The following is a 109,830-nucleotide window of genomic DNA, read 5'->3' as shown; positions in this document are numbered from 1 at the left end:
GAAAAGATTAATATTGATCGAATTATTCAGTTTATTACTTTTCTTATCCTCATTTTACTATTTAAAAAGATCGTCAACTTAAGTGCCAGGATAACAGTCTTAGAAAAACTTGTTAAACCGGTAAAAATGAATTATAGAGAAATTCAAATTCAGACAGAAGAAATAAATAGTGAAGTTGTTTCAAAATTGGATCATAAGGTTACAGAAAGAAAGCCAGTTTTCACACAATCACCCTTAATTTATCCAGTAGCCGTACAGCAGCTACCTGATGAAGAGAATGAACAAAATACTTGGGTTCCAGTTGAAATGTTAGACTTACGAAGATTTAAGGAGGCAATAGCATCTTATGGCATGCACTCCCCATATGTAAAGCAAATGTTAAACACCTGGTCAACTTGTAATAGGATTCTACCAAAGGACTGGCGGGAATTGGCACAGGCTGTTCTTGAACCCGGACAAAATCTCCAGTGGAAAATGTGGTTCAGTAATGAGGCTAAAAATATAGAAAGACAATGGAGGGATAGCGGAATACAAGTCTGCCAGGATCAGCTTATTGGCGAAGGCCAATATGCTTCAGTACAAACACAATGTTCATATGATGTCCAAACCCTACTTCTATGTAAAACGGCAGCTTTGAATGCATGGGACAGAGTTGAAGAACCAGGAAAAAAAAACTGAGTCATTTACAAAGGTTATACAGGGCCCCAAAGAATCTTTCACAGATTTCTTACAAAGATTGACTTCAGCAGTACAAAAAATGGTCCCGAATTCAGAGGCTAGTCAGATAATAATTGAATCTTTAGCCTTTGAGAATGCAAATGCAGCGTGCAAAAGAATAATCAGGCCATTAAAGGCAAGATCTGCACCTTTGGAAGATTGGATTAGAGATACAGTTAATGTAGAGGCTTATGACCATGATGATATGTGGGTAGGAAAAGCAATTTCAAAAGGTTTGAGCAATGTTAGATGTTTTGGATGTGGAAAGCAAGGACATTTGAAAAGGGATTGTAAACAGGTCATTCCTAGAAATAATGTTTATTCAAGGAACACTGGCAACAGAATGCCCCTTCCTTCTGGAGTATGCAGAAGGTGTGGTAAGGGAAAACACTGGACCAACGAATGTAGATCAACAAGGGACAGACAGGGTAACCCTCTGCCTCGAGCTTCGGGAAACTCCCAGAGGGGCCTCAGGCAGGCCCCCACAGTAAATCCAGTTCAAACCTTTCCTGCAGTTGTAGAGGAAACCCCTACTCAAAGCAACTAAATAACCAAATGTCTATTGGAATAAATCATGTTAGTCGAGATGATGAAACAGAGAAAATAGGAAATACAAGAAAAAACATAAAGAAAATTTTTTGGCAAACTTCTATTAATGAACAAAGACCAAAACTAACAATAAAAATAAATGGTGTTTTGTTGTCTGGTCTGGTAGACACAGGTGCTGACATTACCATAATTGCACCAGAATTTTGGCATCCAACTTGGCCTCTTCAGGAGGTAAACATTCAACTCTGAGGAATTGGGATATTATCTAGAGTGAAACAAAGTGTAAGATGGCTTGAATGTATAGGTCCAGAAGGACAGAAAGGAAAATTAAAACCATATATGGCTAACATAGCTATGAACCTGTGGGGTCGAGACTTGTTACAACAATGGAATACTCAGATTAATATCCCTCCAATCTCAGAAACAAATCATAAATTAGTACATGTTTCTGAGAGAAATATTAAAAGATATTATTCTAATGAGTGCTCACCAGCCATCCATGTCATACAAGAACAGGGCACAACAACTGATAATCTTCCAAAAACATTAACAGCTCTACCTTTAAAATGATCAACAGACAAGCCTGTATGGGTTCAGCAATGGCCTTTAACAACAGAGAAACTCCAGACTTTACAAGAGCTGGTGGAAGAACAGTTAAATGCTCATCATATTGAAGAATCAACCAGCCCTTGGAATTCTCCTGTATTTGTTATAAAAAAAAATCTGGTAAATGGAGAATGGTAACAGACCTTAGAGCAATTAACAAAGTAATCCAGCCAATGGGCTCTTTACAATCTGGAATTCCTTTACCTACTCTGTTACCAAAAGGCTGGCCTCTCATAGTTATTGATTTAAAAGACTGTTTCTTTTCAATACCCTTTCAAGAAAAAGACAGAGAAAGATTTGCTTTCACAGTGCCTACTTATAATAATTCTCAACCGGTTAAAAGATTTAAATGGAGGGTTCTCCCACAGGGAATGTTGAATAGCCCAACTTTGTGCCAATATTTTGTAAAACAGCCATTAGAAGTGGTACGTAAAAAATTTCCTAAATCTATAATTTATCATTATATGGATGACATTTTATTAGCTGATTCAAATGCAGATACTTTAGAAAGAATGTTTGAAAAAGTAAAGAAAAGTTTGCCTTGCTGGGGATTACAAATTGCTTTAGAAAAGGTACAAAGAGGAGATTCTATTAATTATTTAGGATATAAAATAGAACTTCAAAAAATTAGACCTCAAAAAGTGCAAATTAGGAGAGATCGACTACAGACTCTTAATGACTTTCAAAGATTATTTGGAGACATTTCTCATCTAAGAACTATTGTTGGGGTAAAAAATGATGAACTGAATAATTTGTTTAAAACCTTAGAAGGTGATAAGGACTTAAATAGTCCAAGAGAATTATCACCTGAAGTTGAGAAAGAATTGGCCTTGGTAGAAAAGAAAGTACATGAAGGGCACAAAGATCGTATTAATCCAAAGCTGGATTGCATTTTGGTTATTTTACCTTCTAGGCATTCCCCAACAGGAATATTAATGCAAAGGGAAGATATTATATTGGAATGGATATTTTTACCAAATAAACCAAATAAAAAATTAAAAACTTATGTGGAAAAAATCTCTGACTTGATTTGGAAAGGAAAATTGAGACTTCGTCAATTAGCAGGAATAGACCCAGTAGAAATTGTCGTACCTTTAACTAAGGAGGACATTGAAAAATTATGGATAGAAAATGAAGCTTGGCAAAAAGCTTGTAGTAATTTTTTGGGAGAAATTAACAGCAAATATCCCAAAAGCAATAGAATTGATCTTATAAAGAGAGCTGATTGGATCTTGCCTCGAATTGTGAGGAAAAAACCCATATCTGGAGTTCGTACATTTTATACAGATGCCAACAAACAAGGAAAGGCAGGTTACAAATCAGAAAATTTAAGTAAAGTGGTTCAAAGTCCTTATAATTCAGTTCAAAAATCAGAATTGTATGCTATTCTGTTGGTATTAATGGATTTTTCAGAACCTCTCAATATAGTAACTGACTCTCAGTATGCTGAAAGAGTAGTATTACATATTGAGACTGCAGAATTTATCCATGATGCTTCAGAATTAACTTCATTATTTATTCAATTACAAGATACAATCAGAAAAAGGAGTCATCCTTTATATATAACTCACATCCGATCCCATACTGGTCTGCCAGGCCCTCTAGCACAAGGCAATGATGAGATTGATAAATTATTGATAGGAAATGTGCTGGAGGCCTCAGAATTTCATAAAAAACATCATGTAAATAGTAAAGGTTTAAAAAAGGATTTTTCCATAACCTGGCAACAAGCCAAAGAAATAGTAAAGAAATGTCCTACTTGTTCCTTCTACAATCAAACACCATTACCAGCAGGATGTAACCCAAAGGGTACTCAGAGGAATGAAATCTGGCAGATGGACGTGTTTCACTTTGCAGAATTTGGAAAACTGAAATATGTACACCACACTATCGATACTTATTCAGGATTTCAATGGGCAACTGCTTTGAGTTCTGAAAAAGCTGATTCTGTAATCACTCATTTGCTAGAAGTTATGGCCATTATGGGTATACCTGCACAAATCAAAACTGATAATGCTCCATCATATGTCTCTGTTAAAATGAAACAGTTTTTTGCTTATTATAATATAAACCATGTTACAGGTATACCACATAATCCTACAGGTCAAGCAGTTATAGAAAGATCAAACAGAACTCTAAAGGATATGCTAAATAAACAAAAAGGAGTAACAAAAACCCCCAGAAATAGACTTCATAATGCTCTATTAACTTTGAATTTTCTCAATGCCAATGAGAAAGGAACAACAGCTGCAGAGAGACATTGGATAATAGAAAAAACTACAGAATTAAATCAACCTATATACTTTAAGGATGTGCTGACCTCAGAATGGAAACCAGGGTATGTGTTACGTTGGGGACGAGGTTTTGCTTTTATTTCTACAGGAGAAGATAAGCTGTGGGTACCATCAAAATTGATAAAGGTTCGATTTGAACAAGAGAGACCTCTTAATTAGAGGAGGTGATAGTTCATCAACTATCGTAAACATCTAATTTAAACTAACTTACACCAGTAACACATGCCTTTTCATTTAATCAGATAACTTGTCAAAAAGGAACATCCCCAAAAAACCTTGGGGAAAGGTTTTTGTTTTTGTCTTTTAGGAGAATGAAGGTTAACGAATTTGAAGAACACTGGACAAATGAGACAACTGAAGAAAAGGAACAAATCATCTATCCTAAGAAACAGAGTGAAATGGCGTATGGGTATGTTATCTAAAAAAATTTTATGTCTTCCTAAATGTTTGTTTCTGCTTTTCTTTAAAGATTTAACACTATTTAACTTCTAATAGTCCCAGTTCAATTAAAATTTAAAGCTGACTTTGGAGTTGGAGAATGGCTCTCTCCTTCTTTAAACTCAAGCATGTTGTTAAAAGGAAAATGCAAACTCCCTGTATCATGCCAGAGGAAAAGAGCCATCTTCTGCTATGGGACAGGAGAAAAGCCAAATTAATTAAGGGACTATTCTATTACGAATCTCAACTCTTTGATTCTATTCTGATTCTTTAAACTTTTCTTAAAGTATGAATTTTATATCAAAATTTACAAGATCAATATATATAGATATATATACATTTTAAACTTTGTTAAGATATAAATGGTCATATAGAGTACTAACTAATTCTAAAAAGTCGCATATATAGTCTTTGTGTTTGAGTCTCTTATCAGTTTTTTGCAGGAAATCACGGTTAGGCCTAACATCAACTGAAGTATCCAGGAAGAAGATGGGGCCCCACAACAACAACAATTCCACGTGGACAATAATAACATCACTAAGCTGACAAACATCATCTACAGATCAGCTTTGAACTACAAAGTGCTCAGAGCAATTTTGAGAAGAGCTAGCTGAGATGATCCAGTCTCAAAGACTACTTGAATAAGGATTTGAGATAAACCCTGAAATTTGGCATTATACACAAACTGGATAATGAAGGATATATTTACCTTTCCTAGAATTTGACAATTAACCTAAAATTTTTCTTTCAGGATAAAGATACCTTCACCCATACCCAGCAGGAAGCAATTTCAAGAATACGACGCCCACATTCCCAAAGAGGTGGTGTGGAGTGGTTGGTTTTTTTGGTCTTTTAATGGGTTTTGGGTCTGGGATAATTTTCATTGATTAGGGGGTTGGTTACAAGTTGTTGTCAAGGGTTAGGAAAAAGGCTAAGCAAAGGAGATTAGATTTAAGGTTCTTATTAAAAAAAAAAAGAAAGAAAGAAAAGAAAAATGTAAATACTTTACATTGGATTGGATTGTTTTATATTGTATACAAATTATATATATTGAAATTGATATTGTTAGAAAATGTTATATATATTTTTCTAATTGTACCGTTCATCTAACAATGTAATGCAATTTTCTGATCCTTGAATGTTATTACCAACTATTAGGATATAAAGAAATGAAAGTTAGTAGTTAGATATTATAATAGAACTTGTAGTTATATTAGGTATGTTTTCAAGATTGAGTAGATATATTTTAGATAGACAGGTTATCTTCAAACCCTTCAGAGATCTACAGAATATGGCATTTAAAATGTTTTAATTACTTAGAAAATTTTTCTTTTTTGTTATGACTATGAGACATGTCGGCTCCTGGCAGTACCAATCTACTTCAGAGAAAATATGGGCATTGAAGAAACTGCATATGGAGTTAACTTTCATTGTGGCAAAAGTTAGCCACTGGACAACAAAGTATCCTCGAATCAACAGGACAAAATGGACAGACAGGACATAAAACAAAGGATTACTGATTCTTGCCAAAACAAGTGTGGTTATGGCTTTATCAAAAGGCATCTTCAGAGGCCAGGACAATATGGCACCATCCCTGAAGTGGCCTTCGCAATTCGAAAAAGGTACAGTGCCCTTTTCTTCGAAGGCAGCTGAACAGGCAGTGGGCCGATGGCCTCTGATGTGCAATGGAACAGCAGCTGAAACAGTTATTCTTGAAGAGTAACTAAGCTCACGCCTCTCAATAGTAGACTGGCATTTGATGGAGGGATATGGAGAAGAATGGGATGCTGAGATGAAGCCATATATACACAGCCAAGAAGAATGGACAGCTGAATTAAAAAACCATCAACAATTTCCAGAATTTAAAATCCTGAATCATGACATGACACTAGTGGAATTCAGGTGTTTCTGGTACATGGACTACTCTCACTCAATGTGAGGCTGAACTGTTGACCTTGTGTACATCCTACTTCACAAATGAGTCTGTCAGATATGCTAAGCCTATAGGCTGAAGATGATGCCCCAGCACTTCGGAGAAACCTCAGGTGACTGTCCAGACAGCTGTCTGTTTCTGTCAACTCACAAATTTTTTGGAAGTTGCTTATGTGCACTTCCTGTTTTTATTTTTGTTAGCTAATATTATTTCCTTCTTGGGTCTCTGAGGGAGTTGAAGATTAGTTAGTTATAGTTGAAGGTTAGTTAGTTATAGTTGAAGATTAATTAGGATACATTTTGGACTTACCAAAATAGGATAGATAATGAAATTATTTTCTCTGAATTTGTCAAATACAAATGGACTAGACATTGTTTAGGTATTTATTACTTGTATATATTGTATATAGTTATTGTACTTTTGTATATAGTTTTTCTTATATTAGTTATAAGCTTTTTCTTTTTTTTCCTTTTTATTAAAATAGAAAAGGGGAAATATGGTGATATTTTATTTGTATTAAAATGTTATTTGTATGTTAATAAATAAAGTTGCCCGGGGGTCAGAGCTATTAGCAAGCCATAGGAAAGCAGGGCAGTGGTAGCGTACGCTTGTAATTCCAGCACTTGGTAGGCAGAGCTGGGTAAGTCTCTGTGTGTTCAGGGATACAGCCATTATTGGATACACATGCCTTTAATCTTAATACCAATCATGGAAAACCTGGAGGCCTATACAGACAGGCTGTGAGGAGGCGGTCATGTGGTTGGGTTTACAACCAATGAGAAGGCAGGACAGGAACTCTATATAAAGACTTTAACACAGGGGTAGCTCTGGTTCGGAGAGGTAGGACCACCGCAGGAGGAAGGGTAAGGTTTTAGCTCTTAGCTCTGACCTCTTGGCTTTCTTCTTTGCATTGGTTCTGTGTTTATTATTTAATAAGAAGGTTGGCTACATCTACAGAAAGGGCTGTAGGATCTGTCTAGGGGATCAGAAGAGCTGGTGGTGGGAGTACTCTTTGGGAGTGTGCATGGATTTTTTTTTACGGGGTTGGTTATCAGACCTAGATGAGGAAGAGCGTGTAGGAAGTGATGAAGGAGAGGGGTGAGCAGCCCAGACACTAGCTGCATGGAATTAATGGAGGGAACATCATGGAAGAAGGGGTAGAAAGATTGCAAGAGCCAGAGGACCAAGGCATTTGCTCTGAGATTGTATCCTCTGTATATGATGAGGAAGTTGCACCCATGAAATCTCAACAATATTGGCTTAAGCAAGACCTGAACAGTGATAGGACCAGTTGCCATGTTAGTGTGGATAGGGGAAATCTTACAAGGCTCCACCCTACATGAAGAGCTGCAAGTAAGTATTAATGACTGATGAGAGAGGGAGATTGGGTCTTTCCTGGGATCTCGATCTCCCTCCCTTCCCCCCTCACACACACCACACCCCAATTTTAAAAAGAGGCCATGAATTTGAGTGGGGACATGGGAGGGGATCGAGGGAGGAGAAGGAGGTGAAAATGATGTAAATACAGTATTCATATATGAAATTCTCAAAAAATATTTATGAAAGAATGATAGGAGGGTGTAGGAAGTTAAGGGCTGGCATAGCAGGACAGGCACAGGGCAGTGGTGTGGAACCTAGAACAACTGGAACTGTGGAAGCCATGGTGCTCACTAGGCTAATATTGCTAGGATCAGCTCTCCAAAAAGTGACTTGTAGATTGAATGCAATCCTAATTAAATCCTAGCAAAGCAGTGTTCTAACTTCTGTGGCAATAAACAAACTTAGACTATGTAAAACAAACAACAGCGACTCACACAATATCTGATTTTAAGACGTACATAACTACAGTAATGAAGAGATTATAATGTAAAATAGACTAATTGTCTTAGCCAGCTCTGATACAATAGCAAAGTACCATTGACTTGACGGCATAAACCACAGACATTTATGGCTCATAGTTCTAGAGTCTGGGAAGTCTAAGATTAAGGTGTTAAAAGATTCCACTCTTGGTAAGGACTCTCTTCCTGGCTTGTGCATGATTATCTTCTTACGGTAATCTTACATGGTAGAGAGAGGAGACACTGAAGTTTCTTCTTAGAAGGGTACTGACCTTATTACCAAGGCCCCAAACCCATGACCTCTTTGAAGCATAATTATTCTCAAAGGCTCCATCTCCCAACACTGTCCCTTTGTGGGACAGGACTTCCAAATATGACCAGAGGTATGGGGACAAGTATTCAGTCCTTTTCAATGAGTGATGTGATGCTATCAAGAATGCAGAAATAGATTCATATACATATGGCCACTTGACTTTCCACAAAGGCACCAAGGTAATTCAATGGGGAAAAGACTGTCTTGGCAACTGTGGTACTGGGCAAATGGAATATCCATCCAGAACAATTTTTTAATTGACCTCACACAACACACAAAATGGGTTAGAGAGCTAAACCTAAAAGGTAAAACTACAGACTTTCTATAAGGACTGAAAGGGGGTTTTCACCTGTGTGGTATGGCCCTATTGCAGAGGATGGATGGGATGAAGGTGGCAGTTGCTTCTCTAGCAATGCCAAGGTGTCAGTGGGGCAAGTCAGTGGGTTAACATTGGTCTAAGTCTTCAGGCTGAGCAAAATGCTTTTTGAAACTCTCACATGACTCTGCACAATAGAGATAAATGTATAACCTGTAACTTCCTACCCTTTTCTTTCCTTTTCTCCACTAGATTCATTCAATTTTGTTAGGTTCCCTGGGGCACCTTGAAATTTAGAGGGAAAATCTAGAAACTAAGTATGATACAAGTTTCATTTTAATTTTACAGTGTGGGCTGTTTGGTGTTAAAGGGAAACCATCTTTTAATTCTCCCAATTTCTCCCCAAATTGATTAGTAGAACTCTTCCCTGATAGGAAACAAGAGCAGGTTGGTAACTTGCTATGGCTACACAGTTCCCAGAGTAATTAGAGTTCATATATAGGCTGTTTTCAGTCCTAGCATCCTTTGACTTAAAAAGAGTTATTTAATAGTCTGTGTGAAGGAAGAAGGGGAGAATGTTCTGCACTAAAAGGAGAGAATGTTCTGCATTCAAAGCTGAGTGTTGTGGCACATGCCTAGTCCTGCACTCCAGAGGTGGAGGCAGTATAATTACTTGACTCCAGGAGTTCAAAACAAGCCCAGGCAACATAGGGAGACCCCACCTGAAAAATAAAACAAATTGAAACCCAACCCAAACAAACAAAACAAAACCCCAAGGCTATCAACAACAAAATCCAAGTCATGAAATATTCTATAGGCAAACATAAGATAATATCTTAGTGACTTTTTTGTTGTTGTTAAGAGTTCTTAACTGTGGCCCAAAAATACAAGCTAAAAATTTAAAATACATATTCTGGAAGAAAATAATTGTTAAAATGTATTTGATGATGAACTGATGTCTATAATTTTTTGTAAGAATACAAACAACTCAATTAAAATGGGCAAGAGAAAGGAAATGTGAATGGCCAACAAGTACATGCAAAGATGTTCAATGTTTTAGTCATGAAGGAAATGCAAATCAAATCCACAATGAGTTGCAACTTCCCACACACTAGGATGGTTACACTAAGAGAGACAACAATAAGTGTCGATGAAGGTGGGGGAAATTGGAACTCTCATACAACAGCTATTGGGGATATGAAATAATGCAAACGCTTTGGAAAAGTTTGTCAGTTCTTCCCAAAAGTTAAACAATGTGTCACCATATGAACCAGCTCTTCCACTCCTAGCTATGTGCTCGAGGGAATTAAAAACACGTTCACACTGGAATGTGCATACAAATATTCATAGAAGCTTTATTTGTCTCAAATCAGAAAGAATGTAAATATTAATTAACAGGCATCAACAGATATTGGGGGCATGTGTACAATGGGCTAAATAAAAAGTGTGGATATACACACAAACACCTGGAAACATCTAAAAATGGCACTGAGAGGCCAGACAAACACTGTGAAAGTCCATTTATACAGAAGTTAATCATTAGTGATGGAAAGCAGAGGCTGTAAGGACAGGGGACAGGGAAGAGCAGAAAGGAGAAGTTATTGGCTAGGATGCTGAATGTTCCACCGACTTGACAGTAAGGATGGTTTTAAGGGTACAGACACCCATCACAATCCATCCACAATTGCACACTTTAAGCTGTATATACCCCTATCTATCTACCAAAGAACGTTAATGAGTCAGGAGCTTCCAAATGCACAGTAAGCCTTCATTACTGCTCTCAACATTCTCAGGTGATGGAGAGGGAATAGGCTTAACCCTATTGAACACAAAAAGAGGCACTGTTCTTGCAAATGTGCAAGGCCTTGAACTTGATGCTACTTTTAATATAAGAATGTAAGAATCTGCAGAAGCCAGGCATGGTGGCCCAAATTTGTAATTCCAGCACTTAGGACGTAGAGGCAGGGGGGTTAAGAGTCAAAGGCCAGTCTGGGTTACACAGGCTTAAAACAACATCCCCCCAAAGAAACCTCCTCACAAAGAAAGTGTCCAGGAATCTCAGAGGGCCATTGTTTTGTGGAATCACAGATGAATTGGCGCTCACAAAAACATGAAGTCAGGGCAAGTGGGGACTCAGAGGAAGGTGGGTGGGTAGGATCCCTTGATTCCTTCCTCTTCTTCCACACTACCTCTTCATGGCTTGTTTCTATATGGCTATTTCACAGACCTCAAAACTATCTAGATGGCCATAGTGGCTGGTGAGGTGTACGCTCACACCCCATAGCAGTTCTCATTAACACTAACTTCATTTCTTGTTTAGAAAAATTGGTCTTCATCTGGGACCAGCTATAGAGTCTGACTTTCTACATATGGCACCCTGGGTGCTCCATACTCTAGAGTAACTGAATTCCTGACTCAGAACTGTCCTAGAGAAACTTGTGTGTATTCTGGGATTCCCTAATACTATACTCCATCCTCTCCACCCCCAACCAAGGCACTTTTCAGCAACCACCCCCACCCCCCAAACACACACATGAAATCCCTATATTCTACTCCCTGTCTGGAAAGCTGCAAGGGTGGATGCTTCCATGCTGCCTGAAACTTGGTAGCAGAAAAAAACAGAAGGCAAGCATAGTGGTGCCTCTTAGGAGACTGATGGAGTTTTCTGATACGGAACCTGTTGGGCAGGCCTGGTCTCAGAGTTGCAGTATGGGGTCCTATGAGAAGCTTGCACCCTGAGCAGACTAAGCCAAGCCCTCCCACATGGGAAGCAACCCCTCCTCAATAACCCTAGCATCACTCTAGGCTCTTTCTAGGTCAGAGTTGACTCTTGCTTGTAACCTTGAATCCACTACCTGTCTGTTTACTTTAATCCTGGGGACAGCCCCTCTCCACATGGGGGAGTGTGGTGATATATTGTGTACCCTAATAAAATTTGCCTGAAGATCTGAGAGGCAAAGGAACAAGCCACTACCATGTCTTACCTCTAGGACTCCTCAGCCTGAAAAAGCCCTTAGTTCCTGTCTCCTCATACCTTATATACTTTTCTCTACCTAGCCATGTGGTTCCTAGTACTGGGATTAAAGGTGTGTGCCACCACTGCCTGGCTCTGTTTCTCTCGGAGACTGAGTCAATCTCATGTAGTCCAGGGTGGCTTTGAACTCACAGAGATCCAGATGGATTTCTGCCTCCCGAGTGCTAGGATTAAAGGTGTGTGCCACTACTGCATGGCCTCTATGTTTAATCTAGTGGCTTGTTCTGTTCTCTGATCTTCAGGCAAATTTTATCAGGATACACAATATATCACCATAGGGGAGCCCCTTTCCAAGTAGCTGTCTTTTTTCAACCAACAAAAATGTTGAAAATTCCACCTCATGATAAATTCAGAGAGGACCATCTATTAGTTTCCTGGAGAGACTGCTAGGACATTCACACAGCACCTGAAAAGCACCCAAAGTCTTAAAAGGCAAATAGTCCAAAGGTAAAGTATGGGGGGCAGGGCAAGAAGATGAGGAACTAGAAAACAGCAGGAGTTTTGATAGTTTAAGGTTTTATAATCTAGTTGCCCCTTACAAAAATGAGTGATCAGCCCCATTCCCGATCCAGCTTGATAGATGAAGCACAATTTTCAGGCACAAAACAAATGTCCCTCTGGTTACTCTGACTTTATTCCAGGAGAAACCTGTTCTGTTCATTTTACATGCCTCAGAGAACTAACTACTCCTAACTGCCTGGCTGAAAACATCTAGGAACAGGAACTAGAGAACTGACAAAGAGATGTGTTGTTATGTATGTAGGCAACCACCGTGACCCTGGAGCATCTCAGGGTACTCTACTCTGAAGTGCTCTACATCTCTCCCTGCAGACCCTACTTTCTGCTGAAAATGCCTGCACATGAACCTTCCTGTAGGGACTTATCCTTGGGTATAGGAGCTGGTGACTGGCTTGGAGGATAGGTATCATTCATTCACTTCATAGACATGGAAATGAACACCCAAGAGCATATGACAGAGCTTGCACAGAGCCTCCTACTGTGGGCACCTGCTCTGCATGAGGCCTAGTTTCCTGTATCTGTGCCAGCCCTAGCAGAGATTGTCCGAGCAATTACTTCACCAGAGACTTAAAAGACACCGTTCTTAGTATTTTTTTTTCTATTGGGAAACCAAAGTGACAGATACTCTGAACTGCCTCCATGAGCCACTGAAGCCAACCAGTACATAGCTCAAATCCAGCATACCAAGAAAGCAGTACCCAGTGTGGGGCTTGGAGTGCAGACACAAGGCTGAGCATGGCACACATCTGCAGGCTCCCAGACAGGAAAGCAATCACAGGACAAAAAGATGGGGATCGACTGGAGGACACATAGATAAGAGCAAGGTACAAACTGGAACTTTACACAAAACATTTTATATACATAAAGTCTCTCTCTCTCTCTCTCTCTCTCTCTCTCTCTCTCTCTCTCTCTCTCTCTCTCTCTCTCTCTGTGTGTGTGTGTGTGTGTGTGTGTGTGTGTGTGTGAATATTCTTGTGACCAGGGCTCCAACCAGCATCCTGGGTTTCCAGGTCTTCCCATATTCTCTTGGCAGGATGCAGCTGTCTTTTAACCTCACTCAACTGGCAGGGAAGGTGCCACTACTCTTCCTTGGAGTGCCCAAGAGCTGTCTCCACTTCACCTGTACCACCAACCTACCTACCCTCAGGCAGCCTTTGTGACAAAATCTTTCTCTCCGCTGGGATAGGAGAGAGCTGGAGAGTAGCTTGCTACCAAGGATGCTGAGCTTAGTATACCAAGGGACAGATCTCCTGGGGACAGCACAGGTGGAAGGTGGAATAGGACTGCCACTGGCTTCTTTTTTCAGTAAAGTGCCACTTAAAGAGCCACCTGGGCTTAAGGGAAGGGAGGTGGGGGTTGTCACATCATCACTCAGAGGGCCAGGTTTGCCACTACTGGCATCAATCATGGGTTGGGAAGGCCTCTTCCCCCTGTCTGAGCTTTTCTTGGGGCAGGGGCAGGAATGGCTCACAGGGCCTGTGGTCTGCTAGGCATACACTCCACCTCTGAGCTACACCCTCTGTCTGAGGAATTTTTATAAAAGATAAATCCTCCATCACTCTCCTATAACAAAAAATCTCCATTTTCAACTAATGTTACCCCCAAATGAAAGCACATTAAAGTAATGGCAACTTTAATATTTTAAGAAATATCATCTGAAAGATAATTGTCTGGCCAGACTCATTTCAGCGGCCACCTAAGTGCAAATTCCTAACCTGTCATCACCACACAGTGGGTTGCCTGAAAGGGATTAGCAGACAATTTGAAGCTTTAGGCACTGGGGCATGGGGTAGGAATGGCCAGTATGGCCTTCACTGAGTGCTAGAGGAGGAAACTGAAGTCAGCAGGGCAGTGGGGGTTCAAATGCTGCCATGTCTTACCTAGACCCTCTTCCCATGAGGGACGGGGGGGGGGGGGGGGGGGGGGGGGGCTCCTTTCCCAAAAAGGAGGCCCTCAGGGTTTCTGGGCCTTAACCTCTGCAAGATTTGGTACAGACCTCCAAGCAGCAGTAGGGGGCACATACATAGGGTCCAAGTTTTCACAGACAGTCTAGCTTATGCTCCAGGACAATAGGTGCCCCTGTGCTTTCCTGCAAAGCATCAGGCTAACTTTAGAGTCCCTTCAATTTATAAACTTTTAATAGAATAAAGTGTTTTTAGTATATTCTATCTAGAAACACAAACAGCTCTTAAGGAGAGGCAATCACCCCACTAACATGTTAACAAGAGAAAGGTCATGGGTCATCCCTCTGTAAACTTCAATGTAACTGTGCTTAGAGTTGGCTGGACACTGTTGCTTCCCTCCCAACCACATCAGGCAATTCTCACATGGATAGGAGAGACCAAGTCTGTATTATGCAAATCTGCTCACCTGGAGACCCCACTCACATAGGCACTTATACCCCAAGCACACACAGGAGTACCCTGCCTAGGCTCCTTGAGGAGCCTTCCTGTGCAATCTCTAGGCATCAACTGTATCATCAAGAACTAGGGAGGAGCCTTCCTTTTCTACCCATCAGGGAAGGAGTAGGGAAGACTACACTAGGTGGGTGGGGCCACCCTGCCATTCTGAGTTGCTGCCCTGTATTCCTGCCTCAAGGTGAGGATGGGCCCTGAGCCTTCTCAGCATACAGGAAACTTTCACTGCTTTCCCTGTTGCTTCCCTCTGCGAGCTGGGATTCCAGATCCTGGCTGAGCAGCAACCTCTCCTCCGAATCTGAGGTGCTCCCAGTAACTGCCTTCTGTTTCTTGTCATCTTCATCGTCGTGGATGCGCAAATGGCGACACAGCAGCAATTTGTTTTCGAAGACATGGCTGCAGCGCTCACACACTTGAGGCTTGTCATTGGTGTCAACGGGCTGGGGCTCCGTGGAGCTGCCTTCCCCAGCTTCCTGGGGTGGAAGTCCTCGGGGCTCGCGCCAATGCTCCTGGAGCATGCAGCCCCGGTGGAGGCCCTTTCCGCGGCCTCGACGCTGGAGCCGTACCCCGCCATGCACTACCTGGTGCTTGAAGAGGTTGGCCCGGCGACCAAAGGCACGGCCACATTCGCTGCACTCGTAGGGCTTCTCGCCGCTGTGCACTCGCTGGTGTTGGCTAAGCCCCGAGTGACCGCGGAAGGCCTTGCCGCACTCGCGGCACAAGAAAGGCCTGTCGCCACGGTGGCTGCGCTGGTGATGGATGAGCTGCGAGATGCCCTTGAAGGCCTTGCCGCACTCCTGACAGACGTAGGGCTTCCGGCCACTGTGGGTGCGCTGGTGCTCGATAAGGTTGGAGCTGCGGCTAAACGTCTTGCCGCACTCGCTGCACTCATAAGGCCGCTCACCGCTGTGGATGCGTGCATGCTCAAGCAGCGCGAAGCTCCGCCGGAACACCTTCCCGCACACTCGGCACATGAAAGGCATCTCGCTGCTGTGGATGATCTGGTGCTTGACAAGGTTGGAGCTGCGCGTGAAGGTCTTGCCACACTCCCCACACTCATAGGGCTTGTCACCGCTGTGGATGCGCTGATGCTCCAGCAGCGCCAAGCTGCGCCTGAATAACTTCCCGCACTCGCGGCATTCGTATGGTTTCTCGCCACTGTGGACGATCCGGTGCTTGATGAGATTGGAGCTGCGGCTGAAAGATTTTCCACATTGCTGACACAGATACCGCTTATCCGCGATTCTGGAGTGCTGGTACCTTACAATGGGATTTGGTCTGAAGTCGTGAGTATGTGTCTGCACCAAAGATCCTGAGGTGTCTCCGAGGAGACCTCTTCCAAAAAGTTTCGGCTTTGAAGTCAGCGTCTTGCTCTTTATCCCATTCCCTGTAATGACAGAGCCACAAACAGGATCACTTCCTTGGGTTTTTGTGGAGCATTCCCTCTCTTTTGATCTTCCCACCAAGGAACTGGGGAATAAAAATACAAAAATAAAAATACAAATAAAAACACCAAAAAAAAACCAACAACCCCCAAAAAACCCACCATAAAAGAGCTTCTGCGCCGGGCGGTGGTGGCGCATGCCTTTAATCCCAGCACTCGGGAGGCAGAGCCAGGCGGATGTCTGTGAGTTCGAGGCCAGCCTGGGCTACCAAGTGAGTTCCAGGAAAGGCGCAAAGCTACACAGAGAAACCCTGTCTCGAAAAACAAAAACAAAAACAAAAACAAACAAACAAAAAAAGAGCTTCTGCTCTTTCTAGAGGGTGTGACTGGAAAGTGGGGTGGAGCTGGTGGGAGACACCAGGGCAGACAAAGTCTCTTTTCACCCATCTCCAGCAAGGGAGGAGAGCATTGGGGAGACTGACAGCCCTCACTAAAGAGTTTCAGCATCCACACCACCTTCCTTAGGCTAATCCTTGATTTTTATCCTTGACACTAGCAAGCTGGCTGAGGGAACCTTGCTCACCAGGACAGGATCCTGCTGCAGTCCCCATTCCACCATCTGTAATCCAGGGCTTCTCCCCTCTTTCCAGCTGGGACACAAGGTTAGGCTTAGAGAAAGCAAATCCTGTTCAAAGAAATGAAGAAAATCAGCACATTTCTAGCTAAGGACAGAATAATTTTTAAACAGAGTTCAGCCTGTGCCTTCAGAGAGCAAAGAACTCCCCAGAAAGTATAGCCAAGGAAGATTCCCCCCTAGTCATGTGCTTTGGGGCAGCAAGTTTTCTCACTAAACTCAAGTGAGAATTCCAGAAGTCTTATGGGAAGATGTGTCCCCAACTTTCTCTTGATAGTCAGAGAGAACCCAGTAAAGGAACTAGTCTCCCTCCAAGGAGTCAGATGACAGAGGTAGTCTGTAGAGTCAGAAAGAAAATGGAAGAGGGCTCATTCTCACAAATCCCTACCCACCTCAAAGGCAGTCTGTGGGCCATCTCAGCTAGGAAGATGCCAGCAGAGGAAGACCCTGGCTTAGACACTGTTCATTAGATGAAAAAGTTGGGACACATTACTCTTGTTGTTCACTTCTTGGTGCTTTTGAGTTGATCCACACAATCTGTGAATCTTGGTTTTGCCCGGAACTGGCAAGATGAACATCCTCTTGCAGATGCACAAATATGGAGGATGGAGCACGTTGAAGTAAGAAGAGAGCAGCTGGAAGTTGCCCCAGCTCCTGCCTAGATTTCTCCAGGCTTGGAAACCAAGTGCACTGCCTGGCCCTAGCATGGGGACTTATGGCCAGTGTAAGTGGAAGATGTTGTTAATGTCTATAAGTTGAGTTGAATGTCAAATACAGCTGCTGTAAAAATGAAATGAGTCTACAATGCTGCAAGTAAATGTTCCACTGTAAGAAGCATCTGTTTCTCAATAGAAAGATGTTTTGGCAATTTATGATTTTATGTGCAAAATGAGTCTGACAGGTCATCACTGAATTTATCCTGAGCATTTACAAGTCCAAATTATTTAGAAGAATGTCTTTTTGATACCACAGCTGATCTACAAGGTATGGGTCAAATAAAGAAATGTACTTATTCTTGGATTCATAGCAATTAACAAGCAAGAAAATTCAGAACTGAATCCAGAGACAGTAGGTGGGACTGGGTGTGTGAACATGGTAGGGTAACTTACCCACTGACACCAAGTGGCTGTAGTTCTCCAGCATCACCTGCTTATAGAGATTCCTCTGTTTGAGATTCAGAAGCTTCCATTCTGTCTTTGTAAAGTATACAGACACATCCTCAAAAGATACTGGTACCTAAAACAAGCAAATTTTGTGGTAGGAAATTAAATTCCAGGTTAAGCCTACATGCAAACAATGAAACATGGGATAACCCTGCCTCAGCAGTCAGGAGAGATTCAGCAGCAAGTTGTACTGTCACAGGAAAGAGGATCAGACAGATATGGAAAACCTAGCAAAGAGAACTCAGTAAAGTAGCATGCCGCAGGGGTTGGGGGGTGGCAAAGTTCTCTCCTCAACTCGCCAGGATCCATGCAGAGCAGCAAAGGGAGACTGCTCAGGGAAAATTCTGGGACAGTGAGGGAGAGGTTGATTACTTACCTTGGGCTTTGCTCTCAGAAGAATAGCCGCCATAGTCAGGGCTCCAACCACAGCGCAGCTGAAAGGCTGAGAGAAGTGCAAAGATAGTGACATCAGGCTAGCCTGGTGCAGCCAACCTCAGCTTGCTTCAAAACCTGGTTTATTTTTCTTGCCAAATAGTAGCATGGCAAGGCAAGGCTGTGGTGTGTGTGAGTGAGATATGTCCCAAAGAAAGGGTGGATTTCTTCTTCAGAGGTAAGTTCCTGCACCCTCCTTGTAGGCAATGGGTTTTCTCACTCTGGAAGTTTCACCTAGGCACTGGTCACCACACTTTCCTTACAGCTTGATGGAGCCACTGCAACAAAGTACCACTGGCTGGAGAGGCGCTTAAAACCACGCATGCACATTTTCTCCCAGTTCTGGAGGCTGGAAGCCTAAGATCTGGGTGCTGGTGGGTCCTCCCTTCATCCTGAAGGCTGCTCTTCTTGCCACTATCAGCCATTGAGTGGTATCCAGTGATCTTTGACTTGTAGCTGCATCCTTCCAATCCTTTCCTGAACCTTCACATGTCTGTCTTCTCTATGTGCACTTGGATCCAAATTTTCCTAGTCTTACATGACACTATTCATTGGATTAGGGCCCACCTTACTTACATTTGCCAAGCCCTACTAAATAAAGGTATCTTCCCAGGAAGTTGGGAATGAGACATCAAACTATCATTTTTTAGAGACACAATGCAATTCAGCTCTCAACACATTCCCAAACTTAGTTTTCAGGCTTTTCATTTCTTATTGAGCAGGCCAAAATCCAGGGATCACATACCAACCTTGCACACATGTCAGGGACCCCTGACCAGCCTTCTAAAAGAGCCTGTTCTTTCTCTTTATCATTTCCTTCTTTTTAAAAATTATTTTACTTATTTTATTTTGACTGCATGTATATTTAAGTACCATGTGTGTGCAAGGTACCTGAGGAAGCCAGAAGAGGGTGTCAGATCATTTGGGACTGGAATTACAGATAGTTGTGAGTCACCATGTCGGTTCTGGGAATCAAACCCTCATTCTCTGGAAGAGCAGCTAGTGTTCTAAATGCCTGAGCTGTCTTCCCAATCCCTGTCACTTCCTTCTTTTCTTAAATCCCTTTCTTCTGCCCATCATTCCGTCCCTCCAACTTTCCAGACATTCCTGGAAGCTCCATTTATGGGTTCATCTTCCTTTAATGTCTGGATCCATGTTAAAAAAAAAACCCAAACACACATAAAACCTCCAGGTGTAGAGTAAGAGCTGCTAGTGAACAGAAAGAGAAGAGTGGGCCATTGTGAAGCACAGTGGAATGGGATCTATAGGAGATGGGTAGGGGCACACTGACGAGAGGTGATGTTAGGCTGAGAGTGGAGATGTGGTTGCAAGGGAACACAGGCAATAAAAGGCCCAGACACATGCCTCTCCATCAGTGGTGTTTGTGTTGCTAAGAACTGAGGTGATTGTGGTGATATATTGTGTATTAAATAAAGCTTGCCTGAGGATCAGAGGGCAGAGCTAGCCACTATATTAAACATAGAAGCCAGGCAGTGGTGGCAAATAGATCCATATCTGCCACTGTGCACAAAACTTAAGTCCAAGTGGATCAAAGACCTCAACATAAATCCAGTTACACTGAACCTGATAGAAGAGAAAGTAGGAAGTAGTCTTGAATGCGTTGGCACCAAAGACCACTTCCTAAATATAACACCAGTAGCACAGACACTGAGAGAAACAATCAATCAATGGGACCTCTTGAAACTGAGAAGCTTTTGTAGAGCAAAGGACATGATCAATAAGACAAAAAGACAGCCTACAGAATGGGAAAAGATCTTCACCAACCCCACATCTGACAGAGGGCTGATCTCCAAAATATATAAAGAATTAAAAAAACTAGACATCAAAATACTGAACAATCCAATTAAAAAATGGGCTACAGAGCTTAACAGAATTCTCACAGAAGAATCTCAAATGGCTGAAAGATATTTAAGGAATTGCTCAACATCCTTAGTCATCAGGGAAATGCAAATCAAAATGACTCTGAGATACCATCTTACACCTGTCAGAATGGCTAAGATCAAAAACACTGAAGACAATGTGCTGTGGGATGTTCTTTATGGCAAATGTGTTGCTCTGATTGGTTGGTAAATAAATCACTGATTGGCCCGGGGCCAGGCAGGAAGTATAGGCGGGACAAGGAGGAGAATAAAGCTGGGAAGTGGAAGGCTGAATCAGAGAGACACTGCCAGCCGCCACCATGACAAACAGCATGTGAAGATGCCGGTAAGCCACGAGCCATGTGGCAAGGTATAGATTAATGGAAATGGATTAATTTAAGCTGTAAGAACAGTTAGCAAGAAGCCTGTCACAGCCATACATTACAAGCAATATAAGTCTCTGTGTTTACTTGGTTGGGTCTGAGTGGCTGTGGGACTGGCGGGTGACAGAGATTTGTCCTGACTGTGGGCCAGGCAGGAAAACTTTAGCTACAACAATGTATATTGGAGAGGATGTGGAGCAACACTCCTCCACTGTTGGTGGGAATGCAAACTTGTACAGCCACTTTGGAAATCAGTATGGCAGTTTCTTAGAAAATTGGGATTCAATCTCCCCCAAGACCCAGCTACACCACTCTTGGGCATATACCCAAGGAATGCTCAATCACACCACAAGGACACATGCTCAACTATGTTCATAGCAGCATTATTTGTAATAGCCAGAACCTGGAAATAACCTAGATGCCCCTCAATTGAAGAATGGATAAACAAAATGTGGTACATAGACACAATGGAGTACTACTCAGCAGAGAAAAACAATGACATCATGAGGTTTGCAGGCAAATGGATGGAACTAGAAAATATCACCCTGAGTGAGGTAACCCAGACTCAGAAAGACAAACATGGTATGTACTCACTCATAAGTGGATACTAGATGTAAAGCAAAGGATAACCAGACTGCAACCCACAGCTCCAGGGAGGCTAGCTAGTAAGGAGGACCCTAGGAAGGGTGTATGGATCACCCAATGAAGGAGAAATGGATGAGATCTACATGAGCAAACTGGAGGTGGGGGGTAATGAAAGGCAAGGGATGGGGGATGAGAGCTTAGGGGAGCAGGAGGTTCTATCTGGAATGGGAACAGAGTGGGAGAGCAAGGAAAGAGATACCAGGATAAATGAAGACACCATGGGAATAGGAAGAAGCAGAGAGCTAGGGAGGTCCCCAGGAATCCACATGAAAGACTCCACCATAGACTACTGGCAATAGTAGAGAGGGTACCTGAGCTGGCCTACTCTGGTGATCAGATGGCTGAATAACCTGTCATCATAGAACAACTCAGGCCTGCCCTGCCGAACAGGGCCCCTGCCTGTAAAGCCAGCACACGTGGTTGGAGCTTAAGGAAGCCAGAGCCAAGGCTTGACTCGGCTCAAGCCGGAACACATGGCTGGATTCAAGCTCTTAGGCAGAACTTGTGGCTGTGCTTGCTCTCTCTCTCTCTCTCTCTCTCTCTCTCTCTCTCTCTCTCTCTCTCTCTCTCTCTGGATTCACACCTTGGACACTAGGTGGCTGTTTTGAAATTACCTTGGATTTCTACTGTTCTACGCAGACTTGGTAAGTCAATTAACATATCAGATATTTTAAAGGAAACTATTTAAAAGAGAAATTTTTTCCACATTAAAAAATGGGTTTTCTGTTACATTGGAAGAAACTTGGGCTTTGTTTGCAATTTTAGGCAGTCTGACAATGGACCAACTATATGAGAAGATTAATGTTGATCGAATTATGCAGTTTATTACTATGCTTATCCTCTTTTTACTATTTAAAAAGATAGTCAATTTAAGTGCTAGGATGACAGTTTAGAAAAACTTGTTAAACCTGTAAAAATTCAGACAGAAGAAATTAACAGTGAAGTTGCTTCAAGATTGGATCATAAGGTTACAGAAAGAAAGCCTGTTTTCACACAGTCACCCTTAATTTGTCCAGTAACTGTACAGCAGTTGCCTAATCAAATGACTACACAAAATATTTGGGCTCCAATTGAAATGTTAGATTTACGAAGATTTAAGGAGGCAATAGTATCTTATGGCATGCATTCCTCATATGTAAAGCAAATGTTAAATTCTTGGTCAACATATAATAGGATTGTACCACAGGACTGGCAGGAGCTGGCACAAGCTGTTCTTGAACCCAGTCAAAGGCTTCACTGGCTAACTTGGTTCAAGGATGAAGCTAAAAACATAGAAAAACAATGGAGGGATAAAGGAATACAAGTCTGCCAGGATCAGCTTATTGGAGAAGGTCAATATGCTTCAGCACAAACACAATGTTTATATGATGTTCAAACCCTAATTTTATGTCGAATGGCAGCCTTGAATGCATGGGACAGAGTTGAGGAACCAGGAAAAAAAACTGAGTCATTTACAAAGGTTATACAAGGCCCAAAAGAATCTTTCACAGATTTTTTACAAAGACTGGCTTTAGCAGTAAAGAGAATGGTCCCGGTTTCAGAAGCTAGTCAGATAATAATTGAATCTTTGGCCTTTGAGAATGCGAATGCAGCATGCAAAAGAATAATCAGGCCGTTAAAGGCAAGATCTGCACCTTTGGAAAATTGGATTAGAGACACGGTTAATGTTGAGGCTCATGACCATGATGATATGTGGGTAGGAGAAGCAATTTCAAAAGGTTTGAGGAATGCTAGATGTTTTGGATGTGGAAAGCAAGGACATTTGAAAAGGGACTGTAAACAGGTCATTCCTAGAAACAATGTTTCTTCAAGGAACAATGGCAACAGAATGCCCCTTCCTTCTGGAGTATGCAGAAGGTGAGGTAAGGGAAAACACTGGACCAACAAATGTAGATCAACAAGGGACAGACAAGGTAATCCTTTGCCTCAGTCTTCGGTAAACTCCCAGAGGGGCCTCCTGCAGGCCCCCATAGCAAATCCAGTTCAAACCTTTCCTGCAGTCATAGAGGAAACCCCTACTCAGAGCAATTAAATAACCAAATGCTTATTGGAATAAATCATGCTGGTCGGGATGATGAAACAGAGAGAATAGAAAATTCAGGAGAAAACATAAAGAAAAATTTTGGCAAACTTCTACTAATGAACAAAGCCCAAAATTAACGATAAAAATAAATGGTGTTTTTTTGTCTGGTCTGGTAGACACAGGTGTGGACATTACCATAATTGCACCAGAATTTTGGCATCCAATTTGGCCTCTTCAGGAGGTAAACGTTCAACTGTTAGGAATTGGGACGTTATCTCAGGTGAAACAGAGTGCAAGATGGCTCGAATGTATAGGTCCAGAAGGACAGAGAGGAAAATTAAAACCATATGTGGCTAACATAGCTATGAACCTGTGGGGTCGAGACTTGTTGCAACAATGGAATACTCAGATTAACATCCCTCCAATCTCAGAAACAAATCATAAACTAGCACATGTTTCTGAGAGAAGTATTAGAAGGCATTATTCTGAGTGGTCACCAGCCATCCACATTATACAAGAACAGGGCACAACAGTTGATGATCTTCCAAAGACACCAACAGCTCTACCTTTAAAATGGTTAACAGACAAGCCTGTATGGGTCCAGCAATGGCCTTTAACAACAGAGAAACTACAGGCTTTAGAAGAGCTGGCAGAAGAACAGTTAAATGCTCAGCATATTGAAGAATCAACCAGCCCTTGGAATTATCCTGTATTTGTTATTAAAAAGAAATCTGGTAAATGGAGAATGGTAACAGACCATAGAGCAATTAACAAAGTAATTCAGCCAATGGGCTCTCTACAATCTGGAATTCCTTTGCCTACTCTGTTACCAAAAGGATGGCCTCTCATAGCTATTGATTTAAAAGACTGTTTCTTTTCAATACCCTTACAAGAAAAAGACAGAGAAAGATTTGCTTTCACAGTGCCTACTTATAATAATTCTCAACCGGTTGAAAGATTTCAATGGAGGGTCCTCCCACAGGGAATGTTGAATAGCCCAACTCTGTGCCAATATTTTGTACAACAGCCATTGGAAGTGATACGTAAAAAATTTCCTAAATCTATAATTTATCATTATACGGATGATATTTTACTAGCTGTCTCAAATGCAGATACTTTAGAAAGAATGTTTGAAGAAGTAAAGAAAATTTTGCCTTGTAGGGGATTACAAATTGCTCCTGAAAAGATACAAAGAGGAGATTCTATTAATTATTTAGGATATAAAATAGAGCTACAAAAAATTAGACCCCAAAAGGTGCAAATTAGGAGAGATAGACTACAGACTCTTAATGACTTTCAAAGATTATTTGGAGATATCACCAAGAATTGGCCTTGGTAGAAAAGAAAGTACATGAAGGGCACATAGATCATATTGATCCAAAGCTGGATTGCATTTTGGTTATTTTACCTTCTAGGCATTCTCCTACAGGAATATTAATGCAGAGGGAAGATGTTATATTGGAATGGATATTTTTTACCAAATAAACCAAATAAAAATTAAAAGCTTATGTGGAAAAAATCTCTGACTTGATTTGGAAAGGAAAATTGAGACTTCATCAATTAGCAGGAATAGACTCAGCAGAAATTGTCGTACCTTTAACTAAGGAAGACATTGAAAAATTTTGGAAAGAAAGTGAACCTTGGCAAAGAGCTTGCAGTAATTTTTTGGGAGAAATTAACAGCAAATATCCCAAAAGCAACAGAATTGATCTTATAAAAACCGCTGATTGGATCTTGCCTCGAATTGTACGGGAAAATCCCATATCTGGAGTTCGTACATTTTATACAGATGCCAACAAACAAGGAAAGGCAGGCTACAAATCAGAAAATTTAAGTAAAGTGGTTCAAAGTCCTTATAATTCAGTTCAAAAATCAGAATTATATGCTATTCTGTTGGTATTAATGGATTTTTCAGAACCTCTCTACATAGTAACTGATTCTCAGTATGCTGAAAGAGTAGTATTACATATTGAGACTGCAGAATTTATCCATGATGCTTCAGAATTAACTTCACTATTTATTCAATTACAAGATACAATCAGGAAAAGGACTCATCCTTTATATATAACTCACATTCGATCCCATACTGGTCTGCCAGGCCCTCTAGCACAAGGCAATGATGAGATTGATAAATTAATAATAGGAAATGTGCTGGAGGCCTCAGAATTTCATAAAAAACATCATGTCAATAGTAAAGGTTTAAAAAAGGATTTTTCCATAACTTGGCAACAAGCCAAAGAAATAGTAAAGAAATGTCCTACTTGTTCCTTCTACAATCAAACACCATTACCAGCAGAATGTAACCGAAAGGGTACTCAGAGGAATGAAATCTGGCAGATGGACGTGTTTCACTTTGCAGAATTTGGAAAACTGAAATATGTACACCATACCATCGATACTTATTCAGGATTTCAATGGGCAACTGCTTTGAGTTCTGAAAAAGCTGATTCTGTAATCACTCATTTGCTAGAAGTTATGGCCATCATGGGTATACCTGCACAAATCAAAACTGACAATGCTCCAGCATATGTCTCTTTTAAAATGAAACAGTTTTTTTATTATACAATATAAAGCATATTACAGGCATACCACATAATCCTACAGGTCAAGCAGTTATAGAAAGATCAAACAAAACTCTAAAGGATATGCTAAATAAACAGAAAGGGGTAACAAAAACCCCCAGAAATAGACTGCATAATGCTCTATTAACTTTGAATTTTCTCAATGCCAATGAGAAAGGAACAACAGCTGCAGAGAGACATTGGATAATAGAAAAAACTACAGAATTAAATCAGCCTATATACTTTAAGGATGTGTTGACCTCAGAATGGAAACCAGGGTATGTGTTATGTTGGGGACGAGGTTTTGCTTTTGTTACTACAGGAGAAAATAAGCTGTGGGTACCATCAAAATTGATAAAGGTTTGATTTGAACAGGAGAGACCTCTTAATTAGAGGAGGTGATAGTTCATCAACCAGCATGAACATCCAATTTAAACTAACTTATACCAGTAACACATGCCTTTTCATTTAATCAGATAATAACTTGCCAAAAAGGAACATCCCCAAAATTAGTCTTGGGGAAAGGTTTTTGTTTTTGTCTTTTAGGAGAATGAAGGTTAAGGAATCTGAAGAACACTGGACAAATGAGACAACTGAGAAAAGGGACAAATCATCTATCCCAGGAAACAGAGTGAAACGGCGTATGGGTATATATTATCTAAAAAATTTTATGTCTTCCTAAATGTTTGTCTCTGCTTTTCTCTACAGATTTAACACTATTGGTCTTCTAATAGTCCCAGTTCAATTAAAATTTAAAGCTGACTTTAGAGTTGGAGAATGACTCTCTTCTTCTTTAAACTCAAGCATGTTGTTAAAAGGAAAATGCAAACTCCCTGTATCATGCCAGAATAAAAGAGCATCTTCTGCTATGGGACAGGAGAAAAGCCAAATTAATTAAGGGACAATTCTATTACTAATCTCAACTCTTTGATTCTATTCTGATTCTTTAAACTTTTCTTAAAGTATAAATTTTATATCACAATTTATAAGATTTTTATATATATATATATATATATATATATATATATATATTTTAAACTTCGTTAAGATATGAATGGTCATATAGAGGACTAATTAATTCTAGAAAAAAGGCTTCAATTAGCTGCATATATTTGTCTTTGTGTTTGAGTCTCTTATCAGTTTTCTGCAGGAAATCACAGCCAGGCCTAACATCAACTGATGTCTCCAGGAAGAAGATGGGGCCCCACAACAACAACAATTCCACGTGGACAATAATAATATCACTAAGCTGACAAACATCATCTAAGGTTCAGCTTTGAACTACAAGGTGCTCAGAGCAATTTTGAGATGACTAGCTGAGATGATCCAGTCTCAAAGACTACTTGAATAAGGACTTGAGATAAACCCTGAACTTTGGCATTATACACAGACTGGATAATGAAGGATATGGTTACCTTTCCTAGAATTTGACAATTAACCTAAAATTTTTCTTTCAGGATAAAGATAACTTCGCCCATACCCAGCAGGAAGCAATTTTAAGAATACGATGCCCACATTCCCAAAGAGGTGGTGTGGGGCGGGTAGTTTTTTGGTCTTTTTAATGAGTTTTGGGTCTGGGATAATTTTCATTGTTTAGGGGGGTTGGTTACAAGTTGTTGTCAAGGGTTAGGAAAAAGGCTAAGCAAAGGAGATTAGATTTAAGGTTCTTGTTTAAAAAAAAGAGAAAGAAAGAAAAGAAAGAAAAGAAGAAAAAGACAATTATTAGTTTTAAATACTTTACAGTGGATTGGATTGTTTTATGTTGTATACAAATTATATATATTGAAATTGATATTGTTTAGAAAATGCTATATGTATATTTCTTTTTTTTTTTTTTTTTGGTTTTTCGAGACAGGGTTTCTCTGTGTAGCTTTGCGCCTTTCCTGGATCTCGCGCTGTAGACCAGGCTGGCCTCGAACTCACAGAGATCCGCCTGCCTCTGCCTCCCGAGTGCTGGGATTAAAGGCGTGCGCCACCACCGCCCGGCCTATATGTATATTTCTAATTGTACTTATACCGTTCATTTAACAATGCAAATTTCTGATCCTTGAATGTTATTATTACCAACTATTAGGATATAAAGAAATGAAAGTTATAGTTAGACATTACAATAGAACTTGTAGTCATATTAGATATGTTTTAAAAATTGAGCAGATATATTTTAGACAGGTCATCTTCAAACCCTTCAGAGACCTACAGAATATGGCATTTAAAATGTTTTAATAACTTAGAAAATTTTTCTTTTTTGTTATGACTATGAGATATGCCGGCTCCTGGCAGTACCAATCTACTTCAGAGAAAATATGGGCATTGAAGAAACTGCATATGGAGTTAACTTTCATTGTGGCAAAAGTTAGCCACTGGACAACAAAGTATCCTCAAATCAACTGCTGACAAACAGGACAGACAGGACACGAAACAAAGGACTACTGATTCTTGCCAAAACAAGTGTGGCTATGGCTTTATCAACCCTAACCCTAACCCTGAGGCCAGGACAATATGACACCATCCCTGAAGTGGCTTTTGCAATTCGGAAAAGGTATAGTGCCCTTTTCTTTGAAAGCAGCTGAACAGGCAGTGGGCCGATGGCTTCTGATGTGCAATGGAACAGCAGCTGAAACAGTTATTCTTGAAGAGTAACTAAGCCCACGCCTCTCAATAGTAGACTGGCATTTGACAGAGGGATGTGGAGAAGAACGGGATGCTGAGATGAAGCCACATAACACACATAGCCAAGAAGAATGGACAGCTGAATTAAAAAACCATCAACAATTTCCAGAATTTAAAATCCTGAATCATGACATGACACTAGTGGAATTCAGGTGTTTCTGGTACATGGACTGCTCTCACCCAATGTGAGGTTGAACTGTTGACCTTGTGTACATCCTACTTCACAAATGAGTCTGTCAGATATGCTAAGCCTATAGGCTGAAGATGATGCCCCAACACTGTGGAGAAACCTCAGATGATTGTCCAGGCAGCTGGCTGTTTCTGTCAACTCACAATTTTTTGGAAGTTGCTTGCATGCACTTCCTGTTTTTATTTTTGTTAGCTAATATTATTTCCTTCTTGGGTCTCTGAGGGAGTTGAAGATTAGTTATAGTTGAAGATTAGTTAGTTATAGTTGAAGACTAATTAGGATAGAAAGTGAATTAGATACATTTTGGACTTACCAAAATAGGATAGATAATGAAATTATTTTTTCTGAATTTGTCAAATACAAATGGACTAGACATTGTTTAGGTATTTATTACTTGTATATGTTGTATATAGTTATTGTACTTTTGTATATACTTTTTCTTATGTGAGTTATAAACTTTTTCCTTTTTTTTCTTTTTATTAAAATAGAAAAGGAGAAATATGGTGGTATTTTATTTGTACTGAAATGTGATTTTAATTGTATGTTAATAAATAAAGTTGCCCAGGGGTCAGAGCTATTAGAGCCATAGCAAGAGCATGGCGGTGGTGGCGCACACTTTAAACCCAGCACTTGGTAGACAGAGCTAGGTAGATCTCTGTGTGTTCAAGGATACAGCCAGCATTGGAGACACATGCCTTGAATCTCAATCCCAACCATAGAAGACCTGGAAGTCTCTACAGACAGGCAATGACGAGGCAGTCATGTGTTTGGGTTTACAACCAATGAGAAGGCAGAACAGAAAGACTATATAAGACAAACACACAGGAAGTAGGTCCCTTTCGGAGAGCTCTCTTGGCTGAAGAGGATCACTGAAGCAGGAAGGGTGAAGCTCTCAGCTCTGACCTCTTGGCTTTCTTCTCTAAATTGGCTCTGTGTTTCTTATTTAATAAGACGGTTGGTTTCATAGAACCCTCATCCAGTGACTGAAGTGCTGTGGGATGGTCTGTATGTTAAATTGCTCTGATTAGTCAATAAATAAACACTGATTGGGCAGTGGCTAGGCAGGAAGTATAGGCGGGACTAACAGAGAGGAGAATTGAGAGAAGAGGAAGGCAGAGTGAGTCACTGCCAGCCACCGCCATGACAAGCAGCATATGAAGATGCTGGTAAGCCATGAGCCACATGGCAAGGTATAGATTTATGGAAATGGATTAATTTACGCTATAAGAACAGTTAGCAAGAAGCCTGTCATGGCCATACAGTTTGTAAGCAATATAAGTCTCTGTGTTTACTTGGTTGGGTCTGAGTGACTGTGGGACTGGCGGGTGACAGATTTGTCCTGACTGTGGGCAAGGCAGGAAAACTCTAGCTACACTGAAGGAAGCAGATGCAGAAATCCATGGCCAGGTCGGTCCCAGGCAGAGCTCCAGGAGTCCAATCGTTGAGAGAGAGGAGGGATTCTATGAGCAAGAGATATTGAGACCATGATTGGAAAAAGTACAGAGACAACTATCCAAACTAGAGGAAACACATGAACTGTGGACCAGTAGCTGAGGAGCCCCCATGGTACTGGACTAGACCCTCTGGATAAGTGAGACAGTTGTTTAGCTTGAACTGTTTAGGGGGCCCCCAGGCAGCGGGATAGGGACCTGTTCCTAGTGCATGAGCCTGCTTTTTGGAACCTAGTGCCTATGGTGAGACACTTTGCGCAGCCTTGGTGCAGGGAGGAGGGGCTTGGACCTGCCTCAACTGAATGTACCAGGCTCTGCTGACTCCCCATGGGAGAACTTGCCTTGGAGGAGGCGGGAAAGGGGGGTGAGTTGGGGGGAATGCTGGGGGACAGGAGGAGGGACGACAGGGGAATCTGTGGTTGGTATGTAAAATGAATAGAAAAATATCTTAATAAAAAAATGGAAAACATTTTTACAATGGAGAGTGTTTGGTCTCTGACAATACGATTGATGTTCTAAAAATGGAACAATTAAATGAGAAGATAATTAATGTTGATGAGATTTATTAATGTCAATTATAAGTATTATTTGTTTGATCAATTCTGTTCTATCATTAAAAAAGTTGGTTAATATGAGTGCCAAAATAAAAGTTTTAGAAAAACTTGTTAAAACAGATCATAGAGATATTCAGACCCAGACAGAGGAATTTAAAGGAGAACCAATCTCAGCATTGCATTATAAGGTTACAGAGAAACAGCCTAAGGCTTTCAAACAGACAACCTTAATCTATCCAGTAACTTTACAGGAACTAGCCAGTGATATTATCCTCAAAGCTGTGTAAGAGCTGACTGGACTCCTGTGCAAATGTTAGATTTAAGGAGATTCAAAGAAGCAATAGTCTCACATGGCATCCACTCATCTTTTGTAAAGCAGATGTTAAACTCGTGGTCAATTTTAATAGAATTATCCCTCAAGACTGGAGAGATTTGGTTACAGCTGTCTTAGAGGCTGGTCCCCAATTACAATGGAGGACCTGGTGGAAAGATGAGGCTAAGACCACTGAACAACAAAGTAGGGCTACAGTTATGGAAATCTCCCAAGATCAACTTCTTGGAGAGGGAGATTATGCTAATGTAGAAAGGCAATCTCTTTATGATGACCACACTTTAGCTTTCTGGTGCATGGCAGATTTGAATGCTTGGAACAGAATTGAAGAAGTAGGCAAGAAAATTGAGTCATGTACAAAAGTTATACAGGGCCTAAAAGAAACCTTTACTGAGGATGTCTTCAGCAGTAAATAGAATGATACCAAATTCAGAAGCTAGACAAATAATAATTGAATCTCTGGCTTTTGAGAACATGAATGCAGCCTGAAAAAGAATAATCAGGCTGTTAAAGGCAAGATTTGTACCCTTGGAGGAATGGATCCTAGATACAATCAATATTGAATCTCATGATCATGATGATAGGAGAGGTAATTTCCAGAGGTCTAAATAAAAACAGTAATGTCAGATGTTTCAATTGTAGTAAACAAGTTCATCTAAAAACGGACTGTAAACAGGGTGATCCTAGAAGCAAAGTTTTTTCAAGGAACCGTGGCAACAGAACATCCCTCCCTTCTGGTTTATGCAGAAGGTATGGTAAAGGCAAACATTGGACTAACGAATATAGATCAACAAGGGACAGACATCACAAAAAACCAAAGTGAATAGCTCCTGAGAAATGACATCTAATGTGGTCCTTTGGCTTTCACATGCACATGCACACATGTGCCTTCACACACACACACACACACACACACACACACACACACACACACACACACACCACACACACACAACACACACACACACACCTCATTTGTGGCTGGGGAGGATGATTGCTCAGTGCAGAGTTAGTTCAAGTATCAAGAATGGAGATTGGATATTCAGTACCTATATAAATGCTAGGTGGGTGTGGTGGCCCATCTATAATCCCAGGTACACAGGAAACAGAGACAGGAATCCTTGGAGCAAGCTAAGTAGCTACACTAACTAGCTCAGTTGGCCAGCTCTAGGTTCAAGGGAGACTGTCTCTCCATATGTAAGGTGGAGAGTTGTTGAGGAGGACACTTAATGTCTACCTCCAGCCTTCATATATACATATATGCATGTACATGTGCACTGCCATGCATGTATATCCTCACATGTGGAAACATACATACACTCAATGTTTATTCTCCCCCAACAAAAGGAAAACAAATCCATTTGGATGGTTACTCAATGAGTTAAATACAGTTACCACATGACCAGGCAATTCCACTCTTGAGTGCATACTCAAAATAATTAAAAACAGGTGTATGCACTAAAAACCTATACACCCACTTTCACAGCAGTCACACTAGCCAAAAGGCAGAAACAGTCAAATCAACAGACAAATGGATAAACAAAATGTGGTATATATAAACAATGGAGTGTTATTTATGCATAAAAGGAAGGAAATTATGATGTATGCTACAATATGGATGAACCCTGGGGATTTTTTGTGAAGTTAAAAATGTCAGACCCAGACACAAATGGCCACATATTTTATGATTCCATTTATATGATGTAATGACATTTCACAAGAGCTGTCTTGACCTAGTTTTTAGTTGTTGCTAAAATCTTTGTCTTTTATAGGCAGTTGCTAAGCCCCCATTCCTACCACATCCTACCTTAAGGTCCCAGTCTGCTTTCTTATCAGGTTCTTAATCAGGGACTAGATCCCAGAAAACTAAGAGGCTCTTAAAGTTCCACAGGGAACTGGCCCAATTCCTGTTATGCACAAGATATCCTAACAGCTTCCCTGTCCCTAAATGCACCTCCATGTGGCCCCCAAGTGGCTGTTTTATCTCATTCATGGGTGTAAATAAGAGAATTCTTGCTGCCTTTATTTGGCTACAGTGTCACTGTGTAGTGAACCATCTCCCTAAATCTTTATAAAACATAATGAGTCTGAAAGAGGCAAATTCATAGCCAGAAAACTGGGCCGGGAGTCCAGATATGAAGAATGACTTAGTAGATTCAGGGGTTTCTTTATGGAGCAATGAAAATACTCTAGAACTAGATATGGGTAGGGCTGAATAGCACAGTGAAAGCACTGAATGTCACTGAATAATTTCTTTTAAAATAGTGCCTTTAATTTTTAATTTTTAAAATTTTATTATTTTATGTGTATGGGTGTTTTTCTTGCATGCATGTCTGTTTATCAGTGCATTCCTGGTGCTCATATAGACCAGAAGTGGACATTGGATCCCCTGAAATTGCAGATCACACACAAAAACATACATACATGTAAATAAGGAGGGAAAGGGGTTCTTTTGATCATTTGGATGCCCACAGGCTACATGTGCATTTTGTTATTGACACTCTGCAACACTAAATGAGTGTGAAGAAGATGACCCAAGTGTTTCGGGTTAAAATTATTGTTTTAAAAAACAACATGATCATGAGATAGTGGTGGCACACACCTTTAATCTCAGCACTCAGGAGGCAGAAGCAGGCAGATCTGTAAGTTCAAGGCCAGCCTGGTCCAGAGGGAGAGTTCTAGGACAGCCAGAGTTGTTACACAGAGAAACCCTGTATCGAAAAACTAAAAAAAAAAAACCAAAAACCAAAAAACAAACAAAAACAACCCACCAAACAAAACCAAACAAGATCCAGGGAGATGGCTCAGCAGGTACAATCATTAGTCACATAAGCCTGACAATCTGGATTTGATTTCTGGAACCCACATTTTAATCAAACAAAACACATGATGGTGCAAATCTGTAATTTCAGCACTCCTAAGGTAAGATGGGAGGTAGAGACAGGAGAACTGTCTGACAGTATGTGGGCGAGTCTAGCCTGGAGTATGCAGCTTGGCAGAAACAATAGATATCCCACCTTCAACAAGATGGTAGGTGAAACTGACTTCCCAAAATTGTACTCTGATCTTGTGAGTGCCATGGTCCATTCTCTCTCTCTCTCTCTCTCTCTCTCTCTCTCTCTCTCTCTCTCTCTCTCTCTCTCTCTCTCTCTCTCTTCCTCTCTCTCTCTCTCTCTCTCTCTCTCTCTCTCTCTCTCTCTCTCTCTCTCTCTCTCTCTCTCACACACACACACACACACACACACACACCAAACAAAAACAATGTAAGTTTGTTTGTTCACTACCATAATGGTACCCCAATGACACTATCCATTTCAGAAAAGTCAGAAGCACACTTGCTTCAGCTCATGCCTCCCCAGATTTGAGGTGGTACACTGCTGTCATGTTGTCCTAGAGCCAGGCCCATGGACATGATTTTACCCATGGAAGGATAGATCTTGGAAGTGATAGTCACATAAGGGGGCTCCACAATAGTGTCTGTCCTTGAGACCTACTTCCTGAAAGTCAGGAATAATTTCAGTTCTTGCAAAGACACAGCAAACCTCATGGGGATCCCAGGTAACTACTAGGTAACGCCGGTGTCCTGGGTGGTATTCTCGTGTGTGTGTGTGTGTGTGTGTGTGTGTGTGTGTGTGTGTGTGTGTGTAAAAGCATCTAGAAGAAGCTTGGTGGAACTGGAGAACATCTTCCTCTTATTGGCTACCCTTGTGGGCCTCCAGAACACAGGACAAGCTGAAGGGTGATTCTAAGCCTGGAAGCTCAGGTTTGTCCCCATATAAGGTTGGGCCTGCTGGAGGCATGTCCAGTAGGTTTGAGTCTCACGGCAAGCATCTGGGAATCAGATCAGCCTGTAAATCGAACAGCCCCTTCCCCTAGGCGTTGGTCCTGCCACGGGTCTTGCTCACAGATCAGCAGCAGCTTCCCCCACTCCTGCTATGCATGGAGCAGGATGGGAGGAGGGTGAGAAGGAAAGGGCTATCTACTGCAGGGAAACTTGGCAGAGAAAGGGACCTATGGCAGTCAGAGCGCCATCCTTCAGACTACCACGAGGTGGGGCGCTTTCCCCAGACAAAGAAACCAGAACCCTACCAAATAAACAGCAAGAAAAGCATTCAGAATCCTCTTTAGTCACATCACAAGGGGGGAATTTGGACCTTTTCATCCTTAAGAAGGGATATATAGGTTACTTAGGGTGAAACTTTCCTTGGTGTCTAGCAGCTCAAGACCCCCAACTACCTTTTCTCAGTCTCACCTGCTGCTCCTGATGTTGAGGTTCTAGCTATCTGCCCTCACTCCCCACCTGGTAGAAGGGCCAGAGAGGGACAGCTGAGGAGCCTGCTTCGCCAAAGCATTCAGGGATCTCTCCTGTGACTAATGGCCCCAGGCTTAGTTCCAGGAGGAGGGGGCCAAGGCTGACCTAGACAGAGGGTCACCAATCATGGATGAGGGATTCTCTGGACAGGTGGGTCAGATCCTGACCTTTTCTGTCCGCAGCCTTGACAAAACTGTCACTCAGAGTCAACTCACACGGCCCCTTTTGACCTCTCCTTTCCGAATTCCTCCCTCAGCTGCAGTCAAACTGGCCTCAAAGCTCTACGTTTCATGAGTCAGAGCGCTCTGGCCTCAGGGCCTTTGTACCAGCCATTCCTTCTGCCTAGAATGTTCTTCCAAAACAGAAGCACGTGGCTTATTATTTCATCACCTTCAAGTTTGGGCAGAAATCTTGCCTTTGAAAACAGACCTTTTCTAGTCAATGCACCTAAACTTGCAACTGGTTCTCCTTTTTAAGCTCCTACTATCTTTCATTCAACCTACATAGTTACTATTTTAAAATGTTTATGATTTATGGTCTGTGATCGATCACTAGAACTCCAACCATAGAGCAGAGATATTTGTCATCTCCTCTGATAGATCTTAGAGAAGTCTATAAGAACCTGGCTCATAATGGGTCTTGGCAGATCCTTGATAGACGAAAGTAGTTATAACTAGCACTGCAGGGAAACACAGGGCACAGTTCCCCATTCAGCTCTGCTCATTCTCTCACTCCCTTTCCCATCTCTCACTCTGCTCTTACCTTCTTAGGCATTGGCTTGGATAAGCTTATTGCTCTTCCCTTGAATGGGGGAAGCATGCTGGGCACTGGTCAATACACACAACTGAAAGTCACAACCTCCTACTCCTGAGAGCCACAGATTCATGATTTTGATGTCCTGTTCCACTCTGGGGCCCTCAGGGCTTGTGCCTGTGGACTGTTGGCCAGGCACCGCTGGGTAACAGTGCCACCATGATCTCACAATTCGAGCTGCTCAGAGGTGCAAAACACCCACACCCAGAGGTGCAAAACCCAAATGACCTGGGCAGATCAGCAGTGCAATGCTCCTGTGCCAGACCCAGTATCAGCGTCTGAAAATCAGGAGAGAAACGCGGAAAAAAAAAAAAAGGCTTTAGTTCCATAGTGCCCAGCACAGGCCGGCTCCTCTTCCCCCAGGCGCTAGAAATGGGAATTTCGGAGCTACCCTGCTCAGCTCTTCCAGTGGTGGCCCACTGCCCAGGGCTTCCCCAAACATTGCCACCACCGCTCCTCCTTCCACTCCCCAGCCACCTGTGCCCACTCTTCCCCACAGCTGCTGAGACGGGCCCGCGACCTGCAGCGCCTCCCTTCTTCTGCCTGCCTGCTTACCTGCGTGCCATGTAGCTTTGGCCTCCCCTCTGCACCTCTACATTGGGTAGAACCGAGGCTAAGGATGCTGCCTCCGAGCAGAAACTCTCCCGGTAGGTGCCCCCCCGCCCCCCCCGCCCCCCCCAGAAGCTCAGAGCTCTCATACGGTTGTCGACCTCACCTCTGTTCAGGAGGCTCCTACTGCATGGCTGTCCGTCGGCCGGGTCCTCTGCTGCTGCAGAGGAGCTGGGTGCACAAGCAGTCAGGGTCGGGCCGAGGGTGGCGGCGGCGTGGGAACCCGGAGCAAGGGGGAACACGGAGCATGCGCGGCTCTGCGGGAGGGCGGCTCAGCCGGCTCCCAACCCTCCCAGTCCAGCTCCCGTCTGGCTCCTGCCCCACTCAGGCGTCTGATCTCACTCTCCACGCATCCGGGACACTTCCGTTTTCTGCCTTGGCTGCTCTGAAGCAGTGGGGTTGCAATGGTCACCATAGCATAGTCCTGAAGCAGACTAGGGAGGCCCCGTCAACCCTCACATCACTGGTGAAGCACCTCCCATGGATCAGATCATTGAGCTTTCCATCCATCCATCCATCCATCCATCCATCCATCCATCCATCCATCCATCCATCCATCCATTTCTCTAGTATCAAGTGGCCAGGCCATGATCTCCTAATAAAGGACCGTTCCTGTGAGGAGAAGGACAAGGATCAGAAAGGGAGTATAGGGCATAAAGGAGTACTTAGGAGATAGCAAGGTAGAGATGGAGAAAAGAGAGGAAGTGCAAGAAGTGTAGGAGACCTATTGAGCACAAGGTCTTTCACTCAGGTTACCCCATGTGGTCAGCAAGCCAGATCCCAGGGTAGGCCTTTAGGGCTGCCATTTCCCCACAGATACCATCTACATAGTGGAACCAGTATGGAAACCCAAGGGTTGGACATGAACATTTCTCTCTGGACAGTTTTGAGATCTTCAAGGAAAGTTAGTATGACAAAGAACAAAGGATAAAGAATAAGGAAAATCAACTATATTGCTGGTTCTACTGATGCCTCCCAACCCTGGCTGCTGGAAACTGAGCTATATCTTCCCTTATAAAGCTGACCAGGGTCTCTTTTCTTTATGTGGCCCTGGACAAGGACAAGCCCAGGGCAAGGAACCCTCTACAAGCCTGTGATCCTACTGTCATATGTCCCAGGCTGAGGGGGAAGGCTAGTATCCCCCAGCGAAGATGCTTCTGGCAGTGAAGAGTGGAGAGTATGGGATGAGGGGCAAAAGCAAGCACAGCTTTGGAGCTCCTTTCGTGGGACAGGCTGGGAGGCCCCCAGGGACCCTCAGCTGTGGGTTTCATTGAAGAGATGGCAGCTCACCAGGGTTGCTGGACAGGCAGACCTCCCAGAGTAATGTGTACACCTCCTGACTCCTGTGCCCGTGGCTGCACACAAGAGACATTTTGTGGATGTTGCCCCATTGAAGTTGGAGAGATGAGATCACCCTGGTCATCCAGGTGGCCCCAAGTCCAGTGACAGAAGTCCTGGTAAGAGGCAGAGCAGAGACTCACAGAAGGAAAATGCAAGGTGAAGGGCACAGAGGTACGGGTGTGTGGCCACAGCTGAGGAACACCTGGAGCTGCTAGGAGATCTGGGAAGGGTCCTCCCCCACTCCCTCTGAAGGGGTGCACACTGACTTCACACTCGGGTCTCTAGAGTGTGGAAGTCAGGACTTTCCCAGGCTCCGCACATTTGCTGTGGCCACCCCAGAACACTCATCCCTGAGGCAATCAGAGGAACTTAAAGTGTTTTAGAAGCCTGGTATGGTGGCACATACCTTTAATCTCAGCACACAGGAGACAGAGGCAGGCAGTTCTCTGTGAGTCCAAGGCCAGCCTGGTCTACAGAGCAAGTTCCAGGACAGCCAAGGCTACAAAAAGAAACCCTGTCTCGATATCCCTCCCCCAAAAGTGTTTTAGGGACAGTTAGAATGAGGTGGGGGGCTCTTTGTGCCCACACTATCAGGGTCACTAAACTGGTGTGGAAACCACCTTGGCAATGCCCCTCTCTTTGGCCTTGACCATTCCAAGGAGCCTGGGCAGCCATTCTGGTCTATTCTGTTGTAAGTGAGTCATGAAGTCCAGCCCCCATTCCAGAAAGCAGAAATAAGCTACAGCTCTTGAAGCTTGTGTGAGTTGGTTCTCTTTTACCAGGTACATTCCAGGGATCAAACTCAGGTCAACGGGCTTGTCAGAAAGCACCTTAACTTGCTGAGCCATCTTGTTGGTCCCTAAAACCATACTTTTAGACACACGTGAAACTTCTGTATCAGGTTCCATGAATGAGTTAGTTAGAAGAAGTAATACTTGAAACCAGTGTGTTACTTTTCTGTTGCTGTATGTGGTGGTTTGAATGCAAATGGTCCCATGGGGTCATATATTTGAATGCTTAGTCACCTGGGAAAGATTAAGTGTGGCCTTGTTGGAAGAAGTGTGTCACTGGAGGTGGGCTTTGAGGTTTCAAAAGCCCAGGACAGGCTCAGTGGCTCTCTCTTCTTGCTGCCTTTAGATCTGGATGCAGTACTCTCAGAAAATTATCTGGCACCATGTCTGTCTGTGTGCTGCCATGCTCTCTACATGATGATAATGGTGTAAACCTCTGAAACTGTAAGTAAGACACAATTAAATGCTTTTTTTTTTATAAGAGTTGCCATCGTCATGGTGTCTTTTCACAGCAATAGAACACTCATTAAGACTAAAGTTGATACTAGGCATTGGGGTATTGCTGTGACAGGCCTGACCATGCTGTTTGTTGGAGGAATATGGAAGACTTTAGGACTTTGGAACAGAAAAGCAGTTGGTCACTTTAAGTGTGACTTAATAGGCCATCCTGGTAGGAGCATGGAAGACAGTGCTGAGGGCAAGTTCAATTACAGGGGCCCAGCTCAAGAAGTTTCAGAGGGGAAGAATTTCTACAAGTGGCCTAGAGATCTTTATTGTGAAATTTTGGTGAAGAAGGTGGGTGCTTTTTTCTCTTGTTCAAAAAAATCTGCCTGAGGCTAAAATGAAGATTTTTTTTGGACTAATGATGTTGGCAGAAGAGATTTCAAAACATCTTAGTATTGACTCTGTCTTGTGGTTATTAGTGGTCACTCTTATGCAGATCTGTAATGAAAAGAAACAAGATGATCAGGGAAAAATACAAAATGTAAGTTTGAGGAGAAAAGGAGCACCAGAAAGTATAAGGGAACTAAGTCCAGTACTCAAGGAGATAAAATGTTTAAAGAAAAGCCTGATGCTAAATGGGATAAAGGGAGTGGTGACCTCAGGGCAAGATCCCAACCAGCAAAGCTTCTAACTTATTAAAAGGAATTAAAGAAAAGCTTAGGTAGTAAAGGAAACCATCAAAAACAGAAAGCAGGTAAAAATGTGTTTGAACAAGGGGGCCAAGTTCCAGCCCCAGCAAGCAGCAGAGCTTTGCTGTGGAGCAATCATTGTACTGTAAATATGTGTTGCTCTCATTGTTAATAAAAAGCTGATTGCCTGATGGCTATGCAAGATTTTCAGGGCAGAGAGAATGCTGGGGAGAAAAAGGGTGGGGTCAGAGGTGTTGCCAGTCAGATGGAAAGGAAGTGGTACATGCAGGGGAGGTAAAAGACATGAGCCTCAGGGCAGCACATAGATTAATAGAAATGGGTTAATTTAAGTTGTAAGAGCTAGTTAGTATTAAGCCTGAACTATCAGCTGAGCATTTATAATTAACAATATAATTAACAATGGAACAGAGCTGCTGGTGATCCCGACGAAAAATTCTGCCTACAAATGACTCCCAAATGTCTGGCACTTATATCCACATAAAACCAGAGAAAGCTTAAAACAGGTTCTAAACACACAAAAATGAAGCCAAACACCTCTTCCTAGACTCGTGTCTCTCATGTTGACTGCAGTACAGAGATGCATCTCCTGGCAGCTGCCAGCATGCCATGAGCTAAGCTGCATGGTGGGTTCCTGAAGTCTCTCACATGGGCCATGTACAGAGAGGCAACGATCAGTCACTGCCTGAGGGCTGGAGCTGCCAGCATGAGCTCCACCAGCATGCTGCATGGCAAAAGTTCGGGGTTTTGCTCATGCAGACAGAAAAGGTTACAGATGATCAGTAAAGACAGATCCAGAGGGGAAAAAAACCTCTAAACAGGTTACAGTGTGTTTAAAAAATGTACAAAGGCTTGGGAAACAAAAGAAAAAAGGTATAGACATTCATTATATATAGTTTTAAAATAATAAAGTCCTTAAAACGGGAGTAAAGTAATACAAAAGAAAAAAGCCACGTAAAGATGGGAAATACACAGAGTCTGGATCCTGTATGTTATTGTGTTGCCTTTTAATTTTTGACTGCTAATGAATGAGTGATAAATACTAAGAAAAATTGGATTATGGAAACTGCTAGATTAAACCAACCTACATATTTTAAAAATATCTTGACTTCAAAATGGAAGTCAAAACATATGCTACATTAGGGTGTAGATGTATCCAACCTTCTTATTAAATAATAAACACAGAACCAATGCAAAGAAGAAAGCCAAGAGGTCAGAGCTAAGAGCTAAAACCTTACCCTTCCTCCTGCGGTGGTCCTACCTCTCCGAACCAGAGCTACCCCTGTGTTAAAGTCTTTATATAGAGTTCCTGTCCTGCCTTCTCATTGGTTGTAAACCCAACCACATGACCGCCTCCTCACAGCCTGTCTGTATAGGCCTCCAGGTTTTCCATGATTGGTATTAAGATTAAAAGCATGTGTATCCAATAATGGCTGTATCCCTGAACACACAGAGACTTACCCAGCTCTGCCTACCAAGTGTTGGAATTACAAGCGTACGCTACCACTGCCCTGGTTTCCTATGGCTTGCTAATAGCTCTGACCCCCGGGCAACTTTATTTATTAACATACAAATAACATTTTAATACAAATAAAATATCACCATATTTCCCCTTTTCTATTTTAATAAAAAGGAAAAAAAAGAAAAAGCTTATAACTAATATAAGAAAAACTATATACAAAAGTACAATAACTATATACAATATATACAAGTAATAAATACCTAAACAATGTCTAGTCCATTTGTATTTGACAAATTCAGAGAAAATAATTTCATTATCTATCCTATTTTGGTAAGTCCAAAATGTATCCTAATTAATCTTCAACTATAACTAACTAATCTTCAACTCCCTCAGAGACCCAAGAAGGAAATAATATTAGCTAACAAAAATAAAAACAGGAAGTGCACATAAGCAACTTCCAAAAAATTTGTGAGTTGACAGAAACAGACAGCTGTCTGGACAGTCACCTGAGGTTTCTCCGAAATGCTGGGGCATCATCTTCAGCCTATAGGCTTAGCATATCTGACAGACTCATTTGTGAAGTAGGATGTACACAAGGTCAACAGTTCAGCCTCACATTGAGTGAGAGTAGTCCATGTACCAGAAACACCTGAATTCCACTAGTGTCATGTCATGATTCAGGATTTTAAATTCTGGAAATTGTTGATGGTTTTTTAATTCAGCTGTCCATTCTTCTTGGCTGTGTATATATGGCTTCATCTCAGCATCCCATTCTTCTCCATATCCCTCCATCAAATGCCAGTCTACTATTGAGAGGCGTGAGCTTAGTTACTCTTCAAGAATAACTGTTTCAGCTGCTGTTCCATTGCACATCAGAGGCCATCGGCCCACTGCCTGTTCAGCTGCCTTCGAAGAAAAGGGCACTGTACCTTTTTCGAATTGCGAAGGCCACTTCAGGGATGGTGCCATATTGTCCTGGCCTCTGAAGATGCCTTTTGATAAAGCCATAACCACACTTGTTTTGGCAAGAATCAGTAATCCTTTGTTTTATGTCCTGTCTGTCCATTTTGTCCTGTTGATTCGAGGATACTTTGTTGTCCAGTGGCTAACTTTTGCCACAATGAAAGTTAACTCCATATGCAGTTTCTTCAATGCCCATATTTTCTCTGAAATAGATTGGCACTGCCAGGAGCCGACATGTCTCATAGTCATAACAAAAAAGAAAAATTTTCTAAGTAATTAAAACATTTTAAATGCCATATTCTGTAGATCTCTGAAGGGTTTGAAGATAACCTGTCTATCTAAAATATATCTACTCAATCTTGAAAACATACCTAATATAACTACAAGTTCTATTATAATATCTAACTACTAACTTTCATTTCTTTATATCCTAATAGTTGGTAATAACATTCAAGGATCAGAAAATTGCATTACATTGTTAGATGAACGGTACAATTAGAAAAATATATATAACATTTTCTAACAATATCAATTTCAATATATATAATTTGTATACAATATAAAACAATCCAATCCAATGTAAAGTATTTACATTTTTCTTTTCTTTCTTTCTTTTTTTTTATAAGAACCTTAAATCTAATCTCCTTTGCTTAGCCTTTTTCCTAACCCTTGACAACAACTTGTAACCAACCCCCTAATCAATGAAAATTATCCCAGACCCAAAACCCATTAAAAGACCAAAAAAAAAACAACCGCCCCACACCACCTCTTTGGGAATGTGGGCGTCGTATTCTTGAAATTGCTTCCTGCTGGGTATGGGCGAAGGTATCTTTATCCTGAAAGAAAAATTTTAGGTTAATTGTCAAATTCTAGGAAAGGTAAATATATCCTTCGTTATCCAGTCTGTGTATAATGCCAAATTTCAGGGTTTATCTCAAATCCTTATTCAAGTAGTCTTTGAGACTGGATCATCTCAGCTAGCTCTTCTCAAAATTGCTCTGAGCACTTTGTAGTTCAAAGCTGATCTGTAGATGATGTTTGTCAGCTTAGTGATGTTATTATTGTCCACGTGGAATTGTTGTTGTTGTGGGGCCCCATCTTCTTCCTGGAGACTTCAGTTGATGTTAGGCCTAACCGTGATTTCGTGCAAAAAGCTGATAAGAGATTCGAACACAAAGACTATATATGCGACTTTTTAGAATTAGTTAGTACTCTATATGACCATTTATATCTTAAAGTTTAAAATGTATATATATCTATATATATATTGATCTTGTAAATTTTGATATAAAATTCATACTTTAAGAAAAGTTTAAAGAATCAGAATAGAATCAAAGAGTTGAGATTCGTAATAGAATAGTCCCTTAATTAATTTGGCTTTTCTCCTGTCCCATAGCAGAAGATGGCTCTTTTCTTCTGGCATGATACAGGGAGTTTGCATTTTCCTTTTAACAACATGCTTGAGTTTAAAGAAGGAGAGAACCATTCTCCAACTCCAAAGTCAGCTTTAAATTTTAATTGAACTGGGACTATTAGAAGTTAAATAGTGTTAAATCTTTAAAGAAAAGCAGAAACAAACATTTAGGAAGACATAAAATTTTTTAGATAACATACCCATACGCCATTTCACTCTGTTTCTTAGGATAGATGATTTGTCCCTTTTCTTCAGTTGTCTCATTTGTCCAGTGTTCTTCAAATTCCTTAACCTTCATTCTCCTAAAAGACAAAAACAAAAACCTTTCCCCAAGACTAATTTTGGGGATGTTCCTTTTTGACAAGTTATCTGATTAAATGAAAAGGCATGTGTTACTGGTGTAAGTTAGTTTAAATTGGATGTTTACGATAGTTGATGAACTATCACCTCCTCTAATTAAGAGGTCTCTCTTGTTCAAATCGAACCTTTATCAATTTTGATGGTACCCACAGCTTATCTTCTCCTGTAGAAACAAAAGCAAAACCTCGTCCCCAATGTAACACATACCCTGGTTTCCATTCTGAGGTCAGCACATCCTTAAAGTATATAGGTTGATTTAATTCTGTAGTTTTTTCTATTATCCAATGTCTCTCTGCAGCTGTTGTTCCTTTCTCATTGGCATTGAGAAAATTCAAAGTTAATAGAGCATTATGTAGTCTATTTCTGGTGGTTTTTGTTACTCCTTTTTGTTTATTTAGCATATCCTTTGGAGTTCTGTTTGATCTTTCTATAACTGCTTGACCTGTAGGATTATGTGGTATACCTGTAACATGGTTTATATTATAATAAGCAAAAAACTGTTTCATTTTAACAGAGACATATGATGGAGCATTATCAGTTTTGATTTGTGCAGGTATACCCATAATGGCCATAACTTCTAGCAAATGAGTGATTACAGAATCAGCTTTTTCAGAACTCAAAGCAGTTGCCCATTGAAATCCTGAATAAGTATCGATAGTGTGGTGTACATATTTCAGTTTTCCAAATTCTGCAAAGTGAAACACGTCCATCTGCCAGATTTCATTCCTCTGAGTACCCTTTGGGTTACATCCTGCTGGTAATGGTGTTTGATTGTAGAAGGAACAAGTAGGACATTTCTTTACTATTTCTTTGGCTTGTTGCCAGGTTATGGAAAATTCCTTTTTTAAACCTTTACTATTTACATGATGTTTTTTATGAAATTCTGAGGCCTCCAGCACATTTCCTATCAATAATTTATCAATCTCATCATTGCCTTGTGCTAGAGGGCCTGGCAGACCAGTATGGGATCGAATGTGAGTTATATATAAAGGATGACTCCTTTTTCTGATTGTATCTTCTAATTGAATAAATAATGAAGTTAATTCTGAAGCATCGTGGATAAATTCTGCAGTCTCAATATGTAATACTACTCTTTCAGCATACTGAGAGTCAGTTACTATATTGAGAGGTTCTGAAAAATCCATTAATACCAACAGAATACCTTACAATTCTGATTTTTGAACTGAATTATAAGGACTTTGAACCACTTTACTTAAATTTTCTGATTTGTAACCTGCCTTTCCTTGTTTGTTGGCATCTGTATAAAATGTACGAACTCCAGATATGGGTTTTTTCCTCACAATTCGAGGCAAGATCCAATCAGCTCTCTTTATAAGATCAATTCTATTGCTTTTAGGATATTTGCTGTTAATTTCTCCCAAAAAATTACTACAAGCTTTTTGCCAAGCTTCATTTTCTATCCATAATTTTTCAATGTCCTCCTTAGTTAAAGGTATGACAATTTCTGCTGGGTCTATTCCTGCTAATTGACGAAGTCTCAATTTTCCTTTCCAAATCAAGTCTGAGATTTTTTCCACATAAGTTTTTAATTTTTTATTTGGTTTATTTGGTAAAAATATCCATTCCAATATAATATCTTCCCTTTGCATTAATATTCCTGTTGGGGAATGCCTAGAAGGTAAAATAACCAAAATGCAATCCAGCTTTGGATCAATACGATCTACGTGCCCTTCATGTACTTTCTTTTCTACCAAGGCCAATTCTTTCTCAACTTCAGGTGATAATTCTCTTGGACTATTTAAGTCCTTATCACCTTCTAAGGTTTTAAACAAATTATTCAGTTCATCATTTTTTACCCCAACAATAGTTCTTAGATGAGAAATGTCTCCAAATAATCTTTGAAAGTCATTAAGAGTCTGTAGTCGATCTCTCCTAATTTGCACTTTTCGAGGTCTAATTTTTTGAAGTTCTATTTTATATCCTAAATAATTAATAGAATCTCCTCTTTGTACCTTTTCTAAAGCAATTTGTAATCCCCAGCAAGGCAAACTTTTCTTTACTTTTTCAAACATTCTTTCTAAAGTATCTGCATTTGAATCAGCTAATAAAATGTCATCCATATAATGATAAATTATAGATTTAGGAAATTTTTTACGTACCACTTCTAATGGCTGTTTTACAAAATATTGGCACAAAGTTGGGCTATTCAACATTCCCTGTGGGAGAACCCTCCATTTAAATCTTTTAACCGGTTGAGAATTATTATAAGTAGGCACTGTGAAAGCAAATCTTTCTCTGTCTTTTTCTTGTAAGGGTATTGAAAAGAAACAGTCTTTTAAATCAATAACTATGAGAGGCCAGCCTTTTGGTAACAGAGTAGGTAAAGGAATTCCAGATTGTAAAGAGCCCATTGGCTGAATTACTTTGTTAATTGCTCTAAGGTCTGTTACCATTCTCCATTTACCAGATTTTTTTTTTATAACAAATACAGGAGAATTCCAAGGGCTGGTTGATTCTTCAATATGATGAGCATTTAACTGTTCTTCCACCAGCTCTTGTAAAGCCTGGAGTTTCTCTGTTGTTAAAGGCCATTGCTGAACCCATACAGGCTTGTCTGTTGACCATTTTAAAGGTAGAGCTGTTAATGTTTTTGGAAGATTATCAGTTGTTGTGCCCTGTTCTTGTATGACATGGATGGCTGGTGAGCACTCATTAGAATAATATCTTTTAATATTTCTCTCAGAAACATGTACTAATTTATGATTTGTTTCTGAGATTGGAGGGATATTAATCTGAGTATTCCATTGTTGTAACAAGTCTCGACCCCACAGGTTCATAGCTATGTTAGCCATATATGGTTTTAATTTTCCTTTCTGTCCTTCTGGACCTATACATTCAAGCCATCTTACACTTTGTTTCACTCTAGATAATATCCCAATTCCTAAGAGTTGAATGTTTACCTCCTGAAGAGGCCAAGTTGGATGCCAAAATTCTGGTGCAATTATGGTAATGTCAGCACCTGTGTCTACCAAACCAGACAACAAAACACCATTTATTTTTATTGTTAGTTTTGGTCTTTGTTCATTAATAGAAGTTTGCCAAAAATTTTTCTTTATGTTTTTTCTTGTATTTCCTATTTTCTCTGTTTCATCATCTCGACTAACATGATTTATTCCAATAGACATTTGGTTATTTAGTTGCTTTGAGTAGGGGTTTCCTCTACAACTGCAGGAAAGGTTTGAACTGGATTTACTGTGGGGGCCTGCCTGAGGCCCCTCTGGGAGTTTCCCGAAACTCGAGGCAGAGGGTTACCCTGTCTGTCCCTTGTTGATCTACATTCATTGGTCCAGTGTTTTCCCTTACCACACCTTCTGCATACTCCAGAAGGAAGGGGCATTCTGTTGCCAGTGTTCCTTGAAGAAACATTATTTCTAGGAATGACCTGTTTACAATCCCTTTTCAAATGTCCTTGCTTTCCACATCCAAAACATCTAACATTGCTCAAACCTTTTGAAATTGCTTTTCCTACCCACATATCATCATGGTCATAAGCCTCTACATTAACTGTATCTCTAATCCAATCTTCCAAAGGTGCAGATCTTGCCTTTAATGGCCTGATTATTCTTTTGCACGCTGCATTTGCATTCTCAAAGGCTAAAGATTCAATTATTATCTGACTAGCCTCTGAATTCGGGACCATTTTTTGTACTGCTGAAGTCAATCTTTGTAAGAAATCTGTGAAAGATTCTTTGGGGCCCTGTATAACCTTTGTAAATGACTCAGTTTTTTTTCCTGGTTCTTCAACTCTGTCCCATGCATTCAAAGCTGCCGTTTTACATAGAAGTAGGGTTTGGACATCATATGAACATTGTGTTTGTACTGAAGCATATTGGCCTTCGCCAATAAGCTGATCCTGGCAGACTTGTATTCCGCTATCCCTCCATTGTCTTTCTGTATTTTTAGCCTCATTACTGAACCACATTTTCCACTGGAGATTTTGTCCGGGTTCAAGAACAGCCTGTGCCAATTCCCGCCAGTCCTTTGGTAGAATCCTATTACAAGTTGACCAGGTGTTTAACATTTGCTTTACATATGGGGAGTGCATGCCATAAGATGCTATTGCCTCCTTAAATCTTCGTAAGTCTAACATTTCAACTGGAACCCAAGTATTTTGTTCATTCTCTTCATCAGGTAGCTGCTGTACGGCTACTGGATAAATTAAGGGTGATTGTGTGAAAACTGGCTTTCTTTCTGTAACCTTATGATCCAATTTTGAAACAACTTCACTATTTATTTCTTCTGTCTGAATTTGAATTTCTCTATAATTCATTTTTACCGGTTTAGCAAGTTTTTCTAAGACTGTTATCCTGGCACTTAAGTTGACGATCTTTTTAAATAGTAAAATGAGGATAAGAAAAGTAATAAACTGAATAATTCGATCAATATTAATCTTTTCATATAGTTGTTCCATTGTCAGAGTGCCTAAAATTTCAAACAAAGCCCAATTTTCTTCCAATGTACACATAAAGCCCATTTTTTTTTAATGTAGAAAAAATTCTCTTTTAAATAGATATGTTAATTGACTTACCAAGTCTGGGTAGAACAGTAGAATCCCAGGGAATTTCACAGCCACCTGGTGTTCGAGGTGTGAATCCAGCGAGAGAGAGAGAGAGAGAGAGAGAGAGAGAGAGAGAGAGAGAGAGAGAGAGAGAGAGAAAGAGAGAGAGAGAGAAAGAGAGAGAGAGAAAGTGTAGCCGCTTGAGCCGAGTCAAGCCTTGGCTTTACAGGCAGGGGCCCTGTTCAGCAGGGCAGGTCTGAGTTGTTTGTAGCAGTTGCAAGTAGCTCCAGCTGCAGGTCAGTCAGGCCTGGGCCCAAGGTAGGCAGCCGGGCCGCCCAGGCTGGAAACTGGACCTGCCGCCAAGCCAAGCCAAGCGGTTTTTAATGAATTCTTGTCACGTTGGGCGCCAAATGTAGATGTATCCAACCTTCTTATTAAATAATAAACACAGAACCAATGCAAAGAAGAAAGCCAAGAGGTCAGAGCTAAGAGCTAAAACCTTACCCTTCCTCCTGCGGTGGTCCTACCTCTCCGAACCAGAGCTACCCCTGTGTTAAAGTCTTTATATAGAGTTCCTGTCCTGCCTTCTCATTGGTTGTAAACCCAACCACATGACCGCCTCCTCACAGCCTGTCTGTATAGGCCTCCAGGTTTTCCATGATTGGTATTAAGATTAAAGGCATGTGTATCCAATAATGGCTGTATCCCTGAACACACAGAGACTTACCCAGCTCTGCCTACCAAGTGCTGGAATTACAAGCGTACGCTACCACTGCCCTGGTTTCCTATGGCTTGCTAATAGCTCTGACCCCCGGGCAACTTTATTTATTAACATACAAATAACATTTTAATACAAATAAAATATCACCATATTAGGGGACAGGTTATGTTTTTATTTCTACAGGAAATGAGAGGCTGTGGATTCATTCCAGGCTAAAGATGATCAGGTTTGATCAAGGAAGACCCTCTGAAAATCCTGACTACAGACACAAAGAAATAAACTTTAAGCAAACTCTACAAAACATGTAGCATATATTTTACCTGTTCAAACATAAAACAAAAAATCATCTTTGGCTTACTTGTGTACAACACACAGTCTATACTTCTACTAATACAGATATGTATGTTACCTTTAAAAGTTTATGTATTTTCAGAGCAAGGGGACCAGACACCAATGACAACAAATGGCCAAGGTGATACAGCATCTCAAAATGCCTCTGTTGCAGTTTTCTTGGAGTTCTGCATCCAGAAAAGCTTTGAGGCTGCTGGCTGAGATGGTCCAGCCTCACAAACTACTCCAGCCAATTCTTAACCATTATCCTGAATTTTCTTAGGGTCCCCCAAAGATGCCAATGCCCCCAAACAATAGGAAGTTGTCTAGAGAATGACACCCACATTCCCAAAAGATGGGTTATGGATGTTTATTATCATTTAAGGGGGTTGGTTACAAATTGTCTTTGGTCTTAGTACAAAAACAGGCTAAACAAAGGAGTTGAATGCAAAGATCTCTTTCTAAAGGAAAAAAAAAGGGGATATGACATAAGAATGACAGGAGAAAGGATAGATTATTGAATCTACTTTAATCCCAAAACAACTATTAATCTCAAAATATTTTACACTGGTATGGATTTTGGTTTATTGATACAATTTTTTTCCTCTTAAAAATGAATTTTATTTTAACAGTCATAGTGGTTTAAGCACAGAATAGCTGCTCTCCAGTCTTCAAAGAAATGATGTATAGTTGTAAAAACTTCAAATATCACCAGTATATTTTATAAAATTAGATCCAATTTTATTAAGGATTTCAAATTACACATTTCAGACTTCTAGAATGAAAGAGACCCATCAGGGGACTGACAGTATGTTGGAATGAACACTGAGCCCCGTGTCCACACAGCACACTCCCATTCCACAAGCAGCAGCAGCTACTGTTCCTTTGGCAACAGTTACTTCCTCAGAAAGGGAGGGAGGGAGGGAAGGACTGCACTAACTCTCCAAATCCACCGACAATAGGATTTGATCTTTAGATCACAAACTTGAATGTTCAAGAAAATAAGCTGTATTTAGATGACTATGATTACAGAAAATAGTACAAACCATATTGATACAAATTTAAGGTTATTTTTATACTGTATGTATGTTTCTACTCTTTTTTTGGGTATTGTGCTTATACAGCTCATCAAAAATATAATGTATAATTAAGAAATACAGGTCATTAGTTAATCATCTATAATAATCAACTTGTAGTCATAATAGGCATGTTTTCAAGGTTAAACAGATACATTTAGATAGATATATGGTCTTTAAACTCTTCGAAAACCTATAGAATATGGTATTTAAAATGTTTTTAACATAAGATTTTCTTGACAGTGGGATATGTCTGCTCCTGGCAGCACCAATTTACTTCAGAGAAGATGATGGGCAACAAAGAAACTCCATACGGTATGGTGACATTTTATTTGTACTGAAATGTGATTTTATTTGTATGTTAATAAATAAAGTTGCCTGGGGGTCAGAGCTAATAGCAAGCCATAGCAGAAGTCTGGCAGTGGTAGCACACGCCTTTAATCCCGATCACATGACAGGCAGATCTCTGTGTGTTCAAGGACACCACCAGCATGGAGACACACGTCTTTAATCTCAATACCAACCATAGAGACCTGGAGGTCTGTATAGGTGGGCAGTGATGAGGAGGTCATGTGGTTGGGTTTACAACCAATGAGAAGGCAGAACAGATAGTCTATAAGAAGACAGAGACACAGGAAGGAGGTCTCTTGCTGAGGGAAGGACAGGAGTGGCAGTGAAGGATAAGGTTTGTTTTGCGCTTAGCTATTACTCTGACCTCTTGGGCTTTCATCTCTGCATTGGCTCTGTGTTTCTTATTTAACAAGATGGTTACATCTACAATAAAGAGTTTGCTTTCTTTATAGCAAAAGCTAGCCATTGGGCAAAAAGGGCCCTTCCCTCAATTTTTGACACTATACTGTCCAAAGTGGACCAGAAGAATGCAAATAAAGTGACTATCAAAGTTTGCCAAGACAAAGTAGGACAGTCTTTCAAAATTCCCTGCTTCTCAGAAAAGTCTGTCAGATATACTAGGCCTGTAGGCCAAAGATGGACACCCCAACATTACAGAAGAACTTTGGGTGACTGTCCAGGAAGCTAGATGTCCCTGTCATTAGGTAACATTTCATCTTTCTGGGGTCTTTGATGAAGTTGAAGACTAAATAGTTATACTTAAAGTTTTTCTTAGTTATGATAAATTAGGTATAAAACTTTAGACTCACAAAGATAAGATAATAATAGAGTATTTTCTCTAATTTTCCAAATACAAATGGACTGGCTATTTATTATAACTGTGATTCATACTTGATAACTGTTTTTGTTGTATATAATTTTACTATGTTAAATTTAAGACCTTCCTTTTTAATTAGACAAAAAGGGGGAAATGCTGTGGAAAAAACTTTGTACACTGTAAATGTGTATTGCTCTCATTGTTAATAAAAAGCATATTGGTCAATGGCTATACAAGATTTTTGGGGCAGAGAGAATGCTGGTGAGAAGAAGGGTGGAGTCAGAGGAGTTGCCAGTCAGATGGAAAGGAAGCAGGACATGCAGGAGAGGTAAAAGACACCAGCCTCGGGGCAGCACATAGATTAATAGAAATGGGTTAATTTAAGTTATACAAGCTAGTTAGTAATAAGTCTGAGCTATCAGCTGAACATTTATAATTAACAATAAGTCTCTGAGTGGTTATTTGGGAAGCAGCTGGCAGAACAGAGCTGATTGCGGTCCTGTGAAAAACTCCACTTACAGAACTTGGCAGCTTTGGCCATGTGATTCTGGCTTTAGAATCAAGCATATAAGAAAGGGGCTGTGGAATCTCCCTGTGTGGCCAAGGAAAGCTGCTGAGGCCAGGGCTGTGTCAGGGATGTCTCTGCATGGAGATTTAGATAGCCCATTGTATGAAGCTGTGAAGGTGAAGCCTGGATTGTGTAGGAGATCCCAAGATGTTGGAGATGCCAGAGTCATGGGTTACCTGCCAAGGAGAGTTGTAGACGGTGTGGAACCAGCCCAAAAGACAAGTGTGTTGCAGTCAACAAAGCCTAAAGGAGTTGGCAATCTGGATAGTGTTTTGACATCAGATATGGAGATGCAGAGTTTGGAGTTTGCCCAGCTGGTTTTCAGTCTTGCTTTGGTCCAGTATTTCCTCACTATGCTCCCTTCTCTACGTTTTGGAATGGTAATGTAAATCCTGTGCCATTGTATGTTGGAAGTATGTGATATGCTTTTTGATTTTGATTTTACAGGGGATTACAGTTAAGAGATCGCACGAGTCTCAGAAGAGACTTTAAACTTTGGACTTTTAAACAGTGTTGAGATTGTGATAGACACTTTGATAGATGGGGACTTTTGAAGTTGAACTAAATGTATTTTTGCATTGAGATACTTTTACAAGTGTATAGGGGTCAGGAAGTGGAATGTGGTGGTTTGAATAAGAATGGCCCTATAGGCTCAAATATTTGAAGGCTTATAGTCATAAGGGAGCAGCACTACTTGAGAAGGATTTGGCCTTGGAGTAGGTGTAGCCCTGTTGGAAGAAGTGTGTCACTGGGTGTGGGATTTGAGGTTTCAAAAGCTCAAGCCAGGCCCAAATGGCTCTCTCTTTCTGTTGCCTGTAGATCTGATTGTAGAACTCTCAGCTACTTATCCACACCATGTCTGCCTAAATGCTGCTATGTTCCCCTCCATGATGATAATGGACTCAACCTGTAAAACTGTAATCAAGCCACAATTAAATGATTTCTTTTATAAGAGTTGCCATAGTCATGATGTCTCATCATAGCAATATAGCACTGACTAAGACACTGTGATAAAACAGAATGACCAAAAACAACTGATGGAAGAAAAGAGTTCATTATGACTTATGTTTCCAGAAGGGTAAGAATCCATCATAGTGGGGAAGTATTATGATAGGAGCAGGAAATTGAGAACTCACATACTCAACAGCAAACATAAAGCAGAGAGAATGAATGGGAAGCAGCATGAAGCTTTTAATCTCAATGCCTGCTCCTAATAACATACCTTCTTTAGCAATACTGCACCATCTAAACCTCCCCAAACAGTGCCACCAATTGGGAACCAAGTATTCAAATACTAGAGCCTGTGGTGAACATTTTTCACTTAAATCATCACAACTAATTATTGGGCTGTTGCCTGTATAGGCCCAAGTGTTCTTGTTAAATTTAAATCACAGCTAGGCATGTTGGCACAGATTGGTAATCTTAATACTTGAGAGACAGAGGTAGAAGACAATAGCTGATAGTTCATGGTCAGCATGGTCTATATAATGAGTTCCAGGCTAGTCAGGGCTGTTGAAAACAACAACAACCAACCAATCAACCAATGATATAATAAATAAAACATTAATTCAGCCTGTGTTGGTTTTCTCCTTCAGGAGAATGGCTTTCATAGGCTCATATGTTTGAATGTTTGGTCTCCAGCTAATGGAACTATTTGGGAAGGATTAGGAGGTATGATTTGTTGGAGGAGGTATGTCACTGGGGTTGTGGGATTTGAGGTTTCAAAGGCCCAGAGTACCCTTGCCTCCTGCTTGTGAATCAGTATGTGAACTCTCAGCTGATGCTCCAACCACCTGTACCATGCCTTCACTCTGCCACTGCAGACTCAAACCCTCTGGAACTATAAGCCCAACTAAACTCTTTTTTTATTTTTATTTTTATTTTTATTTTTATTTTTATTTTTATTTTTCAATACAATTCAGTTCTACATATCAGCCACGGATTCCCTTGTTCTCCCCCCTCCCGCCCCCCTCACCTTCCCCCCAGCCCACCCCCCCATTCCCATCTCCTCCAGGGCAAAGCCTTCCCCACAGATCAACCTGGTAGACTCAGTCCAGGTAGGTCCAGTCCCCTCCTCCCAGGCTGAGCCAAGCGATCCTGCATAGGCCCCAGGTTTCAAACAGCCAACTCATGCAATGAGCACAGGACCCGGTCCCACTGCCTGGATGCTACCCAAACAGATCAGGCCAATCAACTGTCTCACCCATTCAGAGGGCCTGATTCAGTGGGGACCCCTCAGCCATTGGTTCATAGTTCATGTGTTTCCATTCGTTTGGCTATTTGTCCCTGTGCTTTATCCAACCTTGGTCTCAACAATTCTCGCTCATATAAACCCTCCTCATTCTCGCTAATTGGACTCCCAGAGATTTACCTGGGGCCTAGCCATGGATCTCTGCATCCAGATCCCTCAGTAGTTGGATGAGGTTTCTAGCACGACAATTAGGGTGTTTGGCCATCCCATCACCAGAGTAGGTCAGTTTGGGCTGTCTATCGACCATTGCCAGCAGTCTGTTGTGGGGGTATCTTTGTGGATTTCTGGCCCAACTAAACTCTTTATTTTGTAAGTTGCCTTGGTTATGGTGTTTTGCTACAGAACTAGGAACCTAAGATAGAAGTTGGTACCAGGGAATGGGTTATTGCTGTGACAGACCTGACAATGATATTTTGGGGAGGCATGTGGAAGGCTTTGGGACTTTGGGCTAGGAAAGTGGTTGAATGCAGGAAGTAGGGATTAATGGGCCATCCTAGTAACAGCTTGGAAGACATTAGTGCCGAGTGCAATGTAAATTATGGACGCCCAGTTTACGAGGTCTCAGAGGGGAAGGTATCAGAAACTTGGCTAGAGACTATTCATTCTTGTTATATTTTGGCAGAGATTGTGGTTTCTTTTTGCCCTTGTCCTAAGAATATGCCTTAGGCTAAATTGAAATTTTTTGGACTTACTTTGTTGGCAGAGGAGATCTCAAGATAGCCTAATATTGACTCTGTTGCATGGTTGTTAGTAATCACTCTTGCAGAGTTCTATGAGGAAAAAAATTGAGGCTAAAAGAAACACAAGATGTAGAGTGAGGAAATTTAATGTTGGAACTAAGTGTTGTGCTGAAAAGGATAAGAAGAATCCTGATTCAAAATGGAATAAAGGTAGTGCTGACCTCAGAGCAAGACCCCATCCAGTTAAGCTTCCAGCCTGAGAAAGGAAAAGGCCTGAGGAAATTTTCTGTTCTTAAAAAGCAATGACAAATCAAAGCTTATACAAAAATAATTCAAGAATAGGGCCAACATCCACACCAAGCAGGCAGCCAAACTTGGAAGCATTTGCCATGTGGCTTGTGGTTCTGGCTTTACAGTATGAAGGATGAATGCACAAAGAGGTTGCAGAGTTTTCCTCTGTGGTTAAGGAAAGCAGCTGAGGCCAGGTGTTGGGCAGTGGAGTTCCTACATAGAGGTCCTGAGAAGCCATTCAGTGAAGCTGTGAAAGTAAAGCGTGGATTGTGTTAGAGACCCTAAGAAGCTGGAGACTTCAGAGCTCTGAGACACCTGCCATGGAGATTTACAGATAGGGAGTAGAATCAGCCTGAGAGAGAAATATGTTGCAGGGAGCAAAGCTGGAAGGGTGGAGCCATCTAAGCCATCTGGCTATCAGACATGGAGCTACAGGATTTAGAATTTGCCCTGTTAGGTTTCGTTCTTCCTTTGGTCAGATATTTACTCACTATGTTCCAATTCCTCCTTTTTTGGAATGGTAGTGTATATTCATATCTAATTTATATGTTGCAAGTATGTAATTTGCATTTTGATTTAACAGGAGTTTACAGTTAAGAGAATGCTTTGAGTCTCAGAAGAGATTTTGTACTTTGGACATTTAAACTGTGTTAAGACTGAAAGACTATGAGAACTTTTGAAGTTGGACTAAATGCATTTTGCATTATAATATGGCCATGTGCCTATGTAGGCCAGGGAGTGTGTAGCTAGATGTTTTCCTATGCTCGTCCAGCACCAAGGTCCCACAGCCACTTATGAAATTCCTGTGTCCCACCTGGTCCTGAAACTTCTCAGACCCAAGTAAACACACAGAGGCTTATATCAATTACAAATTGCATGGCCATGGCCTATGGCTCAAGCTTCTTGCTAGCTAGCTCTTATAACTAAACAGCCCATTTCTATTAATCTATAAGTTGCCATGTGACTGTGGCTTACTGGTCTGCTGGTGTGTTGTTCCTTTAGTGGCAGCTGGTGTCTCCTGACTCTGCTCTTTCTCTTCCTAGCATTCCTTTTGTCTGTTTGTCCCACCTATACTTCCTGCCTGGCTACTGGCCAATCAGCATTTTATTTAACACCAATCAGAGCAACACACGTTCACAGCATACAGAATGACATTCCCATCATTTCCCCTTTTCTTTCTATTCAAAAGGAAGGTTTTTAACTTCAACATAGTAAAATTACATATAACAAAACAGTTACCAAGCAAGAATTATAGTTATACTATCTAGTCTATTTGTGTTTGACAAAATTAAAGAAGATATCCTATCTGTCCTATATTTGTGAGTCTAAGGTTTCATATCTAATTTATCTTTTATCATAACCAAGGAAAATTATAACTATAACTATTTAGTCTTCAACTACATCAAAGACCCCAGAAGGATATAATATTACCTAAGTAAACAGGAAGTGCATTGTAAGCAACTTCCAAAAATCTAGAATGACAAAGACAGCTGGCTGCCTGGACAGTAACCCAAAGTTCTTCTGCAAATTGGGGCATCCATTCTTCAGCCTACAGGCCTAGAGTCTCTCAGTCACTTTTCTCTGTGTCCTGTAGAATGTCTGGCAGTTTCTTCTGTGAAGGAGAAACCTGAAGGACCATTTTGTCTTGCAAAGTTCAGTGGTCACCTTCCTTTGGGTCCTGCATGTCCAATCCATACAACATTTTGTCAGGCAGTCCAGACAAGAACAGTTTCTTGCCCAAATGTCTATTTTTGCAAAGAAGAAGATTGAACTCCATATGGAGTGTCTTCGATGCCCGTCTTCCTCTTTGAAGTAAATTGGTGCTGCCAGGAGCAGATGTGTCTCATTGTCCAGGAAAGTCTAAGTTTTTAAAACATTTTAAATGCCATATTCTATAGGCCTTTGAAGTGTTTGAAGACCACATACCTAATTGAAATATATCTATGTATACCTAGAAAACTTAACAAACATGACTATAAGTTTGACTATCATAGAAGACTAATTATTAATCTGTATTTCTTAATTATCCATTACAATTTAAATGAGTTATATAAACATAATATCTTAAACAAGAGTAGAAATATACATACAGTATAACAAAATTAACTTTAAATTTGTATCAATAAACTAAAATCTATAGCAATGTAAAATGTTTTAAACAAGTTGTTGCTCTTTAAAAGTAGATTCAATAATCTACCCTTTCATTCTATCATATCTATAGCCTACATTTCTATATCATATTCCCCTTTCTTCTTTTCAAAAGAGATTGCATTTATCATTAACCTCTTTTAAATAAAAATATACATTCATAAACAATATTTTGGGAATTTGGACATAGCTTCTCATACTACTTCCTGCTGATAGAAGACGCTAGTAATCTTATGGGGATCCTGAGAAAATTTGAGATAATGGTCAAGTCCTGGGAAGACTGGCTATATATAATGTTTGTAGATAGGTACCATCATCTGTTAAGGTTCAGGAGGTCTGGCTTGATCAAATCTGATCCATCTTAACCTGGAACAAATCCGTAGCCTCTTGCTTCCCATAAAACAAAAGCAGAGCCTCATTTCCTAAGTAACATATCCTTAGATCCAAATTTTGAAGTCAAAATATCTTTAAAATATACATATTAGTTTAACTTGGTAGCCTTTACAATCAATTGTCTTTCTGCAGTTAAAAATCCCAAAGACAATATAATCCAGACTCTCTGTGTGATTTCCATCTTTATGTGGCATACTTTTTATATTACTTTTACTTTCTCTTTAAAGTTTTTATTTTTTAAAAACTTTCTATTTCTTTATATAACTGTCTATATTTCTTTTCCTCTCCCTTCCAAGCCTACATATATTTTTATACACATTGTAAACCATTTAGAGGTTTATTCTATCTGAATCCATTTTATTGTGAATTTATTGCTTTAAACTGCAGCATTACTAAGACTGAAATGGCAGCTTTGGCTGCTGGCTCCATCCACCTCAGTTTTCTAACATGGTAGTGGTACATTTACTGCCAGCTCTGGCTCTGGGAGCCATGTGTACCATCAACTCTCAGAAGCAGTGGATCCATTAAAACATTAAAACAGCGTGTAGTCCAGAAACCTTTTTAAAAATTTTTTTCTGTACTAGCAAAAACTAAACCCACCATGCAACATACTGCATGGCTTGGAGAATTGTTTTGTTATATGTAATTTTACTATGTTAAAGTTAAAAACCTTCCTTTTTAAAAAAGAAAAAAGGGGAAGTGCTATGGATATCGCTCTATATAAATAAAACACTGATTGGCCAATAGCCAGACAGGAAGTATAGGTGGGACTAACAGAGAGGAGAATTGAGGAAACAGGAAGGGAAAGGGGAGACTGCCTGCAGCCGCCACCAGGACAAAGAAGATGTAAGGTACCAGTAAGTCACGAGCCATGTGGCAAAGTATAGATTAATAGAAATGGGCTAAATATAAGAGTAAGAGCTAGACAATGATAGGCCTGAGCTAATGGCCAAGCAGTTTAAATAATATAAGCATCTGTATGTTTATTTCATAAGTGGGCTAAGGGACTGCCGGGGTTTGGCAGGACCCGGAGAGAAAACTCTCCAGCTAAAGTGTACTGCAGCAGGAATCTGCCATGCTGCAGGTCAAACCAACATGCTGCAAACCCACCATACTGTAGCTCAAGTCCATAGGCTGCTGCTGGCCTAAGAGACACACTAGGAAGCTGTTTTTAGCTCCATTTTAGAATCTTTTTAAAAGCTTTCTCAGGTTTTAGGTGGAAAGTGTTGCCATCACATCTGGGTGCCAATTGTATTTGGAAGTTTTTCTGTGTTCCACCTGACCCACAGTCAGGACAAATCTCTCACCCACAGTCCCACAGCCTTTTATAAAATAATCTCACAGAGGCTTAATTGTAGCTAGAGTTTTCCTGCCTGGCCCACAGTCAGGACAAATCTCTCTCACCTGCCAGTCCCACAGCTGCTCAGACCCAACCAAGTAAATACAGAGACTTATATTGCTTACAAACTGTATGGCCATGGCAGGCTTCTTGCTAACTGTTCTTATAGCTTAAATTAATCCATTTCTATAAATCTATACCTTGTCACATGGCTCGTGGCTTACCGGCATCTTCACATGCTGCTTGTCATGGCGGTGGCTGTCAGTGTCTCCCTCAGCCTTCCGCTTCCCAGAATTCTCCTCTCTCCTTGTCCTGCTTATACTTCCTGCCTGGCCACTGGCCAATCAGTGTTTTATTTATACAGAACGATATCCACAGCACTTAATATTAATTATAACTGCTTGGCCATTTGCTCAGGCTTATTATTGACTATCTCTTCCATTTAAATCAACCCTTAATTCTTATCTATGTTTAGCCATGTGGCTTGGTACTTTTTTCAGTTCTGCCTTGTCATCTTGTCTCCTCTGTGTCTAGCTGGTCACTCCTGACTCAGCTTTCCTCTTCCCAGAATTCTCCTTGTCTGCTTGCCCCACCTACACTTCCTGCCTGGCTCCTGGCCAATCAGCGTTTTATTTATCAACTAATCAGAGCAACACACATTCACAGCATACAGAACGACATTCTCATCAGGGGTGGAATGTGGTGGTTTGAATGATAATGTCCCCATAGGCTCATGTGCTTGAATATTTGGTCTCCAGTTAGTGGAACTGTTTGGGAAGGATGAAGAGTCATGGCCTTGGGGTGTCACTTGAGTGGAAAAGCCCACACTATTCCTAGTCTGTTCTCTGCTTCCTGCTTGTGGATCAATATGTGAGTTTCAGCTGCTTTTCCAGTCACTTGTTGTCATGCCTTCACTCTGCCATCATATACTAAAATGCTCTGGAACTGTATGCCTAATTAAACTCTTTTAAAAGCCAGTCATGGTATTTTGTCACAGCAATAGAAAGCTAACCAAGACACAGCTTTTGCCTTCAGCTGTGGTGGATAGCCTCTGTCAGACCAATCTTCTGTAGGCAACAATTATGACAAAATATTAGAAATAAAACTTCCTGACAGTACAAGAGACAAAGCAATAGACACAGAACTATCAACTCACAGGGGAATTGATATTTTTGGTGAAGGGACTAATACTGATTGAGTCTCTTGCTTTTGTGCACCCAGAGGATACCAGGCTGTGTGGCTCTGGTAGTTTGAATCTAATTGGCCCCTATAATCTCATAGGAGTTGCACTATTATGAGGTGTGGCCTTGTTGGGGTGGGTATGGCCTTGTTGGAGGAATTATGTCACTGTGGGGGTGGGTTTTAAGGTTTCCTATGCTCAGAATACCATCCAGTGTGTCTGTTGACTTCCTATTGCCTGCAAGATGCAGCACTCTAAGTTTCAGCACCATGTCTGCCTGCACACTGCCATGCTCCCTGTCATAATGATAATGGACTGAACCTCTGAAACTGTAAGTGAGCCACACAGTCAAGCAGTCAAGGCAAGAGCAGTTCCTTTGCCCAGTGGCTAACCTTGCCACAATGAAAGCAAACTCCTATGGAGTTTCTTTGAAGCACATCATCCTTTTATGAAGTAAATTGGTGCTGTCAGGATCAGTTGTATCTCGTCATGAAAAACCTTTGGTTATTAAACATCTTAAATGCCATATTTAGGTCTTTGAAGTATTTGAAAATCATCTATCTGTCTAAAATATACTTGTTTAACCTTGAAAACATACCTAATATGACTATAAGTTTGATTATTATAGATTAATTACTAACCTCATTTCTTAATTATACATTGCATTTTAAGTGCATAAGCACAATATACCAAACAAGAATAGAAACATATGTACAGTATAACAAAAATAACTTTAAATTTGTATCAGTATACCAAAATCCATGCCAATGCAAAATATCTGAAATGCCTTTTTATCCTATATTCCTATATTTTCCTAAATGATAACAAACATCCATCACCCACCAAACAACCAAAGACCACCCACACTATCTCTTGGGAATATGGGCATTCTGTTTTTTAGACTGCTTCCTGTTGACTGTGGGTGAAGACATCTTTAGGGATCTCTGATAGAAGTTTGGGATAATGGACAAGTCCTGGAAAGACCAGCTATAACCTTTGTTGATATATAGCATCTGTCAAATTTAAAGAGGTCTCCTTTGATTAAACCTGATTGATATTAACCTGGAAGGAATCCACAGCCTCTTGTTTCCTGTGGAAACAAAAGCAAAACCTCTTCTCTAAAGCAATGCATCTTTTAAGTTCCATTAGACAATACATTTTTTGACTTCCATTTTAAAGTTAAGGCATTCCTAAAGTATATAGGCTGGTTTATTTCAACAGTCCCTCTTTCAATTCCAGGTCTCTTAGCAGGTGTCCTTTGATTTTCAACAATGAAAAAATTCAAAATCAACACAATAACATACAGGATCCAGACTCTCTTTGTAATTCCCATCTTATGTGGCTTTTTTCTTTTATATTACTTTTACTCTGTCTTTAAAGACCCATTTTCTTTTCTTTCTTAAGCCTATGTACATTGTGAAACACACTGGAACTTGTCTAGTGGTTTTTCCATCTGGACCTCTTTCACTACATATCTCTAGTCTTTTTTGACCATGTGAGCAAATTTAAACTGCTAAGCTACAGGTGTATCCTCCATGAAGCTCTATTGACTGGCTCTGTTCACTTCTTAGTTTGTGAAAGCCAAGTCTAAAGCTCACAGCCCAGTTGGAGGTACATGATCAGAAACTGGTTGGAGGTGCATGACCAGAAACTGCATTTGTCCCCTCAGATATCTAAAATGCTGATGCTTGCACTATGGCAGACATTTTTTACTTAGTTTTTTGTTTTTATTTAGTATGAAAAATGCTGTTTAAGTGCTCTGCTGTAAGAAACTGTATCCTCCCCCCCACCCCCCACAGCTTTCTTAGGCCCTAAGTGGAAATTCGGGCCCATGTTTGAACTCCAAAATGTAGTTGGTTGTTTTTACTCCTTACTCTTTCAGGGAGCTGCCACTCAGCTCCCAAATAAATCACATGGAGGCTTATTCTTACTTATGAATACCCCGTTTTAGCTTGACTTGTTTCTAGCCAGCTTTTATTAACTTAAATTATCCCATCTACCTTTTGCCTCTGGGCTTTTATATTTCTCTATTTCTGTATACCTTTCTTTACTTCTTACTCTATGGCTTGCTGTGTAGCTGGGTGGCTGGCCCCTGGAGTCTTCCTCTCCTCCTCTTTCTTGCTCCTCAAACTCTTCTTCCCAGATTTCTCCTCCTATTTATTCTCTCGGCCTGCCAGCCCCACCTATCCTTTCTCCTGTCTAGCTATTGGCCATTCAGTTCTTTATTAGACCAATCAGATGTTTTAGACAGGCAAAGTAATACAGCTTCACAGAGTTAAACAAATGCAACATAAAAGAATGCAACACATCTTTGCATCATTAAACAAATATTCCACAGCATAAACAAATATAACATATCTTAAACTAATATTCCACAACAATGGTCCTGCCCTCTCTTAGCTGAGATGAGATCACCTCAGTGACCTCACCTGGGAATCAACATCAAGTCTCATCAGTCTCCACAGCTGAACTTTGTGTATACATGCTTCTAGGAAGACTTACAAAAAAAGCTGAATAGAGTTGGAAGAAGGGAATGTGGAAACAGGAAAATAAACTCATTCCAAAAGATTTACAACACATGAAAAAGAAACACTGTAGCACAACTACCAAACATGTCCTGGTCCCAATCTCTCAATGGAATAAAAAAAATCACAAAGGTAGCTGAAATTAAAAGAATTCAGTGCTTTTGAAAAGAATTAAGGACCATACAGAAAATTTAAACAAGAAAATGCATAAACTAATGTAGAGAGCCGTGCATGGCCGTTCCTCAAAGATGGCGCCGGCGTCCGGCTTCTGCCTTCCTGATGGCAGGTGCTCCTTATTTGGCTAAGGCTAGGATCTGGCTTGCTTCTGTGCACCTGGACCTAATCTGGCTTGCTTGCGTATGTCTGACCCTATCGGCATTGTCCACGTGGCACTATGAGGTTGATTGCCCAGTGGCTATAAAGGGCGTGGGCTGGCTTTCCAGGGAGAGTGTGTGTGTGAGAGAGAGAGAGAGAGAGAGAGAGAGAGAGAGAGAGAGAGAGAGAGAGAGAGACAGAGAGAGAGAGAGAGAAAGTGAGAGAGAGTGAGAGAGAGAGAGAGAGAGAGAAAGAGAGCGAGTGAGAGAGAGAGAGAGAGTGAGAGAGAAGAAGAAGATGGCTTTCCCTGGGGTCAGAAGATTGTTCAAGGTTCCTGAATAAACTGCTTGGAGAAGAGCCTGGCGTTGCGTCTTCCTTGCTGGTCGAGGCGGACGCGACAGGTGGTGGCCCGTACGGGGAACCTTTAAGGCTCAGAACTCTTTGCAGTCAGGGCAGTGCACTGGTAAGTCCCCAGGTAAGGCGGGGATCTGCGATAAAAGCGGGAAAATTAAGTAGAGCTGTGACCAAAACGGACAGGGAAAATTAAGTAGAGCCGTGACCAAAACGGACAGAGAAAATTAAGTAGAGCCATGACCAAAATGGACAGGGAAAATTAAGTGGAGCCATGACAAAAGCGGACAGGAAGGTTAAGTGGAACCTCGACAAAAGTGGGCGGGAGAGTTAAAGAAAGTGAAAGCAGGTGAAGGCAAAAGTGCTGCTAGTATCATGGGCGCAACTTCTTCGCACCCAATTTTTCTGGCTCTTAACGAGCTGTTCCTTTCAAAGAAATTAGAGATTAAGAAGAGTAACCCGGAGGTTTGGAGACAGGTTAGAACTGAAATGCAGCTAGCTTGCCCAGTGTTTCTCAATGCCCAGACTCAACAGAGATACCATGATCAGATAAATCAACTAGCAACAAGGGCATGGAAGTCCCTACCTAATAAAGGGGAAGTGAGCGGTAACCTTACTAAGATCCTTCAGGGACCTATGGAATCTTTTTCAGGTTTTGTGGCCCGCATGGTCGAGGCTGCAGGCAGAATCTTTGGGGACCCAGATGCCGTGATGGCGCTTATAAAGCAGCTAGTTTATGAACAATGTACCAAAGAATGCAAAGCTGCGATCACCCCTTATAAGAACAAAGGTCTAGAAGTATGGATGAAAGTGTGCAGAGAATTAGGGGGACCTCTAACTAACGCAGGCCTTGTGGCTGCAGTTATACAACTTAGTAACAAGAAAGGAGGGAACACTGGGGCATGTTTTCGGTGTGGAAAAATGGGCCATCTCAAACGTAGCTGCCCTCAAGGAGAAGGTAACTTCTATAAATAAGTAGATGTTAACATGTTATATGTGAGTTTGTAAAAATGGGTAAATGTTGAGTGTGAGTTTAGGCCTAAGCACATGTTATATGTGAGTTTGTGAAAAGGTGTAAATGTTGATTGTGAATCTAAGCTTAATGTATGTGGTGAAAGAACCTGAGACACAGAAGGTTAGTGTCCTAGCAGACTGCAAAGCAGGCAGTCTGAGTGGTTTTCAAAAGCTCCAAAAGCTGCTAAGAATGGTGGACGTCAGAACCAGCACAACAAGGCATCCGCAGCTGAGATCTGTGGAAAATCAATGCAACACAGAAAAACCTGAGCTAACAGCGCAAACGGTGTGGTTTAAAATTACTGACTCCGCAGATGGGAGTACAATTATTGGAGTATGATGAAGATGGGATGTCATCCTAGGTTTGGTTTGGGGAAGCTTCTCCAAGGCAGAAAAGATCCAGTTCAGGCACAGAGTAGACCACCTAGGCAGGGATTGGGTTTTTCATAGGGGCCACTGAGGAAGGAATTCCCATTTCCTGGAAAACAGAGGACCCGGTATGGGTACCTCAGTGGCCACTTTCCTCTGAAAAGTTATCAGCGGCAGAAGAGCTAGTAAAAAAACAGCTTGAGGCTGGACATATATGACCCTCTGTGTCCCCTTGGAATACACCTATATTTGTCATTAGAAAAAAAATCTGGAAAGTGGCGATTGTTACATGACCTTAGGGCTATGAATAATCAGATGCAGGTCATGGGTCCAGCAAGGGCTGCCACTTCTATCGGCTCTGCCAGCCTCCTGGCATATTGTTGCCATGAATATAAAGGATTGTTTCTTTTCCATTCCCTTATTTCAAGAATTTGGATGCCTCGGGAAGTTCATCAGCAGATAGGCATCATAATCCACACAGCCCTATGAAGGGCATGGTGAAGTGGAAAGATATCCTCACGGGTAGCTGGCATGGCCCCGATCCCGTGCTGACATGGGCGGGAGGTTCTGTTTGTGTTTTCCCACAGGACCGGCTAGACCCTATCTGGGTACCTGAACGATTGGTGCGACGGGCCCCTCAGATGGAGAGATGTGATGACACCCCGGAAGCTGATGTGCCTGATCCTGATAGCCCTGATTCTGACAACCGTGCCAGCGGGAGCAGCTGAGGATCGACTACTCTGGGCTCTTATAAAAGCCTGGCCATACCCTTTACCCATAACATCACATTCTAGTGTATTGCTTTATTTTTGAGTTGACTTGCTGCAGGAGCAGAACTCAGATCCTGCGCAATGAGATCATTGCGGTCAACTCCACCAGTGTGCACCTGGCCTATCACCTTTTTAAAGGAGTGGGCGGGATTAGGTGCCCTGGCAGGCCTACTGGTGCTTGTCTCCCTGATGTGCCTGTGGTGCATTGTTCATTTAAGGGTTTCTCAGCAGCGCAATGCAGCCATGATTATCCAAGCCTTTACAGCCATAGAGGCTGCACAGTCTCCCCAGGCCTTGCTGGCCGCATTAAAAGCTTTATCGTGCAGGATGCGAGGCTAGTGCACTGCACTTGGGTCTAGCTGTATTGCAAAACCCAAGAAGAGCAAGTCTAATTGCATGTGGGTTGATGCCCTAATTCCCACCTCTGCAAAAAAGGGTATCGGACGGGTCAAGTGTTCTCTGGGTGGATGACACCTGGACTAACACCAGTACAATGTCCAAGTTGTTTTTTGGCAGAGATTAGACCTCTGCTCTTGCCTGCTGCTTAAAACAATAAAGGGGGAACTGTAGAGAGCCGTGCACGGCCGTGCCTCAAAGATGGCGCCGGCGTCCGGCTTCTGCCTTCCCGATGGTAGGTGCTCCTTATTTGGCTAAGGCTAGGATCTGGTTTGCTTCTGTGCACCTGGACCTAATCTGGCTTGCTTGCGTATGTCTGACCCTATCGGCATTGTCCACGTGGCACTACGGGGTTGATTGCCCAGTGGCTATAAGGGTGTGGGCTGGATTTCCAGGGAGAGTGAGAGAGAGAGAGAGAGAGAGAGAGAGAGAGAGAGAGAGAGAGAGAGAGAGAGAGAGAGAGAGAGAGAGAGAGAGAGAGTGAGAGTGAGAGAGAGAGAGACAGAGAGAGAGAGAGAGTGAGAGAGAAGAAGAAGATGGCTTTCCCTGGGGTCAGAAGATTGTTCAAGGTTCCTGAATAAACTGCTTGGAGAAGAGCCTGGCGTTGCGTCTTCCTTGCTGGTCGAGGCGGACGAGACAAACTAAGACAATCTATCCAAGACCCGAATGAGACTGTCTTGAAAGTGAATTGAACAGTTAGCATTTTTTGTTTTTCAAGACAGGGTTTCTCTATGTAGCCCTGGCTGCTGTCCTGGAACTCACTCTATAGATCAGGCTGGCCTGAAGCTCATAGAGATCTGCTTGCTTCTGCCTCCCGAGTGCTGGGATTAAAGGCATGCACCACCGCTGCCTAATAACAGAAAATTTGAGGAGAAATTTTAAAGGAAAAATTCAACAAGGAAACTGAACTATTTAAAAAGGTCCAAACAAAAATACTGTAAATGAAATAAATGGCTAACCAAATAAAACCACATTGGGAAACATTGTGGAAACACAAGACCATGGAGAAGAACAAATTTCAGGGTGGAGGACATAGTGAAGATGTAATAAAAACAGACAGTAAGGATAAAAGTTAAACTTGAACAACATTTCTAAGAAGTCTGGGATACATTGAAGTGGATAAACCTGTGAATTCATGGTGTAGAAGATGCTCAGAGATAAAATATAAAGGAATAGACAGATAATCTAAGGGAATTGCTGCAGAAAACTCCCCAAATCTAGAGAATGAAGTAGAAATATAAATACAAGAAACATTAATAATCTCAATAGACATTTATACATTACATGCTAAGGCTGAGCATTTATAACTAAGAATAAGCCTCCATGTGTGATTTATTTGGGAGCTGGTTGGCAGGCCCCTAAAAGAACAAAAACAAACTACAACATTTTGGCATTCCAATGTGGGGCTGTAGAAAGCTGAACAACAGGGGAGGAACCCTTATGATGTGGATATGTTCTGTATGCTGTGAATGTGTTGCTCTGATTGGTTGATAAATAAAATGCTGATTGGCCAGCAGCCAGGCAGGAAGTATAGGTGGGACAAAGAGAGAGGAGAATGCTGGGAGGTGGAAGGCTGAGTCAGGAGATGCTGCCAGTTGCCTTCACCATGAGAAGCAAGATGTGAAGGCAGAACTGGGAAAAGGTACCAAGCCACGTGGCTAAACATAGATAAGAATTATAGGTTAATTTAAGTGTAAGATCTAGCTAGCAAGAAGCCTGAGCCATTAGGCCAAATAATTTTAATTAATATAAGCATCTTGTATTTACTTGGGTCTGAGTGGGACTGGAGAAAACTCCAGCTACACCCTTATTCACTGCTTATGGGTGTACAAATTAGTACAGCTATTATGGAAATCAATATGGTGGTTTTTTTCAAAACATTAAAGATATAACTACACAGCTATGCCACTCCTGACCATGTATGCAAATGACTCCATATCACATAAAGATACTTACTTAGAGATAGAGATACTTGCATATCCATATTTTTTGGTGCTCTATTCATCATAGCAAGGAAAAGGAAACAGTTTAGATGTCCATCAACAGATGAATGGATACACAATGGAATTTTATATCACTGTAAAAAATGAAAATTTCAGGCAAATAGTTGGATGTGGAAAGTATAATAAGTTATGTGACTCAAACTCAGGAAGTTAAAAATTGTATTTTCTCTCACATTCAGTACCCAAAATGTACTATATATACGTAACATATAAATGTGAAGTGTAAATGTAGGTGCTGTGGATATCGTTCTGTATAAATAAAATGCTGATTGGCCAGTAGCCAGGCAGGAAGTATAGGCAGGACAAGCAGAGAAGAGAATTCTGGGAAGTGGAAGGCTGAGCAGAGAGATGCTGCCAGCCGCCGTGATGAGAAGCAACATGTTAAGATACCTGTAAGCCACGAGCCATGTGGCAAGGTATAGATTTATAGAAATGGATTAATTTAAGCTATAAGAACAGTTAGCAAGAAGCCTGCCACAGCCATACAGTACAGTTTGTAAGCAATATAAGTCTCTGTGTTTACTTGGTCGGGTCTGAGCGGCTGTGGGACTGGCGGGTGAGAGAGATTTGTCCTGACTGTGGGCCAGGCAGGAAAACTCTAGCTACATGTAGGTAAAATCTAAAAACAACAACTAGAAAGTAGACTATGTGAAGGTAAAAATAGGTGAAAAGAAGGGTGAGGCCTGGGACATAACAAAGGAAAAGAGACTAAGAGGAGGTTACAAAGGTGGATTTGAGTGGCTAGAAGGAGAATTTACTAAATTGCACTTGTGTTATAAAATTCCATAATGATATGTAATACTTTGTATGCTAGTTTACAAAGTAAGAAAATATTTAAAATATATCTTTAGGACATAAATCATGCTTATAATGATTTCAAAAAAATTTCAGTAGAGAAAAAGTATTGAAAAAAACCAGTTATGAGTTAGGTACAGTGGCATATGCTTGTAAACTCAGTACTCCAGAGGCCAAGACAGAAGGATAGCAGCAATTTTGTGACCAGGCTGGGCTACATAGTGAGTTACAGGACATCTTAGGGCTATATACACCGAGAGTCTTTCTAAAACAATCCACCCTGTCAGAGATAAAAGAATTAATTATGAATCCACAATTGGACAAAAAAAAACCTGTAGTGTAATTTTCACCTGATCATTCTAATGGATTGTAGATCACAGAAGAGGGAATAAAAAAATCCTGAACATAGGTGAAGAGAAATTATCCATTCTGGAAAGCTGAGAGGATAAGAGACTTAAAAAAAAGAAAGAAAAAGAAAGAAAAAATTAAAATAATAGACTGTGATGTTCTGTGGGGAGGTATAAGGTCTAATAAATGTGTATAAAGAATCCCAGGAGAGAGGAAAATGCACTGGAGGTTAAAATTCTTGATGAAAAGTAGGCCAGATCTGATGGTACAAGCCTGTAAATTCAGCTACTCTGTGGTTGAGGCAAAAGGATCCAAAGTTTGGTATGGGTGGGGTAAAAGCTCCTAAAGCTTTTGGTCTCTAAGAGAGTCAAAGATTCCAATGGGGTGATACTAAGAGATGCACAATAACACAATGCACAAATAGTAAGTCTAAGAAAATGGAAATAGCTTACCTCCCCCCTTTTCCTGGAGCTCTGAGAATTGAACCTAGGACCTGTGCATAAAGGTAAGCACCATGCACATAAGCTCTACCCTCATTCATTTTCTTTTTCCTCTTTATTTTGTCAGAGTCTTTCTAAATTGTGCAATCTGGCTTTGACTAATTGAATCCAGCCTTCCCAATACCTAGAATTGTAGGTTTGCACCATCATGCCTGGTAATGAATAACTTTTTATTCCTTTTTGGTTTTTCCAGACAGAGCCACAAAGCCGAAGCTGGCCTCAAAGTGTTTATGTAGCTGAGGATGACCCTGAACTCCTGATCTTCTTGCCTCTACTTCCCAAGTGCTGGGATGACCAGTGCCGACTGCTACTCCTGGGTTTGTGCTGAGTTGAAGATCAAACCTGAGGCTTCATGAAAGTCACATCCAAATACTACATTAATAATAGAAAGGAAAGGACAAAAACTATCAGGTAAGGTGGCACACTCCTTTAGTCCCAGCACTTGGGAGGCAGAGGCAGGCGGATCTCAGTGAGTTTAAAGCTATCCTGGTCTACAGAGCTAGTTCCAGGACAGCCAAGGCTACACAGAGGAAATGTCTCGAAAACAAAAACAAGCAAAAAACTATCCCAAAAAACTATCAGGTAAGATTAAATGTCATCATGATATGTGGCAAATTTATTGGGAACACATAAAATTCATGTTTTTCCACTGAAAAAGAGAGCTTCAAAATCAATTATAGAAAAGTCAGCCTCGGAGTAGAGCCTCTTCTTTACACCTCTGTCTAAATGATCGGAGGACGGACCAATGAGCGTGTCTATTACTTCTAGACATCTCAAGCTTTGCCATGTTAAGCCTTCACATTGGTGCATATGTTCCCTGTTAACACTGGCTCCGCCTCCGAGAGCTCTTAATCCAATCATTTGCCATCGAGAGATCCAGAATTTTCTTCAAGATGCAGAAGAGGTTTCTGGGAGAAATAGGGGGTTCTGGGAGTTCGTTGGGCGGTTGAGAGCTTCACGCGTCTCGTCGCCCGCTCTGCTGAGGTGACTTTGGACATTCGCACTTGGGACTCCTGAGGAGAGCAGAGTCAGGGAAAAGTGAACAATCAGGTAGGGACATTAGTTGGCTTAGACGCTACTTGCCACTGACTGCCCAGGGGCTACCACGGTAGGGTATATCGAGGGTGTGTCGGGGGTCCCTTGGACTCACCTGAGCGAGGCCTACTATATTACGCCTAGTCTGGTCGCTTGTAGCCACAGGGTGGATGAGAAGGGGTTGCTTGGGTATGGCACACGGGAGGCTGTGGGGTGATAATCGCTGTCTGCACGGTGTGTGAGGGGGAAGTCAGGAGGGAGCAGTTGGGTGAAGGCAATTTCCTGGGGAGTGTAGTGAGGTGCCTTAGGCTAGGCCTCAGGGTGTTGGTAGGTCAGGCTGTTTGGGACTGGGCCCTGGTGTCTGCATGCCTACATGTTCATGTGCCTGAATGGTGTCTGTGTGTGTGTGTGTGTGGTGTGTGTGTGTGTGGTGTGTGTGTGTGTGTGTGTGTGTGTGTGTGTGTGTGTGTGTGTGTGTGGCTCGCGTATGCACCTCCTGCTTTGACTGGACCTCCCACACCTTCCCCACCCGGATGCCTGCACCTCCCACACTGCTGGAAGCCCCTGCTGCCAGAGCCTCCGCACACACATGTAAATGTATAGCTGTGGAGGGAGGAATGCATTATGGTGGGGAGAGGCTGAGCCACTGAACAAATGGTGCCCACACAGGGCAGACTCCTCATGGTGGAGAAGGCAAAAGTGCACATGCTCGTTGGGCCTTGGCGGTCTAACATCTGTTGGGTCTCTGGGGCAGTGAGGGCTAGTTTTGGCGCACAACATGGCGGCTAGCCTCAGCATGGATGGAAGGGAGAGGGGCCGGACGACAGTCCTGCAGGGAGATGGGGCAATATCTTCTGCTTGTTGGGCCAATTCTCAGTGGTAGGGCATGTGTTAAAGTTCTGGACCAACGGTACCCGAATTCTGGGAGTGATAAGAGAGGCTTCTGGTTTGGGGTGGACTGGTGAAATAAATACCTGCCGGCTTGGTATGGGGCAAAAGCCTAGAGCTTTTTGGAGGCAAGAGGAGACCAACAATATTTAAACATTTGGGAGGCCCTGCTTTCTGGCCTAGAGAAACTTGCTGTTTGCTGAGCATGCTTGTGTGTTGCCATGTGCCAGGACCTTGTGGCTGGCAGGTGGACAGAAATGAGTGGCAGAAGTGTGGGGCAGATTGGAAGAACTCATCACTGTGTGAGGGTGGATGGCATGCAGAAGACAAGGCTGAATGGCTTTCTAGGATGAATGTGATGACCAGGGACCCTTAGTTGCTGCACATGAACTGGTGGGTGCAAAGGGAGTGGTGGCTTTAGTGGGCTTGTGTGTGTACTTGGTATTGGAAAGGATCCACAATCCCACAGATACCTTTGGGGGACATAGCAGCTATATGAATTTCACTGCAGTACACTGTACAATTTTCTAGATAGACCATACATGCATTGAGCAACAAAATTAAAAAAAAAATCTTTACAAGTTACAGGCAGTAATGGGGGCTTGTACTCACAGATATTCAAGAGGCTGAGACAAGAGGATTATTTGAAGCTAGAAATTCTATCCTGGGAAAATACCAAGCATTTAAAAGGATTGCATACTCAAGGTGAAATTCTATCTGAAATTAATAATAATTAATAATAATATTTTTTGGTAGTGTTGATAATAGAACAGCTGGCAAGCTATTAATGTCTAAATGTTTGGAATTCTGTGGGTCAAAAAAAGTATGATTTGCTATGTATGATGGAGATCAATTTAGTTAGAAGAAATATTTCAGATTCAATAATGAAAAACTACAACTTGCCAAAATTAAGAGGGCAAATAAAGAAGGGATCAGCAGAAAACTGTTTTAGATGTTTTTATTTATTAATAAGTTAATATTTATTATAGGCTGACAAGATGGTTAAGAAGGAAAAGGCTCCTGACAATCTGAGTTTGATTACTGACAATCTGAGTTTAGCACTGATTCCTGAAAGTTGTCTTTCGATCTCTACAGGGCACTTGATAAGACACATGTACCCCTACACATACAAGTGTGTACATATCCTAAATTTTAAAAATGTAACAAAAAGTAAAGAACAAATGCCTAAGATAGTGACCTAAGGGTCCATTTAAAGAAGCTAGAGCCAGGACCAAGAGTAAATCTAATTATAAAGTGTCAAATGAAAACAGGAGCTGAGTGGTGGTGGCGCACGCCTTTCATCCCAGCACTTGAGAGGCAGAGGCAAGCAGATCTCTGAGTTTGAGGTCACCTTGGTTTACAGATTGAGTTCCAGGACAGTCAGGGATACACAGTTTTTGTCTTGGAAAAAAAAGAGTTGTAAAACTGGTAAACACTACTGATCAAGATAAAAGAAGAAAAACTAGTATCAGGAATGAAAAAGAAGAGACTGTGTCAGGCTACGCAGACATTAAAAAAGAGAATGGAATATTAAATGCAGATTTTCACCAAAACTTGAAAACTTAGAAATCGCAAGTTTCTTGGGGAGACAGAACATATTGCCACCAGATAAAATATTATGAAATATAACTAGCCCTGTATATTGTAAATGGATTTAATTTGTCAAAGATTTTCTTAAAATCAAGCAAAATGGACAAGAAGTAGGACCGACCCCATACTTTATGGGGCAGGTTGGTGGAACCTGGATTGCCTGAAACCAACATACCTTTCTGTCTTTTCCATTCACAGGCTAAAGAGGGGCTGCTACAGTCAGCACACATCCCTGTCTGGTCATGTTCCCTTCCAAGTCCACTGCTATGGCACTGGCGATTCTTCAGGACTGGTGTGGGTGGATGGGTGTCAATGCCCAGCGTTCACTGCTTATCCTGGGCATCCCTGATGATTGTGAGGAAGAAGAATTCCAGGAGGCTGTGCAGGCTGCCCTCAGGCCCCTGGGCAGGTACCGAGTGCTTGGCAAGGTCTTCAGAAAGGAGATTGGGGCAAAGGTCGCTTTGGTTGAATTCGCTGACAATTTGAACCAAAGTTTGATCCCCCGACAAATACCAAGTGATAGGGGGCCCTGGACTGTGATCTTCCTGCCTCAGGTCCCTGATATCGAGTTACAGGGTACATTCAATTTCCCTGCACAGGCTCATGGGCAAGCTTTGCAAGGGGCTTCAGGTGGGGCAGGGGCTTCAGGTACATCAGGGGCTGCAGTTGAGGAAGGAGATGTAGATGAGACAGGGACTGTGGGTGAGGCAGGAGGAGCAGCTGAGGAAGGCGCTGAGGATGAGGCAAGAGTGTCAGATGAGGAAGGAGCAGAGGGTGAGGAAGGAGGAGCAGGTGCAGCTCCCCCTGCCTCCTTCCTACAGGAGGAAGGAGCTGCAGCTGAGGCAAGAGTGTCAGACGAGGAAGAGACAGAGGGTGAGGAAGGAGGAGCAGGTGAGGCAGGAAGAGCAGCCGAGGAAGAAGCTGCAGCTGAGGCAAGAGCGTCAGACCAGGAAGGAGCAGAGGATGAGGGAGGAGTTATATATGAGGCAGGAGTAATAGATGAAGCAAGACTGTCAGATGAGGGGGCTGTCAATGAGGAAGATGATGTAGCTGAGGCAGGGGCTGCAAGAATGTCTGATGAGGAAGGAGCTGGAGGTGACATGGGGGTTGCAGGTGTTATAGGAGCTGTGGGTTGGGTAGGAGCTGCAGGTGAGGTAGGAGCTGCAGGAGAAGGAGGCGTTTTAGAGGCAGGAGCAGGTGATGATGGGTCTGCAGGTGATGATGGGTCTGCAGGTGATGATGGGTCTGCAGGTGATGAGGAGTCTGTGGGTGATGAAGGGTCTGGGAGTGATGAGGGGTCTGCAGGGGATGAAGGATCTGTGGATGGTGGAGGGGCTGTGGGTGAAGCAGGAGCTCTAGGTGAGGATGAAGCAGGAGCTGTAGGTGAGGCAAGAATGTCAGATGAGGAGGGAGCTGCAGGTGACATGGGAGTTGCAGGCATTATAGGAGCTGTGGGATTGGCAGGAGCCGCAGGTGAGGCAGGAGGTTCAGGTGAGGAAGGGGCCTTTGATGTGGCAGGAGGGGCACATGGGGCTGGAGCCTGGACCCAGCAGTGGAGCCAAGCCCTGCAGCCCATCCTGGAAAACATGGCCTACCAGGAACTGAGACACTTCTCAGGGATGGAAGAGCCTGGCTGTGGGGGTCAGTCTTTTGAGAGCTGGCTGGACCATGCCAATGACATGCTATACCTGTGGCGCCACATATCCGAGAGGGAGAGGCGGCGGCGGCTGGTGGAGAGCTTGGGGGGCCCTGCCCTGGATCTCCTGTGTGAGCTTCTGGAAGAACATCCAGATACCCCTGCACAGGACTGCCTGGCTGCACTGGTGCAGGTGTTTGGCAACAAGGATACCGTGATGACCGCACGGCTGAAGTTCCTGACTTGCTCCCAGCGGCCTCAGGAGACCCTCTTTGCCTATGTGATGCGCCTGGAAGGTCTGCTGCAGATGGCCCTAGAGAAGGGGGCCATCCAGCCTGCAATGGTGGATCAGGCGAGGGTACGGCAGGTGCTGATGCGGGCCCGGCCCAACCAGATGCTGCAGAACAACCTGAGGAGGATGCGGCTGGAGAGGCGGCCACCTGGCTTTGTGGGGCTGCTCAGGCTTGTCCGGGAGACTGAGGCGTGGGAGGCAGCTCTGGCTGAAAATGCGGTGGTCCCAGTGGGGGAAGGGGTGGAAGTGCATGGTAGAGAGCTGGATGTGGCCCAGGCTGCCCTTGTCAGTGTTGGGGGTACTGAGCCTGCCCCCGCTGTTAGAGAGGCTCTACTAGCTGGTGAAGATGCTGGCCAGGCTGCTGCTGCTGTTCTTGAGCAAGCTGCTGGGGCTGCTCCTGATAGTGATGGTGCCATAAAGGCAGGCCCTGACTCTGATGAGGCCAAGGTCTTCCCTGTCACCCAGAGAGATGAAAATGTGTTGGCGCCTGCTGGCTCAGGCCAGGCAAGGCCCACTGAGGGCCCAGGTATGCCTGAGAGCTTGGTCCATACAGGAGATCAAGAAGTAGAGCAGCCTGTATCAGAGGGTCTGAAGGAAGAGTCAGAAAATGAGGATGGGGCATGGGAAGACAGTCACCCCAAATCCTTCTTTGGCAAATAGGCTCAGAAGGTCCAGGGGCTTCCTCCTACCTCAGGCGGTTAAGTCCTATAGGAAGGCAAGGTAGGCCCAAGGTCCATGCTTCACCCCTTAGGTGTAGCAGGGTCCAGAAAAGGTTTTGCCCAGCCTTAAACCAGCTCCCTTCCTTAAATCCTCAAGGGGTCCTGGCCACCACCAGCACCTCCCATTCGAGTTATCCAGGTGACCACATTTGCCACCAAGTGGAGTGGGGAGAGGTACCCTTTTCCATGACAATATCACCTCCAGATCTCTTCCTAAACTATTCTGGCTTGGCTTGCCTGAAACACATTGCTGAGATCCCAGCCCCAAAATTAAGGATGTGGCCTGAGAATCCATCTGTTCTAGTCTGGAAGATGTGGCAAAGAGGTCATCCCAACACTTACAGCGACTTCATTCTCCCAACACAGGCAGCCCACCTCCCATTTGCAGTTTCTAGGCAGGCTGCTTTCTGCCATGGGACATTCACCCTTAATCTGTCTGCCTCATAGTGACCCAGCTGTCCAGAGCATTCACCTTCACACACTCTTCCTCATCCATTGGTTTTGTGCAAAGCCATGAGATAAATTAACCTGGGCAAATGGAAGTTCTGGCCACCCAGTCAACCACTTCCATACAGAGGCATGCAGTAAGCTGCTGTGCTGGTCAAGCCTTTCCTTCCCATATTATGAGCTACTTGTTTGCTTTCTCAGTGTGAACCTTGGTCTGCCACTGGCTGATTATTTTCCAGATATGTGCATTGTTACCTGAGCACATCCTTTCCAGAGACCCCAAGTTCAGCATCAGGAACCAGCAGGAAGAACAGAAGACAAGGGACTGGGTGATGCTTATCTTGTGACAGTCGCTTTATGGATCTGCACAGGCAAAAAGACATAGACCTGGGAGGGGCTTTAACACCATGTTTTTGTTCCATTTAAGTTGTTATTTATGACTCCTGTATCCTCTACTTGGTGGGGTATTCTGTGTTGTGATTTCTGATGTCTATAACTGGCCTGTGTCATTATTAGGACAGGGCCACCCCACAGTGTGTGACCCCTTGAAGTCATCCTCCAAAGTAAATGAGTATTACCTGAGGCCATTATCTTGATAAGATGCACATCTTGGATCTTTGAAAAGGGAGAAAAATAGTGAGGGGCCCCAAGGTGCTTTCAGAGCCTCAGGAGGAGTACAGTCTGGGAACTAGAGCTTCTGGTGGCTAAGATGTGTTTCTGACTACTGTTTTACCTTTTTCAATGGTTTCATTAAATGTTTTTCTTTAATAAATTTTTTGGATGTTTCATCTGTGTCTCACCATTTCCTTGGGCAGTTGGGGATGGAATAGGCTTACAGGAGTATCAAATTTCAGCTTGGCATCTATGGGTTATATCGTTACTGAGAGGGTAAGCAGTAGGCACTTCAATAGGCAGGCTAGGGATTAGTGAGAACTTCTAGTTCAGAGATGATTTGTAGTTCAGTTTCTCTGGTCTAATTTGGGCTTTTGAAAATATTTTGCCACCCTGACATGATAGCCCATGACTAATCCCAGCACTTGTTAGATTTACAGTTGTAGTCTAACCATGCAGGGAGTTTCAGGCCAGCCTAGGCCACAGCTACATGTGAGACCCTATTAATTTTTATTTATATGCATGTGTTCAGATGCCATTTGTGCAGGTGCCTGCAGAGACCAGAAGAGGATACTCTGAAGCTGGAGTTGCAAGTAGCTGTGAGATGCCCAATGTGGGTGCTGGGAACTGAACTATGGTTCTCGGCAAGTGCTCTTAATGGCTAGGCTATCTCTTAAAACATTCAAAATGATTTTTGTTGATGCTGCTTTTCTCGGTTTAGGGATGACACTGCATGGGGTTTAAGACAACACTAACCATCATGCCACTTTTCACTTTGTTATTCTACCAGATGTGAGCCACATTGTGAACTGAGGCCTGTGGTAGGCTGAATGCCTCTAGCCTCTGGCCTTCAGTCTTGTTCACTGACAGTGCCAGATGCCTAGGCTAGCATAGGCTGTGGGGTTGCATGTAGCTCGGGGTGTAAGGCACAGAGTACCTTTCAACCTTGTGTCCTTCCTCATGCCAGTGTAGCTCCCAACTATGAAATGTGGACATTATATTCAGCAGTATGTACATAGAACTGGCCGTGTAAAGGCCCTGGGCAATTAAAGATAGCCTGTGTGGTGATCTATAAATGCTTGGCATAACCTTTACTCTGTGGGGGCTCTTCTGAACTCAGGGTTAGGGGTCATGAGTGGGTCGCCAAAGGGTAAGGAGGAACTAAGGCTTTAGGGTGGCCCAGAGAGGGATGGCAGCTGCCTCTCTCCAGTGGCTACCTTGCAAGCTTCAGAGCCTTTCTTTCTGGAAGTTTAGGGCCCCTGTCTGAGGAAAGATAACTTGTATTATCATTGTTTAAGTTGTTGCCAGTTGTACCACTGTCACGTTCCAGATAACACTGGGAGTTTGTCTGTGGCATAGGCAGTTTTACAAAGAGGCCACACCAAGCCAAGTGTGAACTATGTACCAAATCTGCTGCGGAGGTGGTGGTCTTGGCTCTTCAGCAACCTGGGTCTGCATTACCCCTCAGTGATTCCCTAGGAATTCCAAATCTCTTTAATAGGGGCAGTAGTCCAACCCTGTCCTCTGGTGCCATAAACTGAAGTGCATGTGGCACTGGGTGTTCCACATGGCCTGCTGAGGAGTTATTGGAAGATCTTGGGAAGTTGAGGGCAATGTGTGCCTCTGAAGCATAAGGTTCATGTTTGTAGGTACATAGTGCTGGTGCAGGCAGAGGGAGCAAGGAGATGCTCCCAGACCACAGACAGCAAGTATTAAGCATACTGTGCCCATGGCACTAATCTGGAGCTAATTTTCTCAATTACCTTTATGGTTTTAGGTTATGGTTGACCACAGGAGAAATAAACCAGAAGTTGTTCATTTGTTTTATGCCCAGCTTGGCTCAGTGTAGTCCAGAGTCATTGCAGACCACATGGAACTGCTGATCAACCACCTCACCTGGTCTGTCATTCTCTCATCACCTCCTGGCAATTCTCTATGTGCAAGGCCAAATGCAGTTCTGTGAGAAGTATAGCTGGAGTTTTCCTGCCTGGCCCACAGTCAGGACAACTCTCTCTCACCTGCCAGTCCCACAGCCGCTCAGACCCGACCAAGTAAACACAGAGACTTATATTGGTTACAAACTGTATGGCCGTGGCAGGCTTCTTGCTAACTGTTCTTACAGCTTAAATTAATCCATTTCTATATAGCTATACCTTGCCACGTGACTCATGGCTTACCGGCATCTTCACATGCTGTTTGTCATCATGGCGGCTGGCAGTGTCTCTCTGACTCAGCCTTCCACTTCCCAGCTTTATTCTCCTCCTTGTCCCACCTACACTTCCTGCCTAGCCAATGGCCAATCAGTGTTTTATTTATTGACTAATCAGCAACACATTTGCCATACAGAACATCCCACAGCAGAGAAGGTTCTTCCATGGTGGGAGTTTGAGGTATCAAGAGGCCAAGTGGCTTCTGCATCCTCATCCTTTGTCTCTCCCTGCTTCCAGTTCAACTGACTTTAGTTTCAGTTGCAGGCACAAAGGTCGCAGCCTAGCATAGACTTCTGCCCCCTCTAGCATCTACAACTCCATGACAAATCAATTGTCATCCAGATATAGAACTCTGATATTTGACTAATAAACTCCAAGTGGCAAACCATTCCCTTGGGGTACCTTCCTGGCATAAGGATTGCATGTACTTGGCTCCCAAGGAATTTCCTGCCAATTCCTGCCTGGCCCCTGTATTGACAAGGAGCTCCAGATTCCTCTGCTCTGCTCTGTCCTGCCCTGGGGGGCTCTGGAGAGCTGCCTCCTTTTCTTAACCTTTCAGGGATTATGAAGACCACATTCTCTTTAACCTCCAAATTGGGTGAGAAAGGCCTCAGTCTAATGTGTAAGTCATGGTTAAAGAAACAGCCAGAGTTGCTAAAGAAGCCTTACTTTGCTCAGCAAAAGGGCCTGAACAAGGTGTCTGATAGCCCTGCTCACTAGCCACTTCTAGCCACAGTTAGGAACACTGAGGCAACCCCTTATTTGCACTGTCTTCAGCAACCTTGTGGGGACTGGTCCCCAGTGTGACTGCTGCCCAGATGTCAGACATATCCTGAATCCATATTGTGATATTTCACTGACACAGTGGATATGACCCTCACAGTGGATATGGTCCTGGAAGAGGTCAGAGCTCATCTTACCCAGTGATGAGCCCTTAGATAGGGTAAGGCTTCCCAACCTAGGGCAGCCTTCAAGATGGGACCACAAGTACCCTATTGCCAGGACCAGCTCCTCTTGCATGACTGACTTAGTTTGGGGACTGATGGAGGCAGGACATGCCATGCTCATGGCCTATAATGTTATCTGCCTGCAAAAGATATCAACTTTAGAAGGGAAATTCCTTCAAGGTCTTGGGTTATTTTCCTTTTTCAGTAAACAGAGTTAAAATGATGAGCTGGCCTTGCTTCAAAGGCAGCTTCAAAGAGGAAAAAGATACTATCAAAAACTGCTACAACCCCAAAACACAAATTAAGTCAGTGACCTAGCCAAGTAGTGCTAAGTATGGACAGAACAGGAGTGAACTGAGCCAACAATGCCTTCTCAGAACCGGAGCAGAAATCAGATTGCTCCAGAATTAAGGGTCACAGTTCCGAAAGTCACCAAAAAATGGAAAACAAATCTTTAATTAGATTAATGAAATTTAAGGCCACAGGCCATGGGAGTAGCAGAACATCCCAAGGCAGATGATATGAAAGTGAAAGATGATTGAAAGACACTGGTGGAAATGAGGCACCACAAACCAGCATAAGATTTATACATGAAACAGTAACCACAACTACAAAAATAATGAGGATTAGTGATGTTGAATGCTTTTTTCTTTAACTTGTTGGCCACTTAATAATTTTCTTTTGAGGATAGTGATTCAGATCACTCACAAGTTTTTAAATTGGACTACTTGTTTTATGGTGTTCAGTTTCTTTTATATTTTACATGTGAACTTTTGGTTTATTTTTAATCAGTGTTTATACATGGTGAGGGGTAGGGGTATAGTTTCATTCTTCTGTACATGGATACCCAGTTTTCTAATATCATTGATTAGATACTGTTCTTTCTTCAAAGTATGTTCTTGTTGCTTTTGTAAAAAAATCACTTAGACAAAAATACATGCACTTATTTAGGGGTTCTCTTTTTGTTCCATTAGTCTATATCATTAGATTATAGTTAGAATGGCTATTATAAAATATAAAATCTAGTGAGGATGGGAAGAAAGAGAAACTCTCAGACTATGTTGGTAGGAATGTAAATTATATAGCAAGTAGAGAAAAGAGCAGGGAGGCTCATCAAGAATCTACAAATAGAACTATTGTGTGATATACTCATTCCACTACTGGGTATATATCCAAAGAAAAGGAATCAGTATTTCAAAGAGGCACCTGCACTCTCACGTTTAATACAATATTATTCACAATAGCAAAGATACAGAATAAACTGAAGTACCCATGGATAGATTAATGATGTGATATCTAGCCTTCTATTTCCATATCAAAATATCTGATACAATCAACTTAAAAGGACAGGCTTCTTTCTTCTTACAGTTTTGGAGAGTTTTCTCCAACAGTCATGGTTGATTGACCTTGTTGCTTTGGGGACGATGGTGAAGCAGTACACCATGCTGGAGACAAATGCATGGTGGAGCAAGCTGCTCACAGTAGCCAGGAAGAAGACAAAGAAGAGTTCAGCATCCCACAGATTTAAGGATGTGCTGACCTCAGAATGGAAACCAGGATATGTGTTACATTGGGGGACAAGGTTTTGCTTTTGTTTCTACAGGATAAGATAAGCTGTGGATACCATCAAAATTGATAAAGGTTGGATATAGTGGGTAGTTGTTCCAGCTTTGACCTGGAAGTACTACCCGCATTGAGGCTTTGGTAACTGTCACACTTACAAGGTGGGGCGGAGACAGGAGCCCTTAAGATCCAAGATCTGGATGTGCTGGCTCTCTTGGGTCCTGGATCCTGGACGCTGGAGGTAGACTGAGCAGAGTTTTCAAGAGAACACCGCTGGACTGTGCTACACCTTTCCCAGACCCTGTAACCTATCCCTTTGCTTGTAAGTTACCCCATAAAATAAACCTCCCTTTTAACTACATGGAGTTGCCTTAATACTATAATCAATAGTTCGATTTGAACAAGAGAGACCTCTTAATTAGAAGAGGTAATAGTTCATCAACCAGCAGGACCATCCAATTTAAACTAACTTATACCATTAACATATGCTTTTCTTTAATCAGATATAACTTGCCAAAAGGGAACCTCCCCAAAGTTAGTGTTGGGGAAAGGTTTTTGTTTCTGTCTTTCAGGAGAATGAAGGCTAAGGAATCTGAAGAACACTGGATAAATGAGACATCTGAAGAAAAAGGACAAATCATCTAAAAAAATGTCCGAAGAAAAAGAGTAAATTGGCCTATTGGTATATCATCTATAAAATTTCATAAGTCTTCCCAAATGTTTGTTTCTGCTCTTCTCTAAAGACATTTAACACAAATGGTCTTCTTGTAGTCCCAGTTTAATTAAAAATTAAAGCTGGCTTTGGAGTTGGAGAGTGGCTCTCTCCTTCTTTAAACTCAAGCATGTTGTTAAATGGAAAATGCAAACTCTCTGTATCATGCTAGAAGAAAGAGCCATCTTCTGATATGGGACAGGAGAAAACAAAAAAATTAAGGAACTATTCTGTTGCTACTAATCTCAATTCTTTGATTCTACTATGATTCTTTAAACTTTTCTTAAAGTATGAATTTTATATCAAATTTACAAGATTAATATATATACATACATTAAACTTTGTTAAGATATTAATGGTCATACAGAGTACTAACTAATTCTAGAAAAAAGGCTTCATTTAGCTGCCTATACATGTTTTTGTGTTCGAGTCTCTATCAGTTTTCTGCAGGGAATCACGACCAGGCCTAACATCAAATTTGAAGTCTCCAGAAAGATGATGGGGCCCCACAACAACGATTCCACATGGACAATAATAATACCACTAAGCTGACAAACATCACCTACAGATCAGTTTTGGACTACAAACTGCTCAGAGCAATTTTGAGATGACTAGCTGAGATGATCCAGTTTCACAGACTACTTGAATAAGGACTTGAGATAAACCCTGAACTTTGGCATTATGCAGAGACCAGACAACAAAGGATATAGCTACCTTGCTTAGAATTTGACAATTAACCCAAATTTTTTCTTTTCAGAATAAAGATGCCTTCTCCCACAACCAGCAGGAAGCAATTTTAAGAACTCGACGCCCACATTCCCAAAGAGGTGGTGTGGGGTGGGTGGTTTTTGGTCTTTCAATGGGTTTTGGGTCTGGGATAATTTTCATTGTTTAGGAGGGTTGGTTACAAGTTGTTGTTGTTACTGATTAGGAAAAAGGCTAAGCAAAGGAGATTAGATTTAAGGTTCTTGTTTTTTAAAAAAAGATATATAGAAATGATAGAATAGAGGGTAGATATTGAATCTACTCTGAAAAGTAAAGAGAAGATATAGATATGATATAGGAAGCAGAAACTGAGGTGCAGGCTTGTTTTTCTCTACCTTCAGTGGATTTCCTCCTTTTGGAGGTGGATTTCCTGCTTTTGATACAGGATTCACTCTGTTCAGCTCACTAAGGCATGGGAGTATCACTTCATTCTCTTCAGCATCATTTGGCAGTAGTGGAATGGGCAACTTCAAATCAATATCAACTTCTACTAAGATAGTTAATGGCAATTACTACAAAGAGAATTGTGGAGAATGGCCAAGAAGGAGTAGAAGTTGAGGAAGATGGACAGTTAAAGTCCTTGATGATAAATGGTAAGGAGCACCTGCTATGCTTGGATAACAAGTAATTCAACGCACACATTTAACAGAAATGCTAAACCATATCAAGCACCGTTTTAGGAATAACAGGAACTTTTTTTTTTGAAGATTTAAAATGAACTCGACTTTCTGTATAACTGTACCTAATCTAAAGTATTTATAAAACAGCTCATCGGGCTGGGCGGTGGTGGCGCACGCCTTTAATCCCAGCACTCGGGAGGCAGAGGCAGGCGGATCTCTGTGAGTTCGAGGCCAGCCTGGTCTACAGCAGAAGATCCAGGAAAGGTGCAAAGCTACACAGAGAAACCCTGTCTCGAAAAACCAAAAAAAAAAAAAAAAAATAAAAAAAAAATAAAACAGCTCATCGGAGCCCCTATTTGTCATAGACTTTTGAGTTTGTTGTTGGGACCACAAAATAGGACCATTTTTTGTTCTTTAAAATTGTTGTAATCTCTGTATGCACTTTGCTTTAAACAAAAGAAAACAAAATGTAATCTGAGGTGAGCCCTGTGACTCTTGAGTAGTGCTAGGACAAGACTGTTGTTTAACACCAGCATGGATTTGCTTCCCTCCCATTGTGTTGACATGTGAGTGAGTAGTGTCAGCCTGCTGTGAAGTTAACATTGCCAGATGAACCTTCCACAGAAATATTTCAATTTTATTTTCAGTATTTAGTAATGAAAGCTATTACTGCATCAATGGTAATACATTTCTGGTTCAGTGTAAATTAAGGATGTTTTCTAGTTGTGCATGGATGCTGGCAAATTCATCAGTTCTGACAATTGTTTAAATATGTAATGTTAAGCTCAGGTTTTAAAAAAGCTGATAATTTGGGTCTATGTCATTTGCTTAAAAAAAGAAAATTTAAAAAGAAGAAAATACTGTACATATATTTCTAATCTTGTTCAAGATATTGTACTTTTACAGTTCATTTAACAATGTAATGCAGTTTCCTAATCCTTGAATGTTATTATTAACAACTATTAGGATATAAAGAAATGAAAGTTAGTAGTTAGACATTATAATAGAACTTGTAGTCATATTAGGTATGTTTTCAAGATTGAGCAAATATATTTTAGATAGACAGGTCATCTTCAAACCTTTCAGAGATCTACAGATTATGGCATTTAAAATGTTTTAATAACTTAGTTTTTTTCTTTTTTTTTTAGGACTATAAGACATGACAGCTCCTGGAAGCACTAATCTACTTCAGAGAAGATATGGGCATTGAAGAAACTGCATATGGAGTTAACTTTCATTGTGGCAAAAGTTAGCCACTGGACAACAAAGTATCCTCAAATTGACTGCTGACAAACAGAACAAAATGGACAGACAGGACGTGAAACAAAGACTACCAATCCTTGCCAAGACAAGTGTGGTTGTGGCTTTAGCAATAGGCATCCTCTGAGGCCAGGACAATATGGCACCATCCCTGAAGTGGCCTTTACAATCCGGAAAAGGTACAGTGCCTCTATCTTTGAAGGCAGCTGAACTGGTAGTGGAGCAATGGCTTCTGGTGTGCAGTGGAACAGTAGCTGAAAAAGTTATTCTTGAAAGAGTAACTAAGCTGACAGAGTCTAACCTCTCATTAGTACTGGCATTTAATAAAAGAGATGACGCCACCCATAAGCCGAGAAGAAGGGGATGCGGAGAAGAACAGGATGCTGAGATGAAGCCACCAACAAGCCAAGAAGAATGGACAGCTAAATTCCAAAAACACTGACAATTTCCAGAATTTAAAATCCTGATCATGACAGGACACTAGTGGAATTCAAGCATTTCTGGTACATGGACTACTCTCACCCAATGTGAAGTCAAACTGTAGGCCTTGTGTACATCCTACTTTACAAATGAGTCTGTCAGAAACGCCAAACCTATAGGCTGAAGATGATGCTCCAACGTTGTGGAGAAACCTCCGGTGACTGTCCAGGCAGCTGGCTGTTTCTGTCAACTCACATTCTTTTGGAAACCACTTGTATGCACTTCCTGTTTTATTAGATAATATTATTTCCTTCTTGGGTCTCTGAGGGAGTTGAAGATTAGACAGTAATGGTTATAGTTAGTTGAAAATTAGATAGTTATAGTAATAGTTAAAGATTAGATAGTTATAGTTTTCCTTGTTAAGAAATTCAGAAAAGAAACTCACTAAGAAGTGTAAGTGTATAAATTTGAATGACATTATAAAATATTTATGTTAGTAATATAAGTTAGAATAGAATGTGAATCAGGTACATTTTGGACTTACCAAAATAGGATAGATAATGGAATATTTTCTCTGAGTCTGTCAAATACAAATAGACTAGATATTATAGCTATAATTCTTGCTTGATAATTGTTTTGTTGTATGTAATTTTACTATGTTAAAGTTAAAACCTTCCTTTTGGAAAAAAAAAGAAAAGGGGAAGTGCTGTGGATATCGCTCTGTATAAATAAAGTGCTGATTGGCCAGTAGCCAGGCAGGAAATATAGGCGGGACAAGCAGAGAAGAGAATTCTGGGAACAGGAAGGCTGAGTCAGGAGATGCCAGCCTGCTGTCCAGGGAGCAGCATGTAAAGGCGGTAGGTAAAGCCACGGAACACGTGATGATATATAGATTAACAGAAATGGGCTGAGTTTAAGTGTAAGAGCTAGACAATGGTAGGCCTGAGCTAATGGCTGAACAGTTTAATTAATATAAGCTTCTGAGTGATTATTTTATAAGCAGTTGCAGGGTACGTGGTGCTGGGCAGAACTGGAGAAAACTTCAGCTACACTTGTGCGCCTGTCTAGTTTGTAATTAATGTTTAAAAATAACAATAAAAATTAGCCAAGGAACAAACTCTAGCCAAGTGCAAGAAATATCAGAGTAAAGAATTCAGAAATTGGAGAGTCACAGACACAATATGTTTATGTACTGAACTAATATTCAGCAACAGAGTAACCATACACTGAATGGTACTACAGGGCAGAGTGTAAGTGTCAAATGCCATGGAAATATAATGTAACAAAAATCAGAGGTCTGATGTTATGGAAAAGAAGTGTATGTACAATTTTTTCTTCACCTGTAATTCAAGGCATTTTTACACATTGTTCCAGAACATGCAAGTAAGCATAACATTTCAAACTTTGTAACATTTTCATAGTTTGATTCTTTACCCTTTAGGAACTAATACTTCTTGTAGGTCAACAGTTCTTTCAGTTGTATTTAAATTCATTTCTGTTTATACATAAATGAGTATAAATTTTCAGTTAAACACAGTACATGTCTCCCCCCATCTCTATACACTCACACACAGTGATCAGAGTTTATTTGGCTATAATTCAAAGAACCCTAAGCATCACCATTTTAATTTGTACGATTTCATGGTCATTAGTATATTTACAAAATTCTAAGACCACCACCATTAATGTACATATATTTTTACAACCCCAAAAGAAATCCTCTTCCTTTTGTAGTCCTTGCCCATGTATCTTTCAGCAAGTCACTTTCCAGTTCTTCTGGCCCCAGCCACTGGCAGCCATCCATCTGCTCTCTGACTTTAGGATTCACTTATTCTAAAGTTTCAAAGAAATGGAATCCGGTACTTGTGTGTTTGACTGCACTCATTTGGTGCATTGTATAACTCCATCAGGAGTAGTTTCACCTGCCCACTCCTGTATCTGTCTACTTTCTGCCTTGGATACTCTGGGCTCTGGGCTTATGTTAGTGGCAGGTACTGCTGGGTGCTAGGCTTTGGAGTGGATTTCATACCATCTTTGGACTTTTGTGCAATACATAACTGCTTCCAGTGGGCACCAGCTCTCTCTCTTTTCCTTGCTACTTGTCTCATCTTGATTTTTCCCTCTACCTCAGCTATTGCCTCAAGAAGTATTTGCTGTGCTCTTGTTTGCAGGGCCACACACTGGAGGTATAGGTCTAGGCGACAGGGCAAAGGAATATGGGAAGAAATGATGGGTGGTTGGAAACTAAGGGGTGAAGATAATGGGTGTTCCTGACAGACTTGCCAGGGCCCTGATTAGAGCCTGACCTTGAGGAAAAGGTGGGTATTGTGGATAAGGCTAAGGTATCCAATTTGAGCAATTGGGATTCTATGAGAGGAAAGAACTTGGGGTTGGGGGAGGAGAGGAAGTCATTGGACTGGAAGTCAAATGCATACAAGGACGGGCTATTTCTCCCATGGGCGGCCTTTTCTAGGGCCCTTTTGGCTCTACCTTATGTCTACTGGGATGGACTAGGATTTTCTGCCATTCTAGCTTCTTCTATGCTTGCTTCAGGTGACTTGCACAGATGCCTGGGAAGAAGCCTGAGGATATGTGTGGTGTGTATATAAGGAAAGCGTCAGTCCTGTCAATCTGCCTTTGGCTCATGTGATTTGCATGTGTGTGTGAGCAATACTCATATATGTGTGTTTGTGTCTCAGTGTTTTTTATGTATGCACACACATGTGTACCTTCCTTATAGTAAAAGCCAGGATGTTAGGGAACATCCAGGAGGGCAGAAGTATTGCCCACTCCTTCCCTAGTAGCTCCCAGTAAGCAATGGGAGGGTGCGGTGAACCCTGGCCACTTTCAACAGCGGCAAGAGCTTGTCCTGCCTCAGAATTTTTCACCATAGAAAGAGGTGCTGAAAATTCCTCCATTCTTGCTCTCATTTGTTTCTTTCTACCATCTTCTCTTCCTTCTCTCAGTTTGTGTCACATATATAAACAAGAAGCCCAGAGACCCCCCTGAGGAAAACTGAGACACTGCTGGGTACAAGGTAACCCTATGTGGTCTTCCAGTTATAGCTAAGGATTATCTGGCCCATCCTATTCCCAGAACTGTGCTGTTTCCTAGACAACGAATTTTGTGTAATCATGGTCAAGGCAACATTAATGTCTGTTCAGAATCAAGGTCACAGTATAATACCAATTCACCATGGCAACAGCAGACTACTCATCTGACATGGGAGATGAAATTGCAATGAAAACCACATGCAAACTGCTAGCTGCCCAGAGATTCTGCACCATGAAATAGGTTTGATACAAAATTGTAAATCTGTGTCCATAAAAGGCAGAATCCCTTGTCGTTCAATATATGGTATTTACCAGACAGAGCCAGACAGGCAGATGGTGCCATCGGTAAGCAAAAATGTCACATAAAGAGCCATTTTCAGGGCTTTAATTAATTCCATAAATCCATACTGGAACAGTTCTTGGTGTAAACAAGTCATGCACAAACTCTGAATCGATGTAAGTGTTCATCAAGTGCTATGCTTGCTATGTGACCAAGTCAGCCACCTTCCTTTCCTGGGGCTCAAATCAATAATTCTGACTAACAGGGGATCTAGAACAAAACCTTGTAGTTTAATATGTGATCTTCCTAATTACATAGCCTCGAGCAAATTTTGTGTTATCTTAGCATGTGCCTCTTTGGTTCCGAGATGAGGTGTGTGTGTGTATGGGGTGGGGGTGGAGTGAAAAAGCAGTGACTCTTCTATGCTGAAATGGTTGGGTCTGGAATCTTAACATGGGAAAAGAGTCTCCAAACAGCATTCACCAACCAAAGGCAGGCTGCTTGAGAGGAGGGAGATAAGGAGAAGCTTATAGGGCAAGGGATTCATGAAGGTGAACATCACCTCACACCACCTCTTCTGTGTATCTCCAGTCCCCCCATCAGAGTGAGAAGGTCCTGTTGTTGATACATAGGAGAAAAATAGTTGAATGTCAGTTTCACATTTACCTTTCAGGTGACAGTAGGTGATAGGTCCTTGAGGGGGCATTACCAGAAGATTAATCTTAAGAAGAATGGCTCTATTATGTTTGTCACTATGTATATAGACACAAAGGAGGCAGAGATAATTTGCTGCTTCCTCACATTCCTTTGAGGCCCAAGAAGCTGGCCAACATAGTTTGTTAAAAGAAACAAACAGCCTAACAAGCTTCCCACTGGCCACAGTGTTAAGTTGAGATTCAATCAAAGAGTCCCTCCTGCCAGAGAACTTCCCCTCTTGTAAGTCTCTCCAAAGACTCTCCCTGCCTTAACTTAGTGACTTCTGATGAACTTGATGGCCATCTTGTTCTTATCTTCTGGACCAAGAACCTTCCTGGGTGTGTGGGGTGGGAAGTACTCTGAGAGCCCAGCTAACCTCTTTTCTACCTACAGGAACTGTTTTTTGAGGCCCTACTTGATGGATTTTCCTTAATCTCTCAAGGTTGAGAACTATCTCTTATCTCTAGCTGAGCTGAAACACTGAAAGTGGGAGAGTGGTGATGAGGAGAGTTGTCTTCCATTGTAGCTCAGCTGAGAAAAACCTGTGACCTGGACCAGAGTCACCTATCTGTGCATCTCAGCATCTCAGGGAGGCTGGGGGGAAGCTCTGTGGTCACATAGGAAAAGAATTAAACTTGGCCTATGTGGTGGTTGGAATAGGCCTCCCTAAGCATACATTTTAATGCTTAGTCATCAGGGAGTGGCACTACCTAGGATTAGGAGGTGTGGCCTTGTTGGAGGAAATGTGTATAACTGTTACCTTTCCAGCACTGTGTCTGCCAGCATGCAGCCATGCTTCCCACCATGAAGATAAAAGACTAAACCTCTGAAAGTGTAAGCAAGCCCTAGTTAAATGCTTTCTTTTGTAAGATGTTGTAGAATATTATTTTAAGATGCGTTACATTTATTTATGCTGTGGAACATTTATTTAATGATGCAAAGATGGGTTGCATTGCTTTATGTTGCATTTGTTTAACTCTGTGAAGCTGTGTTACTGTGTCTGTCTAAAACACCTGATAGTCTAATAAAGAACTGAATGGCCAATAGTGAGGCAGGAGAAAGGGTAGGTGGGGCTGGCAGGCAGAGAGAATAAATAGAAGGAGAAATCTGGGAGGAAAAGAAGAAGAGCAAGAGGGATCAAGGAGGACGACATCAAGGGCCAGTCACTCAGCTACACAGCCAGCCATGGAGTAAGAGTGAAAGTAAGATACACAGAAGTAAGAGAATGGGAAAAGCCCAGAAGCAAAAGGTAGATGGGATAATTTAAGTTAAGAAAAGCTGGCTAGAAACAACCCAAGCTTATGGTGATATTTTATTTGTACTGAAATGTGATTTTAATTGTATGTTAATAAATAAAGTTGCCTGGGGGTCAGAGCTAATAGCAAGCCATAGCAGAGCCGGGCGTTGGTGGTGCACGCCTTTAATCCCAGCTCTTGGGAGACAGAGCTAAGTAGATCTCTGTGTGTTCAAGGATACAGCCAGCATGGAGACACATGCCTTTAATCTCAATACCAACCATAGAAGACCTGGAGGTCTGTACAGATGGGCAGTGACCAGGAGGTCATGTGGTTGGGTTTACAACCAATGAGAAGGCAGAAGAGAAAGTCAATAAAAAGACAGACAGGAAGTAGGTCTCTTGCTGAGGAAGATAGCAGGGGCAGTGAAGGGTAAGGTTTTTAGCTCTTAGCTATTGCTCTGACCTCTTGGCTTTCATCTCTGTATTGGCTCTGTGTTTCTTATTTAATAAGATGGTTACATCTACATTTGGTGCCCAACGTGGCAAGAATTCAATAAAAACCGCTTGGTTTGGCTTGGTAGTGGGTCCGGTTTCCCGCCTAGGTGGCCTGGCTCCCTAGCTCGGGCCTGGCTCCCTAGCTCAGCCCAGCTCCCTAGCTCGGGCCCAGCTCGGCTTAGGTCTCAGGCCCGACTGACTGTAGCTACAAGTGGTTAACCACAGCTGGAACTAATTGCTTAAAGCTGGTGCTACAAACAACTCAGGCCTGCCAGAGCTACTGGTAGGCTGCACTCGACTATAATTGCAACAGCTACACAGAAATGCCAACGCATGTGGTCAGAGCTTAAGGAAGCCAGAACCTAGCCTCAACTCAACTCAAGCAGGAACACGTGGCTGGATTTAAGCTTTTAGCCAGAACCTGTGGCTATGCTTTCTTGCGTTCTCTTTCTCTCTCTCTGGATTCACACCTTGGACACTACTTAGCTGTTTTGAAATTCCCTTGGATTTCTACCGTTCTACGCAGACTTGGTAAGTCAATTAAGATATCAGATATTTTAAAGGAAACTGTTTAAAAGAGAAATTTTTTCCACATTAAAAGAAAAAATGGGTTTTATGTGTACATTGGAAGAAAATTGGACTTTGTTTGAAATTTTAGGCAGTCTGACAAGGGAACAACTATATGAGAAGATTTTTCCATAACCTGGCAACAAGCCAAAGAAATAGTAAAGAAATGTCCTACTTGTTCCTTCTACAATCAAACGCCATTACCAGCAGGATGTAACCCAAAGGATACTCAGAGGAATGAAATCTGGCAGATGGACGTGTTTCACTTTGCAGAATTTGGAAAATTGAAATATGTACACCATACCATCGATACTTATTCAGGATTTCAATGGGCAACTGCTTTGAGTTCTGAAAAAGCTGATTCTGTAATCACTCATTTGCTAGAAGTTATGGCCATCATGGGTATACCTGCACAAATTAAAACTGACAATGCTCCATCATATGTCTCTGTTAAAATGAAACAGTCTTTTGCTTATTACGATATAAAGCATATTACAGGCATACCACATAATCCTATAGGTCAAGCAGTTATAGAAAGATCAAACAGAACTCTAAAGGATATGCTAAATAAACAGAAAGGGGTAAAAAATCCCCAGAAATAGACTGTATAATGCTCTATTAACTTTGAATTTTCTCAGTGCTAATGAGAAAGGAACAACAGCTGCAGAGAGACATTGGATAATAGAAAAAACTACAGAATTAAATCAGCCTATATACTTTAAGGATGTGCTGACCTCAGAATGCAAACCAGGATATGTGTTACTTTGGGGATGAGGTTTTACTTTTGTTTCCACAGGAGAAGATAAGCTGTGGGTACCATCAAAATTGATAAAGGTTCGATTTGAACAAGAGAGACCTCTTAATTAGAGGAGGTGATAGTTCATCAACCAGCATGAACATCCAATTTAAAACTAACTTATATCATTAACACATGCCTTTTCATTTTATCAGATAATAACTTGCCAAAAAGGAACATCCCCAAAATTAGTCTTGGGGAAAGGTTTTTGTTTTTGTCTTTTAGGAGAATGAAGGTTAACGAATCTGAAGAACACTGGACAAATGAGACAACTGAAGAAAAGGGACAAATCATCTATCCCAGGAAACAGAGTGAAATGGCCTATGGGTATGTCATCTAAAAAAATTTTATAAGTCTTCCTTTTTGTTTGTTTCTGCTCTTCTCTAAAGAAATTTAACACTATTGATCTTCTAATAGTCCCAGTTCAATTAAAATTTAAAGCTGACTTTGGAGTTGGAGTATGGCTCTCTCCTTCTTTAAACTCAAGCATGTTGTTAAAAGGATAATGCAAACTCCCTGTATCATGCCAGAGGAAAAGAGCCATCTTCTGCTATGGGACAGGAGAAAAGCCAAATTAATTAAGGGACTATTCTATTACTAATCTCAACTCTTTGATTCTATTCTGATTCTTTAAACTTTTCTTAAAGTATAAATTTTATATCAAAATTTACAAGATTAATATATATAGCTATGTAGATATATATACATTTTAAACTTTGTTAAGATATAAATGGTCATATAGAGTACTAATTAATTCTAGAAAAAAGGCTTCAATTAGCTGCATATATATGTCTTTGTGTTCGAGTCTCTTATCAGTTTTCTGCAGGAAATCACGGCCAGGCCTAACATCAACTGACGTCTCCAGGAAGAAGATGGGGCCCCACAACAACAACAATTCCACGTGGACAATAATAATATCACTAAGCTGACAAACATCATCTTCAGATCAGCTTTAGACTGCAAAGTGCTCAGAGCAATTTTTAGAAGGCTAGCTGAGATGATGCAGTTTCAAATACTACTTGAGTAAGGACTTGAGATAAACTCTGAACTTTGGCATTATGCTCAAACTGGACAATGAAGGATATAGTTACCTTTGCTAGAAATTGACAATTAACCTAAATTTTTCTTTTCAGGATAAAGGTACCTTCGCCCATACCCAGCAGGAATTAATTTTAAGAATACAACGCCCACATTCCCAAAGAGGAGGTGTGGGGCGGGTGGTTTTTTGGTCTTTTTAATGAGTTTTGGGTCTGGGATAATTTTCATTGTTTAGGGGGGTTGGTTACAAGTTGTTGTCAAGGGTTAGGAAAAGGGCTAAGCAAAGGAGATTAGATTTAAGGTTCTTGTTTAAAAAAAAGAAAGAAAAGAAAAGAAAAAGAAAAAGACAATTACTAGTTTTAAATACTTTACATTGGATTGGATTGTTTTATATTATATACAAATTATATATATATTGAAATTGATATTGTTAGAAAATGCTATATGTATATTTCTGATTGTACTTATACCGTTCATTCAACAATGTAATGCAATTTTCTGATCCTTGAATGTTATTATTAACAACTATTAGGATATAAAGAAATGAAAGTTAGTAGTTAGACATTACAATAGAACTTGTAGTCATATTAGGTATGTTTTCAAGATTGAGCAGATATATTTTAGATAGACAGGTCATCTTCAAACCCTTCAGAGATCTACAGAATATGGCATTTAAAATGTTTTAATAACATAGAAAATTTTTCTTTTTGTTATGACTATGAGACATGTCGGCTCCTGGCAGTACCAATCTACTTCAGAGAGAATATGGGCATTGAAGAAACTGCATATGGAGTTAACTTTCATTGTGGCAAAAGTTAGCCACTGGACAACAAAGTATCCTTGAATCAACTGCTGACAAACAGGATGAAAAAGACAGACAGGACACAAAACAAAGGACTACTGATTCTTGCCAAAACAAGTGTGGTTATGGCTTTATCAAAAGGCATCTTCTGAGGCCAGGACAATATGGCACCATCCCTGAAGTGCCCTTCACAATCCAGAAAAGGTACAGTGCCCTTTTCTTCTAAGGCAGCTGAACAGGCAGTGGGCTGATGGCTTCTGATGTGCAGTGGAACAGCAGCTGAAACAGTTATTCTTGAAGAGTATTAAGCTCACGCCTCTCAATAGTAGACTGGCATTTAATAGAGGGATGTGGGGAAGAACTGGATGCTGAGATGAAGCCATATATACACAGCCAAGAAGAATGGACAGCTGAAATAAATAAACTTAAACAATTCCCAGAATTTAAAATCCTGAATCATGACAGGACACTTAGTGGAATTCAGGTGTTTCTGGTACATGGACTGCTCTCACCCAATGTGAGGTTGAACTGTTGACCTTGTGTACATCCTACTTCACAAATGAGTCTGTCAGATATGCTAAGCCTATAGGCTGAAGATGATGCCCCAACACTGCGGAGAAACCTCAGGTGACTGTCCAGACAGCTGGCTGTTTCTGTCAACTCACATTTTTTTGGAAGCTGCTTGCATGCACTTTTGTTTTTATTTTTTATTAGGTAATATTATTTCCTTCTTGGGTCTCTGAGGGACTTGAAGATTAGTTAGCTATAGTTGAAGATTATTTAGTTATAGTTGAAGATTAGTTTGTTATAGTTGAAGATTAGTTAGCATAGAAAGTGAATTAGGTACATTTTGGACTTACCAAAATAGGATAGATAATGGAATTATTTTCTCTGAATTTGTCAAATACAAATGGACTAGACATTGTTTAGGTATTTATTACTTGTATATATGGTATATAGTTATTGTACTTTTGTATATAGTTTTCCTTATGTTAGTTATAACCTTTTTCCTTTTTTTCTTTTTATTAAAATAGAAAAGGGGAAATATGGTGATATTTTAATTGTACTGAAATGTGATTGTATTTGTATGTTAATAAATAAAGTTGCCTGGGGGTCAGAGCAAGCCATAGCAGAAACTGGCAGTGATGGTGCATGCCTTTAATCCCAGCTCTTGGGAGGCAGAGCTAGGCAGATCTCTGTGTGTTCAAGGATACAGCCAGCATGGAGACACACACCTTTAATCTCAATACCAACCATAGAAGACCTGGAGGTCTGTACAGACAGGCAGTGACCAGGAGGTCATGTGGTTGGGTTTACAACCAATGAGAAGGCAGAATAGAAAGTCAATAAAAAGACAAACAGACAGGAAGTAGGTCTCTTGCTGAGGAAGATAGCAGGGGCAGTGAAGGGTAAGGTTTTTAGCTCTTAGCTATTGCTCTGACCTCTTGGGCTTTCATCTTTGCATTGGCTCTGTGTTTCTTATTTAATAAGATGGTTACATCTACAGTCAGCCTTGCCACTTCTCTAGTTAACTTTAAGCCCATATGCTAACCACTTAAATGTCCCTCTTCCTCAAGCAGCTATAGCTTTTACAGATGCCAGTAGAATGAACTTCAGCCTAATAATCACAATGCCCAATAGCAAAGAAATTACTCACAACCAACTCAACCCAGGCTCTGTCCAAATGGGAGAACTCCTGGCCATCCTTAAAGTACTGGAGTTGAGCTAGTCAGCGCCCATAAACATTTTTTCATACAGCTGATATGTGATTTGCTGTTGTCCTTCGCAAAACTAAAAACCCTTAGATATTCCATCTCCATGACCATGAAAGCAATATAAGACATTCTAGAGAATAGGAGGCATTCCTGGTATATAACACATATCTGATCTCATTTAGGGCTGCCAGGAATGCTTGCTTCAGGCAATGATAGGGTTGACAAGCTCATCATGACAGTAAACCTGCCCCTATTGGAACAGGCTACACTACATCAAGAATTTCATTTGTCCCTTCATAACTTGCACAAATTGCTGCCCAAACTGCCCATAGTGCAATGCAAACATCTAATCTGGACCTGCACCACTTGTGCCCCTCTAGCTCCCTTGGGACCATTGAATAAACAAGGTGTCTACCCCAGGGACCTTGTTCCCAATTTGCTTGGGAAAATGGATGTTACCCACCATTCCCACTTTGACAATCTTAAATACATACATGTGATAGTGGACACATGCTCCTCATTTACCTGCGCCCTAGCACCATCAGGGGGAAAAGAATCACAGGCCATCAAGGCATTAAAATAGCTATAATGGTCATGGTAGTGCCTTGGACCATAGAGACATACAACAGTCCCGCATATACCTCTCAGCAGTTTAAGGATTTCCTAAAGGACTGGAATATTGACAGTACCACAGGTATTCCATATAACCCACAAGGACAAGTGATAGTAGAAAGGACAAATCATTCCTTAAAAGAAAATCTACAAAAATTTCAAAAGAAACTAAGAGGAACCCACATTTGGCATTGGTAAAAGTTCTGTTTAAGAGCAATTTCCTATCATTTGATGATAAAGGCCTGAATCCAGCATATAAGCATTGGGTCTCCCTCTCTAAAGAGACACTGCTCCCCCTGGTCAGAAGGAGAGACCCTCTATCCAATGCCTGACAACCTCCCACTTCCTTGTTAACACAGGGATGAGGCTTGTGTTTTCCCACAAGATCAAATGAAGCCAATATAGATGCCAATCAAAGACATATGGCCTGCTATGGATCAAGAAAATCTTGAGGAGGACCTCTACCTTTGCTGACAGTCCTGTTACTGACCCTGCCAATGATTATTCAGGCCAAAGATCTTTGGGCATTAGTCCCTGCCCCACCTATCTCAGTGCCTGTTGTGGTAACTGCCCCTACTTTCCCGGGAATTTATACAACTAACAAAATCTTGGGCCTTACTTATGCTTCATTTCAAGGTTCTTTTAATTATTCATTTGGATTTTATGATTTAGCAGAAATCCTTTGCTTTGATGCATACCATAGGGTGAATGTTTCTGGGTGCATCCCTTTCTCCTCTTATATTACAGGAGATTTTAAGGGACTACAAGGGGTAATTGAAAGAATGACCTGATTTATGCAGGGTATCAAAATAATGGGCCCCACTATTGAGAAAAAAAGGAAAAAAATCACCAAAGGCATTCAGCAACCATTTGATTCCTTTTTTCTAAATTTGGGGGAATATACCACCAAAATTGAAGTATCTATTAACTGGGATCATTGCCTTCCCAATTTTGTACCCTACCCCCTTTACAGAAAGGCTAACATGGGGCTTTGGATCCAGACACCAGAGAATGGTGAGGCTCCACCATCTATGAACAATACCACACCAAAAACTACTGATGGTTCCTTCATGAGAAGAGTAAAAAAACCAGAACTGTTTTTGGGCCCTGGCCTCTATGTGGTCCCCATGCCTGCATGGATTTAAGGCCCTTTCTGTTTATAAGAGGAGGCACTTATTTAAATGAAGATTATATCTTTTTATATTATGATACCATCTCTGCTTCTGACAGAGTTACAAATGATCTCTATGTTATCATGCAAAACCATTTTGCCCTTTCTGCCACCCCTGTATGCATAAAGACCCCTTTTTTCTTTACCTTAACCAATTCCTCCATGCCAATGCTAAATTGCACTTGAGACCTTTGTAAGTTGGGACCATGTTGGAATCCTGAGGAGGCCTCATGGGCAGTGGTGTTGTACCTCCCCACTTTCATTTGGGTACCTTTGACCAATGTAACACATTTCCATAGGGTAGAATTGATGGAACAAACCAGAATAAAAAGAGACTTTGGTATAACAGCAGTCATAGTGGCTGCTATTCTGCTTGCTGTGGCTGCTCCCACCAGCCACAGCCTCCCTGGTTCAAATGGGAACCACCACCTCTACATTTAGTATGGCCAAAGAAGAATCAGCCTGATCATTGAACACTCAACAGCTGATTAATTCCCATTTCCAGTCAGCTATACTCAATTTACAGCAACAACTAGATTTATTGGATGAAGAAATCCAGACATTAAGATGGCTGGTAAGAGGCAACTGTGATCCATAATTTTCCTCCTTTTGTTTAATCCCTTACCCAGTCTTGAATATAACACAAGCCAGGAATCAGTTAAGGGAAATCATGTAACTGTGGAGCAAAGAATTCTTAAATCTTATGGTACAACTCTCTAATGAAATCTTAAGGCTGAACTCCACAACTGTGAAACCACTGGAGGTGTCTACAACATTCTTTGCTCAAATTTGGGATTACATAAAATCAATCCTGACCCTTCAAAAATTATAGAACAAGGAATGATAGGGGGAATGGTACTCTTTTTTTTTAATTTATTTTGCAATACAATTCAGTTCTACATATCAGCCACGGATTCCCTTGTTCTCCCCCCTCCCGTCCCTCTCACCTTCCCCCCCCCACCATTCCCATCTCCTCCAGGGCAAAGCCTTCCCCACAGACTGAGGTCAACCTGGTAGACTCAGTCCAGGTAGGTCTAGTCCCCTCCTCCCAGGCCGAGCCAAACAATCCTGCATAGGCCCCAGGTTTCAAACAGCCAACTCATGCAATGAGCACAGGACCCGGTCCCACTGCCTAGATGCCTCCCAAACAGATCAAGCCAATCAACTGTCTCACCCATTCGGAGGGCCTGATCCAGTGGGGACCCCTCAGTCATTGGTTCATAGTTCATGTGTTTCCATTCATTTGGCTATTTGTCCCTGTGCTTTATCCAACCTTGGTCTCAACAATTCTCGCTCATATAAACCCTCCTCATTCTCACTAATTGGACTCCCAGAGATCCACCCAGGGCCTAGTCATGGATCTCTGCATCCAGATCCCTCAGTAGTTGGATGAGGTTTCTAGCACAACAATTAGGGTGTTTGGCCATCCTATCACCAGAGTAGGTCAGTTCGGGCTGTCTCTCGACCATTGCCAGCAGTCTGTTGTGTGGGTATCTTTGTGGATTTCTGTGGGCCTCTCTAGCACTTTGATTCTTCCTATTCTCATGTGGTCCTCATTTACCATGGTCTCCTAGGGAATGGTACTCTTAATAATTCTATTGTTTAAGTGTTTCTTACAGCATGTTTCCTGGCAGTTCCACATCAACAAAATGACCCTACAACTGCAAGTGGCTCTGGAACGCCATAATTATGCCCCCCCCAAGGAAGCAATAAGAGCCTGGTTCATGGATGCCTTGTCCATTCGTGATGCCTCTGTCTGATGCATCTGTCTAATGCTCTGATACCATAGGCACTCTCCAGGGACCCACCCTTCCAGGGCTGGTAGTCAACAACAGGTAAGAGCCTGTCAGGTAGGCCAACCTAAGATAGGCACAGTCCAAATGCTGTGGGTCCCTGAGGTGGGGACAACAAGATTAGAGCAAAGAACTCTAATTACCACTAGAAACCACAAAATAAAATAAAAAGAGTGATATGAGGCTGGTAAGGTGGAAGTACTTGGCCACACCTTAAGCAAACAATGAGCTGTGACATGTACAGAGTGCTCTGGCCAGAGGAAACCTGACCCATAAACTTCAAACAGGAACATGATGACATGCAGCTCAGAGCCAACCAAGAAATGCCACAGCAGCCTTTTGTTTAATAAATGAGAGATTGATTGTAGCCTCCCGTGGTCTGTGTCATTGACTCCATAACTACTCATCCCCTGCCCCAGGGTATCAGGGACAGCAAGACCCAAGCTGCAGCACCAGAGACAGATCAAGATGTAGAACTCTCAGTTCCTTCTTCAGCACCATGTCTGCCTGCATGCTGCCATGTCCTACCATGATGATAATGGACTAAATCTCTGAAACTGTAAGCCATCCAATTAAATTGTTTTCCTTTATAAGAGTTGCTGTGGTCATGGTGTCTCTTCACAGCAATAGAAACCTTAACTAAGACAGTTAACTATTGCTGTGTAACAAATTTCTTCTAACTGAGGGAGTTTCATCAACACCCATCTATTTGTTCGTAGTTCTGTTGGCCAGATGTTTCAGTTCTTATGTGACTTGCTTGTTTGATCAGGCCCATATAAGGCAGAAATCAAGGTGTCATGAGGCTGCATTGCCATCTGGAGGCCTGGATAGGGGAATAATCCATATCCAAGTAATTATAGTTTTTGATCCAATGCCCCTCTTATGGATAAATGACTGAAGGCCATTTCCTTTGCTGGCTATTAGCAGGGTAACTCTTGGTTTTCAGAGGCCACTGCCTTTATTTCCCTGTGGTTTTCTCCAATTTCTAGTCAGGAGGAGAGTTTCTCTCTCTCTGAATCCCTTCCATGCCTTGAATTTCTGACTGCCTTGGCGCTGACCTCAGGATACTGACTGAAGGGCCCATATGATTAGGTCAGGTCATTGATGAGTGTGTCCTTATTTTCAAGTTTTCTGTGCTGTATGATATAACCCAGTCATAGGGCAAGTGGAATTCACAGTTCTGGACCTCCCATAAGCCATGGAGAATGGACGAGTAATTCTTCCAATCATAGCAAGCTTCTTGTGTGTGTGTGTGTGTGTGTGTGTGTGTGTGTGTGTGTGTGTGTGTGTATCTCATTCTAGTTGCCAGTAGTGTATTCAGGCATGGGTATGGAATACATTTAGGCTTATGAATTTGTGTGATCCTCTTTATGACCAAGAATTTAAAACTATGAAATTTCTGGCTCCCTCCTGAGGCTCTGAAAATGAGCCTCTATGAGTGAGGGGACCTGGGTTGGCAGTGTGGGGTCAGAAACCCAAAATCAATTTCCTTGGCCTAAAGAGATCAATGGGGCACAAGGCCATACCCAGGATGCTCCAGGCAGAATCTGTTTCCTGCCCTGTGTCCCATTGATCTTCCAGGCTCTGAAGAGTGAGGGGACCTATGAAGAACCTCTGTGGGTGAGGGGACCTGGGTTGGCAGTGTGGGGTCAGAAACCCAAAATCAATTTCCTTGGCCTAAAGAGATCAATGGGGCACAGGGCCACACCCAGGATGCTCCAGGCAGAATTTGTTTCCTGCCCTGTGTCCCATTGATCTTCCAGACTCTGAAGAGTGAGGGGACCTGTGATGAGCCACTGTGAGTGAGAGACCTTGGAGCTTGGTGACTTAGAAGCAGACATTTATTGTCTACTCTTTCTTCAGGTTATGGAACTGGACTTATCTCAGGATATACTGGACTGCCATCAAGCTATTATTGGCTGGGGCTCTGCTCTTACCCAGTTTAATGAGTTTACATGCTGTCTTTGTTAGGGTTTACTATTGCTGTGGAGAGACACCGTGACCATGGCAACTCTTACAAAGAAAACATTTAATTGAGGGTGAGCATGGCAGCATGCAGGCAGATGTGGTGCTGGAGTTGAGAGTTCTACATATTGTCTCAGAGGCAACAGGAAGTAGAATAACTCACTGGGTGGTATCCTGAGCATAGGAAATCTCAAAGCCCACCCCCACAGTGACACATTTTCTCCAACAAGGCCATACCCACTCCAACAACCCATACCTCCTAATAGTGCCACTCCCCATGGAGCTTATGGGGACCAAATATATTCAAACTACTACACATGCCAAGGCATGCCTAAGGCCACCCAAAGCTGGAAGAATTAGGTGAACTCTTTCCTTTAGAGCATGAGTAGGGACTATCACCTCCTGGATATTTCTATCGCCTCAAGCTGCCCAGATTATGTTAGACAAAAATGAATGTCTAAGTGAATGAATAACCAGTGGTGTCCTCTTGGAAGAGCCCAGTGAGAACCTGAGGGAGGGAAGGAGGATGAGCTCCAACCCAGAGTCAAAGGCTCCAGGGGGAAGGTTTCAGGGAAGAGATCAAGTGGGATTTGATGTTGAAAGGAAGGCTTTGAATGTCAAAAGAGAGGCAGAGATGCTATGCCAAAGAGCATCCTAGCTCCCTGTGGTGGCAAGAGAGGCAGTAAAGCTATAGAAACCCATTTTACCTGCTTTGACCTATTTGTTGGAGTGGGCAGGATGGGACTTGGGGTGGCTATTCTTGGTTGTCAAGTTGACTACATCTGGAATTAACAAAAATGTATCACACGCCTATGAGGGATTTCTGTTTAATTTGAAGTGAGAAGATCCATTTCTAACCTGGATCTTTGAGTGGGAAGATCCACCTTTAATCTGGGCCACATCTTCTACTGGAAGCCTATATAAGGACAGGAAAGAAAGAAACTCAGGCTCTTTGCCTGCTTGCTCTTGCCTTACTAGCAAATCCATTCTTTCACTGGCATCAGAGGCCAGTTCTTTGGGATTCTAGCATTTACTGGAGACCAGATGAGATATCCAGCTTCATGGACTGAGCAACTACTGGATTCTTTAACTTTCTATTTATAGTCAGCCATTGTTGGATTAGCTGGACAGCAGCCTATAAGTCACTCTAATAAATTCCCTTTATATAGAGATAGACTCATTCTATAAATTCTGTTACTATAGAGAACCCTGACTAATACAGGACTACATTTGTCAAGGTCTCTGTGCTACTGGCTGAGAGGAAGGCTTGGAGAGGACAGCCTATAGGTCAGGTGAGCTGTGTGTGAGAAGACAGTCACAGTGGATGCAGCAGACATTTAAAACATAATTACAAAGGGTTTTAATATATTTAAACATATTTGATGGTTTGTTTTGCGACAAGGTATCATGTGTAGACTTAGCTGGCCTGGTAATCACCATGTAGACCAGATTTCCCTGAACTCAGAGGCCTGCTTCTTACCCTAAGTGCTGAGATTAAAGACATGCACCACCACACCCAGCATATTTAATAATTTTAATTCATTTGTAATTATTATTCTTACCAAAGCCTAAATTACCTCAGCTTTAGCTAATGAGAGCCCTTTATTTGGTTTCCAAGTCAGTTTTCTGTGACACCATCAATCTTTGGTTGTATCCTTTGTTTTGTAATACTACTATATGAAAAGATATCATACAAATTTCATTCTGCTACATAAAAACATTCTTGTCTCCTATTTTCTTTCCTCTGGGGTTGAACTGCCATCCTCTTCCCCAAATTTGTACTGAAGTCCTAGTTGCCTATACCTCAGCATGTGACTATTTGGAAACAGGGTCTTCACTGATCTCATTAGTAAAGGTAAAGCCATTCTGGAATAGGGTGTGCCCTCAGCCCAATATGACCAGTGTCTTCCTAAAAGGGAACTGTGGGCATGCTTACAATCTTTTGACAATAAATACAGAGATTGAGAGGAAAGGATGTTTATACAATTCAAGTATTTAAAAATGCTTTGAGTAAACCAAAGTATTTAAAGAGATTAATTTTATAAATGAAGTTAAGCAATATAATAATAATAATAATAATAATAATAATAATAATAATAATAATAATATGCTAAGGACTTCTTGTAGTCACAAGACACACAGACCAGATTGTCCCTCACATTTCCTGGAAGGGCCACAGACTTCTAGCCTTCAGAGAACAATGAGAAAAGCTTCCTATTGTTTAAACCACTCAGTCTCATGAATTTTGTTACAGCAGCCTTAGACAACTAATATAATGTGTATATCTTAAATATATGACTTGGAGCTGTGAATATAGCTCAGGGGTATATTTCTTATTCAGCATGCACAAGGATAATCTCCAGTACTGAAAAAAATACCAGCAGTGCAGTGCTCCACTCTCTTTTTTTTCCAATCCAAAAGTCTGATGGATATTTAATTTTTCCCTTATTATAATCTACTTTCTCCTTTCTCAGTGTTCCCAAAGATTGTTTTTCTTCTTGATACGTAAGGTCTAGGAAGTTTAGTAGAATGGGTCAGTGTTGGTCATTCTGATATTCACACATTCTGCTTTTAATACATAGTTTTATGTAACTTCAAATCTTTTTACTTCCATAAAGTTTCCTTAGTTTATAACTTTTAGTTCTTGTTCTTTTAAAAAGCTTGATCCTTTATTTGTCACCTCAAGTACTAGTATTCATTCACTGTATAAAATAATGGGACTTCATCATGGTACTTTTGTTTGGGTACCATGTTCTTTAACACCTTGTCACCTTGTTTTCTTCTTTAAAAGCTCAAGTCACCCATTCATCCAGTCTTTTCTGCTTATCTTCTGCATTTGTCTTTTGTTCAAAAAATATTTTCACATATTTATCCATAATTTTGTGTTTAAGATTTTCCTCATTTTCACCTTTTACATCTTTTCACACTTATATACATTGTTTTTGTTCTTGTGTTCCTTCTAGCTTAAATTTCAATTAAAATTATTTGTAGAAATAGCACTGAATCAAAATTGATAAAAATCTATTAATGTGTTAGAAAGAAAAAAATTAAACAATTTAATTAAAGCTCAAAGATAATAAAAATGTGATTAATGGAAAAATAATCATAAATGTTTTTCTAATTCTCAGGTTCTAATATCTAATTTCTGAGTTTTTTCTAATTCTGATTTATGGTTTTGTTATAGTTTGCTTTCTACTGCTGTGATAAACACCATGCCCAAAAGCAATTTGAGAGAGAAAAGAATTTATTTGGCTTACATTTTCATGTCACAGTTGATCATTGAGGGAAGAGGCAGGAACCAACTTGGCACAAGCTAGAGACACCTGGAAAGAGGGAATCTTAGTTGAACACCCCCCCAAATGTAAGCTGCATAGGTTTTTTTTCATATATTATTGTCTTAATTTCCTTAGGATTTTATTTTAATTCATTATTATTGTGGGGTGTGTGTGTACACTCATGTGCCTAAGTATATGTATAGCCATCAGAGGTCAACTTTCAGTAGTTGATAACTCTCCTGCTACTGTAGTTTCTAGGGATTAATCTCAAGAAATTAATCTTGTGTGTCAAGCACTATTATCTGATGAACCACCTCCCTGGCCCCTTTTACCTCATTTTTCAATATTAATTGCTGTTTTGCTGAGTTTTCAAGATGTGTCTCTTTGCTCTCCTTTTACTGTTTTAATAGTTATTATTTGTCTTTTATTCATTTTTTTCTTATAGTAGCTTCTGTTATAAGGTATGGATTTTACCTTAACATTTTTCATATGAAAATGCAGAAGGCACAGTTCCAGATAGCTTTTCTTACTTCAGCCCTGTCCCTCTTCCATTGTGTACTTAAAGAAACAAAAAAGTGATGGCTGAATTTTTGATTGCCTTTCTCTTTTTCTGTGCCTGTTTCATTTGAACCCTTTCTTCCTTTGATTCTGTTGTCTGTATTTTCTTCAATTTTAGCTTCCCTTTAAAAATTTCTCTTTCATATGGGGCCTTATCCTAGCAAGAAACCTAATACTGTGAGGTTTGAATTATCACAGAGGCTAGACTGGTTTTTTTTAGTGTGTTTTTGTGTGCTATATGTATACATGATTACTTGTGCAAGAGTGTATGTGTGTGCAGGTCTGAGGTCATGTTTGCATAACCCCCTCAATCTTTCTCTACTTTTTTAAAAAATTACATTTCTCTCCCCCCCCCCCCGTATGTGCGTGTGTGCAGGCATATGCCTGTGGAGGTCAAAAGAGGGCATCATATTTCCTAAAGCTGAAGTTATAGGTAGTTGTGAGCTGCTGATGTGACTATTGGGAACTAAACTTAGGTCCTCCACAAGAACAGGAAGCACAAACAGTGCCATTTCTCCAGTACCCCAAATCTGTTCATTAGTATAATATAGCTATGACCCCACCAAAACACTAAGAATGAACAATAATTATTTTTAAAGCTAGAACATAAACTTTACTCATATTTCAATATCCACACAATAAGGAGCAAGCTTTGATTTTTTTACAGTTATTGATTCATTGTGGATTTCACATCATGCATCCCAATCCTACCCATCTCCCTGCTCACATCCATCCTCTGCCCTTGTGACCTCCCCCCCAAAACAAAACAAAATTTAAAAGAAAAACCGAAAATGAAACCAACCAAACAAACAAACAAAGCAAAACAAAAAAAATGAGAAGAATTTCATCATGGAAGCTGTTGTGTGTCCTGGTGAGTCACATAGTTCATCCTTTAGTCCTTTCATCTTCACTTGCCAGTGTTCATTGCCATGAGTCATTGGTCTGGTTCCAGGCCTCTGGCCTCTGCTACACCATTGATAATGGGTTCTCAGTGGAGCTCCTATTGGGTAACCTGTTGTTGTCCTGTGATACGGAGATCATGCAACTTTAGATCTGCAGGACTGGCCCCTTCACATGCTCCAGCAGATCATAGATATGATGGATGTTAGGATGGGCCAACTCATATCCCTGGTTCTGGACCTGGTTGGTAGCTGGACTGGTCAGCCCAGGTTTCCCCTATCATTATCACCTGGGTAGCACTGCCTCTCCAGCACTACCTAAGCTAGCTCATCCAATGCAGTCTGCACCAAGAAGCAGGGCCAGTTCTCCTGCTCTCAGGTCCTCAGATCTGGGCCCCCATCACTCACACTCACACCACCAGGGCCTCTACTGTCTTGCCCAGGTGAAGTGCAGGGCCCTCTCTCCTGATTGCTGTAGGGAGAATATAGGGGGTGTCAAATCTGCTGCTCTCACACTCTCAGGGCTGGCTTATTTGCTCTACCCCCAACAGGTTTAGCTCTGGTGTGCTGCCCTGGTGGGGTGCAGGGCCTTCTCTCCTGTGTGCTGCAGCTCATGAGGGTCGGGGCTAGTTCTCCCACTCTTGTGACCCCAGGGCCGGCTCTCTCTTCTGCTGCAGGTAGCAAGGGGTGGAGGAGGGAAGGCATCTTTCTCTCACCTATGTCACCACATGGCAGACAAGGGGGTGGGGTGGGGTCAGCTCTCCTGCTCTCATGCCTGTTGTGGAAAATTATTTTAACTAGGTAAAGATATGTTACATTTGTTTATGCTGTGGAATATTACTTTAACTGTGTAAAGTGTGTTACTTTTGTTTATGCTGTATTTGTTTAACAATGTAAGGATGTGTGTTTCATTATGTAAACATATGTTGCATTTGTTTCACCTTGCCTGCCTAAGGCACCTGATTGGTCTAATAAAAAGCTAAATAGCCAATAGGTAGGCAGGGAAAGAATAGGTGGGGCTGGTAGAGAGAGAGAATAAATAGGAGGAGAAATCTAAGCTCAAGACGAATGAGAGGAGAGAAGGAAGGACACACCTGGGGCAAGAAGCCAGGCAGACACCATACAGCCAGACACAAGAAGTGAAAGTAAGATATAGAGAAGTAAGAAAGGTAATACGCCCTGAGGCAAAAGGTAGATAAATAGAAACAAGTTAAATTAAGTTAAAAGAGCTAGCCAGAAATGTGCCTAAACTAGGCTGAACATTCAAAACTAATGGTAAGTCTCTGTGTCATGATTTGGGAGCTGGTTGATGGCTCAAAAGAAAAAGCCTGGCACACATGCCCTCAGGGCTGGCTCACCTGCACTACTGCCAACAGGGTCTGCTCTAGTGTGCTGCCCAGATGAAGTGTATGCTTGTGGTGGGGAGTGGGGCCATCTTTCATGAGTGCAGGAGCCAGCTCTCCTGCTGTAGTATCTAGCTAGGGGCAGGGGCAGCTATCCCAGGGCCAGTGAGGGGTAGGGCTAGCTCAGCATGGTCTTGGATTTCAAAACACATGGTTCCTATGACCCCTTGTGGTAACAGGGGCCCTGGACATCAACACAGACCCCAGCTGCAGCAGTACCACAGACCCAGACATGGCCCTCAGCAGCAGCTTGGCCCTGGGCAGCACAGACCACCCAGATCAGTATGGCCCCAGCAGCAGCATGGCCCAGGGACACCAACATGGTCTCAGGTGGCTGACTAGACCCCAGTCATCCACACAGCCACAGACATCAACTCAGATCCTGACTGCTGTAGGGCCATGGAACAATAATTGTTTTTAAAGTTATCTGTTTCTTTATCTCCCTGTGTATGTGTGGGTGTGTGCAGGCATATGCCTGTGGAGGTTAAAAGATGGTATTGGATCTCCTGAAACTGTGGTTACAGGCGGTTGTGAACTGCCTGATGCAGGTGCTGGGAACTAAACTCAGGTTCTCTGGAAGAGCAGGAAGCACTCAAACACTGGGTCTTCTCTGCAGCCCCCTCCTCCTCCTAAATACTTTTCCTTATTATATAGCCACAATCCTCTCGGGGCCCAGTGTTAGGGTCCAGCCTCAACCTGTCGAAGGGTCCTTTGAAGTGGGGAGTGAGGAACTGAGAAATGATAGGAAGAAATATAGATGTAGATGAAGAGAGAAAGGCAGAGATGCAGGAGAGCTTCAGGAGGGCCCTGGGTCAATATCCAGCAGCCTCGAATTTATGTCCAATGGCTTTTTTATACACCAGCAAGGGGCGAGGCAAAAGACCTCCCCCTTTCAAGATCAAAGCATAATGTACAACCAAGTGTAGACCCTTCAAAACACCTGGTAACCATGCCCATGCCAAAGCATTTTGTAATTAGGCCTTGAAGTATAAGACACCTGGTAACCATGCCTTTGCACCCTATTATGTAGCCTTGGAGAGCAACATACACTCTGACTCTCTGACCTTGAGTCAAACCACACACGGGAATCTTTGTGGGCTCCCACACAATCCCATCAAAACATTAAGAATTTACAATATTTTTTTCAAATTTTATAATTTTTTTCTTTTATTGAAAATATATTTTTTCTCATGTAATATATCCTGACTATAGTTTCCC

At 41.6% G+C, this 109,830-nt stretch overlaps 2 protein-coding genes across 6 annotated transcripts; one reads left to right on the top strand and one right to left on the bottom strand.

The window, feature by feature from the left end:
• Window positions 1–10,333: 10,333 nt before the first annotated feature.
• Window positions 10,334–37,287, bottom strand: Zfp92 (ZFP92 zinc finger protein). Of its 3 annotated transcripts, XM_052741553.1 has the most exons (5): window positions 37,116–37,287; window positions 18,532–18,597; window positions 18,102–18,228; window positions 16,942–17,043; window positions 10,334–16,361 (listed from the first exon to the last, which is right to left on the bottom strand). In XM_052741553.1, the coding sequence occupies exons 2-5, from the start codon at window positions 18,562–18,564 to the stop codon at window positions 15,151–15,153; spliced, it is 1,473 nt and encodes a 490-aa protein (XP_052597513.1). In that variant the 5' UTR covers window positions 18,565–18,597; window positions 37,116–37,287; the 3' UTR covers window positions 10,334–15,150. The 3 variants fall into 3 exon arrangements, with proteins under 3 accessions (XP_052597513.1, XP_052597523.1, XP_052597502.1); XM_052741563.1 differs by lacking the exon at window positions 18,532–18,597 and having other exon boundaries at window positions 37,116–37,286; XM_052741542.1 differs by lacking the exon at window positions 37,116–37,287 and having other exon boundaries at window positions 18,532–18,744.
• On the top strand, window positions 36,685–77,862 carry LOC128112523 (paraneoplastic antigen Ma6F-like). Of its 3 annotated transcripts, none has more exons than XR_008219011.1 (5): window positions 36,685–37,047; window positions 39,488–39,585; window positions 51,381–51,452; window positions 70,735–70,952; window positions 73,079–73,175. XR_008219011.1 is itself a non-coding variant. In XM_052741520.1 (5 exons), the coding sequence occupies exon 5, from the start codon at window positions 74,297–74,299 to the stop codon at window positions 76,640–76,642; it is 2,346 nt and encodes a 781-aa protein (XP_052597480.1). In that variant the 5' UTR covers window positions 36,689–37,047; window positions 39,488–39,585; window positions 51,381–51,452; window positions 70,735–70,952; window positions 74,253–74,296; the 3' UTR covers window positions 76,643–77,862. The 3 variants fall into 3 exon arrangements, 2 of the variants coding, with proteins under 2 accessions (XP_052597480.1, XP_052597488.1); XM_052741520.1 differs by lacking the exon at window positions 73,079–73,175 and adding an exon at window positions 74,253–77,862 and having other exon boundaries at window positions 36,689–37,047; XM_052741528.1 differs by lacking the exons at window positions 51,381–51,452; window positions 73,079–73,175 and adding an exon at window positions 74,253–77,862 and having other exon boundaries at window positions 36,689–37,047.
• The last annotated feature ends 31,968 nt before the right edge of the window (window positions 77,863–109,830 follow it).

The sequence above is a fragment of the Peromyscus californicus genome, unplaced genomic scaffold (assembly GCF_007827085.1).
Source record: "Peromyscus californicus insignis strain IS unplaced genomic scaffold, ASM782708v3 Scaffold_10__1_contigs__length_136768540, whole genome shotgun sequence".
Lineage (NCBI taxonomy): Eukaryota > Metazoa > Chordata > Mammalia > Rodentia > Cricetidae > Peromyscus > Peromyscus californicus.
The sequence above is the reverse complement of the archived record's forward strand: the minus strand, read 5'-3'. Positions and strand labels throughout refer to the sequence as shown.

Coding starts and splice junctions, on each gene's coding strand:
- Zfp92 (XM_052741542.1), bottom strand. CDS start 18,624: ATGTCACTATCTTTGCACTTCTCTCAGCCTTTCAGCTGCGCTGTGGTT. Junction 18,229..18,531: donor TTCTGAGAGCAAAGCCCAAG/GTAAGTAATCAA, acceptor TGCTTGTTTTAG/GTACCAGTATCTTTTGAGGA. Junction 16,362..16,941: donor TGCAGCAGGATCCTGTCCTG/GTGAGCAAGGTT, acceptor CTGTCATTACAG/GGAATGGGATAAAGAGCAAG.
- LOC128112523 (XM_052741528.1), top strand. CDS start 74,297: ATGTTCCCTTCCAAGTCCACTGCTATGGCACTGGCGATTCTTCAGGAC.